We start from the raw sequence: 144,179 nt of genomic DNA on the forward strand, positions 1-144,179 counted from the left end.
TCATTATCTTCAGATGTAGTGTTCAACAATTAATCAGTTGCATGTAACACCCAGTGCTCATCACAACCTGTACCCTTGTTAATGCCCATCACCTAGTTACCTCACACCCTAACTAACTCCCCTTTAGTAACACTTCATTTGTTTCCCATAATTAAGAGTTTCTCCTGGTTTGCTCTCTCTCTTTTTTTTTCCCTGTTCGGGTTTCACTACCTTCCCTTATGTTTCTCTGCACTGTTTTTTATAGCCCACATATGTGTTAAACCATATGATATATGTCTTTCTCTAATTCACTTATTTCATTTAGCATAATACCCTGCAGTTCCATCCATGTGGGTGTAAATAGTAATATTCATCTTCTCTGATGGCTAATATTCCATTGCATATATATGTATGTATGTGTATATATATGTATACATATATATACACACACACATTGCTACTATGAACATTGGGGTGCAGGTGCTCTTTCATTTCATTACATCTGTATCTTTGGGATAAATACCCAGTGGTGCAATTCCTGGGTCATATTGGAGCTCTATTTTTTAAAATTTATTCCTTTGTTTTAATTTTTAATTTCTTATAAACATATATTTTTATCCCCAGGGGTACAGGTCTGTGAATCGCCAGGTTTACACACTTCACAGCACTCACCAAAGCACATACCCTCCCCAATGTTATTTTCAGCATAACAGTATTCATTATTTTTGCACCACACCCAGTGCTCCATGCAATCCGTGCCCTCTATAATACCCACCACCTGGTACCCCGACCTCCCACCCCCCGGCCCTTCAAAACCCTCAGATTGTTTTTCAGAGTCCATAGTCTCTCATGATTCACTTCCCCTTCCAATTTCCCCCAACTCCCTTCTCCTCTCCATCTCCCCATGTCCTCCATGATATTTGTTATGCTCCACAAATAAGTGAAACCATATGATAATTGACTCTCTCTGCTTGACTTATTTCACTCAGCAGAATCTCTTCCAGTCCCGTCCATGTTGCTACAAAAGTTGGGTATTCATCCTTTCTGATGGGAGGCATAATACTCCATAGTGTATATGGACCACATCTTCCTTATCCATTCATCCGTTGAAGGGCATCTTGGTTCTTTCCAGTTTGGCAACCGTGGCTGTTGCTGCTAGAAAACAAAGAGGCAACCCACAGAATGGGAGAAGATATTTGCAAATGACAGTACAGTCAAAGGTTGATAACCAGGATCTATAAAGAACTCTTCAAACTCAACACACACAAAACAGACAATCATATCAAAAAATGGGCTGAAGATATGAACAGACACTTCTCCAATAAAGACATACAAATGGCTATCAGACACATGAAAAAATGTTCATCATCACTAGCCATCAGGGAGATTCAAATTAAAACCACATTGAGATATCACCTTACACCAGTTAGAATGGCCAAAATGAGCAAGACAGGAAACAACATGTGTTGGAGAGGATGTGGAGAAAGGGGAACCCTCTTCCACTGTTGGTGGGAATGCAAGTTGGTGCAACCTCTTTGGAGAACAGTGTGAAGATTCCTCAAGAAATTAAAAATAGAACTTCCCTATGACCCTGCAATTGCACTCCTGGGTATTTACCCCAAAGATACAGATGGAGTGAAAAGAAGGGCTATCTGTACCCCAGTGGGGCTTTTTTTTTTTAACTTCTTTGGGAACCTCCATATCATTTTCCAGAGTGGCTGTAACAGATTGCCTTTCGACCAAGAGCATAGAAGGTTTCCACTTTCTCCACATAGTCTTGAACATTTATTGTTTGCTGCTTTGTTAATTTTAGCCATTCTGACTGGTGGTGGTATCTCATTTTTAATTTCGATTTCTATTTCCCTGATGCCATGTGATGTGGAACATTTTTTCATGTGTTTTTTGGCCATTTCTATGTTTTCTTTTGAGAAATATCTGCTCATGACTTCTGCCCACTTTATTTTGTTAGTTTTTTAAAATTTTTTATTTATTTTCGACATAACAGTATTCTTGACTGGATTATATTTGTTCTTTAGGTGTCGAGTTTGAGAAGTTCTTTATAGATCTTGGATATAAGCTCTTTGTCTGTAGTGTCATCTGTAAATATCCTCTACCATTCTGTAGGTTGCCTTTTAGTTCTGTTGATGGTTTCCTTTGCTGTGCAGAAGTTTTTATATTGATGAAGTCCCAATACCTCATTTCTGCTTTTGTTTCCTTTGACATTGGAGATGTCTAGGAAGAAGTTGACATGGTTGAAGTCAAATAGTTTCCTGCCTATGTTCTTCTCTAAGATTTTGATGGATTCTTGTCTCCTATTGAAATATTTCATCCGTGTTGAGTTTACCTTTGGGTAGGGATAAGAAAATTATTCATTTTCATTCTTCTACATATGGGTATCCAATTTTCCCAGCACTATTTATTTAAGAGACTATATGTTTTCCATTGAGTATTATTTCCCACTTTGTCAAAGATTAGTTGACCATAGAGTTGAGGGTTCATTTCTGGGCTTTCTATGCTGTTCCATTGGTTAATGTCTTTGTTTTTGTGCCAGTACCATGCTGTCTTGATGATACTAGCTTTGTAATATAGTTTGAAGTCAGACATTCTTTTTTTTTTTTTTTAAGATTTTATTTGTTTATTTGACAGACAGAGATCACAGGTAGACAGAGAGGCAGGCAGAGAGAGAGAGAGGGAAGCAGGCTCCCTGCTGAGCAGAAAGCCCGATGCGGGACTCGATCCCAGGACCCTGAAATCATGACCTGAGCCGAAGGTAGTGGCTTAACCCACTGAGCCACCCAGGCGCCCTTGAAGTCAGACGTTCTGATGCCCCCAGCATTGGCATTCTTTGCAACATTCCTCTGGGTGTCCAGGGTCTTTTCTGGTTCCATACAAATTTTGGGATTGTTTGTTCCACCTCTGTGAACAACGTCGATGGTATTTTGATAGGGATTGCATTGAATATATAGATTGCTCTGGGCAGCGTAGACATTTTAACAATACTTACTCTTCTAATCCGTGAGTGTGAGATGTTTTTCCATCTTTCTGGGTCTTCCTCAATTTCTTTCATAAGTGTTATGTAGTTTTTAGAGTACAGATCCTTTACCTCTTCGGTTCAGTTTATTCCTAGGTGTCTTATGGTTTTGGTGCAATTGTACATGGGATTGGTTCCTTAATTTCTATTTTTTCAGGCTCATTGTTGGTGTAGAGAAATGTAACTATTTTCTGTGCATTGATTTTGTATCCTGCTATGTTGATGAACAGCTGTGTAGGTCCTAGAAAACTTGGGGGTGCCATCTTTTGGGTTTTTCCATGTAAAGTATCATGTCATCCTGAATGAGTGAGAGTTTGACTTCTTCTTTGCCAATTTGAACTCCTATTTCTTTTTGTTGTCTGATTGCTGAGCCTAGGACTTCTAGTATTCTGTTGAACAACAGTGCCACTGCCCATTTAGATAGGGACCCAGCTCACCATCACCCACAGGCTCACTCATCCTTCTTCATTCCTTTCATCTACTGCTTGCTCCCTGAAGGCACTTGAGTTGGAGACACCTGCCCCAGGGCACCTTCCTGTAGCAAACCTACATCCCACCTGCTCAGGAAGAACTTTCCATTGATATAGGGCCTCAAGTCCCAAAATCATATGCCTTAAATTGATCATAAATTTACACTTCAAAATAATGCCCTTTTTGAGGTGACAGGAAGAGAAATAGTTGAGTAAGCTCTATTTGATAGTTATCATCATACCACTCTGGAGGGCTGGCAAGAAAAACAGTTGCTTCCAGAGTTAAGGTCTCTTTTTCTGTCCACAGGGTACTTTAACCATAGGATTTCATTGCAGATTACCAAAGTTCAGAGGCAAAGTGCATATTATGAAGAAAACTCAGCCTCACCACTGAGATGATTCTCCTTGCAAATTCACTGGGTTCTCAGCTCTGTCCTTTAAGATGAGTTTTGTGGGAAGCAGGAAACCTGCAGACCCTGGAGAAGATTTCAGTTCTCAGAGCTGTGCAGTGGGAGATGCTTTGTGCTGCGTCTGTGAGTGCGCAGCTTAGGGAAGGGCATCTTGGGTGTCAGTTATCTGAGCCAAATGGAACAAGGACCCCAGAAACCCTTGCCCCCTGAACCAACGGGTGGAGCAGGCATGAAGCAGAGCCCAATCTGGCCTGTGTGTGAATGTGCTCACTCGTCATGGTGGTGGATGTGCTTCCAGCAAGAGCATACATTGAACCAACTAATTGAACCTTCCTTGTTTTCTAGGCGGGGGGTGTTGGGAGCCTCTTAAGTACATGGATGACAAGCGGACAGTTCAAGCCAATTCCTGAGACCATAATGGAGCTGCCGCCTGATAAGAAGCAAAAGCTCTATAATGAAACCATGGCCATCCTCGAGCACCTGAAGTTCAGGGACACTGAAGACTTGACCACATTGGTCATGCACAGTGAGGCCCTGAAGAAGCAGCTGCTGGCCATGGTGGAAAAGTGCCTCAAAGGCTGAAGTCCAGTACATTGATTTCAAAGCTATTTCTAGAAAGCAGGGGTTTCATTTAGATGATTCTCCACAGGGTGGTGGGCCATTTAGATGGTTTTCTTAACTCATAGGGGTGATTGGGAGTTGGGGGAAGCCTCACCCATTCATTGCTCATGGGTTGGGTCCAACTCTCCCAGACCCAGGGAACACGGGGTCCTAGTCAGAGGTCCTGCCCTGATACCCACTGAAGTCCCTCCCCTGGCTGGCCTGCCTTCATTCCTGGGAAAAACCCTGGCCCAACTTCTGAGCAGTTTTGGGTCAGATGGAGCAGATCTTGCTGAGTGAAGTCAGTGGGGACTAGCTGGGTCCTGGGGTGACTGTAATGGGTGTTGGGCCTGAGAGGACAGGCTGGACCTCAAGTCCTGTCTCCCCCAGGAGTTGAAAACCCTTTCCTGGCTTTCCCCTCACACTCTCCTCTTGGCTCCTGTGGTTTCAGTATTATTACTTTTGTCTTACATTGTCTGTGAAGAACTTAAAAAAAGAGAAATAGACTAAGAGTCATCCGTTTGTATCATTCCCACAGCTTTGCCATTCCAAACAATGTCCGTGATGGAATACTGCTCCTCCCTGGGCCCCAGGACCTCTGCTTCACCCCTGCCTTGACACACCACTGTTCAGAGTCTACTCACTGGAATCTTCTTTAAAGAAATACTCTATATCAGTTAGGGCTATTTAGTTGCCCTGCAAAGTGGCTACTATGGTGGCATGAATGCTTAATTCTGTCTTTTTAATTAAGCCCCATATTTTGTCCTTCATCACATGTGAGACATTTTTTCATTGTGCATTTGTTTGTTTGTTTGTTTGTTTGGGGTCTTCCTTGCTTCAGAAGGTAGCTACACAAAGGCGTGTCAGAGGCACTCAGTCTCAAACATTTGAGTGAAAGATTGCTGAGTGAAGGCCAGGAGGGATGAGCAGGCCATGGTCAGAGGTGGGGTATGTAGAGGGAGGGTTCAGAGGCTAGAGATGGAGTGGTCCATCCTGGAAGTGACAGTCATCAGGTATGTCTGGGAGTGAGTGGAGGTGGGAAAGGAAAGCACTGAGGCTGAGGAAGACTTGGGCAGGAGCGCAGGGAGCACATTCTGTGTCATGCTTCACGAGGAGCTGGACCCTATCCCAGGGGCCATGGGTCTGTAAAATCTCTGTGTCCGGCTTTGCCTTGCCCATGACCTTTTGGATAGACCCCGTCCTCCACGGGAGGCACACATAATTCTGGAGACTTGGCCACAGTCTCAGGCAGCACCTGCCCCCTCTCTTCCTCTCTAATCACTCTGTTTCCCTTCCACTTCACATGTGGGTTGGCTAGTAGCACCGACATCTGTTTACAAAATGTGTGGTAAGCTATGTTCCATCTTTTTGTTATTAACACACAAAAACAAGAAAGCACCGAGTTATAGCATGTGCAATTCAGCCCGTTGTTCAGCAAGCCATATGGCGAAAACATGGGACTGAAGGCAACAGACGTGTATCATCTCTGCCTTTGTCTGAAGAGCTGCCTCTGCAAGCGAGGGCCAGGGGCTCCTCTGGCCTGTGTGTCCCGGTCAATGCCAGCTGGCTTCCATCCATCCATCCATTCATCCATCCATCCATTCATTCCATTCATTCATTCATCAAATATTCTTTGAATTCCTGTCAATAACCAGGAAGTGTTCCCTTACCAGGACAGAGGAACCAAGACAGGCAGAGGTCTGTCCTCAGGGAGGGAGAAAGGGTCAGGACATAGGTAATCAAAACACATGAGAAAGACACGATTATCACCTCCAGTTATGAGAACTCCTGAAAAGTAACAGGGTGATGGGATAGGAAGTGGAGCAGATGCCTACGACTAAGGATAAGGTGGCTTCATGAAGGCCTTTCTCAGGAAGAGACAGTAGAGCCAAACTCTGAAGCATGATGAAAATCCAGCAAGAATTACTGTGAAGAAGTAGCTGAGACAGAGGGAAGAGTATGTGCAAAGGCCCTGAGGTGGGAATGAATTAGTGCTTTAGTGGAACTGCAAGAAGCCTGGAGTAGAGTGAGAGAGGGAGAGTTGGTTAAGATAACAAGAAAGCTGGGAGACAGAGGCATCAGGGTCTTTTAGACTTGTAGGGAGTTTGAGTTTTACTCTGGTGCTATTAGAAGACGCTGAAGCGTTTGAAGTGAAAGAGTGAGTACTCTGATTTACATGCTTTTCTAAAGATTATTTATTTATTTACTTGACAGACAGAGACCACAAGTAGGCAGAGAAGCAGGCAGAGAGAGAGTGGGGGAAGCAGACTCCCTGCTTAGCAGAGAACTCAATGCAAGGCTTGATCCCAGGACCCTGAGATCATGACTTGAGTTGAAGGCAGAGGCTTAACCCACTGAGCCACACAGGTGCCCCTCTGATTTACATGTATATGGATCACTCTGCTGTTGAGGTAAGTGTGGATGGGGAAGCAGGCATATCCTGGTCTTAGAGGCCAGTTGCCCAAGCCAGGCAAGATGGCAGCCTGGCCAAAGTTGGCAGGATGGGGGTGGTCACAGGGGTCAGATGTGTTTGAAAATAGGTGGGGAAGGGCTGCCTATTGTCTTCTGAGAATGCAGACCCATGATCTTGGGTCCATGGTGGCTGACAAGGACCAGGGCCATGTAGCTGGGCAAAGATGTGAAAATACAGCTTCCCTGCTCTCTGCACGTGAGGAGCCCCATCTGTGTCACTCCCCATGGAAGGCCTGATTTTCCTTTCCTGTCCCCTCACCTCCATGGTCATAAGCATAGCGACACACCACTGGCATTCTCCTGCCAGGTGGAAGTGTAGGGAGAGGAAGTCACTGCCTGGGATTACACAGGACAAGGGGCACCTCAGGAGGACTCTTCTCAATAGACTGCATGAAGCATCAGGGTGTTAGCCAGCCCTTTCCAAAGTTTGCCCGACTGTCTTTCACCAGAGCTGGCAGAGGAAGGGTTGAGCTGCCCATACCAGAAAGGACACACATTCCCATGTAGCCTGCAGTGACATGGCTTTTCATCTTCATCGTGAGAGCAGACTGTTGCCTTCTCCTAGAACAGGGGGAAACTTCACATGGCAGTATGCAGACCCCAGAAGCAGAGTGGAGCATGTGGGAGGTGAGGAAGGTCTGCCAAGAAGCCATGACCTAAGAACAGGAGAGTGTAGAATTAGGAGTGGACAGAGGGCCCTGGAGTGGACATGGCTGAGGGCTGTCCTGCTTTGGCCAAAGTGACCAGGCATTTCTATCTCCGCCTCCATCAGCCACTGTGTGGCAGCATGTGGCCCTGCATGGCTGAGGCAATCCTGGAAGGCTGGCAGCTGGAGGCTGAGTGCTGGCGACACCCCCGCAGCTGAGGCACTAGCACCTTCTACAGAGGCCTTGAGGGATGCATCTCCATGTCCAACACAGTCCATCCCACTAGCTCTGCCATGACCCATGTATAAACCAGCAGTTGGGGTTGTGCTAACGTGACATCTTCCTTTCCCTAAAGCAGGAATAGCCAAATGTCCATGACCATGAGCTGACAGCTATGAGACTTGGTAGGCTCTATCTAGGCCAGAACCACAGGGGCAAAGATAAATGGTCTTTTTCCTCCATCCAGATACATCAGTATTATATATTGTCATTTGATATCTAATCCTTGTCAAATTTTCCCATTATCCCAGACACCTGTTTTCAGTCAGGATCCAATCAAAGTCCCTGCCTTGATTTAGCTTCTTTTTTTAAATTAATTTATTTTCAGCATAACAGTATTCTTCATTATTTTTTCACCACACCCAGTGCTCCATGCAACCCGTGCCCTCTATAAAACCCACCACCTGGTACCCCATCCTCCCACCCCCCCACCACTTCAAAACCTTCATATTGTTTTTAAGAGTCCATAGTCTCTCATGATTCACCTCCCCTTCCAATTTATCCCAACTATGCACAGCAAAGGAAAAAAAAAAAAAAAACAAAGAGGCAACCCACGGAATGAGAGAAGATATTTGCTAATGACAGTACAGACAAAAGGTTGATATCCAGGATCTATAATGAACTCCTCAAACTCAACACACACAAAACAGACAATCATATCAAAAAATGGGCTGAAGATATGAACAGATACTTCTCCAATAAAGACATACAAATGGCTATCAGACACATGAAAAAATGTTCATCATCACTAGCCATCAGGGAGATTCAAATTAAAACCACATTGAGATATCTCATTACACCAGTTAGAATGGCCCAAATTAACAAGACAGGAAACAACATGTGTTGGAGGGCATGTGGAGAAAGGGGGAACCCTCTTCCACTGTTGGTGGGAATGCAAGTTGGTGCAGCCTCTTTGGAGAACAGTGTGGAGATTCCTCGAGAAATTAAAAATAGAGCTTCCCTATGACCCTGCAATTGCACTCCTGGGTATTTACCCCAAAGATACAGATGGAGTGAAAAGAAGGGCCATCTGTACCCCAATGTTTATAGCAGCAATGGCCACGGTCACCAAACTGTGGAAAGAACCAAGACGCCCTTCAATGGACAAATAGATAAGGAAGATGTGGTCCATATACACTATGGAGTATTATGCCTCCATCAGAAAGGATGAATACCCAACTTTTGTAGCAACATGGACGGGACCGGAAGAGATTATGCTGAGTGAAAGAAGTCAAGCAGAGAGAGTCAAGTATCATATGGTTTCAGTTATTTGTGGAGCATAACAAATAACATGATTTGGCTTCTTCGGTCTACTCTTTTTTTCTCCTTCTGTATAGCACCCCCAATTCCTCTCATCTCCACCCCCTTTCTTCTCATGATTTTGGTTCTTTGACAAGTCCAGGCCAGCTGTCTTGTAGGACTTTGTCCACTCTAGATTTGTCTGATGATTGGAATTCCTTAACTTCTTCTTCTTTTAGCTTTATTTAGCCATAATTTTCCCATGTAAAGTGAACCATTCCATGACTTTTAACACATTCACAGATATGTATGGCCACCACCATAGCTGGTTCTATGACATTGTCATCTCCTCAAAACCCATTAGCTATTATCCTCCTAAGCCCCTCTCCCCAGCCCTAAGCAACCATTAATCTACTTTCTCTCTCTTTGGCTTTTCCTAATCTGGCTTTTCATAGAATGGAATCGTGTGGTATTCTGTCTTTGGTAACTGGCTTTTTTCTCTTAGCATAATGTTTTCAGTTTGTTCATGTGGTGGCATTTCTTTTATGACTGAAGAGTATTCCTCTTTGTGGGGATGGCACATTTTGTTTATCCACTTGTCTACTGAGGGGCATTTGGGCTGTTTCCACCTCTTAGTACGAATATGCTACTTTCCACACTTGTGTACAAGACTTTGTGGGGACGTATGCTTTCATCTCTTGGGTAGATGCTGGGTAAATTGCTGGGTTATTTATATTTAATGTTGCAGTTGCTGCCAGACTGCTTCAAAAAGCTGCTGAAACATTTTTATTCCTGTCAGCAGTGTATGAGGCTGACTTCTCCACAGCCTTACCACCCTGACTAGTAGGCGTCATTCTCTGACTTTTTTTTTTAATTTTTAAAAATTTATTTATTTTCAGCATAACAGTATCATTATTTTTTCACCACACCCAGTGCTCCATGCAATCCGTGCCCTCTATAATACCCACCACCTGGTACCCCGACCTCCCACCCCCTGCCACTTTAAACCCCTCAGATTGTTTTTCAGAGTCCATAGTCTCTCATGATTCACCTCCCCTTCCAATTTACCCCAACCTTCTTCTCTCTCTAACTCCCCATGTCCTCCATGCTTTTTGTTATGCTCCACAAATAAGTGAAACCATATGATAATTGCCTCTCTCTGCTTGACTTATTTCACTCAGCATAATCTCTTCCAGTCCCATCCATGTTGCTACAAAAGTTGGGTATTCGTCCTTTCTGATGGAGGCATAATACTCCATAGTGTATATGGACCACATCTTCCTTATCTATTTGTCCATTGAAGGGCGTCTTGGTTCTTTCCACAGTTTGGTGACCGTGGCCATTGCTGCTATAAACATTGGGGTACAGATGGCCCTTCTTTTCACTCCATCTGTATCTTTGGGGTAAATACCCAGGAGTGCAATTGCAGGGTCATAGGGAAGCTCTATTTTTAATTTCTTGAGGAATCTCCACAGGGTTCTCCAAAGAGGCTGCACCAACTTGCATTCCCACCAACAGTGGAAGAGGGTTCCCCCTTTCTCCACATGCCCTCCAACACATGTTGTTTCCTGTCTTGTTAATTTGGGCCATTCTAACTGGTGTAATGAGATATCTCAATGTGGTTTTAATTTGAATCTCCCTGATGGCTAGTGATGATGAACATTTTTTCATGTGTCTGATAGCCATTTGTATGTCTTTATTGGAGAAGTGTCTGTTCATATATTCTGCCCATTTTTTAAAATTATTTTTTTATTTTTTATAAACATATATTTTTATCCCCAGGGGTACAGGTCTGTGAATCACCAGGTTTACACACTTCACATTCTGCCCATTTTTTGATATGATTGTCTGTTTTGTGTGTGTTGAGTTTGAGGAGTTCATTATAGATCCTGGATATCAACCTTTTGTCTGTACTGTCATTTGCAAATATCTTCTCTCATTCCGTGGGTTGCCTCTTTGTTTGCTTGACTGTTTCCTTTGCTGTGCAGAAGCTTTTCATCTTGATGAAGTCCCAAAAGTTCATTTTTGCTTTTGTTTCCTTTGCCTTTGGAGACATATCTTGAAAGAAGTTGCTGTGGCTGATATTGAAGAGGTTACCGCGTATATTCTCCTCTAGGATTCCTGTCTGACGTTGAGGTCCTTTATCCATTTTGAGTTTATCTTTGTGTATGGTGTAAGAGAATGTTCGAGTTTCATTCTTCTACATATAGCTTCCCAGTTTTCCCAGCACCATTTATTGAAGAGACTTTTTTCCACTGTATATTTTTTCTTGTTTTGTCGAAGATTTTTTGACCATAGAGTTGAGGGTCCATATCTGGACCCTCTACTCTGTTCCACTGGTCTATGTGTCTGTTTTTATGCCAGTACTGTCTTGGTGATCACAGCTTTGTAGTAAAGCTTGAAATCAGGTAACATGATGCCCCCAGTTTTATTTTTGTTTTTCAACATTTCCTTAGCGATTCTGGGTCTCTTCTGATTCCATACGAATTTTAGGATTATTTGCTCCAGCTCTTTGAAGAATACCGGTGGAATTTTGATTGGAATGGCATTAAAGGTATAGATTGCTCTAGACAGTATAGACATTTTAACAATGTTTATTCTTCCGATCCAAGAGCATGGAATGGTCTTCCATCTTTTTGTGTCTTCTCCAATTTCTTTCATGAGTGTTCTGTAGTTCCTTGAGTACAGATCCTTTACCTCTTTGGTTAAGTTTATTCCCATGTATCTTATGGTTCTTGGTGCTATAGTAAATGGAATCTATTCTCTAATTTCCCTTTCTGTATTTTCATTGTTAGTGTATAAGAAAGCCACAGATTTCTGTACATTGACTTTGTATCCTGCCACGTTGCTGAATTACTGTAGGAGTTCTAGTAGTTTGGGGGTGGAATCTTTTGGGTTTTCCATATAAAGAATCATGTCATCTGCAAAGAGAGACAGTTTGACTTCTTCATTACCAATTTGGATACCTTTTATTTCCCTTTGATTGCTGTTGCTAGGACTTATAATACTATGTTGAACAAGAGTGGTGAGAGTGGGCATCCCTGTCGTGTTCCTGATCTCAACGGGAAGGATGCAAGCTTTTTCCCATTGAGGATGATATTTGCTGTGGGTCTTTCATAGATAGTTTTTAGGAAGTTCAGGAATGTTTCCTCTATCCCTATACTTTGAAGCGTTTTAATCAGAAATGGATGCTGGATTTTGTCAAATGCTTTTTCTTCATCAATTGAGAGGCCCTTGTGGTTCTTCTCTCTTCTCTTATTAATTTGTTCTATCACATTGGTTGATTTGCGAATGTTGAACCATCCTTGTAGCCCAGGGATGAATCCCACCTAGTCATGGTGGATAATCTTTTTAATGTGCTGTTGGATCCTGTTTGCTATGATCTTGTTGAGAATCTTAGCATCCATAATCATCAGTGATATTGGTCTGAAATTCTCCTTTTTGGTAGGGTCTTTGCCTGGTTTGGGGATCAGGGTAATGCTTGCTTCATAGAAAGAGTCTGGAAGTTTTCTTTCTGCTTCGATTTTTTGATACAGCTTCAGGAGAATAGGTGTTATTTCTTCTTTGAAAGCTTGATAGAATTACCCAGGGAATCCATCAGGTCCTGGGCTCTTGTTTTTTGGGAGGTTTTTGATCACCACTTCAATCTCATTACTAGATATTGGTCTATTCACGTTGTCAATTTCTTTCTGATTCCATTTTGGGAGTTTATAGTTTTCCAGGAGCACATCCATTTCATCTAGGTTGCTCAGATTATTGGCATATAACTGTTGATAATAACTTCTGATGATTGTTTCTACTTCCTTGGTGTTCGTTGTGATCTCTCCCTTTTCATTCATAATTTTATGTATTTGAGCTTTCTCTCTTTTCTTTTGGATTAGTGTCGCCAATGGTTTCTCAATCTTATTGATTCTTTCAAAAAACCAGTTCTAGTTTCATTGATACGTTCTACTGTGTCTCTGGTTTCTACCTCATTGATCTCAGCTCTAATCTTGATGATTTCCCTTATGTGTGGAGTTGGTTTGATTTGTTGTTGATTCTCCAGTTCTTTAAGGTGTAGACACAGCTGCTGTATTCTGGATTTTTCAATTTTTTTTGAGGGAGGCTTGGATGGCTATGTATTTCCCCCTTAGGACTGCCTTTGCTGTATCCCATAGGTTTTGGACCAAAATGTCTTCATTGTCATTGGTTTCCATGAATTGTTTCAGTTCTTCCTTGATCTCCTGGTTGATCCAAGCATTCTTAAGCAAGGTCGTCTTTAGCTTCCAGGTGTTTGAGTTCCTTCAGAACTTTTCCTTGTGATTGAGCTCCAGTTTCAAAGCATTGTGATCTGAGAATGTGCAGGGAATAATCTCAGTCTTTTGGTATCGTTTGAGTCCTGATTTGTGGCCCAGTATGTGGTCTATTCTGGAGAAAGTTCCATGTGCACTTGAGAAGAACGAGTATTTTGTAGTTTTAGGGTGGAATGTTCTGTATATATCTATAAGGTCCATCTGGTCCAATATGACATTCATCCATCTGTCCACCCCCTTCCATCTACCCATCCTTCTGTCCATCCATCTGTCCATCTGTGCCTCTTCTATCCATCTGTTCATCTTTTAATCTGTCTGTATTTGTACGTCCTTTCATCCATCCATTCATCTATGCATGCATTTATCCTTTCTTCTGTCCATCAATTGGTTCACCCATCCATCATCCATCCATCCATCCATCCATCCATTCACTCATCTATATATCCATCCTTCCAGCTATCTCTGCATCCTTCCACCCACTCATTCATCCATGCATCCATCCATCCACCCATCTATCCATCCATCCATCCACCCATTCATTTGACTACCTTCATCTTTCTACCTATTCATTCACTCATTCATTCATCTATTTACGAATCTGTTGGCCTCCATCCATTTTTCTACCTATCCAGACATCCATCCATCTATCCATACATCCATTTATCCATCTTTTCACCCATACCTACATAATTTCATAAATCTGTACATCCGTCTAAACATCCATTCATCCATTTATCGATCATCCACCCATCTATTCTTCTGGCCAGCTATCCATCCACCTGTCCAACCATCCATCCCTCCATCTCTACATACAAATATACATACTCTTATCCATCTATTAATCCATCCATCCACCCACCCATCCATCTATTCATCCACCCATTTGTCTGTCCATTCATCTATCCATCTGTCCATCCATCCATTCATGCATTCATCTGTCTTTTTTTTAAAAGATGTTATTTAGTTTCTTGACAGAGAGATCACAAGTAGGCAGAGGGGCAGGCAGAAAGAGAGAGGGAAGAAGGCGCCTTCCTCAGCACAGAGCCTGATGCGGGTCTTGATCCCAGGACCTCGGGATCATGACCTGAGCCAAAGGCAGAAGCTTCAACCCACTGAGCCACACAGGCACCCGCATTCATTTGTATTTACCTGTATCCCATTTAACCATCCATCCACCCCTCCACATGTCCATCCATCTGCCCACCGGTCTCTCTATCAACTATTTATCCATTTATCCATTCATCTGTCTCCAGTTGAATGTATGCCCATGCATCCATCACCCATGACCTATCTATCTATCCACCACCCATCCATCCATCATTCCATAGCCATCCATACATCAATGACCCATGCACACAATCCTCCATCTATGCAACCATCCATCTATCTGTCTACATTTTGTCCTTTTGTCCATCCTCCCATCCATGCATTCATCCTTTCATCTGTCCATCAACCTGCCCACCCATCCTTCACCCACCCTTCCATCTATCCTCCATCCATCCATCCATAAATATATCCATCCATCCATCCATCATCTATCCATCCGTTAATTCATCCATCCATCCATCCATCTATCTATCCATCCATATACACATCCATCCCACTATCCATCCATCCATCCATCCATCCATCCATCCATTTATTGACTCATCTGTCTACTGACCCATCCAGCTATCCATCAATCCATTCACATAGTCATCCATCCATCCTTCCTTCCATCCTTCCATCCACCCATCCATACATGCCATCATCCATCTAACCATCCACCCATCCACCCATCCATTTGTTCATCTGTCAACCCATCTTTCCATCCTCTCATGTCTCCATCCATCCATCCTTCCATCCATCTACTACACATGCACTGGCCCTCAATGAATATGACACAAGAGGCTGTGTGGTGGGTGGAGGAATAAATCAAATGTACCCATAGATGCAATGTTAATTGGAGACTACAAGCTCAAGTATTGGTAGCAAGAGACACAAGGCATGGTGTCTGTAGTGGTAAAGAACATCTCAACCCATCAGTCTCATATCACAAATTATCTCCCTCTGCCTGCTAATGGCCTGCTGGCTGCTGGTCTGTGTATCTGACCTGAAACTTGTATCAGGAATCATAGCTAGGGGAGATCCTATGTGGCTATGGGCAGGAATGAGGGTTCTAGGCAGGGCTTCTAAGAAGTGAGGATGTTTGAACTTGGCCTGAAGGCTGAATAGAGTCCATATGCCCAGGACACATGGAAGCGGCTTTGCAAAGAGAGAAAAAGGCCTGATGTCATCCCATTTCCTGGCCGATATGTGATTTTCATACTCTCTGAGACTATTTGCTGTTTGGACTATTTGCTATTAGCCTATTTGCTGTTACCTTTCTTCTTCACCCGTCCTTCCATTCAAGGGTGAGGGACAACAACTGCCATTGTTCCTTTCCTTTCTCTCCAGGTAGCCAGTGGGACTATGGAGGAGACACACATGTGCAAATGCGTATGTGCATATATGCACATGGATGTGAAATCCTAGGGTGGGGACCTTATTATTTTGTTCTCTGCTGCAGTGCAGAACCTAGAGTGGGTGCTCAGTAAATACTTGTTGGGAAGAATAAATGACAAAAAATGGTAAATATTGAATGCATGCATGCATGCATGGATGAATGAATGAATGAATGAATGAATGGAATAGATATAAAGAGCTTCAAAATGGTTTGGGTTGGGTGGACTGTCCCACCTCGGACTATGATCAGGAATGTGATGGCAGAGACCAGTTTAGTTTGTATTTCATTTCTTTTATACAGATAATAATTCTATTATTTATTTATTTATTTATTTTACTTTTAAAAAAATTAAATTAATTTATTTATTTTCAGAAAAAAACAGTATTCATTATTTTTTCACCACACCCAGTGCTCCATGCAATCCGTGCCCTCTATAATACCCACCACCTGGTACCCCAATCTCCCACACCCCCGCCACTTCAATCCCCTCAAATTGTTTTTCAGAGTCCATAGTCTCTCATGATTCACCTCCCCTTCCAATTTACCCCAACTCCCTTCTCCTCTCTAACACCCCTTGTCCTCCATGATATTTGTTATGCTCCACAAATAAGTGAAACCATATGATAATTGACTCTCTCTGCTTGACTTCTTTCACTCAGCATAAACTCTTCCAGTCCCGTCCATGTTGCTACAAAAGTTGGGTATTCATCCTTTCTGATGGAGGCATAATACTCCATAGTGTATATGGACACATCTTCCTTATCCATTCGTCTGTTGAAGGGCATCTTGGTTCTTTCCACACTTTGGCAACTGTGGCCATTGCTGCTATAAACATTGGGGTACAGGTGGCCCTTCTTTTCACTCCATCTGTATCTTTGGGGTAAATACCCAGGAGTGCAATTGCAGGGTCATAGGGAAGTTCCATTTTTAATTTCTTGGGGAATCTCCACACTGTTCTCCAAAGAGGCTGCACACTTGCATTCCCACCAACAGTATAAGAGGGTTCCCCTTTCTCCACATCCTCTCCAACACATGTTGTTACCTCTCTTGCTAATTTTGGCCATTCTAACTGGTGTAAGTGATATCTCAATGTGGTTTTAATTTGAATCTCCTAGCAATAGCAATCAGACAACAAAGAGAAATAAAAGGTATCCAAATTGGCAATGAAAAAGTCAAACTCTCTCTCTTCGCAGATGACATGATTCTTTATATGGAAAACCCAAAGACTCCACCGCCAAACTACTAGAACTCATACAGCAATTCAGCAACGTGGCAGGATACAAAGTCAATGTGCAGAAATCAGTGGCTTTCTTATACACTAACAATGAAAATACAGAAAGGGAAATTAGAGAATCGATTCCGTTTACTATAGCACCAAGAACCATAAGATACCTGGGAATAAACCTAACCAAAGAGGTAAAGTATCTGTACTTGAGGAACTACAAAACACTCATGAAAGAAATTGATGAAGACACAAAAAGATAGAAGACCATTCCATGCTCTTGGATCGGAAGAATAAACATTGTTAAAATGTCTATACTGCCTAGAGGAATCTATACTTTTAATGCCATTCTGATCAAAATTCCACCGGTATTCTACAAGAGCTGGAGCAAATAATCTAAAAATTTGTATGGAATCAGAAGAGACCCCGAATCGCTAAGGAAATGTTGCAAAACAAAAATAAAGCTGAGGGGCATCACGTTACCTGATTTCAAGCTGTATTACAAACTGTGATCACCAAGACAGCATGGTACTGGTATAAAAACAGACACATAGACCAGTGGAACAAAGTAGAGAGCCCAGATATGGACCCTTGACTTTATGGTCAATTAATCTTCGACAAAGCAGGAACAAATATACAGTGGAAAAAAGATAGTCTCTTCAATACATGGTGCTGGGAAAACTGGACAGCTATAAGTAGAAGAATGAAACAGATTAATAATTTTAATTACAGAAGCATGCATGAATACATCTCGTCATGATAAGAGTAATGCAAACATTATAGATAAGGCTAACACACCCATTTCTCACTAGCTCCTCTCCTCACCCCAGAGGGGGACATAGTTGGTGCTGTGAGATGTTCCCTTCCACAGGTTTCTCTGTGCATTTCACATATATATGATCAGATCACAAAAAGCAATAAAATGCATCCCAAAAAGCAAAGAAGTCAAACTCTCACTCTTTGGAGATACATGATGTGTATGTAGAAAACCCAAAAGACTCTACTCCAAAATTGCTAGAACCTGATACAGGAATTGAGCAATGTGTGGGCATATTTATATGTTGAATATTATGGTATATACATGTGTGTGTATATATGGCATATATACTCCCAAAGTACTTTCCCATTCAAAGGAGAGAAGAGAAGAAAACGAAACAAAAAGGCTGTGTGTGAAAGAGGCCCAGTGAGGACTTTGAGCCAGGTGGACCCAGGTTAGAGTGTGGACCTTGATACTCCCTACCTGGGTGGCCTTGGGCAGACCAACCTCTTGTAGCTATCTGTAATAGAGCAGGGGCAACCATGCCTAGGTGGGAGGACAGTGTCAGGATTAAGTGGGTTTGTTCATAGAAAGCCTCCAGAGCCTTTTTAGGATTTCAGATGGTTCAAGGCCAACCTGTGTGCGTGTGTGTGTGTGTGTGTGTATGTTTCGGGGTGCGGATGAGGAGGGAATCTTCTCCACGCTCCCTCTGAAGGACTGCCTGCAAGCCCAACCACATACACCTCTGCCCCCACCAAGAGGTTCCCCAGCCTCAGCTCTGTCCTAGGAGCTGGACTCCCCGTTCTGTTGGAACCCTAGGAGTGAAGCCAGTGCTTAGCCTCTCAAACCCCCCCACCCAGAGGCACGCGCTGCTGCAGCGGATGGGGAACAACCTATGTTGGACTTTGGCCCATACATCCAGAAAACATTAATTTAGTACCTTGAGCTTCCCGGGGTTGTGGGGCTCTTCCTCAAGCCCAATGAAAGGAGGGGGGAGGAGCTTCCTTAGGCCCAAGGGTCAGAGATACTGAATCAAACCAAAGAGAGAGGCCTCCCCCAGCTTGAGGAAGGTGCAAGGGAAGCCCAGATAAAACGTGTGTGGTAGAGGGCTGGAGATGGACCCTCAGGAGAAGCTCCCCAGGAGCCCTCAGTCTCCAGGTCCTAAGCAACACCTGGCCAGCAAGCCGAAGTCAGAGAAGCATAGCATGAAGGTGAAGGCGCCAAAGCAGCACAGCCTGTCTGTGAGGGCAGTGGTGCTGGTGGCCATAGTGGTGGCAGTGGTGGCGGTAGTGGCTGTGGTGGTAGCCGTGAGGAGGACCATGGTAGCGGAGGCGGCAGCAGAGAGGATGCAGGCGGCTGCGGCGGCGGAGATAGCGGCAGAGAAGATGAAGGCGGCAGCGGCAGCGGAGGTAGCTGCAGAGAAGATGAAGGCGGCGGTGGCGGCGGAGATAGCGGCAGAGAGGCTGAAGGCGGCAGTGGCAGCGGCAGTGGTGGTGATAGTAGTGGTGGCATTGGTGCCACGGTGAGTGGGGACCAGAAGGCCCTCCTGCGTGGGTGAGCCAGAAGGCGTCAGGGAGTGGGTCTGCACGCTGGGGTGGCCGCGGAGCTAGGAGACCCTGGGTGGGGCCGGAGAAGTCGGTGGTTAGGTCTCCCTGGCGCCAGGGGCCGCATCCCAGCAGGTGAAGGGCTTGGTGCGCGGGTGTGGCGCAGGTAAGGTGGGGCGTGGAGCCGGACCCATGTAGCGGACCGGATCCACATTGCTAAGGTATTCATTTCCCACTTGAAGACATTGAGACAGAGAGAGGTTGATGTCACACCAAAAGTAAGCAGAAGCAGCCCTTCTGGGGTTAAACCCAGGCAGCGGGACTCAGGGCCCTGGCACCCAGCAGAGTGACCCCAGTGTGTGTATGACCTCTTGAGTTACCCTCATGTATGTGCCATCTTCAGTAACCCGGGGTGTGCATCACCCTCGTCTGCCTCCCAGGTGCGTGGGTGGGGCGGCAGGTGTTACAGATCCGGGACAGAGTCCTAGGATACCCCGTGAGTCACCACCCCTGGCCTCGCCCTGCAGATAAAGTTTAGAGATGATCAGGAATGGATGTTAGGGATCTCGGAGGGGACAATTCCTGTGGTGGGGACTGGTGGCTTCTTTAGCCTATAGGAGAGGAAGCAGGGGGACTTTGAGAGGTTGCAGATGACCTATTTATGGGCCTCTGCTCAGGTAAGGTCGCCCTGCCAGGACCTGCTTAGCTTTGGCCTCTGCCTCTATGGGAAGGTGTTCTTTTGATTTTTCAAGAGAAATCAGGAATCTGATGTATGTTAAATCTGGTTTTTAAATATCGGCAACACTTCAGTCATTACAAAGTCTGTGGGCAGGGGCGCCTGGGTGGCTTAGTGGATTAAGCCTCTGCCTTCGGGTCAGGTAATGATCCCAGGGTCTTGGGATTGAGCCCCGAATTGGGCTTTCTGCTCAGCAGGGAGCCTGCTTCCCCCCCTCTCTCTACCTGCCTCTCTGCTTACTTGTGATCTCTCTCTCTCTGTGTCAAATAAATAAATAAAATCTTAAAAAAAAAGTCTGTGGGCATATCTGAAAGTGCTAAGTGGGGTCCCACATGGGACCTTTGGACCAGACCTACAGAAATGAGGACACAAGGCTTGCAAGAGCCAGACCCCACAGAGGAGTTTCATAAATTCCAACAGAAAAGTAGAAAGTACTAAGGATGGCAGGTGAGCAAGATCACTCTGACTCCTTAAGGGGCTCTGCTTTTCTAATTTTTTTTTTTTTAAACATGGTGCACGGAAGTCTGTGTTAGTTCTGAAGCCTTCCTCTCCCTGCTCTTTCACAATCTGGTCCATCTCAAAAAGCCAGGCTGCAGTCCCAGGAATGGGCTCATCTCCCTCTTCCCCAGAACCTTGCTGTCACCAGCAGACCAGCTTGGTGCTTGCAAGAAACCAGGGCTTCAAGTTGGCATTTTCCTTCCCTGTGGCTGGCAGATGGGCTTTCTGTGATCAGAGCCCGTGTTGTGGACAAATCTGATTCTGAAATAGGTGTGATATGGGGAGGGGAGACCCCATTCCCACCCTCTGAGGTCTGTCCCCATCAGAGTACTCTTCCTCCCCCCTGCCTCCTTACTGGCTTCCTTGCTGCTCACGGACAAAGGCAAGCTTGGAGTGGGAGGGGAAGCAGGTCTGGCTTCTGTCCTCAATCTGGCAATCTTCAAGAAGTCAGGAGGCTGGCTTTCCAGCAAGGACTCAGGAGATGGGGTGACAAACCTTTCTTCCACAAGAGTCTATTGATGCTCTGAAGTCTAAAATGATTCTCACATGGAAATTAAACCAGCTCTGTCTTGCATTGAGGCAGCTATAATGCTATGTCTTGCTGTGGTGTGAAGCTGTTGAACCCAGCCAGAGGTGAGCCACATCTTCTCGTGCCCTCCCACACACTGGGACACCTGCTGGCCCTCCATGTCTGCAGAGCCCTGGGCTCCTGCCTTGGGCTGGTCTGCCTGGGCTGAGAGGAGGTTGGAAGTAAGTATTCTTTGCATGAAGATGTTTTATAGCCCCTCTGGGTTTGTATGAAGTCATTCAGAGCAGGTGGGAAGCTAGGTTCTTTGATGGACCAGAGTGTGAAATGGCTATTTCCTGCTTCCTTTCCACACATTTTCTTGCCCTGCAGCAAGTGTTTCCAAGTGCCAGTTAATAATTGTGCAGAAACTCTGTTTTAGGAGTGGTGTCTGAGCAGAGTGCCTGGCCAGGGAGCCAGCCTTAAAGACCATGCTTGGGATCTTCATGTGCCTGGAAACGGGAAACTCACTGCAGCCCTCAGAGGGGCCTTCCCAGGTCCAAGTTTCATCTCCCTTTTCCCAGGATAATAGACAGATATTCCATTCCCTGCAAGGGGTTTCGATAGTGAGAAAAGGGACAGGAAGCTTAGAGGGGTGCTGGCAGGTCCAGGACACATGGTGCCCGAGTGGGGGCAGGCACTCCTGATTTCTCCTCCAGTCCCTCGAGCACCCCTGCAGGTCTGGCCCCTTCATGGCTTCTACACCCCACATGGTCAAACAGACACTTTTGGGGGATGCTTGTTTGCACTTTCTGAACTCAAGGACTAAGTAGCCGATATCAGATGTCTGCGTCATACTCTCTTAGAGTTGCTGTCCGAAGTGGGGTGCACTTATGGAGAATCATTGATTTAGAACATGATAGGGGCCAGAGCCCAGGACACTAATTATCTTTCTGTAATGGAAGAGAGGTTCTGAACCCCGATTGTGGTGATCCAGCACACCCACAGACTTGTTCTAGGGGCTCAAAATTCTCCCCCATGATTGAGAGGATGATTTCTACAGGAGTGTCTGGTTTGGGATTTTCCTTGGGTCAAAAGGACACGTAACCAAGACTTCTTGAGCAAAGGGTCTGCCCCAAACTGTGTTGAGATCCTTTAAGGACTGCTTGCATGAAAAGGGGAGTGAAGGAAAGAAGGCACCCTTCTAGCCTTGGGTCCAGTTGAAGCCAAGAGGAGAAGCACCAGCTCATGGCCACTTTGATTTGGGTTCCGGGTCCTGTCAGGTGTCCCGTCAGTGTTGTGGCTCGCCATGCCCACCCTTCCTTTGCCCTGTGTGCCTGTCAGTCTCCCACTAGTGTGGATAACAGTTTCCTGACCACAGAAAATTGTTCAAAGGACTTTGTTCCAAAAGTCCATCTGTCTGTCTATGCAACACAAACCTCTGGAATTCTTTGGTTTATTTTCTTCTCTGGTTGTTCCATCTTACTGGTCATCCTTAGGGCCATCCTGTCCCTGCCTTTATTATCCCCCGTGCAGAACTGGATGAGGGTTAGGAGCAGTTGCTTACAGAAAAGCCAGTGGTGTGTATCAGTAACAGAACAGTCATTTAGAGCCATCCTGTCTCAGGACCGCGTGTTCCAGACTCACAACAGGTACTTTGCATCCATTCCCCTCAGACCTTTCCAGAATCCAGCTTGTAGGTGACTTATCTCCCTTTACAGGTGAGGAGTCTGACACTCAGCTCAGGGTCACGGGGCAGGCAGGTGTGGGTACAGGCCAGGGTGGTCACAGAGCCCAGTACTTTCGCCTTCTCGGGCTTGGCATGAGCTCTGTTGCCCTGTCACACGACAGAGGACTCAAGGCTGGGATGTTCTGCCCTCTGCCAGGCTCTGTGCACTGGGGCTGCCTGAGCCAGCAGGAAGGCCATAGACGTGAGAGAGGGCACAGAGACGTGCAGCTTGTGCCTGTACCTGTTCCGTAATCTGTCATGAGAAGTTACACAGAGGGCAAGGAAGACCTCTGTCCCTCTGCGGGTTCTCTGTGCTTATTAACTATTGACTCCCCGACTTCCTCTGTGATAAGGAACTCATCACATTGCTGGGGTCTATTCTCTCAGATAAACCTTCAATTTTGCAATAGTAGTAGAATTACAGACACATTGGTGAGACTGTGCTGAGAATGCCTAGATATCCCTCACCCAGATCCCATAATGTTACCACCATGGTGCACTTATGAAAAGTATGAAGTCAACACTCATGGATCACTATTAACTCCTCTCCAGACTTTATTTGTACTTTTTCAGTTTTGGCCTTAAAATATTTTCATTTGTTTTAAGATCTTTCCCAGAATCCAGCTCAAGAGATCACAGAGCATTTAATCCTCAGGTCTCCTTAGTCTCCCAGGCTCTGTGACAGTTCTCAGACTTGGCTTGTTTTAATGATCTGGTACTGTTGAGGAGTACTGGGCAGGTACTTGTAGAATGCTTCTCTGTTTGGGTCAGCCTGATGCTTTCTCATGCTTAGCCTGGGGTTGTGGACCTTGGGAAATCATACCACAGACAGAGGCCGAGCACCTGTCTCATAGTGCCATTTTAGGGACATGTGACATCCACAGTCCTCCCTGGCGATGGCCACCTTGATCACCTGGTTAAGGTGGTCTTTGCCAGGTGTCTATTTTGAAGTCAATGTCTCCCCTTTCCACACTCTGCTCTTTCAAAGAGAGTCCCTAAGTCCAGCTGGGCTGCATCTATTAGTATCTGATCATCAATATTTAATAGTCATGAGACTTTTCAGGATATACATCTTGTATTCTGTGTGGTAGCAATGAACTGTCAAGAGGTAGCCACTGCTCCTTTATTTTTTATTTATATTTAAATTCAATTATCCAACAGATAGTACATCATTATCTTCAGATGTAGTGTTCAACAATTAATCAGTTGCATATAACAACCAGTGCTCATCACAACCTCTGCCCTTGTTAATGCCCATCACCTAGTTACCTCATACCCTAACTAACTCCCCTTTAGTAATACTTCATTTGTTTCCCATAATTAAGAGTCTCTCCTGGTTTGCTCCCTCTCTTTTTTTTTCCTGTTCAGATTTCACTACCTTCCCTTATGGTTCTCTGCACTGTTTTTTATAGCCCGCATATGTGTTAAACCATATGATATATGTCTTTCTCTAATTCACTTATTTCACTTAACATAATAATACCCTGTATTAGTTCTATCCATGTAGGTGTAAATAGTAAGTATTCATCCTCTCTGATGGCTAATATTCCATTGCGTGTGTGTGTGTGTGTGTGTGTGTGTATTGCTGCTATGAACATTGGGGTGCAGCCGCTCCTTATTTTCAGTACATCTGTAGCTTTGGGATAAATACCCAGTGGTGCAATTTCTGGGTCATATTGTAGCTCTAGTTTTAACTTCTTTGGGAACCTCCATACTGTTTTCCAGAGTGGCTTTAACAGATTGCCTTGCCACCAACAGTGTAGAAAGTTTCCCCTTTCTCCTCATCGTCTCAAACATTTGTTGTTTCCTGCCTTGTTAATTTTAGCCATTCTGACTGGTCTTGATATCTCATTTTAGTTTCGATTTCTATTTCCCTGGTGCCACGTGATGTGGAACATTTCTTCATGTGTCTGTTGGCCATTTGTATACTTTCTTTTGAGAAATATCTGCTCATGCCTTCTGCCCATTTCTTTTTTTAATTATTTATTTCTTTTCAGCGTAACAGTATTCATTGTTTTTTGCACCACACCCAGTGCTCCATGCAATCCGTGCCTTCTCTAATACCCCCCACCTGGTTCCCCCAACCTCCCATCCTCTGCCCCTTCAAAACCCTCTGTTGTTTTTCAGAGTCCATAGTCTCTCATGGTTCACCTCCCCTTCCAATTTCCCTCAACTCCCTTCTCCTCTCTATCTCCCCTTGTCCTCCATGCTATTTGTTATGCTCCACAAATAAGTGAAACCATATGATAATTGACTCTCTCTGCTTGACTTATTTCACTCAGCATAATCTCTTCCAGTCCTGTCCAATAAAAGTTGGGTATTCATCCTTTCTGATGGAGGCATAATACTCCATAGTGTATATGGACCACATCTTCCTTATCCACTGTCCATTTCTTTTGAGTGGATTGTATTTGTTCTTTAGGTGTTGAGTTTGAGAAGTACTTTATAGATCTTGGATATCAGCTCTTTGTCTGTAGTGTCATATATAAATATTCTCTACCATTCTGTAGGTTGTCTTTTAGTTTTGTTGATGGTTTCCTTTGCTGTGCAGAAGCTCTTTATATTGATGAATTCCCAAGACTTCATTTCTGCTTTTCTTTCCTTTGACATTGGAGATGCATCTAGGAAGAAGTTGACATGTTTGAGGTCAAAGAGTTTCCTGCCTATGTTCTTCTCTAAGATTTTGATGGATTCTTGTCTCACATTGAGGTCTTTCATCTGTTTTGAGTTTTCCTTTGGGTAGGGTTAAGAGAATTTTTCATTTTCATTCTTCTACATGTGGGTATCCAATTTTCCCATCACTGTTTATTTAAGAGACTATATGTTTTCCTTTGAGTTCTTTCCCACTTTGACAAATATTAGTTGACCATAGAGTTGAGGATTCATTTCTGGGCTCTCTCTGTTCTATCCCATTAGTCTATGTATTTTTTCCCCCCCCAGGATCATGCAGTCTTGATGATCCCAGCTTTGTAATATAGTTTGAAGCCAGACATTCTGATGCCCCCAGCATTGGCATTCTTTGCAGTGTTCCTCTGGGTATCCAGGGTCTTTTCTGGTTCCATACAAATTTTGGGATTCTTTGTTCCACCTCTGTGAACAATGTCGATGGTATTTTGATAGGGGTTGCATTGAATATGTAGATTTCTCTGGGCAGCATAGACATTTTAACAATACTTATTCTTCTAATCCATGAGTGTGAGATGTTTTTCCATCTTTCTGTGTATTCCTCAATTTCTTTCATAAGTGTTATGTAGTTTTTAGAGTACAGTCCTTTACCTCTTTGGTTCAGTTTATTCCTAGGTGTCTTATGGTTTTGGTGCAATTGTATATGGGATTGATTACTTAATTCCTATTTCTTCAGGCTCATTGTTGGTGTAGAGACATGAAACTATTTTCTGTGCATTGATTTTGTATTCTTCCATGTTGCTGAACAGCTGTATAAGTCCTAGCAATTTGGGGGGGTGCCATCTTTTGGGTTTTTCCACGTAAGTTATCATGTCATCCTGAATGAGTGAGAGTTTGACTTTTTCTTTGCCAATTTGAATGTCTCCTCTTTCTTTTTGTTGTCTGATTGCTGAGCCTAGGACTTTCTAGCATTCTGTTGAACAGCAGTGCCCTGCCCATTTAGATAGGGAGCCAGTTCACCATCACCCCCGATCACTCATTCTTCTTCATTCCTTTCATCTACTGCCTGCCCCCTGAAGGCACTTGAGTTGGAGATTCCTGCCCCAGGGCACCTTCCTGTAGCAAACCTACATCCCACCTGCTTAGAAAGAAGTTTCCACTGACATAAGGGCCTCAAGTCCCAAAATCATACACCTTAAATCGATATAAATTTACACTTAAATATAATGGTTATGCCCTTTTAGGATCACGGGAGGAGAAATAGTTGAGTAAGCTCTATTTGATAGTTATCATCATACCACTCTGGAGGGATGGCATTAAAAACAGTTGCCTCCAGAATAAAGGTCTCCTTTTCTGCCCATAGGGTCCTTTAACCATAGTATTTTACTGAAAATTTCCAAAATTCAGGGGCAAAGTGCACATTATGAAGAAACTCAGCCTCACCACTGAGATGATTCTCCTTGTAAAGGCACTGGCTTCTCAGCTCTGTCTTTTAAGATGAGAGATTTTGTGGGAAGCAGGAAACCTGCAGGCCCTGGAGAAGATTTCAGGTCTCTGATCTGTGTGGTGGGAAATGCTTTGTACTGCGTCTGTGAGTGCACGGCATAGGAAAGGGCACGTTGGGTGTCAGTTATCTGAGCCAAATGGAACAAGGACCCCAGAAGCCCTTGCCCCCTCACCAAGGGGTGGAACAGGCATGAAGCTGAGCCCATTCTGGCCTGTGAGTGCATGTGCTCACTCGTCATGGCGGTGGACGTGCTTCCAGCAAGAGCACACATTGAACCTACTAATTGAACCTTCCTTGTTTTCTAGGAGGGGACTGTTGGGGGCCTCTTAGATACATGGATGATAAGCGGAGGGTTCAAGCTGATTCCTGAGACCATAATGAAGCTGCCGCCTGATAAGAAGCAAAAGCTCTATAATGAATCTCCAGTCATCCTCAAGGACATGAAGTGGAGGGACACTGAAGGCCTGACCATATTGGTCATGGGCAGTGAGGACCTGAAGAAGCAGCTGCTGGCCATGCTGGAAAAGTGCCTCAAAGGCTGAAGTCCAGTACATTGATTTCAAAGCTATTTCTGGAAAGCAGGGGTCTCATTTAGATGATTCTCCACAGGGTGGTGGGCCATTTAGATGGTTTTCCTAACTCATAGATGTGATTAGGAGTTGGGGGAAGCCTCACCCATTCATTGCTCATGGGTTGGGTCCAACTCTCCTAGACCCAAGGAACATGGGGTCCTAGTCAGAGGTCCTGCCCTGGTGCCCATTGAAGTCCCTCCCCTGGCTGGCCTACCTTCATTCCTGGGAAAAACCCTGACCCAACTTCTGAGCAGTTTTGGGTCAGATGGAGCAGATCTTGCTGAGTGAAGTCAGTGTGGACTAGCTGGGTCCTGGGGTGACTGTAATGGGTGTTGGGCCTGAGAGGACAGGCTGGACCTCAAGTCCTGTCTCCCCCAGGAGGTGAAAACACTTTCCTGGCTTTCCTCTCAGGCTCTCCTCTTGGCTCCTGTGGTTTTACTATTCTTACTTTGTCTTACATTGTCTGTGAAGAACTTAAAAAAAGAGAAATGGAATAAGAGTTAACAGTTTGCATCATTCCCATAGCTTTGCCATTCCAAACAATGCCCATGATGGAATACTGCTCCTACCCGGGTCCCAGGACCCCTACATTGCCCCTGCCTCAACACACTGCGTTTCAGAGTCTACTCACTGGAATCTTCTTTAAAGAAATATTCTATATCATAAGGGCTATTGGTTGCCCTGCAATGTGGCTACTATTGTGGCATGAATGCTTAATTCTGTCTTTTTAATTAAACCCCATATTTTGTTCTTCATTGCATGTGAGACTTTTTTTTATTAAATTGATTTATTTATTTTCAGAAAAACAGTATTCATTATTTTTTCACCACACCCAGAGCTCCATGCAATCCGTGCCCTCTATAATACCCACCACCTGGTACCCCAACCTCCCACCCCCCCGCCACTTCAAACCCCTCAGATTGTTTTTCAGAGTCCATGGTCTCTCATGATTCACCTCCCCTTCCAATTTACCCCAACTCCCTTCTCCTCTCTAACACCCCTTGTCCTCCATGATATTTGTTATGCTCCACAAATAAGTGAAACCATATGATACTTGACTCTCTCTGCTTGACTTATTTCATTCAGCATAATCTCTTCCGGTCCCGTCCATGTTGCTACAAAAGTTGGGTATTCATCCTTTCTGATGGAGGCATAATACTCCATAGTGTATATGGACCACATCTTCCTTATCCATTCGTCCATTGAAGGGCATCTTGGTTCTTTCCATAGTTTGGCGACCATGGCCATTGCTGCTATAAATATTGGGGTACAGATGGCCCTGACATTTTGTCATTGTGTGCTTGTTCATTTGTTTGGGGCCCTCCTTCCTTCAGAAGGTAGTTACACAAAGGCACGTGGGAGGCACTCAGTCTCAAACATTTGAGTGAAAGATTGCTGAGTGACACCAGGAGGAGTGAGTGGGCTGTGGTCTGAGGTGGGGTGTGCAGAGGGAGGGTTCAGAGGCTAGAGATAGGGTGGTCCCTCCTGGAAGTGACAGTCATCAAGTGTGTCTGTGGCTGAGTGGAGGTGGGAAAGGAAAGAACTGAGGCTGAGGAAGACTCAGAGTGCAGGGAGTACACGCTGTGTCATGCTTCATAAGGAGCTGGACCATATCCTGGGAGCCATGGGGCCATAAAATCTCTGTGCCCGGCCTTGCCCTGCCCATGACCTTCTGGATAGAGCCTGCCCTGCATGGGCACACATAATTCTGGACACTTGGCCATGGTCTCAGGCAGAACCCACCTCCTCCCTCCCTCTCTAATTTCTCTGTTTTCCTTCCACTTCACATGAGGGTTGGCTAGTAACACCTACGTCTGTTTTATACACATATAGATAGTCAGTAAACATAAAGCGTGTGGTAAGCTATGTTCCGCCTTTATGTTTTGAACACACAAAAGCAAGAAAGCTCCAACTTAGAGCATCTGCAATTCAGTCCAATGTGCAGCAGGCCATATGGCGAAAACATGGGAAGGAAGGCAACAGACGTGCATAATCTCTGCCTTCGTTTAGAGAGCTGCCTCTGCAAGCCAGGGCCATGGGCTCCTCCAGCCTGCGTGTCCCAGCCAAGGCCAGCTCACTTCCACCATCCATCCATCCATCCATCCATCCATCCATCCATCTATCCATTCATTCATTCCATTCATTCATTCATCAAATATTCTTTGAATTCCTGTCATGGGCCAGGAAGTGTTCTCTCACCAGGACAGAGGAACCAAGACAGGCAGAGGTCTGTCCTCAGGGAAGGAGAAGGGGTCAGGACATAAGTAAGCAAAACACATGAGAAAGACACCATGATTGCCTCCAGTTACGAGAACTCCTGAAATGTAACAGGGTGATGTGATAGCAAGTGGAGCAGAGGCCTATCACTAAGGATAAGGTGGCTTTAGGAAGGCCTTTCTCAGGAGGAGACAGTAAAGCCAAGCTCTGAAGCTTGATGAAAATCCAGCAAGAATTGCTATGAAGAAAGTATCCCAGGCAGAGGGAACAGTATGTGCAAAGGCCCTGAGGTGGGAATGAACTAGCGCTTTAGTGGAACTGCAAGAAGGCTGGAGTAGAGTGAGGGAGAGAGAGTGGGACAAGATAACAAGATAGCTGGGAGACAGAGACATCAGGGTCTTCTAGACTTGTAGGGAGTTTGAGATATACTCTGGTGCTATTAGAAGACCCTGAAGTGTTTGAAGTGAAAGAGTGACTACTCTGATCTACACACTTTCTTTAATATCATTTGTTTATTTATTTGACAGACAGAGAACACAAGTAGGCAGAGAAGCAGGCAGAGAGAGAGAGTGGGGGAAGTGGGCTCCCTGCTGAGCAGAGAGCCTGATGCAGGGCTTGATCCCAAGACCCTGAGATCACGACCTGAGCTGAAGGCGAGGCTTAACCCACTGAGCCACACAGGTGCCCCTCTGATTTACATGTTTATGGATCACTCTGCTGCTGAGGCGAGTGTGGCTGGGGAAGCAGGCATATCTTAGTGTCTTAGAGGCCAGTCACCAAAGCCAGGCAAGATGGCAGCTTGGCCAAAGTTGGGGCAGGATGGCAGTGGTCACAGGGGTCAGATGTGTTTTCAAATAGAGTTGGGGAGGGCTGCCCATTGCCTGCTGAGAATGCAGACCCATGACCTTCGGTCCATGGTGGCTGACAAGGATCAGGGCAGTGTAGCTGGGCAGAGATGTGAAAATATAGCTTCCCTGCTCTCTGCAGGTGAGGAACTCCATGTCTGTCACTCCTCATGAAAGGCTTGATTTATCTTTTCTGTAACCTCGTCTCCATGGTCATAAGCATAGCGACACATCACTGGAATTCTCCTGCCAGGTGTAAGTATAGGGAGAAGAAGTCATTGCCTAGGATGACACAGGTCAAGGGGCACTTCAGGAAGACCCTTCTCCATTGAATCCTGGGAGTGTTAGCCAGCCCTTTCCAACGTCCATATGACTGTCAACTGTCCATATGACCATATGACTATGGTGGCAGAGGAATAGTGGTGTTGCCCATACCAGCAAAGACACATATTCCCATGTAGCCCGCAGTGGCATGGCTTTTCTTCTTCATTGTGAGTGCGGCCCTTTCCCTTCTCCTAGAATAGTGGGAAACTGCACATGGCAGTGTGCAGACCCCAGAAGCAGAGAGGAGCATGTGGGAGGCGAAGAGGGACTGCTGAGAATCCATGGCTAAGGACAGGGGAGTGTAGAAATAGGAGTGGGCAGAGGGCCCTGGAGCAGATATGGCTGGAAGGCTGTCCTGCTTTGGCCAAAGTGAACAGGCCTTTCTATCTCTGCCTCCATCAGCCACTGTGTAGCAGCATGTGGCTTCAGGGGAAAGGCAGTCCAGGAAGGCTGGCAGCTGGAGGCTGAATGCTGGTGATACCCCCGCAACTGAGGCACTACCACCTCTGACCAGGGACCTTGAAGGCTGCGTCTCCACATCCACCAAACCCCATCCCACTAACTCAGCCATGACCCACTTATAAACCAGAAGTTGGGTTGTGCTAACGTGACATCTTCCTTTCTTTAAAGCAGGAATTGCCAAATGTCCATGACCGTGAGCTGACAGCTTTGAGACTCCATAGGCTCTTTCTAGGCCACCAGCCAAAGCGGCAAAGATAAATGGTTTTTCTCCTCCATCCAGATACATCAGAATTAGATGATGTCATTTGACAGCTAATCCTTGTCAAATTTTTCTCATTATCTCAGATACCTGTTTTCAGTCAGGATCGCATCAAATCCCTGCCTTGCTTTTGGTTCTTGGGTCTACTCTTTGGTCTCCTTCTGTATAGAAACCCCAACTCCTGTCATCCCCATCCCATTTCCTCTCATGATTTGGTTTTTGACAAGTCCAGGCCAATTGTCTTGTAGGACATTGTGTACTTGAGATTTGTCTATGATTGGAATTCTTTAACTTCGTCTTCTTTTAGCTTTATTTAGCTATAGTTTTCCCATGTAAAGTGAACAATTCTGAGACTTTTAACACATTCACAGATATGTATGGCCATTACCATACCTCGTTCTATAACATTGTCATCTCCTCAAAACTCATTAGCTACTATCCTCCTAAGCCCCTCTCCCCAGCCCTAAGCAACCACTAATCTAATTTCACTCTCTTTGAGTTTTCCTAATCTGGCTTTTCATATAATGGAATCATGTGGTATTCTGTCTTTGGAAACTGGCTTCTTTCTCATAGCATAATATTTTCAGTTTGTTCACGTGGTCACATTTCTTTTTATGACTGAAGAGTATTCCTCTATGTGGGGATGGCACATTTTGTTTATCCACTTGTCCACTGAGGGACATTTGGGCTGTTTCCAGCTCTTAGTACGAATATGTGACTTTCCACACTCGTGTACAATCCTTGTGGGGACGTATGCTTTCATCTCTTGGGTAGATGTTGGGTAAATTGCTGGGTTACTTTACGTTTAATGTTGGAGGAACTGGAGACTGCTTCACAAAGCTGCTGAAATATTTTCTATTCCCGTCAGCAGTGTATGAGGCTGACTTCTCCACAGCCTGACTAGCCTGACTAGTGCATGTCACTCTCTGACTTTTTGATGCAGTTCTTCTCAGTGTTCCACGGTGGAGGCTTATCTCTAAGGCAGGTGGCCTTCAACTCCCGCAGCCTCACCCCAGCAGACTGGGCCTCCTAGACCCAGATCATGAAGGATACAAATGACACACTTATTTTTGTAGTTGGTCAGATCCTGCAATTTCCTACCAAGTTTCACTAAGGGCCCTAATAAGATCCTCAGGAAGCAGCCAGGGTAGAGCTGTAAGGTGAAGACATTTAGGCCTCTGAGAGGTGAAGGTTGCTCAAGTGAGCTGGTGCTGGAGATGGGGCCAGGGTTCCTGGGAGCTGCAGGGTGTAGTACTGGGGAAAGAGGCAGGAAGGAGGAGTTTCCTGAGAGCAGGTGACTCATAGAAACAAGCCTCCATTCTAAACTGCATGCTAGGCTCCCTGTCCAGGATGCTTCTGTTCCCCATTACTGTTTACCAAAGAGGTGCTGTTGCTGTGGGAAACTCAGCATCTCTGGAAACAGACAGGCCAGGATGTAACAGCCCATGTTCCCAGCCTGGAAGGCTGATTTGAAGAGGCTGGGACCAGCATGGCACTTGCAGCCTCTGCCAACTCATCTAGATGGCAGTCGGTCCCTCCTCTGGGGATAGTGCCCCAGGCAGAGCTAAGCATCCTCCTTGGGGGTGGCTCTTTCTGTGGAGTTGCAGGGTTTGGGCATTTGCTCTCTATGACCAGGTGAGGCCAGGGCAGGCAGCTGTTTACCCAGGCAAGGACAGCCTCTCCTAAGGCCCACATCTTCCAGCCCACCCTGCACCAACCCTCTGCTTCTTGGGAGACAGATTCCTCTGGGATTCTAACCTCTTCTATTCTCTTGCTATTTTCTTTCCTGCCTTATACATCTGTCCATCTTCAACTGCCAACATCAGATTCAAGGCCTAGTCAGATATCACCTCCTCTCTGGAGCCATCTTTCTCTGCCCTCCTCTGAATGTCTGTGTAGTAGCACATCTGCACCTCCTTTAGACACTAACCTAGGGTCTTAAGGCTCTGTGTTCTAGGTGATCAGAGCTGTGGCTCTGGTCCTAACAGATACTACAGGTTCTGCTTGAGGGCTGGGTCCGAGTCCTGCTCACCTTTGTCTTTTTTAAGGATTTGTTCAGAATTATTTTAGTCACCAATAACAGACTCTTAGCGCAAATTGACCTAAGGGAAAGGATCCCCTGGTACATGTTACTGAAACTATAGTGGCTTCAGGTACAGCTGGGTCCAGGGCCCATTTGTTTCGGCTGTGCCCATCTCTTGGTCCTGCTGTCAGCAGCCTCTTCTTGGTTGATGGCAAAGGTTGCTAACACAGCTATTCTGGCAGAATCCCATACTGGAGGTCCATTGGTCTGTCTTGGGTCACATGCTCACTCCTGCATCAGTGGCTGCCCAAGGAGAAGCTTTCTGATCGGTCAGGCTTGTGTCATGGTCTCACTTCAGGATTAGGGGTTTGTCATGGACCAGTTTTCAGGGAGGAGGTGCTCTCCAAGGGAAATCCTGGTCACTGGGCCGGCAGAACAGCAGCAACTCTGTGGAGATGATTTTCCTTGACTCCTTCCTCCCTCTCAGGGCCCCATTCAGAGGTCTCTAGGTCTGATTTACCTCCCTCTTGGGTATTTCTACACTTGCTCCTTGTTCTCAGGAACTTGCCCCCTATTCTTCTCCTTCCCCTGGCCCATCAATGTTTATTCTTCATGTAACAGTCCGAGGGGCTCTCCTAAAACATATGCAGATCCCATACTAATTAAAATTCTTGATAGTGCCCCATTGCCCTTTGGGTGAAATTCATTCTTCTGAGCAAAGCATGTGCACCCCTTGGTGATCTAGCCCTCCAGCCCTGTCTCTCTCTGCTACATCTCCCTCTGGGGCTTATGTTCCATGTTCATCAAATCATCCAGAGTTGTCCTGTGCTTCTGCCTGGAATGGCCTTTCCCAGCTTCTCTGATTGGCAGACTTTTCCTTTTTAATATTCAGCTCAGGCATCTCCTTCTCCAGGAAGGCCTCTGGGACTTCTGTGAACAGATAGGAAGACCTTCTCATTGGTGCCCATATTTGCTCACCTCTCTGAGCTAGGCTGATTCTGATGATCAAATGTTCTGGCCCCTGCTTGCCCTTCAGGTGCTTCTTCCCATCTACCCTCCTAGTGCCTAGCTTGGTACTAGGCCCAGTGATACATTGTGAGCAGTGGCTACTGACAAATCGGTAGACCCAGGGGAGCAAGGATCCTGGTGGGCCCTGCATGCCCTGGGCAAAGCAGAGTTGCAATCTTCCTGCCTGGATATGTTCAGCCCTGGGTTTATATGCCCTTCCTCCACCTGTCCTCCCCACCATGAAGGGTTGCCCTCTAGTCACCTTACTGTAGGCCTGCTTTTTATTTTCTTCCTAGCATTTGCCTGGCTGTTGTTCTTCTGTGTGTTTATTATTATCTCTCTCCCAGCCCCCATGACTATGATCTGTCAGCTCCAACAGACCAAATTTCAGTACTGACCATATCCTAAGTACTGGGAACAGCATCCCACATTAAAGGGGATCAATAAATATTCACTAAATGAATGGACTCCAGGTCACCCTGAGTGGGCCATTTGATCTACCTTTGGGAAGAATTGCCATTGTTCCTGGGTTCAATGAGCCGATGTGAACTGTGAAGTTCCAGTATGGTTGGTGATCCTCTCCCCCTGGGGACACCTATCTACTCTAAGCCTTTGGATGGCAGAGGCTATTCCAGAGAAAGAAGAAATGCCTCATTCTAGGTTGGGCATCTCAAGATTTAATTCTCAGTAAAAGCACCAATAATGACAAAGCAGATGAATCTGCAGGTTGCAGTGGGAAGGGTGAGCTTTCTCAGTCCTGTCTTCCTTTTTGCTGAGCTGCTAGGCTTGCTCACAGTCATCCCCACCTTCACCATCCTCTCCTTGCAGACTTGGGTCTTGCCTTTTCTTTCCAGTCCTCTATCCCTGCTCTGCTCTCTTTCATTATCTTTTCCCCCTTTTCCCTTTCATCTTCCTCATCCACTGCACAGCAGGTGGCATACAGTATGTGCACTAGCTATCCACAGGCTGATTCCACTTACAACATTTTCCTTTTCTTGGGAATGAGAAGGAGATGCAAACCTCAAACACTTACTGATTATTTTCTTCTAGTTTCAAGGTTCCTGTTGCAGAGTATCTTGAAACTTCTGAGTCATGTGTTGGTTCTATTTGATTTGACTCATTTATCCATCCACTAATCAACCCATCAATGCATCAGTCTGTCCGTCCGTCCATCCATCCATCCATCCATCCATCCATCCACCCATCCATCCACCCATCCATCCATTCACCCATCCATTTATCCACAAACTCTTTCCACTATCCATTCACCTCTCTTTCAGGCCATACATCCCTTATACATCTCCCTCCATCCATCTGACTGCCCATTTAAGTATCCATCAAGAATTCTTTTTTTTTTTAATCCTTGTTCTCTTTAGTTTTTTAAATTTTTAATTTTTTAATTGTACACTTTATTTTTTATTGTGTTATATTAGTCACCATGCAGTATACCATTAATTTTTTATATAGTCTTCCAAAATTCAATGTTTACATATAACATCCAGTGTTCCATAAAATATGTGCCCTGCTTAATAACCCACCACTAGGCTCACTCATCCCTCCACCCACCCTCCCCTTAAAACCCTCAATTTGCTTCTTGGAGTCCACAGCCTGTCATGGTTTATCTCCCCCTCTGATTTCCCCCTCCTTCACTTTTCCTTTCCTTCTCCTAATGTCTTCCATGTTATTCCTTATATTCTACAAGTAAGTGAAACCATATGATAACTGACTTTCTCTGCTTGATTTATTTCACTCAGCATAATCTCCAGTTCCATCTCTGTTGATGCAAACGTTGGGTAATCATCCTTTCTGATGGCTAAGTAATATTCCATTGTATATATGGACCTCATCTTCTTTTTTTTAATTTTTTATTTATTTTCAGCATAACAGTATTCATTATTTTTTCACCACACCCAGTGCTCATAAATGTATAATGTATTTTTATCCCCAGGGGTACAGTTCTGTGAATCGCCAGGTTTATACACTTCACAGCACTCACCATAGCACATACCCTCTCCAATGTCCATAAAACCCCACCATCCTCTCCCAACTCCCCTCCCCCCCAGCAACCCTCAGTTTGTTTTGTGAGATTGAGTCTCTTATGGTTTGTCTCCCTCCTGATCCCATCTTGTTTCATTTATCCTTTCCCACCCCCTAAGCCCCCCATGTTGCATCTCCACTTCCTCATATCACGGAGATTATATGATAGTTGTCTTTCTCCAACTGACTTATTTCACTAAGCATAATACCCTCTAGTTCCATCCATGTCATTGCAAATGGCAAGATTTCATTTCTTTTGATGGCTGCATAGTATTCCATTGTATGTATGTATCTATATATATATATATATATATATATATATATATATATATATATATCACCTCTTCTTTATCCATTCATCTGCTGATGGACATCTAGGTTCTCTCCATAGTTTGTCCATTGTGGACATTGCTGCTGGAAACATTTGTGTGCACGTGCCCCTTCAGATCACTACGTTTGTATCCTTAGGGTAAATATCCAGTAGTGCAATTGCTGGGTCATAGGGTAGCTCTATTTTCAGCTTTTTGAGGAAACTCCATGCTGTTTTCCAGAGTGGTTGCACCAGTTTTCATTCCCACCAACAGTGTAGGAGGGTTCCCCTTTCTCCACATTCTTGCCAGCATCTGTCATTTCCTGACTTGTTAATTTTAGCCATTCTGACTGGTGTGAGGTGATATCTTTCACCAGTGGATTTGTATTTCCCTGATGCTGAGTGATGTGGAGCATTTTTGCATGTGCCTGTTGGTCATCTGGATATCTTCTTTGCAATAATGTCTTTTCATGTCTTCTGCCCATTTCTTGATTGGATTATTTGTTCTTTGGGTGTTGAGATTGCTAAACTCTTTATAGATTTTGGATACTAGCCCTTTATCTGATATGTCATTTGCAAATATCTTCTCCCATTCCGTGAGTTGTCTTTTGGTTTTGTTAACTGTTTCCTTTGCTGTGCAAAAGCTTTTGATCTTGAAATCCCAATAGTTCACTTTTTCCCTTGCTTCTCTCTTTGGCGATGTTCCTAGGAAGAGGTTGGTATGGCTGAGGTCGAAGAGGTTGCTGCCTGTGTTCTCCTCAAGGATTTTGATGGATACCTTTCTTGCATTGAGGTCCTTTATCCATATTGAGTCTATTTTCGTGAGTGGTGTAAGGAACTGGTCCAATTTAATTTTTATGCATGTGGCTTTCCAATTTTCCCAACACCATTTGCTGAAGAGGCTGTCTTTTTTCCATTGGACATTCCTTCCTGCTTTGTCGAAGACGAGTTGACCATAGAGTTGAGGGTCTATTTCTAGGCTCTCTATTCTGTTCCATTGATCTATGAGTCTGTTTTTGTGCCAGTACCGTACTGTCTTGATGATGACAGCTTTGTAATAGAGCTTGAAGTCTGGAATTGTGATGCCACCAAATTTGGCTTTCTTTTTCAATATTCCTTTGGCTATTCGAGGTCTTTTCTTGTTCCATATAAATTTTAGAATAATTTGTTCCATGTCTTTGAAAAAATAAAAAGAATGGGATTTTGTTAGGGATTACATTAAATGTGTAGATTGCTTTAGGTATCATAAACATTTTCACAGTATTTGTTCTTCCAATCCAGGAGCATGGAACATTTTTTCATTTCTTTGTGTCTTCCTCCATTTCTTTCATGAGTACTTTATAGTTTTCTGAGTATAGATTCTTTGCCTCTTTGGTTAGGTTTATTCCTAGGAATCTTATGGTTTTGGGTGCAATTGTAAATGGGATTGACTCCTTAATTTCTCTTTATCCTGTCTTGTTGTTGGTGGAAAGAAATGCAACAGATTTCTGTACATTGATTTTATATCCTGACATTTTACTGAATTCCTGTACAAGTTCTAGCAGTTTTGGAGTGGAGTCTTTTGTGTTTTCCACATAAAGTATTATATCATCTGCAAAGAGTGATAGTTTGACTTCTTTGCTGATTTGGATGCCTTTAATTAATATTTGTTGTCTGATTGCTTAGGCTAGGACTTCTAGTACTATGTTGAATAGCAGGGGTGATAATGGACATCCTGCCATGTTCCTGACCTTAGCAGAAAAGCTTTCAGTTTTTCTCCATTGAGAATGATATGTGTGGTGGGTTTTTCATAAATGGCTTTGATAAAATTGAGGTATGTGCCCTCTATCCCTACACTTTGAAGAGTTTTGATCAGGAAGGGATGTTGTACTTTGTCAGATGCTTTTTCAGCATCTATTGAGAGTATCATATGTTTCTTGTTCTTTCTTTTATTAAGGTATTATATCACATTGATTTGCAGATGTTGAACCAACCTTGCAGGTCTGGAATAAATCCCACTTGGTTGTGGTGAATAATCCTTTTAATGTACTGTTGGATCCTATTGGCGTATTTTGGTAAGAATTTTTGCATCTGTGTTCATCAGGGATATTGGTTTGTAATTCTCTTTTTTGATGTAATCCTTGTCTGGTTTTGGGATCAAGGTGATGAGGTGATGCTGGCCTCATAAAATGAGTTTGGAAGTTTTCCTTCCATTTCTATTTTTTGGAACAGTTTCAAGAGAATAGGAATTAATTCTTCTTTAAATGTTTGGTAGAATTTCCCTGGGAAGCCGTTTGACCCTGGGCTTTTGTTTGGACATTTTTAAAAAAAGATTTTATTTATTTATTTGACAGACAGAGATCGCAAGTAGGCAGAGAGGCAGGTAGAGAGTGGAAGAGAAGCAGGCTCCCCACGGAGCAGAGAGCTCAATGCAGGGTTCGATCCCAGGACCCCGGGATCATGACTTGTGCCGAAGGCAGAGGCTTTAACCCACTGAGCCACCCTGTTTGGAGATTTTTGATGACTGTTTGGAGATTTTTTTTCTAATTTATTTATTTTCAGAAAAACAATATTCATTATTTTTTCACCAAACCCAGCGCTCCATGCAATCCGTGCCCTCTATTATACTCACCACCTGGTACCCCAACCTCCCACACCCCCGCCACTTCAATCCCCTCAAATTGTTTTTCAGAGTCCATAGTCTCTCGTGATTCATCTCCCCTTCCAATTTACCCCAACTCCCTTCTCCTCTCTAACACCCCTTGTCCTCCATGATATTTGTTATGCTCCACAAATAAGTGAAACCATAGGATAATTGATTCTCTCTGCTTGACTTATTTCACTCAGCATAATCTCTTCCAGTCCCATCCATGTTGCTACAAAAGTTGGGTATTCATCATTTCTGATGGAGGCATAATACTCCATAGTGTATATGGACCACATCTTCCTTATCTATTCGTCCATTGAAGGGCATCTTGGTTCTTTCCACAGTTTGGCGACCGTGGGCATTGCTGCTATAAACATTGGGGTACATATGGCCCTTCTTTTCACTCCATCTGTATCTTTGGGGTAAATACCCAGGAGTGCAATTGGGGGGTCATAGGGAAGTTCTATTTTTAATTTCTTGAGGAATCTCCACAGGGTTCTCCAAAGAGGCTGCACCAACTTGCATTCCCACCAACAGTGTAAGAGGGTTCCCCTTTCTCCACATCCTCTCCAACACATGTTGTTTCCTGTTTTGTTTATTTTGGCCATTCTAACTGGTGTGAGGTGATATCTCAATGTGGTTTTAATTTGAATCTCCCTGAGGGCTAATGATGATGAACATTTTTTCATGTGTCTGATAGCCATTTGTATATCTTGATTGGAGAAGTGTCTGTTCATATCTTCTGCCCATTTTTTTTTTATATGTTTGCCTGTTTAGTGTGTGTTGGAGATTTTTGATGACTGTTTTAATCTCCTTACTGGTTATGGGTCTGTTCGGAGATTTTTGATGACTGTTTTAATCTCCTTACTGGTTATGGGTCTGTTCAGGTTTTCTGTTTCTTCCTGATTCAGTTGTGGTAGTTTATCTGTCTCTAGGAATGCATCCATTTCTTCCAGATTGTCAAATTTGTTGGCGTAGAGTTGCTCATAATATGTTCTTATAATTGTTTGTATTTCTTTGGTGTTGGTTGTGATCTCACCTCTTTGATTCATGATTTTATTTATTTGGGTCTTTCTCTCTCTCTCTCTCTCTCTCTCTCTCTCTCTCTTTTGATAAGTCTGGCCAGGGATTTATCTATCTTATTAATTCTTTCAAAGAACCAGCTCTTAGTTTCATTGATTTGTTATATGTTTTTGTTGTTGTTGTTATTTTGTTTTGCTTCTATTTCATTGATTTCTGCTCTGATCTTTGTGTTTTCTCTTCTCCTCTTGGGTTTAGGCTTTATTTGTTGTTCTTTCTCCAGCTCCTTTAGGGGTAGGGTTAGGTTGTGTACTTGAGACCTTTCTTGTTTCTTGAGAAAGGCTTGTATCACTATATATCTTCCTCTCAGGACTGCCTTTGCTGTGTCCCACAGATTTTGAACCATTGTCTTTTCATTATCATTTGTTTCCATGAATTTTTTCAATTCTTTAATTTCCTGGTTGACCCATTCATTCTTTAGAAGGGTGCTGTTTAGTCTCCATGTATTTGGGTTCTTTCCACATTTCCTCTTGTGATTTAGTTCTAGCTTCAGAGCATTATGATCTGAAAATATACATGGAATGATCCCAATCTTTTGATACCGGTTGAGACCCGATTTATGACCCAGGATGTAGTTTATTCTGGCGAATGTTCCGCGTGCACTAGAAAAGAATGTGTATCCTGTTATTTTGGGATGGAATGTTCTGAATGTATCTGTGATGTCCATCTGGTCCAGATAATAGGAAGTTCAGGAAAAAAAGTTAAAAAAAGAATATATATATATATATATATATATTAGACTGGTGACTAAAACAGGGTCACCCACTTAATTTTGGGAGTATTTCAGTCTCTTTGAAGAAACTATCTCATTCTTACTATCAGGTGTCTCGAGGACTTTCAAGAATCTATATTCTTGGGTGGAGACCATTCTACCTCTAGTACATGAACGCCAGTTCCATTTGCAAGATTGGGAAAATTTTCATGGAGTACCTGTCCCAATATATCTTCTAAACTTCTTTCTTTCTCCTCCCCTTCAGGGATTCCAATAACTCTGACGTTGGAATGTTTCATGGCATCATTTATTTCCATAATTCTGTTTTCATGGCTTCTAAGCTGTTTGTTCCAGGCTCCCTCAACTCTATGGTCAAATAATCAACAAAGCAGGAAAAAATATACAGTGGAAAAAAGACAGTCTCTTCCATAAATGGTTCTGGGAAAATTGGACAGCTATATGTAGAAGAATGAAACTCGATCATTCTTTTACACCATACACAAAGATAAACTCGAAATGGATAAAAGACCTCAATGTGACACAGGAATCCATCAGAATCCTAGAGGAGAACATAGGCAGTAACCTCTTTGATATCAGCCACAGCAACTTCTTTCAAGATATGTCTCCAAAGGAAAAGGAAACAAAAGTGAAAATAAACTTTTGGGACTTCATCAAAATCAAAAGCTTCTTCACAGCAAAGGAAACAGTCAAAAAAAAAAAAAAAAAAGCAAAGAGGCAACCCACGGAATGGGAGAAGATATTTGCAAATGACAGTACAGACAAAAGGTTGATATCCAGGATCTATAAAGAACTTCTTAAACTCAACACACACAAAACAGATAATCATGTCAAAAAATGGGCAGAAGATATGAACAGACACTTCTCCAATCAAGATATACAAATGGCTCTCAGACACATGAAAAAATGTTCATCATCACTAGCCCTCAGGGAGATTCAAATTAAAACAACATTGAGATACCACCTTACACCAGTTAGAATGACCAAAATTAGCAAGAGAGGAAACAACATGTGTTGGAGGGGGTGTGGAGAAAGGGGAACCCTCTTCCACTGTTGGTTCAAATGAAAGTTGGTGCAGCCACTTTGGAGAACAGTGTAAAGATTCCTCAAGAAATTAAAAATAGAGCTTCTCTATGACCCTTCAATTGCACTCCTGGGTATTTACCCCAAAGATACAGATGGTGTGAAAAGAAGGGCCTTCTGTACCACAAGGTTCATAGCAGCAATGGCCACAGTCGCCAAACTATGGAAGCAACCGAGATGCCCTTCAACAGACGAATGGATGTGGAAGATGTGTTCCATAGTACTCCATATACACTATGGAGTATTATGCCTCCATCAGAAAGGATGAATACCCAACTTTTGTATCAACATGATGGCACTGAAAGAGATTATGTTGAGTGAAATAAGTCAAACAGAGAATGTCAAGTTTCATATGATTTCACTTTGTCTAGCATAACAAATAACTTGGAGGACATAGGGAGATGGAGAGGAGAAGGGAGGGCAGTTGAGGGAAATTGGAAGGGGAGGTGAACCATGAGAGACGATGAACTCTGAGAAACAACCTGAGGGTTTTGAAGGAGCGGGGTGTGGGAGGTTGGGGGATCCAGGTGGTGGGTATTAAGGAGAGCACATATTGCATGGAGCACTGGGTCTGGTGCATAAACAATGAATTCTGTTATGCTGAAAAGAAATAAAAATAAATAAACAAAATTTTAAAAAAGGAAGAAACTATCTCCTAAAATATTAAAGAATGAAAAACCTATGTAAGGGTAAACACAATGAAGGGATGGAATATACCTATAAATATGAGGAAAAAAATTTTAAATTTCTAAAACAGGAGTTGATAAAGTAATTTGGTTGGGAGAATAAAGAAAAAGAAAGTGGAGAGAATTTGCTCGGGCTGGAGACTAGAAGAAGGCCAGAGCTGGATTTAGCATATATTTTGATCTATCAGAAGAAGCTGTACCCCAAATTTTTTAGAAGAAAAAACCCTGTGTGTATACAAAAAATAAAGTTAGATACAATGAAGAATAAAATGTGACTATAATAATGAAGGTTCAAAAAAGATTATTATTTTTTTTAATGAAAGGTATTGTTAAAATAAACTGGTTAAAAAACGTTAAAGAGGAAAGGGTAAAAATTTAAAAAATTAAACAGAAGATAAAAAATAAAATAAACAAAATAATTAACTGCAAGACTAAAGAATCATGGGGAAAAAGTCATGAATTCCATGCTTTGCTTTCTCCTCCTCTGGAATTCCACTGTTCTCCTTGATAAGTGAAATTGGTCTTGGCTGGATTTCTATTTGATCTTCTGGGGGAGGGGCCTGTTGTAATGATTCTCAAGTGTCTTTGCCTGAGGCGGAATTGAACTGCCCTTACCAGGGGCCCAGCTAAGTAATCCGTTTGGGTTCACTTTCGGTAGCTTTTGTTCCCTGAACACTTTCCGTAGAGTTCTGGAGGACGGGAATGACAATGGTGGCCTCCCAAATCTCTGGCCAGGAGGAGCCGAGCTTGGGGCCCCACTCCTCAGTTTTCCCTCAGAGAAAAGCGATCAATCACTCCCATCTCCTTGGCCTCTGGCTGTGCTCCGAGTTCACCCAGTCTGTGACCAGTTCAAGGTAAACCCGAGTTGAGAGCTCACTTTTTGGCTCTGTCTCTGTAGCTGACTTCCCTGCTATAATACCTACGAAATCTGCAACACTCAGACACCCCCAATCCTCTGTGACCCCATGAGATCTGGGGCCACACTGACCCTGCATGGGCTTCACCCAGGGTTAGCCTCTGGAGTGATGTCTCTCAGTGGTGCAGACTTTTATTTTTTTATTTTTAATTTATTTTTTATTTATTTTCAGCATAACAGTATTCATTATTTTTTCACCACACCCAGTGCTCCATGCAATCCGTGCCCTCTATAATACCCACCACCTGGTACCCCAACCTCCCACCCCCCCCTCACCACTTCAAACCCCTCAGATTGTTTTTCAGAGTCCATAGTCTCTCATGGTTCACCTCTCTTTCCAATTTCCCCCAACTCTTTTCTCCTCTCTAACTCCCCATGTCCTCCATGCTATTTGTTATGCTCCACAAATAAGTGAAACCGTATGATAATTGACTCTCTCTGCTTGACTTATTTCACTCATCATAATCTCTTCCAGTCCCGTCCATGTTGCTACAAAAGTTAGGTATTCATCCTTTCTGATGGAGGCATAATACTCCATAGTGTATATGGACCACATTTTCCTTATCCATTCATTCGTTGAAGGGCATCTTGGTTCTTTCCACAGTTTGGCGACTGTGGCCATTGTTGTGCAGACTTTTAAAAGTCCTGATTTTGTGCTCCATTTCTCTGCCACTTGCCAGGAGCCAGTCCCTCCCACCGCAGTCTATCTTCCCGTCGCTTTGGAGTTACTTCGCCGGTCCTATGTTTCAGAAAGTGGTCAATTTTCTGTTCCTAGAATTGTTGATCTTCTTCTCTTCAATCTCCCATTGGATTTGTAGGTATTTGGAATGGATTGATAAGCTATCTAGCTGATTTCCTGCTACCTGATGTGGTCTCAGCCTGCTACTTCTCCACCATCTCGACTCTTCCCTATCCATAAAAAATTCTATCCAATTTTTCATCCATATGTCTATTCATCCACTCATCCATTTACTCATCCTTCCATCTGTCCAACAATTTGCTGGATTGTCCATTAATCTATCTATCCATCCATCCATTAATCCACCCATCTACCCATGTACTCCTCAATCCATCTATCAATTCATCCTTCCATCTGTGTATTCATCCATCCATCCATCCATCCATACCTGTATGCATGCATCCATCCAACCATTCATCTGCCATTCAACTAAAGAATCATTTCTCTATCCATTGGTGCATCCACTCTTCCATACATCCATCTATCCCTCCATCCACCTATCCACTCATCTATCCCTCTGCCTTCCATCAATCCATCCATCCATACATTCATCCACTCATCCATCATTCATCCATCCATCCACCATTCCCCATCTATCTGTTCATCCATTCATCTATCCATCTGTCTATCCCCCTTCCATCCACCCATCCTTCTGTCCATCCATCTGTCCATCTGTGTCTCTGCTATCCATCTGTTCATCTTTTCATCTGTCTGTATTTGTCTGTCCTTTCATCCATCCGTTTATCTGTACATGCATTTATCATTTCTTCTATAAATCGGTTCACCCATCCATTATCCATCCATCCAACCATTTACTCATCTATATATGCATCTTTCCATCTATCTATCCACCTTCCACCCACTCATCCATCCATCCATCCATCCTTCTATCCTTCCATCCATACTTCATCAACTCTCCACCCATGCACACATCCATCCTTCTATCCATCCATCCATCCATCCATCCAACCATCCATCTATCCATTCATTTGACTACCTTCATCTTTCTGCCTATTCATTCACTCATTAATTCATCTATCTACTGATCCATTGGCCTCCATCCATTTTTCTACCCATCTAGGCGTCTATCTATCCATCCATCCATTCATCCCTCCATCCATACATCCTTTCACCCATACATACATATTTTCATCAATCTGTACATCCATCTAAATATCCATTCATCCATTTATAGATCATCCAGCCATCTATCTTTCCTGCCATCTATCCATCCACCTGTCCAACCATCCATCCCTCCATCTGTACATACAAATATACACATTTTTACCCATCTATTCATCCATCCATTTGTCTGTCCATCCATCTATCCATCTGTCAATCCATCCATTCATGCATTCAACTGTCTTTATCTGTCTGCCATCTAACCATCCATCCTACTCTCCACATGTCCATCCATCTGTCCACCTGTCTCTCTATCAACTATTCATCTATTCATCTGTCTCCATCCATCTGCCCACCCATCCATCACCCATCATCTATATCTATCCATCCATCCATCCACCTATCCATAGCCATAGATCTATCAATGACCCATGCACCCAGTCCTCCATCTATGCAACCATCCATACATCCTTTTGTCCATTCTCCCATCCATGCATTCATCCTTTCATCTGTACATCCACCTGCCCACCCATCCTTCACCCACCCTTCCATCGACCAATCCATCCATCCATAAACATATCCATCCATCCATCCATCCATCCATCCATCATCTGTCCAACCATTCACTCATCTATCCATCCATCTACCCATCCATCCCTCTATCTATCCATCCATACACACAACCATCCAGCCATCAATCCATTTATTGACCCAACTATCTACCCACCCATCCAACGATCCATCAACCCATTCACTCATCTATCCATCCATCCTTCCTTCCATCCTTCCATCCACCCATGCATGCATGCATGTATGCCATCATCCATCCAACATCTGTTTGTCCACCAACCATCCATCCATCCATTTATCCATCTGTCAACCCATCTTTTCATCCTGTCATCCATCCATCCATCCATCCTTCCATTCACTAGGCGTGCACTGGCCCTTGATGAGTATGACACAAGAGGCTGTGTGGTGGGTGGAGGAATATATCAAATGTACCCATAGATGCAATGTTAATTGGAGGCTACAAGCTCAAGTGCTGGCAGCAAGAGACACAAGGCATGGTGTCTGTAGTGATAAAGAACATCTCAACCCATCAGTCTCATATCACAAATTATCTCCCTCTGCCTGCTAATGGCCTGCTGGCTGCTGGTCTATATATCTGACCTGAAACTTGTAGCAGGAATCTTAGCTGGGGGAGATCCTATGTGGCTACAAGCAGGAATGAGGGTTCTAGGCAGGGCTTATAAGAAGAGAGGATGTTTGAACTTGGCCTGAAGGCTGAATAGAGTCCATATGCCCAGGACACATGGAAGAGGCTTTGCAAAGAGAGAAAAAGGCCTGATGTCATCCCATTTCCTGGCCAATATGTGATTTTCATATGCTCTGGGACAGCCTATTTGCTATTCCCTTTCTTCTTCACCCATCCTTCCACTGAAGGGTGAGGGACAACAACTGCCATTGTTCCTTTCCCTTCTCTCCAGGTGGCCAGTGGGACTATGGAGGAGACACACATGTGCAAATGTGTATGTGCATATATGTACATGGATGTGGAATCCTGGGATGGGGACCTTACCTATTTTGTTCTCAGTTCAGCCCAGAACCTAGAGTAGGTGCTCAGTAAATACTTGTTGGGATGAATAAATGACAGGAAAATGGTACATATTGAATGGATGAATGAATGAATGAATGAATGAATGGAATAGATATAAAGAGCTTCAAAATGGTTTGGGTTGGGTGGACTGTCCCACCTCAGACTATGATCAGGAATGTAATGGCAGAGACCAGTTTTGTTTGCATTTTATTCCTTTTATACTGATTAACAATTTTAGTTACAGAAGGATGCATGAATACATCTCATCATGATAAGAGTAATGCAAACATTACAGATAAGGCTAACACACCCAATTCTCACTAGCTCTTCTTCTCACCCCAAAGGTGGACATGGTCGGTGCTGTGAGATGTTCCCTTCCACAGATTTCTCTGAGCATTTCACATATATATATATATATATATATATATATATATATATATATATATGCATGTGTGTGGATGCACCCAATTACAGATTACAGAAACCTCTTGTATGATTCAAAAGAATAATAAAAAAATTAAAAAAATAAATAAAATAAAAATTGATATTTCTGCATCCAAACAAAAAAAAAAGAAAAAAAGAAAGTTGAGGCACCTTGGTGGCTCAGTTGGTTAAGCATCCATCTCCTGATTTCAGCTCAGGTCGTAATCTCAGGTTCATGAGATTGAGCCCTGCGTTGGCTCTGTGTTCAGAAGGGAGTCTGTTTGTCTCCCTCTGGCCCATCCCTCAAACTTTCTCTCTCTCTCTCTTAAATAATAAATAAATAAATAAATACATACATACATAAATACATAAATAAATATTTTTAAAAGATTTTTAAAAAAGATTTTATTTATTTATTTGACAGACAGACTCACAAGTAGGCAGAGAGGCAGGCAGAGTGAGAGAGAGGAGGAAGCAGGCTCCCTGCTGAGCAGAGAGCATGATGTGGGGCTTGATCCCAGGACACTGAGATCATGACCTCAGCTGAATGCAGAAGCCCTAACCCACTGAGCCACCCAGACACCTCTTAGAAAGATTTTAAAAAGTGAAATTACATTGCAAACATTATTTGAATCTTATTTTATTTTTAACTTACTTTCTTTTCCCAGAATAACATTTCCTGGAGCTTCTTCCATAAGAAAGCACATTTCACTCTTTTTCCTTGCTGCTCTCGTGGCATGAGGTTCCATAGGTCATTTAGGCACACCATTTTTGCCATCAATTTGGTATATTCTGAAATATTTGTTCAGAAAGAGATATAAAGAGAAAGAGAGAGAGTACACTTCAATGAGTGTTTCTGGATCCAGGTTTTCATGTCCCTGTATCATTGCCCAGTCCTAGATTGGCAATGATAATTGTCCCTTTCCTGATGATCCCAGTGGAAAGAATGCCCTCCTTGCCTACAGCTTGAAGCACTGGAGCCTGAGGGGGCCACACAGCCCAAGTGTCAGCAAGAAGGGCCCACTTTCCAGAGAAGGAGTCCTCTGACCTGGCCTTAACTCAGACTCAAGGTACTTCCCCAGTGCCCATGGCATGCCAGGCCAAGGGTAAGGAAGAGAGCATGTTGGTGGACCCATTCCTACCTCATGAGGCTCTCAGTCCACCATGTATTTGTATCAGTCTTGTACTGGAGGTATGAGGGAAGGATGAGGTGGGGTGGCTACCAATAGGGTCCTAGAATGAGTGGCTTCTCCAGAAGCACAGAAACCTAGGGCATGAGGGTATTTGTATCACCTGGCCCCCTCCTGTGCAGCACCACTACAGCCTGACAGCTAGCTCTGATGAGCTCACCTCTGCATGGCTTGGAGGTAGCCTGGCTTGGCCCTCCATGCCTCTGCTCTCTTCTTCTCTTCCTCTCCTCCAGGACTGGAAAACATCTCTAATCCCAGTGGGCACCACAGTCTGCAGCTCCTCCTTGGGCAAACTCAGCACAGGTGCCAACTGTTAGTGCACTTTCCCTGCTTCCATTTCCACAGTTCAGCACCTATAAAACTCCCCACCAGTGTCATGCCAACAAGAGGGGACTGTGTGTGTGTGTGTGTGTGTGTGTGTGCATGTGTGCATGTCTATGTGTTGGCTGCTGGAGTTTGTGGGAAGCCACGAAAGAAATTTTCAGTACAAAGACTGTATGCCTCAGAGCAGGGGGATTGCTCCCCAAATTTCGGAAGTGATCAAAATGTCCTTTTTGTAAAGTCGTGGCTTAACATGGATGGGATTGGAGAAGATTATGCTGAGTGAAATAAGTCAAGCAGAGAGAGTCAATTATCATATGGTTTCACTTTCTTGTGGAGCGTAAGGAATAACACAGAGGACATTGAAAGAAGGAGAGAAGTGAGTTGGGAGAAGTTGGGGGGTGGTTGGGTGAGATGAACCATGAGAGACTATGGACTCTGAGAAAGAAACTGAGGGTTTTGGAGGTGAGGATGGTGGGGGGTTGGAGGAACCTGGTGGTGGGTATTAAGAACTGCATGTGTTAAGCCTATAACAAAGAGCTAATGACATTTCTTTCTTCAAACATTTCCAAATCAAATTCAGAGAGTAAAAGTTCAGATGTCTGTGAATCACCAGGTTTACACACTTCACAGACCTGTACTCCTGGGGATAAAAATATATGTTTATAAAAAATAAAAATTTTTAAAAAAATAAATAAATAAATAAATAAAATAAAAAAATAAAATGACACCATTTAATACTTTGCAAAAAACAAAACAAAACAAAAGTTCAGATGTCACCTAGGGTGACAGGTAAGAATACCTGTGTGCAAAAAATACATGGATTCAACAAAATATTACGCTAAGACTTATTGAAGTAAATGAGATGGTATGTCTGTAATTGATGGTATGCCTCTAAGAAACTTCTCTTGAAACTCCTTCATCATGGTCCCTTCTGTAACACTCCCTCAAACAATTGATTTTCTGATTAAGGCCCCATAAGTTCAAAGTTGGTGTTATGAATAATTTGGGTTCTGGCAAGAGAGTGTATAGACACAATTATTTTCAACGTACCAGCAATAAAATTATCTTCTGCTATCGTTGAATGTAAATTTAGGAAAATATTAAAACATTCATAATAAAACTAAAAAAAAAAGAACTGCATGTGTTGCATGGAGCACTGGATGTGGTGCATAAACAATGAACCTTGGAACACTGAAAAAATAAAATAAAATTTAAAAATTGGGCAGATAATACAGCATAAGGACTAAGTCAATGGTATTATAACAGCAGTATATGGTGTCAGATGGTACCTACACTTGTGGGGAGCAAAGCATAATGTACAGAATTGTCAAATACTATGTGGTACATCTGAAACTAATGTAACATTGTGTGTCAACTATTCTTCAACAAAAATATTTAAAAATGGGCCGAAAAAAATCTTAGCAGGTGCATATAAAATAACAAGTCAGTTGGGATGGATTACTATAGAATACTATTTCTTCTCATTCCAGATTATGAATTCAGGGCAGAATTTTCTGTAAATTGTCATTCTTGTTTGGTAAGGAAAACTAATTGTTTCCCTCATATGGAAGAAAAAAAAAAACACTATCCTGGGCCACTGCTCTTTAGAACAGGCTCTACCAGGCCACCTCCCTTGGGGACGGCATGATGGATGAAGCTGTGTCCCAGAGTGGCTGCAGTCAGAGACACTGCAGGAGGCCTTTCACTCCTGGGGTGACCAGGGAGCTGACATAGGTTGCTGAGCTGGCTTTTGGGGGAAGAATAAAGACTCTTGCTCATGGACACTGGACTGCTCTGGAATGAGGATGGATAATGAGGATGGGCTGCTCTGGATGTGTGGGTTGAAGAAGAGATGCAGGTAACCAGGAGAGAGGGAGGTTATTGGCAAGGCACTGGAGGCTGTGTTCATCATTCATTCGTTCATTTGACAAGAGTTTACTCAGTGTCTGAGGGATGGGGCCCTCTTCCAAGCTATGTGGTCACAGCAATGCTAAGTTCCAGTGGAGAGAAGCAGCCAATCAACAAGGACTAAGACAAGCATCCATTTTATCTATAAAGGAAGGCAGAGTTAACTGGTGGGGGCTCATCAGAGCAGGCCCCCAGGGGTAGAAGACCATGGGGTAAATCACACAGAGAGGAGGAGGAACCAGACATGACAATAAGTGGCCTTCTCATTGTGCTAAGACACTGTGAGTATGAGGCCTGGAGGTTGAGCAAGTCTGGCTTGTTCCAATGAGAGAATAGGCCAGGAAGCCTGGAGCCCAGGGAGGAAGTGCGAGTGGAGAGGCTGGGCTGGGTTGGGGACAATTAAAGTGCATGAGAACTGGATAGTTTTTGAGTGAGGGAGAGACATGACTGGTTGTTGCTAGAAGCTTCCTCAGGCTGCCATGTAAAGAACTGTCAGCAGAGGTGCCATGGTAGGAGAGGAAGCCTCTGGGAGTCACTGCACTCCTGGTCCTTCACCCCAGCTCCCAAGGCCTTGGGGTAGCTCTGTGCCAACTTCCGCTTTGTCCCCTGATGGACACAGGGAAGGACAGTCCTTCCAGAATAGCTAAGGTTGCTTGCTCCAGTGTGATGACTGGAGACTCCTGAAGGCAGGGGAAAGCAGGGAGCTTATTCTAGTGTGGACCTGTATTTGTTCAGATTCATTCAATTGAAAATGATGGAAACCTGAGTCAACAGGCTCAAGTGAAACTTGAAAGAGTATCAACAGATTACTGGCCCTTGCTCTCAAAAAGTCTAGGGATTTCAGTCATAGCTGGATTCAGGGCCTTAAACAATATTGACAGGAATCTTTTTTGCTTTGTCTCTACTTTTTTCTGTGCTGACTTCATTCTCAGCAGAAGGTCCCCATATGGCGGAAGAAATGCTGTTGGCACTTTGAGACTTAACCTCCTGTCAGATGAGGAAAGGTCTTTGCCCGAATGAGACTTCTTGTAGGTGTCCCAGAGGTAAGCCAGACCAAGAAGGAGATGCTGTGGCTGAAGTTGGGGATGTTTTTTTTGTTCACTGTCCTCTTCCCTTCAGACTTGACAGTAGCTTCTGACAGAGCTCTGGAGACCACAGCTGCAGTCCCTGCTTTCTCCCCCTCCACAGAAGTACCCCTGTCTATTCTGGTTCTTTCTGCTAATGACCTTACAGAACCTTCCATGGAACCCCCAGCCACACTGAGGGCCTGGCCAGAGTGGCTTCTGGGCATCACACACACACCCTGTCTAGGAAGTCCGCCCTGGGAACGTGACATGCTCCTGCCTCACTGGGGACCAAGATTGTACCAAGGCCCTCATAGTCCCTCAGTAGTGGAGGTGTATACGGGGATGCCACTTTATACCCATAACCTAGCCTCTGTCATACTTCTGCACTCAAGATGCCAGAAGCCACTGTGCTCTTTTGAGTCAGACCAGCATGCTCATCCAGAATGCACGCTTTGGGGACAGATCACCTGAGGTGCTATCTGTATGACCTTGGATAGGTTCCTTGACCTTTCTGTGTTCTGATCCTCCTCAGTGAAGTGGGGCTACTGCTAGGCTTCTTTGAGGGCTAATTGAAGTAACTCAGCAGGTGCCTGGGATGTAGCAGGTGCTCCCCACACACTAGCTCTGGTATTCATTAGGTGTGATGGAGCAAAGGGCATGCTGGGCCAAGGTTGGTAGCAGCTGATAGTAACCAACTCCAGCTTATCCTAAAACATGTAAAACATGTACCACCTGGGGATTGGGCCCAGACTTTGGAGCCGTGAGATTGTCTGAGGTCCTGGGGTCCAACCAGCATCACACCTGGGGTCCTGGATCAACCTCCTCACCCTTCAATGAGCTTTAGGCTCCAGGCTGAGCAGCACATCCTTGCCCTTGATGAAGGCACACCACTTAAGGAGTACGCCCACATGAGGAAGGGGAGAACACCCACCTTTCTCCTGGAGCATTTAGCCTCTGGGGGAGATGGCACTTAGGGTTATCCCTCCTTTCCACCCACACACTCGGAATGCAACAGCAGCTCAATGCTGTGGGAGGCCCACACCATGTGCTCTGAGCATCCTTGGAAAAGGCCCAAGGGACACTGAAAGTGTTATTACTATTATTACTGACTATAAAATATTCAACAAATGACTCTGAATCTGTGGGAAAAGAAGAGTCTTCCTTCCTGGGGAGAGATTTGAAGGCTGGTTTAAGAGCCTTTTGGAGTCACTAGGCTCAGCAGAGGGAGCAGGCTCTGCAGAAGCCTTCAGGAACAGAGCTGTTGGGGCTGGGAAGTCTTTGATTACCTACATCTGTTTTTATGGAAACTTGTGGGAGCTGCGGAGGGGAGAGGGAAGTGTAAAGAGCGCAGAGTCCGTGGCTTCCTTGCCAGATTGTTGGTGGGGCATCGGCCATACAGACCTGGCCTGGGCTCTGCAGCAGGGGCTGTTAAGTGATCTGAGAGCAGAGAGTAGGATGAAACCCAGGAGAGGAATCAGGGCTTTATGATGCACTTGCTTGTGCGCAGCAAGAGAAAATAACCCTGGGAAGTGTGAATTCATTGGTTTGGTCATTGGCGCATGGTACTGTCCTGGCCTCCTGGTGGGCTAGGGGGGATCCAAGGCTTGTCCATGGCAGCAGAGGCTATACGGCCTGTGGGCAGGGTGGGGGTCCATGCAGGGCCACTCCGCTGATGAAGCCCTTCCTGCTGTTCTGCACCCAGGCTGCCCTAAGCAGTGCTCACTTTTGGCAGGTCCTGTTTGTAGCAGTCTGGGCTGTCTGCCTGCCTGGCTCTGGGCTTCTTGCCCTCTGTGGTGTGGAGGGGTTTCCTTGCTTCCATTGCATCTTGTTGCTGCTTTCTGCTGCAGGAGGCTGGGTCCTAGTCAGGGCTGTGGGAGACACACACACACACACACACACACACACACACACTAATAAGAGAAGAGACAAGAACCATAAGATTCTCTCAATTGATGCAGAAAAAGCATTTGACAGAATACAGCATCATTTTCTTAAAAAAGATTTTATTTATTTATTTATTTACTTACTTGAGAGAGGGACACAGTGAGAGAAGGAACACAAGCAGGGAGAGTGGTAGAGAGGGAAGCAGGGCTCCTGCTCTCAGGGAGCCCAACATGGGGCTTGACCCAGAACCAGGGACCATGACCTGAGAAGAAGGCAGACACATAATGACTGATCCACCAAGGAGCTCCAAAACACAGCATCCCTTCAAGATTAAAACTCTCCAGATTGTAGGGATATAGGGAACATTCCATAATTTCATAAAAACCATCTATGAAAAGCCCACAGTGAATATCAATCTCAATGGGAAAAATCTGAGAGGCTTTTCTTTTCTTTTTCTTTCTTTCTTTCTTTCTTTCTTTCTCTCTTTCTTTCTTTCCTTCTTCCTTCCTTCCTTCCTTTCTTTCATTCATTTTTATTAATATATTAGCCTTTTCCATAAGATCAGGAATGCTACAAGGATGTCCACTCTCACTGCTGTTGTTCATCATAGTACTAGAAGTCCTAATAACAGCAATCAGACAACAAAAAGAAATAAAAGATATTCAAATTGGCAAGGAAGAAGTCCAACACTCTCTCTCTTCACAGATGACATGATATTTATGTAGAAAACCCCAAAGACTCCATCCCCTGATTACTAGAACTCATACAGCAATTCAGTAATGTGGCAGGACACAAAATCATTGCACAGAAATCAGTTGCTTTCCTATTCACTAACAATGTAACTGTAGAAAGAGAAATTAGAGAATTGATTCCATCTACTAAAGCACCAAAATTTCTTAGATGCCTCAGAATAAACCTAATCAAAGAGGTAAAAAATTTGTACTTGAGGAACTATTGATCACTCATGGAATAAATGGAAGAAGACACAAAAAGATGGACAAACATTCCATGCTCATGGATCAGAAGAATAAACATCGTTAAAACGTCTATGCTGCCCAGGACAATCTATACTTCCAATGCCATCCCAATCAAAATATCAATGACATTTTTCTAAGTGCTAGAACAAACAATCCTAAAATTTGTATGGAACCTGAAAAGACCCCAACTCACCAAGGAAATGTTGATAAAGAAAAACAAAGTTGGGGACAACACATTGCCTGATTTCAAGCTTTATTACAAAGCTATGATAAACAAGACAGCATGGTACTGGTGCAAAAACAGACAAAGATGCCAGGACTGAATAAAATGTATTTGCTCTGGAAAAAAAGAAAAACAGACACATAGACCAATGGAACAGAGTAAAGGACACAGATATGGACCCTCAACTCTGTGGTAAAATAATCTTCAATTAAGGAAGGAAAAATTATCCAATGGATAAAAGACAGTATCTTCCATAAATGGTGCAGGGAAAATTGGACAGCAACATAGAGAAGAATGAATCTCTACCATTCCCTTACACCATACACAAAGATAAACTCACAGTGGATGAAAGACTTCAATATTAGACAGGAATCCATCAAAATTCTAGAGAAGAACATAGGCAGTAACCTCTTTGACACTGGCCACAACAGCTCCTTTCAAGACACGTTTCCAAAGGCAAGGGAATCAAAAGAAAAAATGAACTTTCAGGACTTCCTTGAGATCAAAAGCTTCTGCAAAACAAAGAAAACAATCAACAAAACAAAGAGGCAGTCACAGAATGAGAGAAAGTTTTTGCAAATGGCACTACAGACAAAGCACTGATTCTAAGATCTAGAAAGAACTCCTTGAACACAGCACCCAAAAGACAGATAATCAATTCAAAAAAATGGGCAGAAGACATCAAAAGCAGTCAAGGTGAGAGAAAAAAAAAAAAGTGAACAAACATAAAAAACACCAGAGAACAAAAGCCTGAAAAAAACCAGTTTCCTAAGATCCCACCCCCTTGAGTGGGGCCGGAGGACTTAATCCAGGGAACATCATTGACTGAAAACCCATGTGGCAGGACCCTCCCCCAGAAAACAAACCAAGAAAGGGGGAAAACAATACTACAAGAGAACAACCACCACTACTTCATAGGACAACTTTTACTTTTAACTCATTCCCACTATTCTGGTTCTTTTTTTTTTTTTTTTTATAGATAATTTTAAAATCTATTTACCATCACAGTGAGCTGTCCAGTACATCAAATTCCATAATAACCTTCTAATCTGAACTTTTTTGATACATACATCTGTGTTTATCTTTTGCATTTCTATTTTTTGAATTTCTTTTTTAAAATTTCAGTTTACTTTAGTCTAGTTTATTCCTTTTTATTTTTATTTTCTAATATTCATGTAGAGTTAAGCTTCAAAGTAATCCCCTTTCCCCAATCAATACTATCCCTATAGGTAAACCAATTTTTAATCCCACTTTATTTTAGGAAAGCTGAGTCCTTTAACAAAGATATCAAGATACATCCAAGAAGAATCAAAACAGCCTTCCTCGCCCACACTGAGAATTTATAACCACTCTCCCATCTTTTTCTACCACCACTGTTTCTGTGTTTTTGTGTTTGTCCTGATAGTATATAACTCTTACACTGGGGCTCTTTTTGATGAGGTTCTTCCTTTATTTGCATATATATATATATTTTTATCTCTTGTCATATACTTTTATCAGCATTTTTGTTTGTCTGTTTTTGTTTGTATACTTCATAAATGTTACCTTGGGGCCCATTTGGGCTGAACCTTCTCTTTCATCTCCCCTTTCTTTCCTCTCTTCTCTCTCCTCTTTTTTTCTTTTTCTTTTCTTTTGTCTCTCCTTTGGGTGGGGAATCCTGATTGCTCAGAAGTGTTCCAGGGTGCACCTTGACTGCACCATGATCGATACATCCAGCTACATCTGTTCAGTCATCTCCCACCAAAATGACTAGGAGGAGGAATGCTAACAGAAGAAAATACAGAGGATGGACCTTCTGCAACAGAGCTAATGGCTATTAACATAGACAATATGTCAGAAAGAGAATTCAGGCTAACAATTATCCAGGCAATAGCTAGGTTGGAAAAAGCCATGCTGAGCTGAAAGCGACGAGAGATAATGTTCACAATGTTAGGACAGAGCTAAAAGCAACCAGGGCTGAGGTTCACAATGCTCTCAATGAGTTCCAATCTAATCTAAGTTCTCTCAAAGCTAGGGTAACTGAGACAGAAGATAGAATCAGTGATCTGGAGGACAAACAGAGAGAAAAGATCAGGAGGAAGCCTGGAACAAACAGCTTAGAAACCACAAAAACAGAATCAGGGAAATAAATGATGTCATGGAAAGTTCCAATGTCAGAATTATTGGAATCCCTGAAGGGGAGGAGAAAGAAAGAAGTCTAGAAGATAGAGTGGAGCAAGTTCTTCATGAAAATTTTCCCAATCGCTTGAATGGAACCAGCGTTCATGTACTAGAGGCCGAATGGTTCCCACCCAAGATTATCGATTCCAAAAAAAAATCAAAGCACCTGATAGTCAAATTGAGAAATCATAATTGTAGGTATAATCTCTTGACAGCTGCTAGGACAAAGAGGCTCCTTACTTACAGAGGAAAGCCCATCAAAATAACGTCAGACCTGTCCACAGAGACATGGCAAGCCAGAAAGAGCTGGCAAGATACATTCAGGGCATTAAATGAGAAGAACATGCAGCCAAGAATACTTTATCCAGCAAGACTGACATTCAAAATGGATGGAGAGATAAAGAGTTTCCAAGACTGGCAAGGCTTAAAAGACAATGCAACCACCAAGCCAACACCGCAGGAAATATTAAGGGGGTGTACTATAAAAGAGGAAAAATCTTAAGAATAGCATTGAACAGAAATATAGAGACAATCTACAGAAAGAAAGACTTCAAAGGTAACAAGCTCTCAACCAAAACGTATCTATCAATAATCACTCTCAATGTGAATGGCCTAAATGCACCCATAAAATGGCACAGGGTTGTAGATTGGATAAAACGACAGGACCCATCCATATGTTGTCTACAAGAGACCCATTTTGAACCTAAAGATCCACCCAGACTGAAAGTGAAGGGAAGGAGAAGCATCTTTCATGACAATGGGCCTCAAAAGAAGGCTGGGGTAGTGATTCTCATATCAGATAAATTAGATTTTAAACTAAAGACTGTAGTCAGAGATACAGAAGGACACTACAGCATTCTTAAAGGGACTATCCACCAAGAAGATCTAACAATTGTAAATATCTATGACCCCAATATGGGAACAGCCAATTACATAAGAAAACTGTTAATTAAGATAAAGAGTCAGATTGATATAAATACATTAATAGTAGGAGATCTTAAAACACCTCTCTCAGAAATAGAGAGATCATCGAAGCAGAAAATCAATAAAGAAACAAGAGCAAAGAATGACACATTGTACCAGACGGACTTCATAGATATATACTGAACATTCCACCCTAAAATAACAGAATACTAATTCTCAAGTGTACATGGAACCTTCTCCAGGATAGACCACATACTGGGTCACAAATCAGGACTCAACCGCTACCAAAAGACTGAGATTATTCCCTGCACATACTTAGATCACAATGCTTTGAAACTGGAGCTCAATCACAAGGAAAAATCCCAAAGGAACTCAAACACCTGGAAGCTAAAGACCACCTTGCTTAAGAATGTTTGGCTCAACCAGGAGATCTAAGAAGAACTGAAACAATTCATGGAAACCAATGACAATGAAGACACTTCGGTCCAAAACCTATGGGATACAGCAAACGTGGTCATAAGAAGGAAATACATAGCCATCCAAGCATCCCTAAAAAAAATTGAAAAATCCAGAACACAGCAGCTGTCTCTACAACTTAAAGAACTGGATAATCAACAACAAATCAAACCAACTCCACACATAAGTAGGGAAATCATCAAGATTAGAGCTCAGATCAATGAGGTAGAAACCAGAGATACAGTAGAACGTATCAATGAAACTAGAAGCTGGTTTTTTGAAAGAATCAATAAGATCAATAAACAACTGGCCACACTAATCCAAAAGAAAAGAGAGAAAGCTCAAATACATAAAATTATGATTGAAAAGGGAGAGATCACAACGAACACCAAGGAAGTAGAAACAATCATCAGAAGTTATTATCAACAGTTATATGCCAATAAGCTAAGCATCCTAGATGAAATGGATGCATTCCTGGAAAACTATAAACTCCCAAAATTGAACCAGGAAGAAATGGACAACCTGAATAGACCAATATCAAGTAACGAGATTGAAGCAGTGATCAAAAACGTCCCAAAAAACAAGAGCCCAGGACCTGATGGATTTCCTGGGGAATTCTACCAAACTTTCAAAGCAGAAATAACACCTATTCTCCTGAAGCTGTTTCAAAAAATTGAAGCAGAAGGAAAACTTCCTGACTCTTTCTATTAAGCCAGCATTACCCTGATCACCAAACCAGACAAAGACCCTACCAAAAAGGAGAATTTCAGACCAATATCACTGATGAATATGGATGCGAAGATTCTCAACAAGATCCTAGCCAACAGGATCCAACAGCACATTAAAAAGATTATCCACCATGACCAGGTGGGATTCATCCCTGGGCTACAAGGATGGTTCAACTTTCGCAAATAAATCAATGTGATAGAACAAATTAATAAGAGAAGAGAGAAGAACCACTTGGTCCTCTCAATCGATGCAGAAAAAGCATTTTACAAAATCCAGCATCCGTTCCTGATTAAAACACTTCAAAGTATAGGGATAGAGGAAACATTCCTGAACTTCATAAAATCTATCTATGAAAGACTCACAGCAAATATCATCCTCAATAGGAAAAAGCTTGCAGCCTTCCCGTTGCGATCAGGAACACGACACAAAAACACCACTCGTGTTCAACATAGTAGTAGAAGTCCTAGCAACAGCAATCAGACAAGAAAGAGAAATATAAGGTATCCAAATTGGCAAGGAAGAAGTCTAACTCTCTCTCTTCACAGAAGACATGATTCTTTATATGGAAAACCCCAAAGACTCCACCCCCAAACTACTATAACTCAAACAGCAATTGAGCAACTTGACAGGATACAAAGTCTATGTTCAGAAATCAGTGGCTTTCTTATACACTAACAATAAAAATACAGAAAGGGAAATTAGAGAATTGATTCCATTTACTATAGCACCAAGGACCATAAGATACCTAGGAATAAACCTAACCAAAGAGGTAAAGGATCTGTATTTGAGGAACTAAAGAACACTCATGAAAGAAATTGAAGAAGACACAAAAAGATGGAAGACCATTCCATGCTCTTGGATCGGAAGAATAAACATTGTAAAAATGTCTATACTGCCTAGAGCAATCTATACTTTTAATGCCATTCTGATAAAAATTCCACCAGTTTCTTCAAAGATCTCGAGCAAATAATTCAAAAATTTGTATGGAATCAGAAGAGATCCCGAATCGCTAAGGAAATTTTGAAAAACAAAAATAAAACTGCGGGCATCACACTAACTGATTTCAAGCTTTACTACAAAACTGTGATCACCAAGACAACATGGTACTGGTATAAAAATAGACACATAGACCAGTGGAACAGAGCAGAGAGCTCAGATAAGGATCCTCAACTCTATGGGCAAATAATCTTTGACAAAAGAGGAAAAAATATACAGTGGAGAAAAGACAATCTCTTCAATAAATGGTGCTAGGAAAACTGGGCAGCTATATGTAGAAGAATGAAACTCAATCATTTTCTTACACCGTAAACAAAGATAAACTCAAAATGGATAAAAGACCTCAATGTGAAACAGGAATCCATCAGAATCCTAGAGGAAAACATAGGCAGTAATCTCTTCAATATCAGCCACAGCAACTTCTTTCAAGATATGCCTCCAAAGGCAAAGGAAACAAACGTGAAAATAGACTTTTGGGACTTCAACAAAATCAAAAGCTTCTGCACAGCAAAGGAAACAGTCAACAAAACAGAGTCAACCCACGGAATGGGAGAAGATATTTTCAAATGACAGTACAGACAAAAGGTTGATATCCAGGATCTATAATGAACTCCTCAAACTCATCACACACGAAACAGGAAAACATATCAAAAAATGGGCAGAAGATATGAACAGACACTTCTCCAATTAAGACAGACAAATGGCTATCAGACACATGAAAAAATGTTCATCATCACTAGCCTTCAGGGAGATTCAAATTAAAACCACATTGAGATATCACCTTACACCAGTTAGAATGGCCAAAATGAGCAAGACAGGAAACAACATGTGTTGGAGAGGATGTGGAGAAAGGGGAACCCTCTTCCACTGTTGGTGCGAATGCAAGTTGGTGCAGCGTCTTTGGAGAACCCTGTGGAGATTCCTCAAGAAATTAAAAATAGAACTTCCCTATGACCCTGCAATTGCACTCCTGGGTATTTACCAAAAGATAAAAATTCTCATCTTTATAGGCTTATTCCATTCTTTGATTGTGTCTACCCTATATATGTTTTTCATCCTTTAAAATTTTGGGAGGTAGTTTCTTCTAAAATACCAAAATACTACCATAGTCACCAGTCTAATATATATATATATATATATATATATATATATATATATATACACACATATATATACATATATATACATACATATATATATATATATATATATATATATATATTTAAATATTTTTCATTACTTGTTTTCTTTTTTTAAAACTTTTTTTTTTTCTGAGCTTCTTTTTTATCCCCTTTCTCCCTCCCAGAATTTGGGGTCTCTTCTGATTTGTTAAAGCACATTTTCCTGGGGCCTTTGACACCCTTGTATTATTTTATTTATTCCTTCATATATTCTTATCTGGACAAAATGACAAGGTGGAAAAACTCATCATGAAGAAAAGAAGAGGCAGTACCAAAGGCTAGGGACCTAATCAGTATGGATATTGGTAATATGACAGATCTAGAGTTCAGAATGACAATTCTCAAGTTTCAAGCCAGGCTCAAAAAAGGCATGGAAGATATTAGAGAAACCCTCTCCAGAGAAATAAAAGCCCTTTCTGGAGAAATAAAAGAACTAAAATCTAACCAAGTTGAAATTTAAAAAAGCCATTAATGAGGTGCAATAAAAAATGGACTCTCTTACTGCTAGAATAAATGAGGCAGAAGAAAGAATTAGAGATATAGAAGACCAAATGACAGAGAATAAAGAAGCTGAGCAAAAGAGAGAAATACAACTACTGGACCACGAGGAGAGAATTCGAGAGATAAGTGATACCATAAGATGACACAACATTAGAATAATTGGGATTCCAGAAGAAGAAGAAAGAGAGAGGGGAGGAGAAAGTATATTGGAGAGAATTATTGTAGAGAATTTCCCTAATATGGCAAAGGGAACAAGCATCACAATCCAGGAGATGCAAAGATCCCCAATCAAAATCAATAAAAATAAGTCCACACCCTGTCACCTGATAGTAAAATTTACAAGTCTTAGTGACAAAGAGAAAATCATAAAAGCAGCCTGGGAAAAGAGTCTGTAACATATAAGGGTAAAAACATTAGATTGGCAGCAGATTTATCCACACAGACCTGACAGGCCAGAAAGAATTGGCATGATATATTCAGACACTAAACAAGAAAAACATGCTGCAAAGAATACTATATCCAGCTAGGTTATCATTGAAAATAGAAGGAGACTTATTTCATTCAGCATAATCTCTTCCAGTCCCATCCATATTGCTACAAAAGTTGGGTATTCATCCTTCCTGATGGAAGCATAATACTGAGTGTATATGGAGCACATCTTCCTGATCCATTCGTCTGTCAAAGGGCATCTTGATTCTTTCCATAGTTTGGCGACTGTGGCCATTGCTGCTATGAATATTGGGGTACAGATGGCCCTTCTTTTCACTGCATCAGATCTTTGGGGTAAATACACAGTAGTGCAATGGCAGGGTCATAGGGAAGATCTCTTTTTAATATCTTGAGGAATCTCCACACTGTTCTCCAAAGAGGCTGCACCAACTTGCATTCGCACCAACAGTGGAAGAGGGTTCCCCTTTCTCCACATCCCATCCAACACACATTGTTTCCTTTCTTGCTAATTTTGGCCATTCTAACTGGTGTAAGGTGGTATCTCAATGTGGTTTTAATTTGAATCTCCCTGATGGCTAGTGATGATGAACCTTTTTTCATGTGTCTGATAGCCATTAGTATGTCTTCATTGGAGAAGTGTCTGTTCATATCTTCTGCCCATTTTTTTTTTATAGGATTGTCTGTTTTGTGTGTGTTGAGTTTGAGGAGATCTTTATAGATCCAGGATATCAACCTTTTGTCTGTACTGTCATTTGCAAATATCTTCTCCCAATCCGTGGCTTGCCTCTTTGTTTTGTTGACTGTTTCCTTTGCTGTGCAGAAGCTATTTGTCTTGATGAAGTCCCAAAAGTTCATCTTCGCTTTTGTTTCCTTTGACTTTGGAGACATATCTTGAAGGAAGTTTCTGTGGCTGATATCGAAGAGGTTACTGCCTATGTTCTCCTCTAGGATTCTGATGGATTCCTGTCTCACATTGAGGTCTTTTAACCATTTTGAGTTTATCTTTGTGTACAGCATAAGAGAATGGTCAAGTTTCATTGTTCTACATAAAGCTGTCCAATTTTCCCAGCATCATTTATTGAAGAGACTGTCTTTTTTTTCCACTTATATTTTTTCCTGCTTTGTTGAAAATTATTTGACCATAGAGTTAAGGGTCCATATCTGGGCTCTCTACTCAAACCCAACACACACAAAACAGATAATAATATAAAAAAATTCGCAGAAGGTTGATATCCAGGATCTATAATGAACTCCTCAAACTCAACACACACAAAAGAGACAATCATATTAAAAATGGGCAGAAGATATGGACAGACACTTCTCCAATAAAGACATACAAATGGCTATTAGACACATGAAAAAATGTTCATCATCACTAGCCATCAGGGAGATTCAAATTAAAACTACATTGAGATATCACCTTACACCAGTTAGAATGGCCAAAATGAGCAAGACAGGAAACAACATGTGTTGGAGAGGATGTGGAGAAAGGGGAACCCTCTTCCACTGTTGGTGGGAATGCAAGTTGGTGCAGCCTCTTTGGAGAACAGTGTGGAGATTCCTCAAGAAATTAAAAATAGAGCTTCCCTAGGACCCTGAAATTGCACTCCTAGGTATTTACCCCAAAGATACAGATGGAGTGAAAAGAAGGACCATCTGTACCCCAGTGTTTATAGCAGCAATGGCCACGGTCGCTAAACTGTGGAAAGAACCAAGATGCTCTTCAACGGACAAATGGATAAGAAAGATGTGGTCCATATACACTATGGAGTATTGTGACTCCATCAGAAAGGATGAATAGCCAACTTTTGTAGCAACATGGACAGGACTGGAAGAGATTATTCTAAGTGAAATAAGTCAAGCAGAGATAGTCAAGTATCATATGGTTTCACTTATTTGTGGAGCATAACAAATAGCATGGAGGACAAGGGGAGTTAGAGAGGAGAAGGGATTTGGGGGAAATTGCAAGGGGAGGTGAACCATGAGAGACTATGGACTCTGGAAAACAATCTGAGGGGTTTGAAGCAGCGGGGGGTGGGAGGTTGGGGGATCCAGGTGGTGGGTATTAGAGAAAACAGGGATTGCATGGAGCACTGGATGTGGTGAAAAAATAATGATACTGTTATGCTGAAAATAAATAAATGAAAAAAAATAATGAATATGGTTATGCTGAGTATAAATAAAAAATAAATTTTAAAAAATGGGCAGAAGATATGAACAGACACTTCTTCAATGAAGACATATAAATGGCTGTCAGACACATGAAAAAATGTTCATATCACTAGCCCTCAGGGAGATTCAAATTAAAACCACTTTGAGATACCACCTTACATCAGTTAGAATGGCCAAAATTAGAAAGACAGGAAACAGCGTGTGTTGGAGAGGATGTGGAGAAAGGGAGCCCTCTTCCACTGTTGGTGCGAATGCAAGTTGGTGCAGCCTCTTTGGAGAACAGTGTGGAGATTCCTCAAGATATTAAAAAGAGAGCTTCCCTATGACCCTGCCATTGCACTCCCAAAGATACAGACGGAGTGAAAATAAGGGCCATTTGTACCCCAATGTTTATAGCAGCAATGTCCACGGTTGCCAAACTGTGGAAAGAACCAAGATGCCCTTCAACGGACGAGTGGATCAGGAAGATGTGTTCCATATACACTATGGGGTATTGTGACTCCATCAGAAAAGATGAATACCCAAATTTTGTAACAACATGGACAGGTCGGGAAGAGATTATGCTGAGTGAAATAAGTCAAGCAGAGAGAGTCAATTATCCTATGGTTTCACTTATTTCTGGAGCATAACAAACAACATGGAGGGCAAGGGGAGATTGAGAGGTGAAGGGAGTTGAGGGAAATTGGAAGGGGAGATGAACCATGAGAGACTATGGACTCTGAAAATCAATCTGAGGGTTTTGAAGGAGTGGGGGGCGTGGGAGGTTGGGGGAACCAGTTAGTGGTTAGTAGGGAGGGCACAGATTGCATGGAGCACTGGGTGTGGTGCAAGAACAATGAATACTGTTACGCCGAGAAGAAATAAAAATTAAAAAAAATCATGAATGAAAAGGGAGGGATCACAAGTAACACCAAGGAAATAGAAACAATTAGTAATATTACCAGCAACTATATGCCAACAAATTAAGACACCTAGAAGAAATGGATGCCTTCCTGGAAACGTATAAACTACCAAGATGGAAACAGGAAAAAATTTATCATATGAATAGACTATTAACCAGTACCATAATTGCAAAGACCCTACCAAAAAGGAAAATTTTAGACCAATATCCCTGGTGAATATGGATGCTAAGATTCTCAACAAGATCCTAGCCAACAGGATCCAACAACACATTAAAAAGATTATCCACTATGATCAGGTGGGATTCATCCCTGGGCTACAAGGATGGTTCAACATTCGCAAATCAATCAATGTGATACAAAAAATTAATATGAGAAGAGAGAAGAACCACCTCAATCGATGCAGAAAAAGTATTTGACAAAAATCCAGCATCCGTTCCTGATTAAAACGCTTCAAAGTATAGGGATAGAGGGAACATTCCTGACCTTCATCAAATCTATCTATGAAAGACACATAGCAAATATCATCCTCAATGGGAAAAAGCTTGCAGCCTTCCCGTTGAGATCAGGAACAAGACAAGGATGCCCACTTTCACCACTCTTGTTCAACATAGTATTAGAAGTCCTAGCAACAGCAATCAGACAACAAAGAAAAATAAAAGGTATCCAAATTGGCAATGAAGAAGTCAAACTCTCTCTCTTTGCAGATGACATGATTCTTTATATGGAAAACCAAAAAGACTCCACCCCCAAACTACTAGAACTCATTACAGCAATTCAGCAACGTGGCAGGATACAAAGTCAATGTGCAGAAATCAGTGGCTTTCTTATACACTAACAATGAAAATACAGAAAGGGAAATTAGAGAATCGATTCCATTTACTATAGCACCAAGAACCATAAGATACCTGGGAATAAACCTAAACAAAGAGGTAAAGGAACCAGTAACCAAAATATTTAAAGAAGAAATAAGACCTATTCTACTGAAGCTGTTTAAAAAAATAGAAACAGAAGGAAAACTTCTAAACTATGAAGCCAAAATTACCTTGATCCCCAAACCAGGCAAGGACCCCATCAAAAAAGAGAATTACTTTTGTAGCAACATGGACAGGAATGGAAGAGATTATGCTGAGTGAAATAAGTCAAGCAGAGAGAGGCAATTATCATATGGTTTCACTTATTTGTGGAGCATAACAAATAGCATGGAGGACATGGGGAGATAGAGAGGAGAAGGGAGAAGGGAGTTGGGGTAAATTGGAAGGGGAGGTGAATCATGAGAGACTATGGACTCTGAAAAACAATCTGAGGGTTTTGAAGGGCCGGGGGGTGGGAGGTTGGGGTACCAGGTGGTGGGTATTATAGAGGGCACGGATTGCATGGAGCACTGGGTGTGGTGAAAAAATAATGAATACTGTTATGCTGAAAATAAAAAATAAATTAAAAAAAAGAGAATTACAGACCAATATCTCTGATGGATATGGATGTCAAAATTCTCAACAATTTTCTATCCAGTAGGGTCCAACAGTACATCAAAAGGATTATTCATTTGTATGTCTTTATTGGAGAGGTGTCTGTTCATTTCCTGTGCCCATTTTTTGACTTATTTGTTTTGTGGGTATTGAGTTTTAGTAGTTCTTTACAGTTCTTGGAGATCAGTCCTTCATCTTAGTGTCACTTGCAAATATTTTCTTCCATTCTGCGGGTTGCCTTCTTGTTTTGTTGATTGTTTCCTTTGCTGTGCAGAAGGTTTTTTATCTTGATTAAATCCCAAAAGGTCATTTTTTATTTCGTTTTCTTTGCCTTTGGAGATGTGTCTTGAAAGAAGTTGCTGTGGTCAATTTTAAAAAGGTTAACTCCTATGTTCTCCTCTAGGACTTTGATGGATTCCTGTATCACATTGAGATCTTTCATCCATTTTGACTTTATCTTTCTGTATGGTGTAATATAATGGTCGAATTCTGTATAGAGCTGTCCAATTTTCCCAGCACCATTCGTTGAAGAGACTCTCTTCTTTCCATTGAATGCTTTTTCCTGCTTTTTTGAAGATTATTTGACCATAGATTTTAGGGTCCAAATCTCAGCTCTCTACAAGCATTGGTTTGTTGCTTGTTTTTGTGCCAGTACCATTCTGTCTTGGTGATCACAGCTTTGCAATAAAGCTTGAAATCAGGCAGCGTGATGTCCAGGGTTGGCTGGCTGATGGGTTTTAAGGAAGGCACATACTGCATGGAACATTGGGTGTTACATGTAAACAACACATCTTGGAACACCACATCAAAAACTAATGATATACTGAATGGCGACTAACATAAAATAATAAAAAATAATAATTAAAAAAAGGATTATCCACCACAACTGATGGGATTTATTCCTCAGACACAAGCGTGGTTCAACATCCACAAATCAATCTTTAATAAAAGAAAAGACAAAAACTATGTGATCCTCTCAATTGATGCAGAAAAAGCATTTGACGAAATACATCATCCATTCCTGATTAAAGCTCTTCAGATTATAGGAATAGAGGAACAGTCTTCCATGTTGTAAATACCATCTATGAAAATCCCACAGCTAATAGCATTCTCAATGGGGAAAAGTTGATAGCTAGTCCCTTAAGGTCAGGAACACAACAGGAATTCCCACTCTCACCACTATATTCAATTTTTTAAAAATTTTTATTTTATTCACTCAGTGTTCCATGATTCATTGTTTATTGTCCACACCCAGTGATCCATGCAATACATGCCCTCCCTCCCCTTCAAAACAAAGATAAACTCAAACAGGATAAAAGACCTCCATGTGAGGCAGGGATCTATCAAAATCCTAGAGGAGAAAACTCTTTGATATCAGTCAGGCAAATTCTTTCAAGACATGCCTCCAAAAGCAAAGGAAACCAAAGTGAAAATGAACTTTTGGGACTCCATCAAGATAAAAACCTTCGGGCGCCTGGGTGGCTCAGTGGGTTAAGCCGCTGCCTTCGACTCAGGTCATGATCTCAGGGTCCTGGGATCCAGCCCCACATCGGTCTCTCTGCTCAGCAGGGAGAGTGCTTCCCCCTCTCTCTCTGCCTGCCTCTCTGCCTACTTGTGATCTCTCTCTGTTAAATATATATAAAAAAAACAAAACCTTCTGCACAACAAAGGAAACAGTCAACAAAACAAGGAGCAATTGCACTACTGGGTATTTACCCCAAAGATACAGATGTAGTGAAAAGAAGGGCCATATGTATCCCAATGTTGATAGCAGCAATGGCCACAATTGCCTAACTGCAGAAGGAGCCACAATACCCTTCAACAGGCAAATGGATAAAAAAAGATATGGTATATTTATACAATGGAATATTATGTAGCCCTCAGAAAAGATGAATACTCAACTTTTGTATCAACATAGATGGGACTGGAGGAGATTATGCTGAGTGAATTAAGTAAAGCAGAGAAAGTCAATTATAATATGGTTTCACTATGTACAAACTTTGAATCATTATATTGTATACCTGAAACTAACAATGTTATATGGCAACGATGTTTCAATTTAAAAAGAAATTTAAAGATTGGGAGGGAGACAAACCATAAGTGACTCTTAATCTCACAAAACAAACTGAGGGTTCCTGGGGGGAGGGGGTTTGGGAGAAGGGGGTGGGATTATGGACATTGGGGAGGGTATGTGCTTTGGTGAGTGCTGTAAAGTGTGTAAAGCTGTTGATTCACAGACCTGTACCCCTGGGGATAAAAATATGTGTTTATAAAAAATTTAAAAAAAAAGAAATTTAAAGATTAAATTGCTTATTTTTAAAATATATTATTTATTTACTTGACAGATCACAAGTAGGCAGAGAGTCAGGCAGAGAGAGAGAGGAGGAGGAGGAGGAAGCAGGCTCCCTGCTGAGCAGAGAGTCCGATGCTGGACTTAATTCCAGGACCCTGAGATCATGACCTGAGCTGAAGGCAGAGGCTTTAAACCACTGAGCCACCCAGGTGTCCCAACTGATTAAATTTTTAATTAAAAAAAGTAAAAGAATGTTTCCTTAAAATATGAAGAGAGGGTGTAGCTCTTACCTTACCCCAGGTGGAAAGCATGAGAGAAATGAGAGTTGGGGGAGTAGGAGGTGAAGAGAGGACAGAGCAGAGGCAGGGAGTCTGGAGACATTAAAGTGTTTGGAGGTTGAGACTTTGTGTGTTGGAGGACCACTGATACATCCGTGTTTAGATTGGGTTTTCCAGTAAGAAAACCAAGACAGGAGCAGACAGGCAGTCCATGAATTGGAGGGAAGACCAGGAAGGATAAAGTAGAGGTTTCCAGGAAAGGTGGGGAGAGCCTGCAGACTACTCCACTGGTGGGATACACAGAAAGAGAGGTAGAAGGAAGAACTGGGTAGAAAAGTCTCAAAATTCAAAACAGTTCTGGGAAAGCTTTACAAGGCTAATGGGGAATCCTTGAGCCAAGAGAGCCTGACACAAACTGAGTGTGTCTCCTCTAAAATTCGTATGTTGAAACCTAATCCCAATGTGATAAGTTTTGGTCCTTTGGGAGGTACACAGGTCATGAGAGAGAGAGAGAGAGAGAACAAGTAGGCAGAGCAACAGGCAGAGGGAGAGGAATTAATAAGATCAATAAACCTCTGGCTAGATTTATCCAAAAGAAAAGAGAAACGACCCAAATTAATAAAATTGTGAATTAGCGGGGAGAGATCATGACAACACCAAGAAAATACCACTATTTTAAAAACACATTATGAGCAACTATATGCCAACAAATGAGGCAATCGGGAAGAAATGGATGCATTCTTGTAAATTTAGAACTACCAAACTGAAACAGGATGAAAAAATAATGAAACTGGTTCATTCTCTTGCACAATTCACAAGGATAAAATCAAAATGGATGAAAGACCTAAATGAGAGAATGGAATCCATCAAAATCCTAGAGAACACAGGTAAAAATGTCTTTGACCTACTCATCACCAATTTGGATACCTTTTATTTCTATTTGTTGTCTGATTGCTGTTGCTAGGACTTCTAATACTATGTTGAACAAGAGTGGTGAGAGAGGGCATCCTTGTGTTCCTGATCGCAATGGGAAGGTTGCAAGCTTTTTCCCATTGAGGATGATATTTGCTGTGGGTCTTTCATAGATAGATTTGATGAAGGTCAGGAATGTTCCCTCTATCCCTATACTTTGAAGCGTTTTAATCAGGAACGGATGCTGGATTTTGTTAAATGCTTTTTCTGCATCGATTGAGAGGACCAAGTGGTTCTTCAATATCAGCCACAGCAACTTCTTTCAAGATATGTCTCCAAAGGCAAAGGAAACAAAAGCAAAAATAAACTTTTGGGACTTCATCAAAATCAAAAGCTTCTGCACAGCAAACAGTCAACAAAACAAAGAGGCAACCCACGGAATGGGAGAAGATATTTTCAAATGACAGTATAGACAAAAGGTTGATATCCAGAATCTATAATGAACTCCTCAAACTCAACACACACAAAGCAGACAATCATATCAAAAAAATGGGTGTGGTGAAAAAATAATGAATACTGTTTTTCTGAAAAGAAATAAATTAATTTAATTTAAAAATTAAAATTAAGAAAACTTTGAAACAGTTATTTAAAGTAACAAAAATAAACCTTTACATATTAGCACAAATAACATAATTTCAAAGGAAACAACTATAATTTCCAAAATAAAAATTTCATAAAAAAGAGAGCATTCTTTTACATTTTTGAAGATATCTTTAATGTCTAGTTTAATAAAATAGAAGACAATAAAAAAATGGGCAGAAGATATGGACAGACACTTCACCAATAAAGACATACAAATGGCTATCAGACACATGAAAAAATGTTCCTCATCACTAGCCCTCAGGGAGATTCAAATCAAACTATGGAAAGAACCAAGACGCCCTTCAATGGACGAATGTATAAGGAAGATGTGGTCCATATACACGATGAGGTATTATGCCTCCATCAGAAAGGACGAATACCCAACTTTTGTAGCAACATGGATGGGACTGGAAGAGATTATGCTGAGTGAAATAAGTCAAGCAGAGAGAGTCTATTATCATATGGTTTCACTTATTTGTGGAGCATAACGAAAAGCATGGAGGTCATGGGGAGAAGGAGAAGGGAGTTGGGGGAAATTGGAAGGGGAAGTGAATCACGAGAGACTATGGACTCTGAAAAACAATCTGAGGGTTTTGAAGGGGCAGGGATCGGGAGGTCGGGGTACCAGGTGGTGGTATTATAGAGGGCAGGGATTACATGGAGCTCTGGGTGTGGTGCAAAAATAATGAATACTGTTATGCTGAGAATAAAAAATAAATTAAAAAAATAATGAATACTGTTATGCTGAAAATAAATAAAAAATAAATTTAAAAAAATTTTATTATCCATTTTGAGTTTATGTGTATGGTTAAGAGAATGGTCGAGTTTCATTCTTCTACTTATAGCTGTCCAGTTTTCCCAGCACCATTTATTGAAGAGACTGTCTTTTTTCCAGTGTATATTTTTACCTGTTTTGTCGAAGATTATTTGACCATAGAGTTGAGCGTCCATATCTGGGCTCTCTATTCTGTTCCACTGGTCTATGTGTCTGTTTTTATGCCAGCACCATGCTGTCTTGGTGATCACAGTTTTGTAGTAAAGCTTGAAATCAGATAACGTGATGCCCCCAGTTTTATTTTTGTTTTTCAGCATTTCCTTAGTGATTCCAGGTCTCTTCTGATTCCATAAAAATTTTTGGATTATTTGCTCCAGCTCTTTGAAGAATACCGGTGGAATTTTGATCGGATAGCATTGGAAGTATAGATTGCTCTAGGCAGTATAGACATTTTAACAATGTTTATTCTTCTGATCCAAGAGCATGGAATGGTCTTCCATCTTTTTGTGTCTTCTTCAATTTCTTTCATGAGTGTTCTGTAGTTCCTCGAGTACAGATCCTTTACCTCTTTGTTTAGGTTTATTCCCAGGTATCTTATGGTTCTTGGTGCTATAGTAAATGGAATCGATTCTCTAATTTCCCTTTCTGTATTTTCATTGTTAGTGTATAAGAAAGCCACTGATTTCTGTACATTGACTTTGTATCCTGCCACGTTGCTGAATTGCTGTATGAGTTCTAGTAGTTTGGGGTGGGGTCTTTTGGGTTTTCCATATAAAGAATCATGTCATCTGCGAAGAGAGAGAGTTTGACTTCTTCATTACCAATTTGGATACCTTTTATTTCTCCTTGTCTGATTGCTGTTGCTAGGACTCCTAATACTATGTTGAACAAGAGTGGTGAGAGTGGGCATCCTTGTCGTGTTCCTGATATCAACGGAAAGGCTGCAAGCTTTTTCCCATTGAGGATGATATTTGCTGTGGGTCTTTCATAGATAGATTTGATGAAGGTCAGGAATGTTCCCTCTATCCCTATACTTTGAAGCGTTTTAATCAGGAACGGATGCTGGATTTTGTAAAATGCTTTTTCTGCATCGATTGAGAGGACCATGTGGTTCTTCTCTCTTCTCTTATTAATTTGTTCTATCACATTGATTGATTTGCGAATGTTGAACCATCCTTGTAGCCCAGGGATGAATCCCACCTGGTCATGGTGGATAATCTTTTTAATGTGCTGTTGGATCCTGTTGGCTAGGATCTTGTTGAGAATCTTAGCATCCATATTCATCAGTGATATTGGTCTGAAATTCTACTTTTTGGTAGGGTCTTTGCCTGGTTTGGTGATCAGGGTAATGCTGGCTTCATAGAAAGAGCCTGGAAGCTTTCCTTCTGCTTCAATTTTTTGAAACAGCTTTAGGAGAATAGGTTTTATTTCTGCTTTGAAAGTTTGGTAGAATTCCCCAGGAAATCCATCAGGTCCTGGGCTCTTATTTTTTGGGACGTTTTTGATCACCGCTTCAGTCTCGTTACTTGATATCGGTCTATTCAGGTTGTCCATTTCTTCCTGGTTCAATTTTGGGAGTTTATAGTTTTCCAGGAATGCATCCATTTCATCTAGGTTGCTTAGCTTATTGGCATATAACTGTTGATAATAACTTCTGATGATTGTTTCTACTTCCTTGGTGTTTGTTGTGATCTCTCCCTTTTCATTCATAATTTTATGTATTTGAGCTTTCTCTCTTTTCTTTTGGATTAGTGTGGCCAATGGTTTATTGATCTTATTGATTCTTTCAAAAAACCAGCTTCTAGTTTCATTGATACGTTCTACTGTATCTCTGGTTTCTACATCATCGATCTGAGCTCTAATCTTGATGATTTCCCTTCTTATGTGTGGAGTTGATTTGATTTGTTGTTGATTCTCCAGTTCTTTAAGGTGTAGAGACAGCTAGTGTACTCTGGCTTTTTCAATTTTTTTGAGAAAGGCTTGTATGGCTATGTACTTCCCCCTTAGGACCGCCTTTGCTGTATCCCATACGTTTTGGACCGAAGTGTCTTCATTGTCATTGGTTTCCATGAATTGTTTCAGTTCTTCTTTGATCTCCTGGTTGATCCAAGCATTTTTACGCAAGGTGGTCTTTAGCTTCCAGGTGTTGAGTTCCTTCGGAATTCTTCCTTGTGATTGAGCTCCAGTTTCAAAGCATTGTGATCTGAGAATGTGCAGGGAATCATCTCAATCTTTTGGTATCGGTTTAGTACTGATTTGTGACCCAGTATGTGGTCTCTTCTGGAGAAGGTTCCATGTGCACTAGAGAAGAATGAATATTCTGCTGTTTTAGGGTGGAATGTTCTGTATATATCTATGAGGTCCATCTGGTTCAAAGTGTCATTCAGTGCTCTTGTTTATTTATTTTTCTGCTTCGATGATCTGTCTATTTCTGAGAGAGGCGTGTTAAGATCTCCTAGGATTCCTGTATTCATATCAATATGACTCTTTATGTTGATTAACAGTTTTCTTATGTAATTGGCTGCTTCCATATTGGGGGCATAGATGTTTACAATTGTTAGATCTTCTTGGTGGATATTCCCTTTAAGAATTATGTAATGTCCTTCTGTATCTCTGACTATAGTTTTTAGTTTAAAATCTAATTTATCTGATATGAGAATCACTACCCCGGCCTTCTTTTGAGGCCCATTGGCATGAAAGATGCTTCTCCATCCCTTCACTTTCAGTCTGGGTGTATCTTTAAGTTCAAAATGGGTCTCTTGTAGACAACATATGAATGGGTACTGGCGTTTTATCGAATCTGCAACCCTGTGCCATTTTATGGGTGCATTTAGGCCATTCACATTAAGAGTGATTATTGATAGAAACGTTTTTATTGACATCGTGTTACCTTTGAAGTCTTTGCTTCTGTGGATTGTCTCTATATTTCTGTTCAATGCTATTCTTAAGATTTTTCCTCTTTTATAGTACCCCCCCTTAATATTTCCTGCGGTGTTGGCTTGGTGGTTACATAGTCTTTTAAGCCTTGCCGATCTTGGAAACTCTTTATCTCTCCATCCATTTTGAATGTCAGTCTTGCTGGATAAAGTATTCTTGGCTGCATGTTCTTCTCATTTAGTGCCCTGAATATATCTTGCCAGCCCTTTCTGGCTTGCCAGGTCTCTGTGGACAGGTCTGACTTTATTCTGATGGGCTTTCCTCTGTAAGTAAGGAGCCTCTTTGTCCTACCGGCTTTCAAGAGGTTATATCTACAATTATGATTCCTCAATTTGGCTATCAGGTGCCTTGATGTTTTTCTGGAATCTATAATCTTGTGCAGAGACCATTCGGCCTCTAGTACATGAACGCTGGTTCCATTCAAGCGATTGGGAAAATTTTCATGAAGAATTTGTTTCACTATGTCTTCTAGACTTCTTTCTTTCTCCTCCCCTTCAGGGATTCCAATAATTCTGACGTTGGAATGTTTCATGGCATCATTTATTTCCCTGATTCTGTTTTTGTGGCTTCTAAGCTGTTTCTTCCAGGCTTCCTCGTGATCCTTTATCTCTATTTGTTTGTCCTTCAGATCACTGATTCTATCTTCTGTCTCAGTTACCCTAGCTTTGAGAGAACTTAGATTAGATTGGAACTCATCGAGAGCATTGTGAACCTCAGCCCTGGTTGCTTTTAGCTCTGTCCTAACATTGTGAACATCATCTCTCGTCGCTTTCAGCTCAGCATGGCTTTTTCCAACCTAGCTATTGCCTGGATAATTGTTAGCCTGAATTCTCTTTCTGACATATTGTCTATGTTGATACCCATTAACTCTGTTGCAGAATGCCCATCCTCTGTATTTTTCTTCTGTTGGGCATTCCTCTTCCTAGTCATTTTGGTGAGAGATGACTGAACGGATGTAGTTGGATGTATTGACCATGTTGCATTCAAGGTGCACCCTGGAACACTTCTGAGCGATCAGGATTCCCCACCCAAAGGAGAGACAAAAGAAAAGAAAAAGAAAAAGCCCGCGCGCGCGCGCGAGAGAGAGAGAGAGAGAGAGAGAGAAAAGGGAAGGTAAAAGAGAAGGTTCAGCCCAAAATGGGCCCTAAGGTAAGATTTAGGAAGTATACAAACAAAAATACAAACAAAAAGACTGATAAAAGTATATGACAGAAACTTTTAATTTTGATGAAGTCTCAAAAGTTTTTTTCGGGTGGGGGGCAAGGTGGCAGGGAAGTAGGAGGAGGCACCTTTTCAACCTGTACCCTAAAGTGAGCTGATTACCTACCAAAGAACTCTGATCATCCAAGAAATCTGCCTGTGATCAGAATTATACACGTCTGGGTCTCTACAGGGGCAGAAGACACCAGTGGGCAGGTAAAGCGGAGTGGGAAAGGCGGACTGAAATCTGAAGATAAAATAAAGAGGGAGGGAGCCACCAGAGGCGACCAGTTGGAAAGTAATACCCCAATCCGAGAGTGCCCTGTGTCTGGGGATCAGCATTAACTTGGAGACTGGTTGAAAGCACTCAAAAAGAGCAAAGGGTCACAGGGGGGAAATTGTGGGAATCAGGGCAGCTAGGGACAGGGGCTTAAGTTCCAGGTCCCAGGACAGTCTCCCCTGGCGCTGAGCCAGAGAGAGTGTGGCAGAGAAACCAGGTCTTGGTCCCTAAGCCGCCAGCGCACCCGAGAATGCGTGGGTTCTGGCTCCTGTGAGGGGATGGGAGCCACGCCAGATGGCAGAACGCGCGAGCCCTGCTACAGAGCCTGAGATAAGCGCGCCCCTCATCCTCCCCTGAGAGAGGTACAAAGGCTCAGCCGGCGCTCTTTGACCCGCGCCATTGTTTCAGAGCCTAAGACGTGCATCCCAAGCTCCCCTGAGAGAGGTGCGCAAAGGCCCAGCCTGGTGCTTTCGGACCTGCGCCCTGTTCTCAGAGCCTGAAATGCATGGGCGACCCACAGCCTCCCCTGAAAGAGGTGCATGCAAGCCTGGCACTCTTAGACCCAGAAAGACCAGGCATCCCAGCCCGGGCCAGTGGGAAAATCTCAGTGTGCGATCGCTGCTTGGAACCTCTCTGGTGGTCTGGAGCTTCCAGCCACTGCTGCCGTGGTTTTGGGTACAAGCAAAAAGATCCTGCGTCTCCAGGGATCACGACTCAGAACCTGCTCTGCTAGCAGCCAAGGGGCAACTTATTTGGGTTCTGCAGCCAGACTGAGGCTTCTCTCTGAGAGGGAGGTCAGGGTGCAGTTTGTTTTCCTCTAAAACTACAAAAACCATCAAAAGCAGTCAAGGTGAGGGGGGGGGGGGAGTGAACAAACATAAAAACCGCCAGAGAACAAAAGCCTGAAAAAAAAAAAAAAAAAAAAAAAAAAAAAAACCAGTTTCCTCAGAGCCCTCCCCCTTGAGGGGGGCGGGAGGACTTAACTCAGGGAACATCATTGACTGAAAACCCACGTGGCAGGCCCCTCCCCCAGAAAACAAACCAAGAAAGAAAAAAAAAAAAAAAAGAACAAGAGAACAACCACCACTACTTCATAGGAAAGCTTTTATTTTTTTACTCGTTCCCACTACTCTGCTTCATTTTTTTAATAGATAATCTTTTTAACCTATTTACCATCACAGTGAACTGTCAGTACATCAAATTCCATAATAACCTTCTAACCTGAACTTTTTGATACATATACCTATGTTTTTCTTTTGCATTTCTGTTTTTTGAATTTCTTTTTTTTTTAAATTTTAGTTTAGTTTATTCCCTTTTTAAAATTTATTTTTTATTTGTTTTCAGCATAACAGTATTCATTATTTTTGCACCACACCCAGTGCTCCATGCAATCCGTGCCCTCTATAATACCTACCACCTGGTACCCTACCTCCCACCCCCCCAACTTCAAACCCCTCAGATTGTTTTTCAGAGTCCATAGTCTCTCATGGTTCACCTCCCCTTCCAATATCCCCCAAATCCCTTCTCCTCTCTAACTCCCCTTGTCCTCCATGCTATTTGTTATGCTCCACAAATAAGTGAAACCGTATGATAATGGACTCTCTCTGCTTGACTTATTTCACTCAGCATAATCTCTTCCAGTCCCGTCCATGTTGCTACAAAAGTTGGGTATTCATCCTTTCTGATGGAGGCATAATACTCCATAGTGTATATGGACCACATCTTCATTATCCATTCATCCATTGAAGGGCATCTTGGTTCTTTCCACAGTTTGGCGACCGTGGCCATCGCTGCTGTAAACATTGGGGTACAGATGGCCCTTCTTTTCAGGACATCTGTATCCTTGGGGTAAATACCCAGGAGTGCAATTGCAGAGTCATAGGGAAGTTCTATTTTTAATTTCTTGAGGAATCTCCACACTGTTCTCCAAAGAGGTTGCACCATACAAATGGCTGTCAGACACATGAAAAAATGTTCATCATCACTAGCTATCAGGGAGATTCAAATTAAAAGCACATTGAGATACCACATTACACGTTAGAATGGCCAAAATTAACAACGCAGGAAACAACATGTGTTGGAGGGGATGTGGAGAAAGGGGAAACCTCTTACACTACATCATTCTTAAAGGGACTATCCACCAAGATGATCTAACAATTGTAAATATCTATGCCCCCAATATGGGAGCAGCCAATTACATAAGAAAAAAGGCCTGATGTCATCTTATTTCCTGGCCAATATGTGATTTTCATATGCTCTGGGACAGCCTAATGCTGTTCCTTTTCTTCTTCACCTGTCCTTCCATTCAAGGGTGAGGGACAACAACTGCCATTGTTCTTTTCCCTTCTCTCCAGGTGGCCAGTGGGACTATGGAGGAGACACACATATGCAAATGTGTATGTGCATATATGCACATGGATGTGAAATCCTGGGGTGGGGACCTTATCTATTTTGTTCTCTGTTGCAGCCCAGAACCTAGAGTGGATGCTCAGTAAATACTTGTTGGGATGAATAAATGACAGGAAAATGGTACATATTGAATGCATGCATGCATGAATGAATGAATGAATGGTATAGATATAAAGAACTTCAAAATGGTTTGGGTTGGGTGGACTGTCCCACCTTGGACTATGATCAGGAATGTGATGGCAGAGACCAGTTTAGTTTGCATTTCATTCCTTTTATACTGATTAATAATTTTATAGAAGCATGGATGAGTACATCTCATCATGATAAGAGTAATGCAAACATTACAGATAAGGCTAACACACCCATTTTTCACTAGCTCCTCTTCTCACCCCAGAGGTGGACATCGTTGGTGCTGTGAGATGTTCCCTTCCACAGGTTTCTCTGTGAGTTTCACATATATGTGTGTGTGCATATGTGTGGATGCACCCAATCACAGTATACAGCAACCTCTTGTAAGATTCAAAAAGAAGTTGAGGCATCTTGGTGGCTCAGTTGGTTAAGCATCCATCTCCTGATTTCAGCTCAGGTCATGATCTCAGGTTTGTGAAATTCAGCCCTGCGTTTGGCTCTGTGCTCAGAGGGGAGTCTGTTTCTCTCCCTTTGCCCCTTCCCTCAGAATCTCTCTCTCTTAAATAAATACATAAATAAATAAATATTTAAAAAAGATTTTAAAAAGTGAAATTACGTTGCAAGCATTATTTGAATCTTATTTTATTTTCAACTTACTTTCTTTTCCCAGAATAACATTTCCTGGAGCTTCTTCCATGAAAGAGTACATCTCACTCTTTTTCCTTGCTGCTCTTGTGGCCCTCTTGTGAGGGTCCATAGGTCATTTTTTCCCATAAGTTTGGGATATTCTGAAATATTTGTTCAGAGAGAGAGAGAGAGAGTGCCCTTCAGTGAGTGTTTTTGGATGCAGTTTCTCATGTCCCTGTATCATTGCCCAGTCCTAGTTTAGCATAGTTGTCCCTTTCCTGATGATCCCAGTGGAAAGAACACCACCTCCTTGCCTACAGCTTGCAGCACTGGATACTGAGGAGGCCACACACAACCCAAGTGTCAGTGGGAAAGTGGGAAGGGCCCACTCCCCAGAGAAGGAGTCCTCTGACCTGGCCTTAACTCAGACTTGAGGTACTTCCCCAGTAACCACGATGTGCCAGGCCCAGGGTAAGCAAGAGAGCATGTTGGTGGCCTCATTCCTACCTCAGGAGGCTCTCAGTCTACCATGTGTTTGTATCTGTTCTGTGCTGGAGGTCTGAGAGAAGGATGAGGTGGGGTGGCTGCCAACAGGGTCCTGGAATGAGTGGCTTCTACAGGAGCACAGAGACCTAAGGCATGAGGGTATTGATATCACTGGCTCCCTCCTGTGCAGCATCACTACAGCCCATGGCCAGCTCTGATGAGCACACCTCTGCATGGCTTGGAGGCAGCCCGGCTTGGCCCTCCATGCCTCTGCTCTCCTCTGCCCCTCCTCTCCTCCAGGGCCGGAAAGCATCTCTAATCCCAGTGGGCACCACAGTCTGCAGCTCATCCTCAGGCAAACTGGGCACAGGTGCCAACTATTAGTGCATTCCACCAGCTTCCATTTCCGCAGCTTGGCACCTACAAAAGTCCTCAATCAGAGTCATGCCAACAAGAGGGGGCTGTGGCTGTGTGTGTGTGCCCATGTGCATGTCCATGTGCTGGCTTCTGGAGCCTGTGGGAAGCCATGATGGAAATATCTAGTACAAAGACCGCATGCCTGAGAATGAGGGGTTTGCTCGGCAAACTTCAGAAGTGATCAAAATGTCCTTTCTCTAAAGTCCTGGCTTAACATGGATGGGATTAAAGGAGATTATGCTGAGTGAAATAAGTCAAGCAGAGAGAGTCCATTATCATATGGTTTCACTTACTTGTGGAGCATAAGGAATAGCACAGAGGACATTGAAAGAAGGAGAGGAGAAGAGAGTTGGGGGAAATCGGGGGGTGGGTGGGTGAGATGAGCCATGAGAGGCTGTGGACTCTGAGACACAAACTGAGGGTTTCGGAGGGGAGGGGTGTGGGAAGTTGGGTGAGCCTGGTGGTAGGTATTAGAAGGCACGTATTGCATGGAGCACTGGGTGTGGTGCATAAACAATGAATCTTGGAACACTGAAAAAATAAAATAAAATTTAAAAATTGGGCAGATAATACAGCATAGGGACTAAATCAATGTTATTATAAGAGCAGTATATGGTGTCAGATGGTAGCTACACTTGTGGGGAGCAAAGCATAATGTACAGAATTGTCAAATACTATGTGGTACACCTGAAACTAATGTAACATTGTGTGTCAACTACACTTCAATAAAAATATTTAAAACTGGGCAGAAAAAAAAATGTTAGCAGGTGCATATAAAATAACGAGTCAGTGGGGATGGATTACTATAGTGCTATTTCTGCTCATTCCAACATTATGAATTCAGGGCATAACTTTCTGTAAATTGTCATTCTTGTTTGGTAAGGATGATGAATTGTTTCCCTCATATAGAAGAAAAAAAAAACACCACTTCCTTGGCCACTGCTCTTTAGAACGGGCTCTGCCAGCCCACCTCCCTTGGGGATGGCAGGATGGGTGAAGCCGTGTTCCAGAGTGGCTGCTGTCAGAGACACTGCAGGAGGCCTTTCACTCCCGGGGTGACCAGAGAGCTGACATAGGTTGCTGAGGTGGCTTTTAGGGGGAAGAATAAAGACTCTTGCTCATGGACCCTGGACTGCTCTGGAATGAGGATGGATAATGAGGATGGGCTGCTTTGGATATGTGGGGTGAAGATGAGATGCAGGTAGCCAGGAGACAGGGAGGTTGTTGGCAAGGCCTTGGAGGTTGTGTTCTTCATTCATTCATTCATTTAACAAGAGTTTACTGAGTGCCCAAGGGGTGGGGCCCTCTTCCAAGCTATGGGGTCACAGCAATGCTAAGTTCCAGTGGAGAGAAGCAGCTAATCAAAAAGGACTGTGACAAGCATCCATCTTAGCTACAAAGGAAGGCAGAGTGACTGGTTTGGGCTCATCAGAGAAGGCCCCCCGGGGGGGGGGGTAGATGACCATGGGGCTAAGTCACACAAACAGGAGGAACCAGATGTGATGGATGAGTGGCCCTCCCACTGTGCTAAGCCACTGTGAGTATGAGGCCTGGAGGTTGAGCAAGCCAGGCTTGTTCTTATGAAACAATAGGCCAGGAAACCTGGGGCCCAGGGAGGAAGGGTGAGTGGAGAGGCTGGGATGGGTTGGGGGCAATCGAAATGCATGAGAACTGGATAGTTTTGAGTGAGGGAGAGAAGTTACTAGTTGTTGCTAGAAGCTTCCTCAGGCTACATGTAGAGAACCTGTCCGAGGTGCCATGCTAGGAGAGGGAGCGTCTGGGAATCACCACACTTGCTGGTCCTTCATCCCGGCCTCCAAGTCCTCAGGGAGAATGGGTGGCTCTGTGCCAGCTGCCACTTCTCCTCCTGATGGAACACAAGGAAGGATAGTCCTTCCAAAATAGCTAAGGCTGCTCACTCCAGCGTGATGGCTAGAGCCTCCTGAAGGCAGGGGAAAGCAGGGGACTTATTCTACTGTGGACCCATATTTGTCCAGATTCATTCAAATGAAAATGGTGGAAACCTGAGTCAACAGGCTCAAGTGAAATTTGAAAGAGTATCAACTAATAACTGGCCCTGGCTGTCAAAAAGTCTAGGGTTTTCAGTCATAGCTAGATCCAGGGGCTTAAACAATATCGACAGGAATCGTTCTTGCTTTGTCTCTACTTTCCTCTCTGTTGACTTCATTCTCAGGCAGAAGGTCCACATGTGGTGGAAGAGATGCCGTCAGCACTTTTAGACTGAACCTCCTGTCAGCTGAGGAAAGGTCTTTGCCCAAATGAGACTCCTTGTGGGAGTCCCAGAGGTAAGCCAGACCAAGAAGGAGGTGCCATGGCTGAAGTTGGGGAAGTCCCTTCTGCTCACTGTCCTCTTCCCTTCAGACTTGATGGTAACTTCTGACAGAGCTCTGGAGACCATACCTGCAGACCCTGCTTCCCCCCACACCCAGCAGTACCCCTGTCTATTCTGGTTCTTTCTGCAATGACCTTACAGACCCTTGCCCAGAACCCCCAGCCACACTGAGGGCCTGGCCAGAGTGGCTTCTCGGCATCACACACACAAACCTTGCCTAGGGAGCCCACCCTGAGAACATGACATGCTCCTGCCTCACTGGGGACCAAGATTGTGTCAAGGCCCTCATAGTCCCATAGTAGAGGAGGTGTAATGTGGGGAAGTCACTTTATCCTCCACATACCCTAGCCTCTGTCCTACTTCTGCTCTCAAGATGCCAGAAGTCACTGTGCTCTTTTGAGTCAGACCAGCATGCTCATCTAGAATGCAGGGTCTGGGGACAGATGGCCTGAGGTGCTTGCTGTGTGACCTTGGATGGGTTCCTTGACCTTTCTGTGCCACAGTATCCTCATCAGTGAAGTGCGGCTACTGGTAGGGCTTCTGTGAAGGCTAACTAAAGTAACTCAGAAGGTGCCTGGGATGTAGCAGGTATTCCCCACACATTAGTTCTGGTCTTCATCAGGTGTGATGGAGTGTGGCACATACTGGGCCAAGGTTAGGTGGCAGCTGATAGTAACCGACTCCAGCCTATCTTAAAACATATAAAACATGTACCACCTGGGGATTGGGCCCAGGCTTTGGAGCCGTGAGATTGTCTGAGGTCCTGGGGTCCAATCAGCATCACACTTAGGGTCCCGGATCCGCCTCCTCACCCTTCACTGTTCTCCAGGCTCCAGGCTGAGCAGCTCATCATTGCCCTTGATTAAGGCACACCACTTAAGGAGTACACCCACACTAAGAAGGGGAGAAGACCCACCTTTCTCCTGGAGTGTTTAGCCTCTGGGGGACACGACACTTAGGGTGATCCCTCCTTTCCACCCGCACACTGGGAATGCAACAGCAGCTCAGTGCTGTGGGGGCCCACACCATGTGCTCTGAGCCTCCTTGGAAAAGGACCCAGGGACACTGAAGGTGTTATTAGTATTATTACTGACCATAAAATTCTCTACAAATGTCTGCGGATCTGCGGGTGAGGAGGGGTCTTCCTTCCTGGGGAGAGATTTGAGGGCTGGTTTAAGAGCCTTTTGGAGCCACAAGGCCAACAGAGGGAGCAGGCTCTGCAGAAGCCTTCAGGAGCAGAGCTGTTGGGGCTGGGAAGTCTTTGATTACCTACATTTGATTGCAAGGAAACTTCTTGGAGCTACAGAGGAGAGAGAGAAATGTAAACAGCCGGAGTTGGTGGCCTCCTTGCCAGATTGTTGGTGGGTCATGGGCCACACAGACCTGGCCTGGGCTCTGCAGCAGGGGCTGCTAAGTGATTGGAGGACAGAGAGCAGGATGGAACCCAGGAGAGAAATCAGGGCTTTATGATGCACTTGCTTGTGCCCAGCAAGAGAAAATAACTCTCAGAAGTGTGAATTCATTGGCTCGGTCATTGGCTCATTTTACTGTCCCAGCCTCCTGGTGGGCTAGAGAGGATCTGAGGCCTGTCCACGGCAGCAAAGGCCATACAGCCTGTGGGCAGGGTGGGGGTCCACCCAGGCCCATTCCACTAACTAAGCCATTCCTGCTGTTCTGCACCCAGGCTGACCTAAGCAGTGCTCATTTTTGGCAGGTCCTGTCTGCCTGCCTGGCTCTGGGCTTCTTGCCATCTGTGGTGGAGGCAGGGATGGGATGGGTGTGTTGTTGCTTCCATTGCATCTTGTTGCTGCGTGCTGCTACAGGAGGCTGGGTCCTAGTCATGGCTGTGGGACACGCACACACACACACACACACACACACACACACACACACACACGGACATTAATAAGAGAAGAGAAAAGAACCATAAGATTCTCTCAACTGATGCAGAAAAAGCTTTTGACAAAACACAGCATTCTTTTTCTTTTAAAGATTTTATTTATTTATTTATTTATTTATTTCATAGAGAGACACAGTAAGAGAAGAAACACAAGCAGGGAGAGTGGGAGAGGGGGAATCAGGCCTCCCTCCCAGCAAGGAGCACAATATGGGGCTTCACCCCAGACCCAGGGATCATGACCTGAGCAGAATGCAGACACATAATGACTGATCCACCAAGGAGCTCCAAAACACAGCATTCCTTCAAGATTAAAACTCTCCAGATTGTAGGGATTTAGGGAACATTCCACAATTTCATAAAAACCATCTATGAAAAGCCCACAGGGAATATCATTCTCAATGGGGAAAAGCTGAGAGACTTTTCTTTCTTTCTTTCTTTCTTTCTTTCTTTCTTTCTTTCTTTCTTCCTTCCTTCCTTCCTTCCTTCCTTCCTTCTATTTTTATTAACATATAAGCCTTTTCTTTTTTTTAATTTATTTTTTATTTATTTTCAGTATTCATTATTTTTGCACCACACCCAGTGCTCCATACAATCCGTGCCCTCTATAATACCCACCATCTGGTACCCCAACCCCCCCCCACTTCAAACCCCTCAGATTGTTTTTCAGAGTCCATAGTCTCTCATGGTTCACCTCCCCCTTCCAATTTCCCCCAACTCCCTTCTCCTCTCTAACTCCCCATGTCCTCCATGCTATTTGTTATGCTCCACAAATAAGTGAAACCATATGATAATGGACTCTCTCTACTTGACTTATTTCACTCAGCATAATCTCTTCCAGTCCCGTCCATGTTGCTACAAAAGTTGGGTATTCGTCCTTTCTAATGGAAGCATAATACTCCATAGTGTATATGGACCACATCTTCATTATCCATTCGTCCGTTGAAGGACATCTTGGTTCTTTCCACAGTTTGGCGACCATGGTCATTGCTGCTATAAACATTGGGGTACAGATGGTTCTTCTCTTCATGACATCCATATCTTTGGTGTAAAGCCTTTTCATTAAGATCAGGAAAACTACAAGAATGTCCACTCCCACCACTGTTGTTCAGCATAGTACTAGAAGTCCTGATAACAGCAATCAGACACCAAAAAGAAATAAAAGGTATTCAAATTGGCAAGGAAGAAATCAATTTCTCTCTCTCCACAGATGACATGGTATTTTATGTGGAAAACCTAAAAGACTCCACCCCCTGATTACTCGAACTCATACAGCAATTCAGTAATGTGGCAGGACACAAAATCAATGCATAGAAATCAGTTGCTTTCCCATTCACTAACAATGTAACTGAAGAAAGAGAAATTAGGGAATCGATCTGAATTACTAAAGCATCAAAATCCCTTAAATACCTCGGAATAAACCTTACCAAAGAGGTAAAGAATTTAAACTCAAGGAACTATAGAACACTCATGAAAGAAACTGAAGAAGACACAAAAAGATGGAAAAACATTCCATGCTCATGGATCAGCAGAATGAACATTGTTAAAATGTCTATGCTGCCCAGGGCAATCTATCTTTCAATGCCATCCCAATCAAAATGCCAATGACATTTTCCTAAGTGCTGGAACAAACAATCCTAAAATTTGTATGGAACCTGAAAAGACCCCAAATCACCAAGGAAATGTTGAAAAAGAAAAACAAAGCTGGGGGCATCACATCGCCTGATTTCAAACTTTATTACAAAGCTATGAAAACCAAGTCAGCATCGTACTGGTGCAAAAACAGATGCACAGACCAATGGAATAGCATAAAGGGCCCAGATATGGACCCTCAATTCTATGGTCAAATAATCTTCAATTAAGGAAGGAAAAATTAGCCAATGGAAAAAAGACAATCTCTTCAATGTATGGTGCAGGGAAAATTGGACAGCTACATAGAGAAGAATGAATCTCGACCATTCCCTTACACCATACACAAAGATAAACTCACAATGGATGAAATATCTCAATATTAGATAGGAATTCTAGAGAAGAACATAGGCGGTAACCTCTTTGACATTTGTCACAACAACTCCTTTCAAGACACGTTTCCAAAGGCAAGGAAATCAAAAGCAAAAATGAACATTCGGGACTTCTTCAAGATCAAAAGCTTCTGCACAACAAAGGAAACATTCAACAAAACAAAGAGGCAGTCACAGAATGAGAGAAAAATTTTGCAAATGACACTACAGACAAAGTGCTGATAGATCTAGAAAGAACTCCTTGAACCAGCACCCAAAAGACAGATAATCAAGTCAAAAAATGAGCAGGAGACATGAACAGACACTACTCCAGTGAAGACATACAAATGACTAGCAGACATGTGAAAAAATATTCATCATCATTAGCCATCAGGGAAATTAAAATCAAAACAACACAGACAAAAGGTTGATATCCAGGATCTATAATGAACTCCTCAAACTTAACACACATGAAACAGGCAAACATATCAAAAAATGGGAAGAAGATATGAACAGACACTTCTCCAATCAAGACATACAAATGGCTATCAGACAAATGAAAAAATGTTCATCATCATTAGCCCTCAGGGAAATTCAAATTAAAACCACATTGAGATATCACCTTACACCAGTTAGAATGGCCAAAATTAACAAAACAGGAAACAACATGTGTTGGAGAGGATGTGGACAAAGGGGAACCCTCTTCCACTGTTGGTGGGAGTGCAAGCTGGTGGAGCCTCTTTGGAGAACAGTGTGGAGATTCCTCAAGAAATTAAAAATAGAGCTTCCCTAGGACTCTGCAATTGCACTCCTAGGTATTTACCACAAGGATACAGATGTCGTGAAAAGAAGGGCCATCTGTACCCCAATGTTTATAGCAGCAATGGCCACGGTCACCAAACTGTGGAAAGAACCAAGATGCCCTTCAACAGATGAATGGATAATGAAGATGTGGTCCATATACACTATGGAGTATTATGCCTCCATCAGAAAGGATGAATACCCAACTTTTGTAGCAACATGGACGGGACTGGAAGAGATTATGCTGAGTGAAATAAGTCAAGCAGAGAGAGTCAATTATCATATGGTTTCACTTATTTGTGGAGCATAACAAATATCATGGAGGACAAGGGGTGTTAGAGAGGAGAAGGGAGTTGGGGTAAATTGGAGGGGGAGGTGAATCACGAGAGTCTATGGACTCTGAAAAACAATGTGAGGGGTTTGAAGTGGCGGGGGTGTGGGAGGTTGGGGTACCAGGTAGTGGGTATTATAGAGGGCACGGATTGCATGGAGCACTGGGTGTGGTGAAAAAATAATGAATACTGTTTTTCTGAAAATAAATAAATTGAAAAAAAATTTAAAAAAACAACAATGAGATATTACCTTATACCAGTTAGAATGGCAAAAATTAACAAGGCAGGAAACAACAAATGCTGGAGAGGATGTGGGTAAAGGGGAACCCTCTTACACTGTTGGTGGGAATGCAAGTTAGTGCAGCCATTTCGGAAAACAGTGTGGAAATTCCACAGAGAATTAAAGCTACCCTATGGCCCTGCAATTGCACTACTGGGTTTTAACCACATCCCAATGTTCATAGAAGCAATGTCCACAATAGCCAAACTGTGGAAGGAGATGAGATGCCCTTTAACAGATGAATGGATAAGAAGATGTGGTTCATATATACAAAGCAATATTACTCAGCCTCCAGAAAGGATGAATACCCAACTCTTGCATCAGTATGGATGGGACTGGGGGAGATTATACTGAGTGAAATAAGTCACACAGAAAAAGTCAATTATCATATGGTTTCACTTACTTGTAGAACATAAGGAAGAACATGGAGGACATTAGGAGAAGGAAAGGAAAAGTGAAGGGGGAGAACTGGAGGGGAGATGAACCATGAGAGATTGTGGACTCCAGAAACAAACTGAGCATTTTAGAGGGGAGGGGGTGGGGGGAATGGGTGAGTATGGTGGTGGGTATTAAGGAGGGCACAAATTGCATGGAGGAATGGGTATTATACATAAACAATGACTCTTAGAACATTACATCAAAATCTAATGATGTATGGTGACTAACATAAAACAATAAAGAATTTAAAAAAATAGTAGGAAAAAAGAATACTACAGATGTTCACCTTCACTACTGTTGTTCAACTTAGTACCAAAAATTCTATCCTCAGCAATCAGATAACAAAAAGCAATAAAATGCATCCAAATAAGCAAAGAAGTCAAACTCTCACTCTTCACAGATACATGATATGTATGTAGAAAACCCAAAAGACTCTACTCCAAAACTGTTAGAACTGATACAGGAATTCAGCAATGCATGTGCATATTTGTATGTTGAATATTATGGTTTATATATATGTGTGTATATATGGCGTATATACTTCCAAAATACTTTCCCATTCAAAGGAGAGGAAAGAGAAGAAAATGAAACAAAAAGACTTTGAATGAAAGAGGCCCAGTGAGGGCTTTGAGCCAGGTGGACCCAGGTTAGAGTGTGGACCTTGATACTCCCTACCTGGGTGGCCTTGGGCAGACCAACCTCTTGTAGCTATCTGTAATAGAGCAGTGGCAACCATGCCTAGGTTGGAAGACAGTGTCAGGATTAAGTGGGCTAGTTCATAGAAAGCCCCCAGAGCCCTTTTTCAGATTTCAGATGGTTCAAGGCCAGCCTGTGTGTGTGGGGGGGGTGTGGGGGAAATATCCAGGCTCCCTCTGAAGGATTCCCTGCAAGCCCACCATATTCAGATCTGCCCCCACCCAAGAAGTTCCCCGACCTCAACTTTGTCCTGGAAGCTGGACTCCCTGTTCTGTTGGAACCTTAGGAGTGAAGCCAATGCTTAGCCTTTCAAACCCCTGACGCAGAGGCCTGTGCTGCTGCAGTGGATGGGGGACAGCCTATGTTGGACTTCGGCCCATACATTCAGCAAACATTAACTTAGCACCTTGAGTTTCCCTGGGTTACTGGGATCTCCCTCAAGACCAGTGAAGCAGGGGAGGAGCTTCCTTAGGCCCAAGGGTCAGAGATACCAAATCACATATAAAATGTGTGTGGTAGAGGGCTGGAGAAGGACACTCAGGAGAATCTCCCCAGGATCCTTCAGTCTCCGGGTTCTAGGCAACACCTGGCCAGCAAGCCAAAGCCAGAGAGGCATCAAGTGAAGGTGAAGGCACCAGAGCAGCACAGCCGGTTGGTGAGGCCAGTGGTGCTGGTGGCCATAGTGGTGACCGTAGTGGCAGCCACCAGGAGGACCATGGTAGCGGAGGCGATGGCAGAGAGGACGAGGAAGGCTGAGGTGAATGTGGTGGTGGCAGTGGCAGTGGTGGTGATAGTAGTGGCGGCATCGGTGCCATGGTGAGTGGGAACCAGAAGGCCCTCCTGCGTGGGCGAGCCGGAAGGTGTCAGAGAGGGGGTCTGCGTGCTGGGGCAGCTGCGGGGCTAGGAGACCCTGGGTGGGGCTGGAGAAGCTGGTCCTTAGGTCTCTGTGGCACCAGTGGCCGCGTCCCAGCAGGTAAAGGGCTGGGTGCACAGATGTGGTGCAGGTGAGGTGTGGCGCAGAGCCCTATCCACGGTTGCTAAGGTATGAAGACACTGAGAAAGAGAGAGGCTGATGTCATACCAGAAGTAAGCAGAAGCAGCCGAGCTGGGGTTACAACCCAGGCAGTGGGCTCAGGGCCTTGGCTCCCAGCAGAGTGATCCCAGTGTGTGTATGACCTCTTGAGTTACCTGCATGTATGTGCCATCTGCAGTAACCCGGCATGTGCATCACCTTCCTATGCGTCCCAGGTGCATGGGTGGAGTGGCAGGTGTTAGAACTGTGGGACAGAGTCCTAGAAGGATACTTGATGAGTCAGCACTCCTGGTCTCGCCCTGCAGATAAAGTTTAGAGATGATCAGGAATGGATGTTCGAGATCTCAGAGGGGACAATTCCTGTGGTGGGGACTGGTGGCTTCTGTAGCCTTTAAAAGAGGAAGCAGGGAGATTTGAGACTTTGCAGATGACCTGTTTATGGGCCTCTGCTCAGGTAAGGTCACCCAGCCAGGACCTGTTCGGCTTTGGCCTCTGTGTCTATGGGAAGGTGTTCTCTTGATTTTTCAAGAGAAATCAGAACTCTGATATATGTTAAATCTGGTTTTTAAATACTGGCAACACTTCAGTCATTAAAAAGTCTGTGGGCATATCTGAAAGTGCTAGTGGGGTCCCACATGGGATATTTGGAGCAGACCTACAGAAGTGCAGACACAAGGCTTGCAAGAACCAGGCCATGCAGAGGAAGTAGAAATTACTGAAGATGGCAGGTGAGCAAGATCACTCTGACTCCTTAAGGGGCTCTGCTTTTCTAATTTTTTTTTTTTTTTTTTAAACACAGTGCACGGAAGTCTGTGTTAGCTCTGAGGCCTTTTTCTCCCTGCTCTCTCACAATCTGGTCCATCTCAAAAAGGCAGGATGCAGTCCCAGGGATGGGTTCATTTACCTCTTCCCCAGAACCTTGCTGTCACCAGCAGACCAGCCTGGTGCTTGCAAGAAACCAGGGCTTCAAGTTGGCATTTGCTTTCCCTGTGGCTGGCAGATGGGCTTTCTGTGACCAGAGCCTGTGTTATGAACAAATCTGATTCTTAAATAGGTGTGAAATGGGGAGGGGAGACCCCATTCCCACCCTCTGAGGTGTGTCCCCATCAGAATACTCTTCCTCCCTCCTCCCTCCTTCCTGGTTTCCTTGCTGCTCAAAGACAAAGGCAATCTTGGAGTGGGAGGGTGAACAGGACTGGCTTCCTTCCTCAGTCTGGCAATCTCTGAGAAGTCAGGAGGGTGGGCTTTCCAGTAAGAATGAAGAGATGGGGTGACAAACCTTTCTTCCACAAGAGTCTATTGATGCTCTAAAGTCTAAAATGATTCTTACACGGAAATTAAACCGGCTCTGTCTTGCATTGAGGCAACTGTAGTGCTATGTCTTGCTGTGATGTGTAGCTGTTGAACCCAGCCAGAGGTGAGCCACATCTTCTCGTGCCCTCCCACACACCGGGACACCTGCTGGACCTCTTGGTCCACAGAGCCCTGGGCTCCTGCCTTGGGCTGGTCTGCCTGTGCTGAGAGGAGGTTGGAAGTGAGTGGTCTTTGCATGATCAATCATGTTGTATTAGCCCCTCTGGGTTTGTATGAAGTCATTCAGAGCAGGTGGGAAGCTAGGTTTTTAGATTGACCAGAGTGTGAAGTGGCTGTTTCCTGCTTCCTTTCCACACATTTTCTTGCCCTGCAGAAGTGTTCCCACATGCAGGTCAATAATTGTGAAGAAACCCTGTTTTAGGAGTGGTGTCTGGGCAGAGTGTCCTGGCCAGGGAGCCAGCCTTAAAGACCATGCTTGGGGTTTTCCTGTGCCTGGAAATGGGAAGCTCACTGCAGCCCCAGAAGCACCTTCCCAGGTCCAAGTTTCATCTCCCTTTTCCCCAGGATAAAGGACAGATATTCCATTCCCTGCAAGGGGTTGCCAGTAGTGAGCAAAGGGGCAGGAAGCTCAGGGATGTGCTGGCAGGTCCAGGACACATGGTGCCAGAGCGAGGGCACACGCTCCTGACTTCTTCTCCAGTCACTTGAGCACCCCTGCAGGGCCTTGCCCCTTCAAGGCCTCCACACCCCACATGGTCAAACAGACACTTTTTGCTTGTTTGCATTTTCTGAACTTGAGGACTAAGTAGCCGATGTCAGATGTTTGGGTCATGCTCTCTTCGAGTCTTGCTGTCCAAAGTGGGGTCGACTTATGGAGAATCGCTGATTTCGAACATGTCAGGGGCCAGAGTCCAGGACACTAACTTATCACTTCTGGAATGGCAAAGATGTTCTGAACCCTGACTGTGGTGATCCAGTAGACCTACAGACTTGTTCTCGGGGCTCAAAATTCTCCTCCAGTATTGAGAGGATGATTTCTACAAGAGTGTCTGGTTCTGGATTTTCCTTGGGTCAAAAGAGAGGTAACCAAGAGTTCTTGAGCAAAGGGGCTGCCCCAAACTATGTCAAGATACTTTAGGAACTACTTTCATGAAAAGGGGAGTGAAGGAAAGAAAGCGCCCTTCCAGCCTTGGGTCCGATTGGAGCCAAAAAGAGAAGCACCAACTCATGGCCACTTTGATTTGGGTTCCGGGTCCTGTCAGGTGTCCCGTCAGTGTTGTGGATCTCCATGCCCACTGACTCTGGGTCAGAGCACCCCCTGCCTTTGCCCTGTGTACCTGTCAGTTTCCCACCAGTGTGGATAACACTTTCCTGACCACAGAGTATTGTTCAAAGGTCATTGTTCGAAAGGTCCATCTGTCTGTCTATGCAAACACATGCAAACCTCTGGAATATTTTGGTTTATTTTATTCTCTGGTTGCTCCATCTTACTGGTCATTCTTAGGGCCATCCTGTCCCTGCCTTTATTATCCCCCGTACAGAACTGGATGGGCATTAAGAGAGGTTGCTTACAGAAAAGCCAGTGGTGTGTATCAGTAACAGAAGACTCATTTAGAGCCATCTGGTCTCAGGTCCGTGTGTTCCAGACTCACAACAGGTACTTTGCATCCATTCCCCCCAGACCTTTCCAGAATCCAGCTTGTAGGTGGCTTATCTCCCTTTACAGGTGAGGAATCTGCTCAGGGTCACCTGGCAGGCATGTGAGGGCACAGGCCAGGGTGGTCACAGAGCCCAGTACTTTCCCCCTTCTTGGGCTTGGCATGAGCTTTATTGCCCTGTCACATGACAGAGGACTCAAGGCTGGGACAATCTGCCCTCTCCCAGGCTCTGTGCACTGGGGGTGCCTGAGGCGGCATGAAGGCTGCAGATGCGAGAGAGGACACGCTTGCCTCACTTGTGATGAACAGATGCAGCTTGTGGCTGGGCCTGTTCCGTAATCTCTCATAAGTGAGAAGTTATGCAGAGGGCAAGGAAGGCCTCTCGTGCATTCTGCAGGTTCTGTGTGCTTATTAACTAGCGGCTCCCCGACTTCCTCTGTGTCAAGGAACCTATCACATTGCTGGGTGCTGTTGGTTCCGCATACAGCAGAGCTCCTCTTCTCTGCGTGAGGCTGTCCTCCAAACTCCAGCAAAAGCAACATTTGGGTGCAAATACTCTGACACTCATTATAACTCTCCCTTTGAAAGGCTTCCTTCGAGGCTCGCCAAGAAACCTCTCAAGGTGGAAGACATCATGAAGCTGCTGTGCCGCATCGCAGAGGAGAGGGAAAAGGGGAGCTTGAAGCCAGCTGTGGGTGGAATGATCGGTCATATGGTTGGAGGTCCACATGGAGCTACTCTTGGTAAGCCTTGCAGGGAGAGCTAGATTTTGATACCACAGAGACCTCACAAAAGTCTCTGTCCTGTGGGACTTTTTTGCTGAGTTGTGGTTGCTCCCATGACATGATCTTTGTGTTCCTAATCCATCGTATTGAAAACACATAGAGGGCACAGATTGCATGGAACACTGGGTGTGGTGCAAAAACAATGAATACCATTACGCTGAAAATTAAAAAAAAAAAAAAAAAAGAAAACACATAGAGGGGCACCTGGGTGTCTCAATCCTTAAGCATCTGCCTTTGGCCCAGGTCATGATCCCAGGGTCCTGGGATCAAGATCCACACTGGGCTCCCTTCTCCGCAGGCACCCTGCTTCTCCCTCTCCCACTCCCTTTGCTGTGTTCCTTCTCTAGCTGTTTCTTTCTCTGTCAAATAAATAAATAAAAGTAATTTAAGGAAGAAAACGAATAGAAATGGCTAGCAGACACATGAAAAAAATGTTTAATATCATTAGCCATCAAGGAAATTCAAATCAAAACCACATTGAAAAGCCACCTTACACGAGTTAGACTGGCAACAATTAAAAGGACAGGAAACAAGTGTTGGAAAGGATGTGGGGAAAGGGGAACACTCTTATACTGTTGTTGGGAATGCAAGCTGTTACAGCCACTTTGAAAAACAGTGTGAATTTTCCTCAAAAAATAAAAACTAGAGCTACCCTATGACCCTGCAATTGCACTGCTGGGTATTTACTCCAAAGATACAGATATAGTGAAAAGAAAGGCCATCTGTACCGCAATGTTCATAGCAGCAGTGTCCACAAGAGCCAGACTGTGGAAAGAGCTAAGATGTCCTTCAATAGACGAATGAATAAAGAAGATGTGGTCCATATATATATATATAACAGACTATTAACAGCCATTAAAAAGGATGAACACCCAGTAGTGCAATTTGAGGATCATAGGGAAGCTCTATTTTTAATTTCTTGAGGAATCTGCACACTGTTTTCCAAAGTGGCTGCACCAACTTGCACTTCCACCAACAGTGGAAGAGGCTTCACCTTTCTCCACATCCTCTCCAACACATGCTGTTTCCTGTCTTGTTAATTTGCCCATTCTAACTGGTGTAAGGTGGTATCTCAATGTGTTTTTTTTTTTTTCAGCATAACAGTATTCCTTGTTATTGCACCACACCCAGTGCTCCCTGAAATCCGTGCCCTCTCTAATACCCACCAGACTCCACCCCCAAACTACTAGAACTCATACAGCAATTCAGTAACGTGGCAGGATACAAACTCAATGTACAGAAATCAGTGGCTTTCTTATACACTAACAATGAAAATACAGAAAGGGAAATTAGAGAATCGATTCCATTTACTATAGCACCAAGAACCATAAGATACCTGGGAATAAACCTAACCAAAGAGGTAAAGGATCTGTACTCGAGGAACTACAGAACACTCATGAAAGAAATTGAAGAAGACACAAATAGATGGAAGACCAGTACATGCTCTTCATTGGAAGAATAAACATTGTTAAAATGTCTATACTGCCTAGAGCAATATATACTTTTAATGCCATTCCGATAAAAATTCCACCGGTATTCTTCAAAGAGCTGGAGCAAATAATCCTAAAATTTGTATGGAATCAAAAAGACCCCGAATCACTAAGGAAATGTTGAAAAACAAAAATAAAACTGGGGGCATCACGTTACCTGATTTCAAGCTTTACTACAAAGCTGTGATCACCAAGACATCATGGTACTGGCATAAAAACAGACACATAGACCAGTGGAACAGAGTAGAGAGCCCAGATAGGGACCCTCAATTCTATGGTCAAATAATCTTCAACAAAACAGGAAAAAATATACAGTGGAAAAAAGACAGTTTCTTCAATAAATGGTGCTGGGGAAACTGGGCAGCTATATGTAGAAGAATGAAACTCGACCATTCTCTTACACCATACACAAAAATAAGCTCAAAAGGGCATTAAAGTATAGATTGCTCTAGGCAGTATAGACATTTTAACAATGTTTATTCTTCTGATCCAAGAGCACGGAATGGTCTTCAATCTTTTTGTGTCTTCTTCAATTTCTTTCATGAGTGTTCTGTAGTTCCTAGAGTACAGATCTTTTACCTCTTTGGTTAGGTTTATTCCCAGGTATCTTATGGTTCTAGGTGCTATAGTAAATGCAATCGATTCTCTAATTTCCCTTTCTGTATTTTCATTGTTAGTGTATAAGAAAGCCACTGATTTATGCACATCGACTTTGTACATTGTACTTCTGTACATTGATCCTGCCACGTTGCTGAATTGCTGTATGAGTTCTAGTAGTTTGGGGATGGAGTCTTTTGGATTTTCCATATAAAGAATCATGTCATCTGCGAAGAGAGTTTGACTTCTTCTTTGCCAATTTGGATACCTTTTATTTCTCTTTGTTGTCTGATTGCTGTTGCTAGGACCTAATCTGTCTCAACATGAGACAGGAATCCATCAGAATCCTGGAAGAGAACATAGGCAGTAATCTCTTCGATATCAGCTACAGCAACTTCTTTCAAGATATGTCTCCAAAGGCAAAGGAAACAAAAGCGAAAATAAACTTTTGGGACTTCATCAAAATCAAGAGCTTCTGCACAGCAAAGGAAACACTCAAGAAAACAAAGAGGCAACCCATGGAATGGGAGAAGATATTTGCAAATGACAGTAGAGAGAGAGAAAAAAAAGGGTTGATATCCAGGATCTATAAAGAACTCCTCAAACTGAACACACACAAAACAGATAATCATATCAAAAAATGGGCAGAAGATAAGAACAGACACTTCTCCAATGAAGACATACAAATGGCTAGCAGACACATGAAAAAATCTTCATTATCACTAGCCATCAGGGAGATGCAAATTAAAACCAAATTGAGATATCACCTTATACCAGTTAGAATGGCCAAATTTAGCAAGACAGGAAACAACATGTGTTGGAGAGGATTTGGAGAAAGGGGAAGTCTCTTCCACTGTTGGTGGGAATGCAAATTGGTGCAGCCACTTTGGAGAACAGTGTGGCGATTCCTCAAGAAATTAAAAATAGAGTTTACCTATGACCCTGCAATTGCACTCCTGGGTATTTACGCCAAGGATACAGATGCGTGAAAAGAAGGGCCATCTGTACCCCAATGTTTATAGCAGCAATGGCCATGGTCGCCAAACTATGGAAAGAACCAAGATGCCCTTCAACGGACGAGTGGATAGGAAGATGTGGTCCATATACACTATGGAGTATTATGCCTCCATCAGAAAAGATGAATACCCAACTTTTGTAGCCACATGGATGGGACTGAAGAGATTATGCTGAGTGAAATAAGTCAAGCAGAGAGAGTCAATTATCATATGGTTTCACTTATTTGTGGAGCATAACAAATATCATGGAGGACAAGGGGAGATGGAGAGTAGAAGGGAGTTAAGGGAAATTGGCACGGGAGGTGAACCATGAGAGACTATGGACTCTGAAAAACAATCTGAGGGTTTTGAAGGGGAGTGGGAGGTTGGGGGAATCAGGTGGTGGGTATTAGAGAGGGCACGGATGGCATGGAGCAAGGGGTGTGGTGCAAAAACAATGAATACTGCTACACTGAAAAGAAATTTTTATAAAAAGAAAGGATGAACACCTAACTTGTGCGTCAATATGAATGGTACTAGAGGAGATTATGCTGAGTGAAGTAAGTCAAGCAGAAAGGGTCAATTAATATATGGTTTCACTTACTTGTACAGTTGAGTAAGCTCTATTTGATAGTTATCATCATACCACTCTGAAGGGCTGGCATGAAAAACAGTTGCTCCCAGACATATGGTCTCGTTTTTTGTCCACAGGGTCCTTTAACCATAGGATTTCACTGAGAATTTCCAAAGTTCAGGGGCAAAGTGCATATTGTGAAGAAAACTCATCCTCACCACTGAGATGATTCTCCTTGCAAAGGCACTGGATTCTCAGCTCTGTCCTTTAAGATGAGAGATATTTCTAGGAAGCAGGAAACATGTGGGCCCTGGAGAAGATTTCAGTTCTCAGAGCTGTGCGGTGAGAGATACTTTGTGCTGCGTCTGTGAATGCACAATTTAGGAAAAGGCATGTTGGGTGTCAGTTATCTGAGAAAAATGGAACAAGGACCCCAGAAACACTTGCCCCCTCATGAAGGGGTGGAGCAGGCATGAAGCCAAGCCCATTCTGGCCTGTGTGTTAATGTGTTCACTCGTCAAGGCAGTGGACGTGCTCCTGGCAAGAGCACACATTGAACCAACTAACTGAACATTCCTTGTTTTCTAGGGGAGGCTATTGGGACTCTCTTAGGTACATGGATGATAAGTGGAGAGTTCAAGCCGATTTCTCAGACCATAATGGAGCTGCCACCTGATAAGAAGCAAAAGCTCTATAATGAAGCCATGACCATCCTCAAGGACCTGGAGTGGAGGGACACCGAACACCTGACCACATTGGTCATGGGCAGTGAGGACCTGAAGAAGCAGCTGCTGGCCAAGCTGGAAAAGTGCCTCAAAGGCTGAAGTCCAGTATATTGATTTCAAAACTATTTCTAGAAAGCAGGGGTCTCATTTAGATGATTCTCCACAGGGTGGTGGGCCATTAAGATGGTTTTCCTAACTCATAGAGGTGATTGGGAGTGGGGGAAGCTTCACCCATTCATTGCTCATGGGTTGGGTCCAACTCCCCCAGACCTGGGAACATGGGGTCCTAGTCAGTGGTCCTGCCCTGATGGCCACTGAAGTCCTTCCCTTGGCCGGTCTGCCTTCATTCCTGGGGAAAACCCTGACCCAACTTCTGGGCAGTTTTGGGTCAGATGGAGCAGATCTTGCTGAGTGAAGTCAGTGTGGACTAGCTGGGTTCTGGGGTGACTGTAATGGGCGCTGGGCCTGAGAGGACAGGCTGGACCTCAAGTCCGGTCTCCCCCAGGAGGTGAAAACCCTTTCCTGGCTTTCCCCTCAGGCTCTCCTCTTGGCTCTCGTGGCTTTATTATTCTTATTTCTGTCTTACATTGTCTGTGAAGAACTTAAAAAAAGAGAAATGGACTAAGAGTCATCTGTTTGTATCATTCCCACAGCTTTGCCATTCCAAGCAATATCCTTGATGGAATACTGCTCCTCCCTGGGCCCCAGGACCCTTGCTTCACCGCTGCCTTGACATACCACTGTTCAGAGTCTACTCACTGGAATCTTCTTCAAAGAAATATTCTATATCAATTAGGGATATTTGGTTGCCCTGCATTGTGGCTACCATGGTGGCACAAATGCTTAATTCTGTCTTTTTAAATAAGCCCCATATTTTGTTCTTCATTGCATGTGAGACACTTTGTTTTTGTGCATTTGTTTATTTGTTTGGAGCCCTCCCCCCTTCAGAAGGTCGTTACACAAAGGCACGTGGGAGGCACTCAGTCTCAAACATTTGAGTGAAAGATTGCTGAGTGACACCAGGAGGGGTGAGCGGGCTGTGGTCTGAGGTGGGGTGTTCAGAGGCTAGAGAGAGAGCGGTCCCTCCTGGAAGTGACAGTCGGCAGGTGTGTCTGGGGCTGAGTGGAGGTGGGAAAGGAAAACACTGAGGCTGAGGAAGACTTGGGCAGGACTGCAGGGAGCACACTCTGTGCCATGCTTCATGAGGAGCTGGACCCTATCATGGGAACTGTAAGGCTGTAAAATCTCTGTGCCAAGCCCCGCCCTGCCATGTTCTCCTGGGTAGAGCCCGCCCTCCACGGGAGGCACACATAATTCTGGAGACTTGGCCAGGGTCTCAGGCAGCACCCACCTCCTCCCTCCCTCTCTAATTGCTCTGTTTTCCTTCCACTTCACAAGTGGGTTAGCTAGTAACACCGACGTCTGTTTTATACACATATAGATAGTCAGCAAACACAAAATGTGTGGTAAGCTATGTTCCATCTTTATGTTATTAACACACAAAAGCAAGAAAGCTCCAAGTTAGAGCATCTGCGATTCAGCCCAGTGTGCAGCAAGCCATATGGCAAAAACATGGAACAGAAGGCAACAGAAGTGCATCATCTCTGCCTTCATCTGGAGAACTGCCTCTGCAAGCCAGAGCCATGGGCTTCTCCGGCCTGCGTGTCCCAGCCAAGGCCATCTGGCTTCCATCCATCCATTCATTCATTCCATTCATTCATTCATCAAATATTCTTTGAATTCCTGTAATGGGCCAGGAAGTGTTCCTTCACCAGGAAAGTGAAACAAAGACTAGCAGAGGTCAGTCCTCAAGAAGGGAGAAGGGGTCAAGACATAGGTAAGCAAAATACATGAGAAAGACACCATGATTGCCTCCAGTTATGAGAATTCCTGGAAAGTACAGGGCAATGTGATAGCAAGTGGAACAGAGGCCTGTCACTAAGGATAAGGTGGCTTCAGGAAGGCCTTTCTCAGGAGGAGACAGTAGAGCCAAGCTCTGAAGCATGATGAAAATCCAGCAAGAATTGCTGTGAAGAAAGCAGCCCAGACAGAGGGAACAGTATGTACAAAGGCCCTGAGGTGGGAATGAACTAGTACTTTAGTGGAACTGCAAGAAGCCTGGAGTAGAGGGACAGTGGGACAAGACAAGATAGCTGGGAGACAGAGGAATCAGGGTCTTACAGACTTGTAGGGAGTTTGACTTTTACTGTGGTGCTATTAGAAGACCTGAAGCGTTTGAAGTAGAAGAGTAACTGCTCTGATTTATATGCCTTTTTAAAGATTATTTATTTATTTATTTATTTATTTATTTGACAGACAGAGACCACAAGTAGGCAGAGAAGCAGGCAGAGAGAGAGAGAGAGTGGGGGAAGCAGGCTCCCTGATTAGCAGAGAACCCAATGCAGGGCTTGACCCTAGGACCCTGAGATCATGACCTGAGCTAAAGGCAGAGGCTTAACCCACTGAGCCACACAGGTGCCCCTCTGATTTACATGTTCATGGATCACTCTGCTGCTGAGGGAGGTTTGGATGGGGAAGCAGGCATATCCTGGTGTCTTAGAGGCTAGTTGCCCAAGCCACACAAGATGGCAGATTGGCCAAAGTTGGGGCAGGATGGCGGTGGTCACAGGGGCCAGATGTGTTTACAAATAGGTGTGGGAGGGCTGCCCATTGCCTGCTGAGAATGCAGACTCATGACCTTGGGTCCATGGTGACTGACAAGGACCAAGGTAGTATAACTGGGCAGAGATGTGAAAATACAGCTTCCCTGCTCTCTGCACGTGAGGAGCCCCATCTGTGTCACTCCCCATGGAAGGCCTGATTTTCCTTTCCTGTCCCCTCACCTCCATGGTCATAAGCATTGTGACACATCACTGGCATTCTCCTGCCAGGTGGAAGTGTAGGGAGAGGAAGTCACTGCCTGGGATCACACAGGACAAGGGGCACGTCAGGAGGATCCTTCTCGATAGACTGCATGAAGCCTTGTGGTGTTAGCCAGCCCTTTCCAATGTCTACCTGATTGTCGTTCACCCCAGTTGGCATAGGAAGGGTGGTGCTGCCCATACCAGCAAGGACACACATTCCCATGTAGCCCGCAGTGGCATGGCTTTTCATCTTCGTTGTGAGAGTGGCCTGTTGCCTTCTCCTAGAATAGTGGGAAACTGCACATGGCAGTGTGTGGACCTCAGAAACAGAGTGGAGCATGTGGGAGGTGAGGAGGGACTGCCGAGAAGCCATGACCTAAGAACAGGGGAGTGTAGAAGTAGGAGTGGCCAGAGGGCCCTGGAGCGATCATGACCCTAGGGCTGTCCTGCTTTGGCTAAAGTGACCAGGCTTTTCTATCTCTGCCTCCACCAGCTACTGTGTAGCAGCATGTGGCCCTGGCAAGGCTGAGGAAGTCCTGGAAGGCTGGTAGCTGGAGGCTGAATGCTGGGGACACCCCTACAACTGGGGCAACTAGCACCTCCTACAGGTGGCCTTGAGGGGTGTGTCTCCAAGTCCAACACAGTCCATACCACTAACTCAGCCATGACCCATTTATAAACCAGCAGTTGGGGTTGTGCTAACATGACATCTTCCTTTCCCTAAAGCAGGAATAGCCAAATGTCCATGACCATGAGCTGACAGCTCTGAGACTTGGTAGGCTCTTTCTAGGCCACCAGCCAAAGGGGCAAAGATAAATGGTCTTTCTCCTCCATCCAGATACATCAGAATTAGATGATGCCATTTGATATCTAATCCTTGTCAAATTTTCCTATTATCCCAGATACCAGTTTTCAGTCAGGATCCAATCAAAGTCCCTGCCTTGATTTTGCTTCTTGGGTCTACTTTTTGGTTTCCTTCTGTATAGAATCCCCAACTCCTCTCATCTCCACCCCCTTTCTTCTCATGATTTGGTTCTTTGACAAGTCCAGGCCAGTTGTCTTGTAGAACATTGTCCACTCTAGATTTGTCTGATGATTGGAATTCTTTAACTACTTATTTTTTTAGCTTATTTAGCTATAGTTTTCCCATATAAAGTGAACAATTCCATAACGTTTAACACAGTCACAGATATGGGTGGCCATCACCATAGCTGGTTCTATGACATTGTCACTTCCTCAAAACCCATTTCCTGTTATCCTCCTAAGCCCCTCTCCCCAGCCCTAAGCAACCACTAATCTACTTTCTCTCTCTTTGGGTTTTCCTAATCTGGCTTTTCATAGAATGGAATCATGTGGTATTCTGTCTTTGGTAACTAGCTTCTTTCTCTTAGCATAATGTTTTCAACTTGTTCGCGTGGTCACATTTCTTTTTCTTTTTTTTTAATATTTTTATATTTCTTCAGCATAACAGTATTCATTATTTTTTCACCACACCCAGTTCCCCATGTAATCCGTGCCCTCGCCAATACCCACCACCTGGATCCCTCAACCTCCCACCCCACGCCCCTTCAAAACCCTCAGATTGTTCTTCAGAGTCCATAGTCCCTCATGGTTCACCTCCCCTTCCAATTTCCCCCAACTCCCTTCTCCTCTCCATCTCCCCTTGACCTCCATGCTATTCGTTATGCAACAAATAAGTGAAACCATATGATAATTGACTCTCTCTGCTTGACTTATTTCACTCAGCATAATCTCTTCCAGTCCTGTCCATGTTGCTTCAAAAGTTGGGTATTCATCCTTTCTGATGAAGGCATAATACTCCATAGCGTATATGGACCACATCTTCCTTATCCATTCATCCGTTGAAGGGCATTTTGGTTCTTTCCACACTTTGGCTACTGTGGCCATTGCTGCTATAAACATTGGGGTACAGATGGCCCTTCTTTTCACGACATATGTATCTTTGGGGTAAATACCCAGGAGTGCAATTGCAGGGTCATAGGGAAGCTCTATTTTTAATTTCTTGAGGAATCTCCACACTGTTCTCCAAAGTGGCTGCACCAACTTGCATTCCCACCAACAGTGGAAGAGACTTCCCCTTTCTCCACATCCTCTCCAACACATGTTGTTTCTTGTCTTGCTAATTTTGGCCATTCTAACTGGTGTAAGGTGGTATCTCGATGTGGTTTTATTTCTTTTTATGACTGAAGAGTATTCCTCTATGTGGCGATGGCAAATTTTGTTTATCCACTTGTCCAGAGGGACATTTGGGCCATTTCCACCTCTTAGTACAAATATGCTACTTTCCACATTTGTGTACAGGTCTTTGTGGGGACATGTGCTTTCATCTCTTGGGTAGATGCTGGCTAAAATGCTGGATTCATTTATATTTAATATAGGAAGTGCTGCCAGACTGCTTTACAAAGCTGCTGAAATATTGTCTATTCCTGTCAGCAGTGTATGAGGCTGACTTCTCTACAGCCTGACCAGCGTGACTAGTGGGTGTCACTCTCTGACATTTTGATGCAGTTCATCTCCATGTTTCATGGTGGAAGCTTCTCTCAAAGGCAGGTGGCCTTCAACTCCCATAGCCTCACCCCAGCAGACTAGGCCTCCTAGACCCAGATCATGAAGGATACAAATGACACAGAACCTGATGGCATCATTTTCTTATTTTTGTAGTTGGTCAGATCCTGCAATTTCCTACCAAGTTTCACTCAGTGCCCTAATAAGATCCTCAGGAAGCAGCCAGGGTAGAGCTGTAAGGTGAAGACATTTAGGCCTCTGAGAGGTGAAGGTTGCTCAAGTGAGCTGGTGCTGGAGACTGGGCCAGGGCTCCTGGGAGCTGCAGTGTGTGGTACTGGGGAAAAAGGCAGGAAGGAGGAGTTTCCTGAGATGAGGTGACTCATAGAAACACGCCTCAATTCTAAACTGCATGCTAGGCTCCCTGTCCAGGATGCTTCTGTTCCCCATTACTATTTACCAAAGAGGTGCTGTTGCTGTGGGAAACTCAGCATCTCTGGAAACAGACAGGCCAGGCTGTAACAGCCCATGTTCCCAGCCTGGAAGGCTGATTTGAGGAGGTTGGGCCCAGCATGGAGCTTGCAGCCTCTGCCAACTCATCTAGATGGCAGTCGGTCCCTCCTCTGGAGATAGTGCCCCAGTCAGAGCTAAGCAGCCTCCTTGGGGTGCCTGCTTCTCTGGAGTTGCAGGGTTTGGGCATTTTCTCTCTGTGACTAGGTGAGGCCAGGGCAGGCAGGTGTTTACTCAGGCAAGGACAGCCTCTCCTAAGGCCCACGTCTTCCAGCCCACCCTGCACCAACCCTGTGCTTCTTGGGACAGAAATTCCTCTGGGATTCTAACTCTTCATCTATTCTCTTGCTATTTTCTTTTCTGCCTTGTACATCTGTCCATCTTCAACTGCCAACATCACATTCAAGGCCGAACCAGATATCACCTCCTCTCTGCAGCCATCTTTCTCTGCCTTCCTCTGAATGTCTGTGTAGTAGCACATCTGCACCTCCTTTAGACACTAACCTAGGGTCTTACTGCTCTATGTTCTAGGTGATCAGAGCTGTGACTTCTGGTCCAAACAGCTACTACTACTACTGAAGGCCGGGCCTGAGTCCTGCTCACCTTTGTCTTCTTTAATGATTTGTTCAGAATTATTTTAGTCACCAATAACAGACTCTTAGCTCCAACTGACCTAAGGGAAAGGATCCCCTGGTACATGTTACTGAAAGTCTAGTGGCTTCAGGTATAGCTGGGTCCAGGGCCATTTGTTTCGGCTGTGCCTATCTCTTGGTCCTGCTGTCAGCAGCCTCTTCTTGGTTGATGGCAAAGGTAGCTAACTCAGCTATTCTGGCAGAATTCCATACTGGAGGTCCATTGGTCTGTCTTGGGTCACATGCTCACTCCTGCATCAGTGGCTGCCCAAGGAGAAGATTTCTGATCGTCCAGGTCTGAGTCATAGTCTCACTTCAGGATTAGGGGTTTGTCATGGACCAGTTTTCAGGGAGGAGGTGCTTTCCAAGGGAAATCCTGGTCACTGGGCTGGCAGAACAGCAGCAACTCTGTGCAGATGATTTTCCTTGACTCCTTCCTCCCTCTCAGGGCCCCATTCAGAGGTCTCTAGGTCTGATTTACCTCCCCCCTGGGTATTTCTACACTTGCTCCTTGTTCTCAGGAACTTGCCCCCTATTCCTCTCCTTCCCCTGGCCCATCATTGTTTATTCTTCATGTAACAGTCCGAGGGGCTTTCCTAAAACATATGCAGATCCCATACTAATTAAAATTCTTGATGGTGCCTCATTGCACTTTGGGTAAAATCCATTCTTCTGAGCAAAGCATGTGTATCCCTTGGTGATCTAGCCCTCCCGCCCTGTCTCTCTCTGCTACATCCTCCCTCTGGGGCTTATGTTCTATGTTCCTCAAATCATCCTGAGTTGTCCTATGCTTCTGCCTGGGATGCCCTTTCCCAGCTTCTGTGATTGGCAGACTTTTCCTTTTTAATACTCAGCTCAGGGGACGCCTGGGTGGCTCAGTGGGTTGAAGCTTCTGTCTTCAGCTCAGGTCATGATCTCAGGGTCCTGTGATCAAGTCCCACATTGGGCTCTCTGCTCAGCAGGGAGCCTGCTTCCCCCTCTCTCTCTACCTGCCTTTCTGTCACCTTGTGATCTCTGTCTGTCAAATAAATAAACAAAATCTTTAAAAATATACTCTTCATTGGAGAAGTGTCTGTCCATATCTTCTGCCCATTTTTTGATTTGATTGTCTGTTTTGTGTCTGTTGAGTTTGAGGAGTTCATTATAGATCCTGGATATCAACCTTTTGTCTGTACTGTCATTTGCAAATATCTTCTCCCATTCTGTGGGTTGCTTCTTTGTTTTCTTGACTGTTTCCTTTGCTGTGCAGAAGCTTTTGATTTTGATGAATTTTTAATGACTTAAGTGTTGCCAGTATTTGAAAATCTGATTTCACATACTTCTGATTTCTCTTGAAAAATTAAAAGAACATACCCCCTGGACCACCTTCCCATAGCCACAGAGGCCAAAGCTGAGCAGATGCTTCCTTCTTTTTGCCATAGGTCCTGGCAGGGCGACCTTACCTGACCAAGGGCCCATAAATAGGTCATCTGCAACCTCTCAAAGTCTCCCCGCTTCTTCTTTTAAAGGGTAAAGAAGCCACCAGTCCCCACTGTAGCAAGTGTCCCTTCTGAAATTCTTAATATCCATTCCTGATCACCTCTAAACTTTCCCTGCAGGGTGAGGTCAGGGGGATGTCTCACCAAGTATCCTAAATCTCTGTCCCTCATTTATAACACCTGCCACCCCACCCATGCACCTGGGAAACAGAGGAGGGTGACACACACCCTAGGGTTACTGAGGAGGACATGTACATGTAGATAACTGGGAAGGTCATACACACATCCAGATCACTGCATGGTGAACCGCTGGATGCCAGCACCCTGAATCCATGTGTCTGGGTTCTAACCCCAGCTCAGCCACTTAGGCTTTCTGGAGTGAGGTCGGCCTCTCCATGCCTCAGTGTCTTCATAAGGTAAATGGATATCTTATTAACATGAGGCCAGCTGGGCAGCCCAAAGGTCTCCTGGCATGGTGTTGGGTGCCCGGCCTCACCCTCCCATGCACAGAGGCCCCTCACCTCTTGGGATGCAGCCCAGCAAGGTAGGGAGACCCAGGCCTAAGTAACTCTGGGCCCATGGCTGCCCTAGTGTGCAGGGACTGCCTTGCTGCCTTCTGGCTCAGCCGCAGTGGGGGGCCTTCAGGTTGTCACTCACCACTTGCCCCAGCCACCATTGGGGATGGCCACAGCTTGCTCTGCCCCACCATGGTCAACATTTTCACCACCACCACCACCATGATCTGCTGTGGTGGCTTTCGTGTCCTGTCCTGGGCTCACCTATGTCCTTGAGCCACAGAGCTCTGCAGGTGCTCCTCCTCCTTCAAATTGGAGTCTAAGCCTGGATCTGGCATCTAGAGGGTCACCATAGACCCTGGACTGCACTCCTTCAAGTCTGTCACCAGTCTTCTACTGCACCCTGAGCACGTTTTAGATGGGCTGCGCTTGTACCTTCCTCAAACTTAAAGAGGCCTCTCCCTTTGGCCTTTGATTCAGGATCTCTGACTCTTAGGCTTAAGTAGGCTCCTCCTTGCCATTGGTGGGGGCAGGAGAGAGCTCAGAAACCTGGGGAAGCCCAAGGTGCTAAGTTAATGTTTGCTGAACATATGGGTCAAAGTCCAACATAAGCATCTCCCCCACTCCAGGTGTCTGCACCAGGGATCTCCAGGTCAGGGATTTTAAAAGGTTGAATACTGGCTTTATTCCTAGGGTTCCAAGGAAATGGGGAGGTCCAGATTCCAGGACAAAACTGAGGTTACGGGGCATCTTCGGAGTGTGCAGAGATTCAGGAGGCTCATGCAGGGAATATTTTACAGGAAGTATGGAAAAGATTCTCACCCACGCCCCCACCACATTATGTGCATGCATGCGCACGCACACACACACACACACACACACACGGCTGGCCTCCGACCATCTTGCATCTGTAAAAGACTCTGAGAGCTTTCCATGGACTAGCCCACTAGGCCACAGGAGGCCTCCCACCTAGGCATGGTCACCACTGTCATATTACAGATAAGAGAAGTGAGGTACAGAGAGGCTGGTCTGCCCAAGGCCACCCAGGTAGAGAGTGTCAGGGCCCAGACTCTGACTTGAGTCCACCTGGCTCAAACCAGCACTCTGCCTGGCTTTCCTGGATGCCTTATACACCCAGAGGATGGGCCTCTTTCGCAATGCCAAAGTCATTTTATTTTTTTTTTTCTTTTCCTCTTTTTAATGGGAAGGTACTTTGGGAGTATGTGTGTGTACACACACACACACACACACCATATATATATATACACACATATATGTAACGTGTATATACACACATATATACATGCATATACCATATATTTATACACACATATATATATATTATAGTATATACATGCCCCAATAAAATATTTTTTGTCTTTTTAAAAAAAATTTTAAATTATATTAAAAAAATTTTTTTCAATTTATTTATTTTCAGAAAAACAGTATTCATTATTTTTTCACCACACCCAGTGCTCCATGCAATCCGTGCCCTCTATAATACCCACCACCTGGTACCCCAACCTCCCACACCCCCGCCACTTCAAACCCCTCAGATTGTTTTCGAGAGTCCATAGTCTCTCGTGATTCACTTCCCCTTCCAATTTCCCCCAACTCCCTTCTCCTAACACCCCTTGTCCTCCATGATATTTGTTATGCTCCACAAATAAGTGAAACCATATGATAATTGACTCTCTCTGCTTGACTTATTTCACTCAGCATAATCTCTTCCAGTCCCATCCATGTTGCTACAAAAGTTGGGTATTCATCCTTTCTGATGGAGGCATAATAAATACTCCATAGTGTATATGGACCACATCTTCCTTATCCATTCATCCATTGAAGGGCATCTTGGTTCTTTCCATAGTTTGGCGACGGTGGCCATTGCTGCTATAAACATTGGGGTACAGATGGCCCTTCTTTTCACGCATCTGTATCCTTGGCGTAAATACCCAGGAGTGCAATTGCAGGGTCATAGGGAAGCTCTATTTTTAATTTCTTGAGGGATCTCCACACTGTTCTCCAAAGTGGCTGCACCAATTTGCATTCCCACCAACAGTGGAAGAGACTTCCCCTTTCTCCAAATCCTCTCCAACACATGTTGTTTCCTGTCTTGCTAAATTTGGCCATTCTAACTGGTATAAGGTGATATCTCAATGTGGTTTTAATTTGCATCTCCCTGATGGCTAGTGATAATGAAGATTTTTTCATGTGTCTGCTAGCCATTTGTATGTCTTCATTGGAGAAGTGTCTGTTCTTATCTTCTGCCCATTTTTTGATATGATTATCTGTTTTGTGTGTGTTCAGTTTGAGGAGTTCTTTATAGATCCTGGATATCAACCCTTTTTTTTTTTTTCTCTATTGTCATTTGCAAATATCTTCTCCCATTCCATGGGTTGCCTCTTTGTTTTCTTGAGTGTTTCCTTTGCTGTGCAGAAGCTCTTGATTTTGATGAAGTCCCAAAAGTTTATTTTCGCTTTTGTTTCCTTTGCCTTTGGAGACATATCTTGAAAGAAGTTGCTGTGGCTGATATCGAAGAGATTACTGCCTATGTTCTCTTCCAGGATTCTGATGGATTCCTGTCTCATGTTGAGACAGATTAGGTCCTAGCAACAGCAATAAGACAACAAAGAGAAATAAAAGGTATCCAAATTGGCAATGAAGAAGTCAAACTCTCTCTCTTCGCAGATGACATGATTCTTTGTATGGAAAACCCAAAGACTCCACCCCCAAACTACTAGAACTCATACAACAATTCAGCAACGTGGCAGGATACAAAGTCAATGTGCAGAAATCAGTGGCTTTCTTATACACTAAGAATGAAAATATAGAAAGGGAAATTAGAGGGGGAGGAGTCAAGATGGTGGAGAAGTAGCAGGCTGAGACTACTTCAGCTAGCCGGAGATCAGCTAGATAGCTTATATAAAGATTGCAAACACCTGAAAATCCATTGGCAGATCGAAGAGAAGAAGAACAGCAATTCTGGAAACAGAAAAACAACCACCTTCTGAGAGGTAGGACCAGCGGAGAAGTGAATTCAAAGCGACGGGACGATAGACCCCGGGGGGAGGGGCCGGCTCCCGGCAAGCGGCGGAGCAACGGAGCACAAAATCAGGACTTTTAAAAGTCTGTTCTGCTGAGGGACATTGCTCCAGAGGCTAAACCGGGGCAAAGCCCACGCGGGGTCAGCGTGGCCTCAGGTCCCGCAGGGTCACAGAAGGATCGGGGGTGTCTGAGTGTCGCAGAGCTTGCGGGTATTGGAACAGGAACGCCGGCTACAGAGACAGAGCCGACAGTAAGCTCGCAGCTCGGGGTTACCTTGAACCGGTTGCAGGCTCGGTGAGCTCGGAGAGCGGCCCGAGGTCAGGCAGACGGGAGTAACTGGGCGCTGTTCTCTGAGGGCGCACTGAGGAGTGGGGCCCTGGGCTCTTGGCTCCTCTGGGCCAGAGACCAGGAGGCCGCCATTTGTATTCCCGTCCTCCGGAACTCTACAGAAAGCGCTCAGGGAACAAAAGCTCCTGAAAGCAAACCTAAGCAGATTACTCACCCAGGCCCCTGGTAAGGGCGGTGCAATTCTGCCTGGGGCAAAGACACTTGAGAATCACTACAACAGGCCCCTCCCCCAGAAGATCAACAAGAAATCCAGCCAAGACCAAGTTCACCTACCAAGGAGTGCGGTTTCAATACCAAGGAGAGCAGCAGAATTCCAGAGGAGGAGAAAGCAAAGCACGGAACTCATGGCTTTTTCCCTGTGATTTTTTTTAGTATTGCAGTTAATTTAATTTTTTTCTTTTTCATTTTTGTTTTTTTTTCTCGCCTTCTGGTAAAATTTTTTTTAACTTTTACCTTTTTCTTTTTTAACGTTTTTTAACTAGTTTATCTAATATATATATTTTTTCTTTTTTATATTTTCTTTATATGTTTTCTTTTTGTTAAATTCTTTTCTTTTCTTTTCTTTTTCTTTTTTCTTTTTTTTTTTTCTTTCTTCCGTTTTGAACCTCTTTTTATCCCCTTTCTCCCCCCTCACGATTTGGGATCTCTTCTAATTTGGTTAAAGCATATTTTCCTGGGATTGTTGCCACCCTTTTAGTATTTAACTTGCTCCTTCATATACTCTTATCTGGACAAAGTGACAAGACGGAAAAATTCAACACAAAAAAAAAGAACAAGAGGCAGTACTGAAGGCTAGGGACCTAATCAATACAGACATTGGTAATATGTCAGATCTAGAGTTCAGAATGACAATTATCAAGGTTCTAGCCGGGCTCGAAAAAGGCATGGAAGATATTAGAGAATCCCTCTCGAGAGATATAAAAGCTCTTTCTGGAGAAATAAAAGAACTAAAATCTAACCAAGTTGAAATAAAAAAAGCTATTAATGAGGTGCAATCAAAAATGGAGGCTCTCACTGCTAGGATAAATGAGGCAGAAGAAAGAATTAGTGATATAGAAGACCCAATGACAGAGAATAAAGAAGCTGAGCAAAAGAGGGACAAACAGCTACTGGACCACGAGGGGAGAACTCGAGAGATAAGTGACACCATAAGACGAAACGACATTAGAATAATTGGGATTCCAGAAGAAGAAGAAAGAGAGAGGGGAGCAGAAGATATACTGGAGAGAATTATTGGGGAGAATTTCCCAAATATGGCAAAGGGAACGAGCATCAAAATTCAGGAGGTTCAGAGAACACCCCTCAAAATCAATAAGAATAGGCCCACACCCCGTCACCTAATAGTAAAATTTACAAGTCTCAGTGGCAAATAGAAAATCCTGAAAGCAGCCCGGGAAAAGAAGTCTGTAATATACAATGGTAAAAATATTAGATTGGCAGCTGACTTATCCACAGAGACCTGGCAGGCCAGAAAGAGCTGGCATGATATTTTCAGAGCACTAAACGAGAAAAACATGAAGCCAAGAATACTATATCCAGCTAGGCTATCATTGAAAATAGAAGGAGAGATTAAAAGCTTCCAGGACAAACAACAACTGAAAGAATTTGCAAACACCAAACCAGCTCTACAGGAAATCTTGAAAGGGGTCCTCTAAGCAAAGAGAGAGCCTACAAGTGGTAGATCAGAAAGGAACAGAGACCATATACAGTAACAGTCACCTTACAGGCAATACAATGGCACTAAATTCATATCTCTCAATAGTTACCCTGAATGTTAATGGGCTAAATGCCCCTGTCAAAAGACACAGGGTATCAGAATGGATAAAAAAACAAAACCCATCTATATGTTGCCTCCAAGAAACTCATTTTAAGCACGAAGACACCTCCAGATTTAAAGTGATGGGGTGGAAAAGAATTTACCATGCTAATGGACACCAGGAGAAAGCAGGAGTGGCAATCCTTATATCAGATCAATTAGATTTTAAGCCAAAAACTATAATAAGAGATGAGGAAGGACACTATATCATACTCAAAGGGTCTGTCCAACAAGAAGATTTAACAATTTTAAATATCTATGCCCCCAACGTGGGAGCAGCCAACTATATAAACCAATTAATAAAAAAATCAAAGAAACACATAAACAATAATACAATAATAGTAGGGGACTTTAACACTCCCCTCACTGAAGTGGACAGATCATCCAAGCAAAGATTAGTAAGGAAATAAAGGCCTTAAATGACACACTGGACCAGATGGACATCACAGATATATTCAGAACATTTCATCCCAAAGCAACAGAATACACATTCTTCTCTAGTGCACATGGAACATTCTCCAGAATAGATCACATCCTCGGTCCTAAATCAGGACTCAACTGGTATCAAAAGATTGGGATCATTCCCTGCATTTTAGACCACAATGCTCTAAAACTAGAACTCAACCACAAAAGGAAGTTCGAAAAGAACCCAAATACATGGAGACTAAACAGCATCCTTCTAAAGAATGAATGGGTCAACCGGGAAATTAAAGAAGAATTGAAAAAAATCATGGAAACAAATGATAATGAAAATACAACGGTTCAAAATCTGTGGGACACAACAAAGGCAGTCCTGAGAGGAAAATATATAGCGGTACAAGCCTTTCTCAAGAAACAAGAAAGGTCTCAGGTACACAACCTAACCCTACACCTAAAGGAGCTGGAGAAAGAACAAGAAAGAAACCCTAAGCCAAGCAGGAGAAGAGAAATCATAAAGATCAGAGCAGAAATCAATGAAATAGAAACCAAAAGAACAATAGAACAAATCAACGAAACTAGGAGCTGGTTCTTTGAAAGAATTAACAAAATTGATAAACCCCTGGCCCGACTTATCAAAAAGAAAAGAGAAAGGACCCAAATAAATAAAATCATAAATGAAAGAGGAGAGATCACAACTAACACCAAAGAAATACAAACAATTATGAGAACATACTATGAGCAACTCTACGCCAACAAATTTGACAATCTGGAAGAAATGTATGCATTCCTAGAAACATATAAACTACCACAACTGAACCAGGAAGAAATAGAAAGCCTGAACAGACCCATAACCAGTAAGGAGATTGAAGCAGTCATTAAAAATCTCCAAACAAACAAAAGCCCAGAGCCAGACGGCTTCCCAGGGGAATTCTACCAAACATATAAAGAAGAACTAATTCCTATTCTCCTGAAACTGTTCCAAAAAATAGAAATGGAAGGAAAACTTCCAAACTCATTTTATGAGGCCAGCATCACCTTGATCCCAAAACCAGACAAGGATCCCATCAAAAAAGAGAGCTATAGACCTATATCCTTGATGAACACAGATGCGAAAATACTCAACAAAATACTAGCCAATAGGATCCAAAAGTACATTAAAAGGATTATTTACCATGACCAAGTGGGATTTATTCCAGGGCTGCAAGGTTGGTTCAACATCCGCAAATCAGTCAATGTGATACAACACATCAATAAAAGAAAGAACAAGAACCATATGATACTCTCAATAGATGCTGAAAAAGCATTTGACAAAGTACAGCATCCCTTCCTGATCAAAACTCTTCAAAGTGTAGGGATAGAGGGCACATACCTCAATATCATCAAAGCCATCTATGAAAAACCCACTGCAAATATCATTCTCAATGGAGAAAAACTGAAAGCTTTTCCGCTAAGGTCAGGAACACGACAGGGATGTCCATTATCACCACTGCTATTCAGCATAGTACTAGAGGTCCTAGCCTCAGCAATCAGACAACAAAAGGAAATTAAAGGCATCCAAATCGGCAAAGAAGTCAAATTATCACTCTTCGCAGATGATATGATACTATATGTGGAAAACCCAAAAGACTCCACTCCAAAACTGCTAGAACTTGTACAGGAATTCAGTAAAGTGTCAGGATATAAAATCAATGCACAGAAATCAGTTGCATTTCTCTACACCAACAGCAAGACAGAAGAAAGGGAAATTAAGGAGTCAATCCCATTTACAATTGCACCCCAAACCATAAGATACCTAGGAATAAACCTAACCAAAGAGGCACAGAATCTATACTCAGAAAACTATAAAGTACTCATGAAAGAAATTGAGGAAGACACAAAGAAATGGAAAAATGTTCCATGCTCCTGGATTGGAAGAATAAATATTGAGAAAATGTCTATGCTACCTAAAGCAATCTACACATTTAATGCAATTCCTATCAAAGTACCATCCATCTTTTTCAAAGAAATGGAACAAATAATTCTAAAATTTATATGGAACCAGAAAAGACCTCGAATACCCAAAGGGATATTGAAAAAGAAAGCCAAAGTTGGTGGCATCACAATTCCGGACTTCAAGCTCTATTACAAAACTGTCATCAGCAAGACAGCAAGGTACTGGCACAAAAACGGACACATAGATCAATGGAACAGAATAGAGAGCCCAGAAATAGACCCTCAACTCTATGGTCAACTAATCTTCGACAAAGCAGGAAGGAATGTCCAATGGAAAAAAGACAGCCTCTTCAATAAATGTTGCTGGGAAAACTGGACGGCCACATGCAGAAAAATGAAATTGGACCATTTCCTTACAACACACACAAAAATAAACTCAAAATGGATGAAGGACCTCAATGTGCGAAAGGAATCCATCAAAATCCTTGAGGAGAACACAGGCAGCAACCTCTTCGACCTCAGCCACAGCAACATCTTCCTAGGAACAACGCCAAAGGCAAGGGAAGCAAGGGCAAAAATGAACTATTGGGATTTCATCAAGATCAAAAGCTTTTGCACAGCAAAGGAAACAGTTAACAAAATCAAAAGACAACTGACAGCATGGGAGAAGATATTTGCAAACAACATATCAGATAAAGGACTAGTGTCCAGAATCTATAAAGAATTTAGCAAACTCAACACCCAAAGAACAAATAATCCAATCAAGAAATGGGCAGAGGACATGAACAGACATTTCTGCAAAGAAGACATCCAGATGGCCAACAGACACATGAAAAAGTGCTCCATATCACTCGGCATCAGGGAAATACAAATCAAAACCACAATGAGATATCACCTCACACCAGTCAGAATGGCTAAAATAAACAAGTCAGGAAATGACAGATGCTGGCGAGGATGCGGAGAAAGGTGAACCCTCCTACATTGTTGGTGGGAATGCAAGCTGGTGCAGCCACTCTGGAAAACAGCATGGAGGTTCCTCAAAATGTTGAAAATAGAACTGCCCTATAACCCAGCAATTGCACTATTGGGTATTTACCCTAAAGATACAAACATAGTGATCCAAAGGGGCACGTGCACCCGAATGTTTATAGCAGCAATGTCCACAATAGCCAAACTATGGAAAGAACCTGGATGTCCATCAACAGATGAATGGATCAAGAAGATGTGGTATATATACACAATGGAATACTATGCAGCCATCAAAAGAAATGAAATCTTGCCATTTGTGACAACATGGATGGAACTAGAGCGTATCATGCTTAGTGAAATAAGTCAAGCAGAGAAAGACAACTATCATATAATCTCCCTGATATGAGGAAGTGGTGAGGCAACATGGGGGCTTAAGTGGGTAGGAGAAGAATAAATGAAACAAGGGGCGCCTGGGTGGCTCAGTGGGTTAAGCCGCTGCCTTCGGCTCAGGTCATGATCTTAGAGTCCTGGGATCGAGTCCCACATCGGGCTCTCTGCTCAGCGGAGAGCCGGCTTCCCTCTCTCTCTCTCTCTGGCTGCCTCTCCGTCTACTTGTGATTTCTCTCTGTCAAATTAATAAATAAAAAAAATCTTTAAAAAAAAAAAGAATAAATGAAACAAGATGGGATTGGGAAGGAGACAAACCATAAGTGACTCTTAATCTCACAAAACAAACTGAGGGTTTCTGGGGGGAGGGTTTTTGGGAGAAGGGGGTGGGATTATGGACATTGGGGAGGGTATGTGCTTTGGTGAGTGCTGTGAAGTGTGTAAACCTGGTGATTCACAGACCTGTACCCCGGGGGATAAAAATATATGTTTATAAAAAATAAAAAATTTAAAAAAAAAGAAAGGGAAATTAGAGAATCGATTCCATTTACTATAGCACAAAGAACCATAAGATACCTGGGAATAAACCTAACCAAAGAGGTAAAGGATCTGTACTCTAGGAACTACAGAACACTCATGAAAGAAATTGAAGAAGACACAAATAGATGGAAGACCATTCCATGTTCTTGGATCAGAAGATGTCTATACTGCCTAGAGCAATATATACTTTTAATGCCATTCCGATCAAAATTCCACTGGTATTCTTCAAAGAGCTGGAGCAAATAATCCTAAAATTTGTATGAAATCAGAAGAGACCCCGAATCACTAAGTAAATGTTGAAAAACAAAAATAAAGCTGGGGACATCACATACCTGATTTCAAGCTTTATTACAAAGCTGTGATCACCAAGACAACATGGTACTGGCATTAAAAACAGACACATAGACCAGTGGAACAGAGTAGAGAGCCCAGATATGGACCTTCAACTCTATGGTCAATTAATCTTCGACAAAACAGGAAAAAAAATTAATTATTTTTTAATTTATTTTTTATTTATTTTCAGAATAACAGTATTCATTGTTTTTGTACCACACCCAGTGCTCCATGCAATCTGTGCCCTCTCTAATACCCACCACCTGGTTCCCCCAATAAAATATTTTTTAAAGAAAGATATGAATATTGGAACACTGAAAAAGTAAAATTGAATTTTAAAAAGTGCAAGTTGAGTACATGTAAAAAAAAGGAAATATATTTGCTGACTTAAAAAAATTGTACATATTTAGTATGTACAACTCAAGAGTGTGGGAATAGGTATACACCTGTGAGACCATCATCATAGTTTATACCATAAAAATATCTATCGTTGCAGCAGTTCCTTCCTGCCCTCTTTATTATCATTATCACTTGTGTGTGTCTGGGTGTGTGTGAACACATATGGTAAAAAAAAATTAACATAAGAGTTACCCTCTTTAGTATATGTTTAGTATACAATACACTATTATTAGGTATAGGCAGTATGCTGTATAGATTCCCAGCATTTATTTATTTTGTAGGACTGAAATGTTGTACTATTTAACTATCATCACTTTGTTACTCCTATTTCCCTTCTGTCCCATTGTGAGAAAGGGGCTTAAGCATTAACTTGGGTTCCCTGGCCACGGGGACATAACCCCCCACCCATTTCTGAATAGCAACTTCTGCTTGAGTTTGGGTGATTTTCAACATTGAAAGTTCACTGAGGCTAAGAATAGTTCAACGATCTCCAGTTCAGGCCTGGGGGAGATTCTCCCATTTCTCTGTGGGCACTTTCTTCTGGTGGCTTCTTAAAGAATTGGGTTGCTGACTCCCCCAGAGGTGGGAAGGGGAGCACTGGTAGGCAAGAGAGATGCTGGAAGGAAATAAACTGCAAAGTCGGGGCCCTCCAGAGAAGGTGAGCTGTAAGAAGTCCAGCAAACTTCACACCTATCAGCAGCCTGGGACCTTCATTCTGATATGAATGAAGTCACAAAATGGTTGCAGAAATGGAAGCCCATCAATGTAATGCATGATACCACGGTCTCCTAGTGACAGCCAGGCCTCCTGCAGAGCAGGTCCTGTGAATGACAGGTGCAATGTGGGGTCCCCATCATGGTGACTATGTGCTGGCCCAGCATCCAGACAGTGCTCTCATGATGTTTACCATCCTGATATCTGGTTGAGTGACCTCAGCAAGTGTCATTCAACTTCTCTATGCCTCAGTTTGCTCATTTGGGAAATGACAACAATAATCATGCCTTCTCATAGGGTTATTCTGAAGATTGATTATTCTTTTTTTTTTATTTCTTTTCAGTGTACCAGAATTCATTGTTTATGTACCACACCCAGTGTTCCATGCAATACATGCCCTCCATAACACCCACCACCAGGATCACCCAACCTCCCACCCCCCAACTGATTATTCTTATTCGTAGGGTGTGAAGATGAAAAATATCTCCAGAGTCCAAAATGTGAGTCTCATGTGTCCAGAGAGGTAGGAAATCTGATTCCAACCCCACTTTCACACCCATCACTCATGTCTACCATTCTGGGGGTCCAAGAATCCCCCAGCATGCGAGGCTCTGTTCCCAGAGCCATTGGTGAACTTTGGCCCATACATTTGCCAAGCATTAACTTAGAACCTTGGGCTTCCCAGGGTCCTTGGAATCTATCTTGTGCTCACTGAGGGAAGGGAGGATCATCCCTAGGCCTAGGAACCAGAGATCCTGAATCAAAGGCCAAAGGGAAGTGGGGTCCCCAGGACGGTCTCTCTAAGCTTGAGGAAGGTGTGAGGTGCAAGGTCGATCTACAACATGTGTGGGCTGGGGTAGAGGGCAGAGGCTGCATATGAAGAAGAGCAGCCTGGGGGGCATGGGACCCTCTGAGGCCAGAGCCTCCGCCAACATTTTCCAGATTTCCAGTTAGCCAGTTCCTATATTATATAGCTTTCTCAGGATAATCCCACCCAGACCCAGGGTAGGTGATCAAACACATGGGTCACACACACTTCAACCACTTTGACCTCTTAATTAAACATATGAGTAAACTTTATGTCACTTTGAAAACTAAAATCTTAGGGTCTATGTTCTTTTTACTTTAAATCACCTCTAAGGAGGCTCTGTAGTTTCATGCTTAGGGATTTCCTGGGATCTGGACCGAGACTTGCAGCAGGTCATTTGGGCCAAGGCAGCCATAGAGCCAGGGTTTGGGGTCAGAAGAGGTTCCAGCCCAATATGGTGAGACTAGGACCTTCCTTCCTTGGCTCTGGTGTGGAAGAGGTCTCCGCAGCCCCCAGTCCTTTCCCAGAATGCATGTCATTCTTTTCATATGTGAAATGTTCAGTATGCTGCTGGGCACATATCAGGAGAAGTCATTATTTGTTTGTTAGGGCCCTATAACAGAGGACCACAAAGTGGGTGCCCTAAAATAGGAATTTATTATCTCTGTTTTGGAGGCAAGTCCAACAAATCTGCAGGTCCCAGCTCCCTCAGGAATCTGTGCAGGAGAATCATTCCTTGCCTCTTCCTAGCTCCTGGGAGTGGTTGGCAGTCCTTGTAGCTGTGCCTCTGCACCTGTTATCACATGACATCCCCCATGTGTCTCTGTTTATGCCCTGGATTCCCTCTGGTTATAAGGACACCAGTCATATTGGAGCAAAGGCCACCCTGCAGACCTCATCTTAACTTGATTGGATCTTCAAAGATTCTATTTGCAAATAAGGTCACATTTACAAGTACCATGGGTTAGGACTACAAAAATCCATTTGGGGTAACACAATTCAGCCCCCAACACCAGGAAGTCAACAAATGAAAGCCATGATGATAAGCATGTGATTATGCACACAGTCCATGCAGGAACAGGAAAACTAGCAGGCTCAGCCCATGCCTTGCATCAAAGTTGCTGTGCACAGAGGGATACTCAAGCCACCTGCCTTTGGTCTTGGAGGAGCTTAGTTCTTCAAGGACGCTGCCAGACAAGCTGGCTTAGGGACTGGTAATGAGCCTGTCCTGGGCTTCATCATTGTTCGTCTACATAATTAACTTATCCTTTTCCTTGGTTTACATCCTTCAGATATTTGTAGATGGCTACACTGCCCGCTTGGTCATCACTTAGTGTTTCTCTATATATTTGCTATGGTGTGTCTTTGTTGTTGTTGTTGTTATTATTATTTCCTCCCTGCATGCTTCCTTGGTCCCTCAGTCAACTTCACTGCTGTGTAAATTTCCTGCAGTTTCCCAGCCCTACAAGTGCTGAGTGCCGGGATGGAACAGAAGTCAGTAGTCCGGTGACAAGGGACAACTCACAGTCCTTCTGGCCTCTTACTCCTCTGTCATTTTTGTCAGTTTCCCCAAAGCCATATCAAATAAATAGATGAGCTAAGTAAAAAACAGCATGTTTTGCTAATGTAGTTTCCAGACAAATCCCCTGCCCATGCTTCCATCTAGACAGCCCCCAGTTTCCTCAACTATGAAGTGAGGACAAGAACCCTTGCTCTCAACAAGGAGAAATGAGGACAGATGAGGACTAGGGTGGAAAGCACCTTGTAAACAACAAAACAGGGGGAGTGGCAGTACCAGCAATGACTTCAATGCACAGTGGATCTCTGCAGAATATTCCAGGGGTCTGCTGCTCTAAAATCTAGAGATTATAAGTTAGAATTTACAAAGTGAACTTGATAGAACTGAGACTCACCCTAAAATCTGTTTGTTGAAATAGAGAGGTGCCCTACTTCAAAATCTACCATCAGATTTTACTATTCAAAATAAGTGTGGAACTCATAGCTGAATGGGCACTTGGAGATGAGCTGGAGATGCCCTGAGAGGGCTCTGGAAGGTTAGGCTGCTATAAAAGACTTGGAAAAAAAAACACCTTGTCTTCATTTGAGGTCTCACTGAAGAGTTCTCTCTATGTGGAAGACTTATTTCCAGTCTGACAAGAATGATTTTCAGGGGCACCTGGGTGACTCAGTGGGTTAAAGCCTCTGTCTTTGGCTCAGGTCATGATCCTAGGGTCCTGAGATCAAGCTCTGAATCCGGCTCTCTGCTCGACTGGGATCCTTCTCCCCCTCTCTCTGTCTCTGCTTGCCTCTCTGCCTACTTGTGATCTCTGTTTGTCAAATAAATAAACAAAACTTAAAATAAAAGAAAAAGAATTATTTTTAATCATTCTGTTGAACATGCAATTCTCATACAGGTATTTCTATAACTATCTTGTTTCAGTTAGAATACAGTTTATGGAACAATGGGACTTTTATTGTATTGTCATATCTGTTATAATAGATGTTTTATTACAAGAAATGATGCTAGAATCACTATTATGATTCTTAAGTTTTTATTTCAAATTTCTCATAGGATGGAAATTCCTTCTCCTGAGTCATTTCTACTTTAATGTTGCTTTGCTTGTTTTTGTTTTCTGTATTAAACTTTCGTGTGTTCAGGATTTTGTTCAATGTTAGAATGTGAGGGGTTTGTTTGTTTTTCTGTTTGTTTGCTCAGTACAGACTATGGCCAAGTCCCCCTGGTGTTTATTTGTTTCTGTGTTGTTAGCATGTGGTGCACACAGTTTCTTTAACCTGCTAGGTGCATTGTTGTATACATGTGTATGTGCTTAATCTGCTCAAGTTGCCATAGACTGGAGAGATTAAGCAACACTGATTCCCCACAGTTCTGGAGCCTGGAAGCCCAAGATCAAGGTACTTGCAAGGCAGGATTCACTCAGAGACCTTCTGGCTCACGGGCCTGCCATCCTGTGATGGGCACTCTGTGGGGGAGGGAGGATCCAAGTCTCTGGTGTCTCTTCTGAGAACACAAATCCTATCACATCAGGGCCCCACCTTATGACTTCCCTGAACCCTCATTACCCCCTTTTAGGTTACATCCCCCAAAACAGTCACACTGGGCTTGTGGGCCTCAACATGAATTTGGAGGGCAAACAATTCAGTGAATAGCACTGAATATTTTTTTTTTCTAAAGAAATATCCAGGGAGGGGGAAAAGATGGCAGAAAGGAGTAAGGGACTCCTTTCCAACCAGTCCCCTGAATTTAGGTGGATATCTACCAAACCATTCTGAACACCTACGAAATCAGCCTGAAATGTAAGAATGTATATCTGGATCTCCAAAAGCAGAAAAACACCTCTTGTTGTGAGGTATGAAGGGCAGATATCAGAGGATAAGCAGAAGGCAAAAGGAGGTGCCATAAGCTGGCCTCAGAAAGTTATATAACACCAGAGTGCAAAAGCATCCTGTGCTGACAGACTGGGAAAGAACCCCAGAGTGGTAGTGGCTGGGAAGGACTTGAGAACAGCACTCAGTCAGGATCCCAGAGCTGCGGGACACATGCATGAACCTAGGACAGCTCTTGGTTTTAGAAGCACAAAGAGCAGAGACAAGCCTGGATTCCTGGATCAACAGTGAGGAGGTCTCTTTGGGTGCACACTGCTTGCAGGAGCTGCAGTTTTCAGCAGTGCTTACAGAAATGGAGACTGTGTTCTGGAGGTTTCAGAGAAGAGCAGACTGTGATTTCTCTGGGACAAAGATCTGGGTGTGGCATTTTTAGCTCTGACACCCAGAAAAAGTGTAGAAAGACTTCAGAGAACAAAAGCTCAAAAAACAAACAAACAAACAAACAAACAAACAAACCAGTTTCCATTAACCCCAGCCCCCTGATGGGGCAGGGCAACTCTGCCCAGGCAGTGTAGCCTGGGAAACAGTACAGCAGGACCCTCACCCAGAAGACAGGCTGGAAGAACAAGAGGATGACAACCCTATGGTCCCCATAAAATGGGTGCATCTTGCCTAGATCTTGGTTGATATTTTGGACTCTGTACATCCCCTCAATCAGATTTATTAATAGGAGGAGCCCCCAACAAAGAAAAGAATTAGAGATCATTGCCTCTGCCACAGACCTAGTAGATATGGATATAAGCAATATGTCAGAGATAGATTCCAGAGTAGTGATTATGAAATTGATATCTAGGCGTGATAAAAGTATTATTGACAATATAGAATCTCTAAGGGCAGAAATGAGATCTAATCAGGCCGAGCTTAAAAATGCTATATATGAAAAAAATGCTATAAATGAGACACAGTCTAAATTGGATACTCTGACAGCCAAGGTAAATGAGACTGAAGAATAAATTAGTGAGCTAGATGATAAGATGATAGAACAGAAGGAAGCCATGGAGGCCTGTGATAAACTCCTGAAAGCCAAAGAGATCAGACGGTGAGAGATTAGTCATGCCATGAAACATTCCAATATCAGAATTATTGGGATCCCTGAGGAGGAAGAGAAAGCACTAGAAGATTTATTTGAGCAAATAATAGCTGAAAACTTCCCTAATCTGGGGGAGGAAACAAGCATTCATGTCCAAGAGGCAGAGAGGCTCCCTCCCAAGATCAAAGAGAACAGATCAACACCTCCACATATAAGAGGAAAACTTGCAAATCTTAGAACCCCTGAAGCAATCCTGAAAGTAGCTAGGGGATAATATTTCTTACCTCCAGGGGAAGGAATATCACAATAATATCAGACCTGTCCATATAGACCTGGCAAGCCAGGTAGGGCTGGCAAGACATATTCAGTGTACTAAATGAGAAGAACATGCAGCCAAGAATACTTTATCCATCAAGGCTGCCATTCATAACAATGGAGAGATAAAGAACTTCCAGGACTGGCAGAAACTGAAAGAATATGTGACTGTCAAGCTGGCCCTGCAAGAAATATTAAGGGGAGAACGGGCTCTAAAAAGAAGCAAGACTCCACAAGAAGGATAGGCCAGAAATTCACCAAGACCATCTATAGAAACAGGGACATCATGGGGCGCCTGGGTGGCTCAGTGGGTTAAGCCGCTGCCTTCGGCTCAGGTCATGATCTCAGGGTCCTGGGATCGAGTCCCGCATCGGGCTCCCTGCTGAGCAGAGAGCCTGCTTCCCTTCCTCTCTCTCTGCCTGCCTCTTTGCCTACTTGTGATCTCTCTGTGTCAAATAAATAAATAAAATCTTAAAAAAAAAAAAAAAGAAAGAAACAGGGACATCATAGGCCACAAGATGGCACTAAAATCTTAGCTTCCAATAGTCACTCTCAATGTGAGGGGCCTAAATGTTCCCATAAAACAGCACAGGATTGCAGGATTGCAGACTGGATACAAAGACAGGACCCATCCATATGCTGTCTACAAGAGAGTTATTCTCTGAAACTAAACACCTCCAGATTGAAAATGAGGGTATGGAGAAACATTTTTCATGCCAATGAACCTCAAAAGAGAGCTGGGGTAACAATTCTCATATCAGACAAAGTAGACTCTAAGCTAAAGACTGTAGTAAGAAATACTGTAGTAAAGGGTTTCTCCAACAAGAAGATCTAACAATTGTAAATATCTATGTCCCCAAAGTGGCAGCAGCCAATTACATTAGCCAACTGTTAACCAAAATAAAGAATCATATTGGTAATAATACTTTAATAGTAGGAGACCTCAAAACTCAATCTCAGTAATAGATTATCTAGAAAAAATTTTTCTAGAAGAAACAAGAGCTTTGAATGACACATTGGACCAGATGGACTTCATGGTATATACTGAACATTCCACCCAAAAACAGCAGAATACTCATTCTTCTTGAATGCACATGGAACTTTCTCCACAATAGACCACATACTAGGTCACAAATCAATTCTAAACTGATACCAAGAGGCTGAGGTTATTCCCTGCATATTTTCAGACCACCATGCTTTGAAACTGGAACTCAACCACAAGAAAATATTTGGAAGGAATTCAAACACTTGGAATATAAAGACTATACTTCTAAAGAGTATTTCGGTCAATCAGAAAATTAAAGAAAAACTTAAACAATTCACGGAAACCAATGAGAATGAAAACACATTGGTCCAAAATTTATGGGATACTGCAAAGGTGGAACTAAGTGGGAAATACACAGACATCCAAGCATCACTCAAAAGTGGAAAAATCCTGAATGCATAAACTAACCTTATGCCTAAAGGAACTGGAGAAAGAACAGCAAATAAAACATAAACTAAACAGGAGAAGAGAAATAATAAATATTAGAGCAGAGATAAAAGAAATAGAAACCAGAGAAACATTAGAACAAATCAACAAAACTAGAAGCTGATTCTTTGAAAGAATTAATATGATCAATAAATCACTGGCTAGACTTATGAAAAGAAGAGAGAAAGGATTCAAGTCAATAAAATTATGAATGAAAGGGGAGAGATCACAGCCAACACCAAAGAAATAGAAACAATTATTAGAAATTATTATCAGGTACTATATGCTTATAAATTAAGCCACCTGGAAGAAATGGATACCTTTATGGAAAATTATAAACTACCAAGATATTTTGAAACAGGAATAAACTGACAATCTGAACAGAACAAGAACCAGTAATGAAACTGAAGCAGTAATCACCCCCCCCCCAAAAAAAAAGAGTCAAGGGCTGATTGCTTCCTGGAGGAATTCTACTAAACATTTAAAGAAGAAATAATATTGGAGGGGGGAGATGAACCATGAGAGACTGTGGACTCTGAGAAACAAATGAGGGTTTTGGAGAGGAGGGTGTGGGAGGTTGGGTGAGCCTGGTGGTGGGTGTTATGGAGGGCATGCATTGCATGGAACACTGGGTGTGGTGCATAAACAATGAACTCTGGAACACTGAAAAGAAATTAAAAAATAAATATTTTTTAAAAGAAGAAATAATGCCATTTTTCTGAAGCTGTTTCAAAAGAAAGAAGACTTCCAAACTAGTTCTATGAGGCCAGCATTACTTTGATCCCAAAACCAGGCAAAGACCCCATCAAAAAAAGGAATTACACATCAATATCCACGATAAACACGGATGCCAAACTGTTCAACAAGACCCTAGCCAATAGGATCCAACAGTATGCTAAAAGGATTATTCATCATGATGAGGTGGGATTTATTCCTGGGATGCAAGGGTGGTTCAACATTTGAAAATCAATCATTGTGATAGAACACATTAATAAAAAAAAGAAAAGAACTCCATGCAATCTGTGCCCTCTCCAATACCCATCACCTGGTTCCCCCAACCTCCCATCCCCCCACCACTTCAAACCCCTCAGATTGTTTTTCAAAGTCCATAGTCTCTCATAGTTCACCTTCCCTTCCAATTTCCCCCAACTCCCATCTCCTCTCTAACTCCCCATGTCTTTCATACTATTTGTTATGCTCCACAAATAAGTGAAACCATATGATAATTGCCTCTCTCTGCTTGACTTATTTCACTCAGCTTAATCTCTTCCAGTCCCGTCAATGTTGCTACAAAAGTTGGGTATTCATACTTTCTAATGGAGGCATAATACTCCATAGTATATATGGACCACATTTTCCTTATGCATTCATCCGTTGAAGGGCATCTTGGTTCTTTCCACAGTTTGGCGACCGTGGCCATTGCTGCTATAAACATTGGGGTATAGATGGCCCTTCTTTTCACGACATCTGTATCTTTGGAGTAAATACCCAGTAGTGCAATTGCAGGGTCATAGGTAAGTTTTATTTTTAATTTCTTGAGGAATCTCCACACTGTTCTCCAAAGTGGCTGCACCAACTTGCATTCCCACCAACAGTGGAAAAGGGTTCCCCTTTCTCCACATCCCCTCCAACACATGTTGTTTCCTGTCTTGCTAATTTTTGCCATTCTAACTGGTGTAAGGTGATATATCAATGTGCTTTTAATTTGAATCTCCCTGATGAATAGTGATGATGAACATTTATTCATGTGTTTGAGAGCCATTTGTATGTCTTCATTGGAGGTGTGTCTGTTTATATCTTCTGCGCATTTTTTGATATGATTATCTGTTTTGTGTGTGTTGAGTTTGAGGAGTTCTTTATAGATCCTGGATATCAACCTTTTGTCTATACTGTCATTTGAAAGTATCTTCTCCCATTCTGTGTATTGCCTCTTTGTTTTCTTGACTGTTTCCTTTTCAAGCTTTACTACAAAGCTGTGATCACCAAGATAGCATGGTACTGACATAAAAACAGACACATAGACCAGTGGAACAGAGTAGAGAGTCCAGATATTGACCCTCAACTCTATGGGCAAATAATCTTTGACAAAACAGGAAAAAATATACAGTGGAAAAAAGACAGTCTCTTCAATAAATGGTGCTGGGAAAACTGGGCAGCTATATGTGGAAGAATGAAACTCGGCCATTCTCTTACACCGTACACAAAGATAAACTTGAAATGTATAAAAGACCTCAACATGAGACAGGAATCCCTCAGAATCCTAGAGAACATAGGCAGTAATCTCTTAGATATCAGCCATAGCAACTTCTTTCAAGATATGTTTCCAAAGGCAAAGGAAACAAAAACAAAGATGAACTTTTGGGACTTCATCAAGATCAAAAGCTTCTGCACAGCAAAAGTGCCATTTCTAAATACCATGACACTGGGTATTATAGCTTCAATTTATGATTCTTGGGTGAGGACATAATTTAGCCCATAGAAGACTCTCTTGGGTCTTGACCCCCAAAAGCTCCTATCATGCACCTACTAATTTATCACACAACACTCATGGACCACTCAAGTTCTCAAAGTGAGAGAACCTTGAACACTAGCTATTTCAGCCTCTTGCTCCTGAGTGGGGAATAGCAACATCATCTAGAGTAGGTAGCTGGTTACTTCATTTTTTAAAATCTCAAGGAAGCAGGTATCACCCTTACTTCTCTCAACAATGCAATGTACCCTGATCGCCAAATGCTCAAATTATCTAACAATATTCTCTTTGGATTTCATTTAAACCCAATTTCTTGGGGGTGCCTGGGTGGCTCAGTGGATTGAAGCCTCTCCCTTCAGCTCAGGTCATGTTTCCAGTGTCCTGGGATTGAGCCCCGCATCAGGATTTATGCTCAGCAGGGAGCCCGCTTCCTCCTCTTCTCTCTGCCTGCCTCTCTGCGTACTTGTGATCTTTGTCTTGGAAATGAATAAGTAAAATCTTTTAAAAAATAAATGTTAAACCCAATTTCTTGATCTTTCTGTTCCACTTAAAATGGGACTTGGTTATTTTAACAATAATTTGTTCTGCAAACAACCTGAATTGTTTTAATGTCAAATAGGCAGTTAGGAAAAGGAAATGTTAATGTGCCCCAAGCCCAAGAGTCATAAAACATTCTGCCATTACAATTCAATACAAGGCAAGTTCTGTAAAGAGATCACAGGTAAGGAGATAGCACCAGTAAGGAACTGTTCCTGCTCAGTGCTGAGAATCCAGACTGGAGTCTATGATTCAACAGGGCTTTCCACCTGGGGTGGCTCATCTTCTTCTGCATCACCTCATTCATCACAGGCCAAGGCAGCAACTCTGCAGCAGAGGCTCTGACCCAGAACCCAGAAGCCAATGCTTCTCTGATCCACTTCCTGGCCAGCAGTCCAAAAATTCTGCAGCTCCTCTCAAACCATATGCATTTCTCATGAAGGTGACAATTACGTGGTCCACCTTCAGAAGACCAAAACACACAATGAAGTCTTTTCATAAGGCAGTATTTATACTCTGACACTAAAAGCCTTTGCTTGTAGATCATTTCTGGCTTTCTCTCCATTTGACACAGTTAGTTGTCATCTCTCAACATTAAGTTCCCCCCCACGATGACAAGATATGGGGTTTAGGAAAGAAAATGTATGCTGTAAGGGAAGGTGGGGGAGGCTTACATCTACAGTACAAGGAGGACAGGCTGCTCCCATTTCTGTCATCTTTCCTTCTCAGAAAGAATGACTAGGGAACATCAAATAGCATTCATGTTAGAGGACTGGAACAGCTTTAAGTCTCCATCTGTCAGGTGCAATTTCCCATTTTATTATATATAGGATAGTAAAAACAAATTTTCTGATTGCCCTTTTTGAGAGTGTGGCTGTCCTGGATCCCACCCAGTGACATATTACACAGCTTTATCTGTTCCAGTTAATGCCTAACACAGGAATTGATGTACTGCCAGTTGAGTTCATTGATGTTCATCTGAGAATATAGTTAACAAGGCATAATTTTTTCCTTTTTAAAATTTTTATTTATTTACTTGACAGGGAGAGGGAGAGAGAGAGATCCAGAGAGCAGAAGTCAAGGGGGGTGGTAAGAAGGAGCAGGAAAAGCACACTCTCTGCTGAGCAGGGAGAAGGATGCATCCCAGGACCCTGGGATCCCATCCCAGGACCCTGGGATCATGACCTGAGACAAAGGCAGATGCTTAACCCACTGAGCCACTCAGGCACCCCAGGCATATTTTTTTCTGATCAATGTTACTGATCAATTACCTAATGAAAGAAAAATAAAGGAAGTGCCTCTTTGGCATCAGAATGAATTTATATACCTCTAATGCAGCATGCCTATAACTCAGGACTTATTTTCTGTTCAGAACTCTGCATTAATAGCAGATGACTTTCATGCACAAAGGTAAATTTTGTGCTTTTGTGCTCTCTGCTTTCAAGGAAATCACGTATGTCTAAAAGAGGGAGGGGAAATCACCTCTAAAGCAATCAGCCTTGGGGCACACACAACATAGTCCCTGGTATAGCTAGGTGAAGCAAGGTGGCCCACTTTACAGAAGATGCACAGGAAGGCTCTGCACACCTGCCCCTCTAGTGGTCTTTGCATAAAATTTTACCAGGATCCTCAGTGGATACAAAAGCAATGCACAAAAATCAGTTGCACTGTTATATATTAACAATATGACTAAAGAAAGAGAAATTAAGGAACCGGTTCCATTTTGTATCCTGCCATGTTGCTGAATTGATTTATGAGCTCTAATAATTTGGGGGTGGAGTCTTTTGGGTTTTCCACAAAAAGTATCATGATATCTGTGAAGAGAGGGAGTTTAACTTCTTTGCCAATCTGAATGCCTTTTATTTCTGTTGTCTGTCTGCTGAGGCTAGAACTTCTAGTACTACATTGAACAATAGTGGTTAAGAGTAGGCATCCCTGTCATGTTCCCAACCTTAAGGGGAAAGATCTCAGTTTTTACCCATTGAGAATGATGTTTTCTGTGGGCTTTTCATAGATGGCTTTTATGATATTGAGGTATGTTTCCTCTATCCCTATACTTTAAAGAATTTTCATCAAGAAATTATACTGTATTTTTCAAATACTTTTCCCATGCCAGTTGAGAGGATCATGTGGTTCTTTTCTCTTCTTTTCTCAAGGTGATCAATCACATTGACTGATTTGCAAATGTTTAACCACCTTTGCATCCCAGGAATAAATCCCACCTGGTGGTAGTGCTAATCCCTTTAATGTACTGTTGGAACCTATTGGCTAGTATCTTTTCTTTTTTTTTAATGTAAACATATTTGCTGTACTTTTATTTGTTGCAGTTATTATTTTTATTGATGTTCAAATTGTCTTGTATTTACTGAGTGGGAGTCTATTTGAATTTCCTTTTGGTGCTATAACAAATCAAGTTTCAGGCTTAAAACAATACACCAAGATGCCCTTCAACGAACGAATGGATAAGGAAGATGTGGTCCATATACACTATGGAGTATTATGCCTCCATCAGAAAGGATGAATACCCAACTTTTGTAGCAACATGGATGGGACTGGAAGAGATTATGCTGAGTGAAATCAGTCAAGCAGAGAGAGTCAATTATCATATGGTTTCACTTATTTGTGGAGCATAACAAATATCATGGAGGACAAGGGGTGTTAGAGAGGAGTAGGGAGTTGGGGTAAATTGGAAGAGGGGGTGAATCATGAGAGACTATGGACTTTGAAAAACAATCTGAGGGGTTTGAAGTGGTTGGGGGGTGGGAGGTTGGGGTACCAGGAGGTGGGTATTATAGAGGGCACGGATTGCATGGAGCACTGGGTCTGGTGAAAAAATAATGAATACTGTTTTTCTGAAAATAAATAAATCAATTTAAGGAAAAAAAAATACACATTGTTGTCTTCAGTTCTGAAGCTCAAAAGTCTGAAATGGGTTTCCCTAGGTCAAAATCCACATGTCCACAGGCTGTATCTATTTCTGGAGGGCTAGGGAAGAATCTGATTTCTTGCTTGTTCCAGTATCTAAGGGAGCTTCCACTCCTTGGCTCATGCCCCTTTCTTCAACCCTGAAGGTCAGCACAGGACCTTTATACATTTTTCTGACTGATTCTGCTTCCATCCTCACATCTCTTTTTCCTGACCCTGAATCTTTCTTCTTGCTCCTATTCAGACTCTTGTCTGGCATCACACAGATTTTCCAGGAAGATCTCCCCACTTGAAGGTTCTTAATATAAATACATCTGCAGGTTCCTTTTAACATGTAAGGCAGGTTCTAGATATGAATATGAGTATGAATAACATATTCATAGGTTCCAGAAAATAGGACATGGGCATCATTAAGGAGTTACTACTCTGGCTACCAAAGAGCCTATTCAAATTAGCTACTTAGCTTTTTGTTTTGTTTGTTGTTGTTGTTTTTTATTCTTTTCAGTATAACAGAATTCATTGTTTTTGCACCACACCCAGTGCTCCATGCAATATGTGCCCTCCATAATACCCACCTGGCTCCCCCAACCTCTTACCCCCTGCCCCTTCAAAACCCTCAGGTTGTTTTTCAGAGTCCATAGTCTCTCATGGTTCACCTCCCATTCCAATTTCCCTCAACTCCCTTCTCCTCTCCATCTCCTTATGTCCTCCATGTTATTTGTTATGCTCCACAAAGAAGTGAAACCATATGATAATTGGCTAGGATCTTGTTGAGTATTTTGACATCCATGTTCATCAGGGATATTGATCTGTAATTCTCCTTTTTGATAGGGTCTTTGCCTGCTATTGGGATCGAGATAATGCTGACCTCATAGAATGAATTTGGAAGTTTTCCTTCCATTTCTATTTTTCTAAACAGTTTCAGTAAAATAGGTATTATTTCTTCTTTAAATGTTTGAAAGAATTCTCTTGGGAAGCCATCTGGCCCTGGACTCTTATTTTGTGGGAGGTTTTTGATTTCTGTCTCAGTTTCCTTTCTGGTTATTGGTCAATGCAGAAAACAGTATGGAGGTTCCTCAAGACATTAAAAATAGAGCTATTCTATGACCCAGCAATTGCACTACTAAGTATTTACCCCAAAGATACAGTTGTACATACAGTGTTCATAGCAGCAATGTCCACAATATCCAAACTGTGGAAGGAGCTGAGATGTCCTTCAGCAGATAAATGGATCAAAAAGATGTGGTTCATGTATACAATGGAATATTACTCAGCCATCTGAAAGGATGAATACCTGCCATTTGCACTGACATGGATAGAACTGGAGGGGATTATGCTAAGTGAAATAAGTGATGCAGAGAAAGAAAATTATCATATGGTTTCACCCATATGTAGAACATAAGGAATAGTGCAGAGGACAACAGGGGAAGGGAGGGACAACTGAATGGAAGAAATCAAAGAGGGAGACAAACCGTGTGACACTCTGGACTCCAGGAACCAAACTAAAGGTTGCAGAAGGTAGGGGGTCAGGGGATGGGGTAACTGGTGATGGGTGTTAAGGAGGGCATGTGATCTGATGAGCACTGGGTATTAAATGCAACTGATGAATCATTGAACACAGCATCAAAAACTAATGTACTATATGTTGTCTAATAGAACATCATAAAAATAATAACAAAAATAGTGGGGGGTGGGAGGTTGGGGGAACAAGGTGGTTGGTATTAGGGAGGGCACATATTGCATGGAGCACTGGGTATGATGCAAAAGCAATGGGGCGGGGGGTGGGAGGTCAGGGTACCAGGTGGTGGGTATTATAGAGGGCACAGATTGCATGGAGCACTGGGTGTGGTGCAAAAATAGTGAGTACTGTTATGCTGAAAATAAATAAAAAATAAATTTAAAAAACAAAACAAAAAACAATGAATACTGTTATGCTGAAAAGAAATTAAAAAAACAAAACAAAACAAAACAAATTTTAAAAGATCTTCAGTGGAAGGAAGGCCAGGAAATAGTGAAGAAGGAAAACATTTACCTTCTCCCCAGTTACAGCCAGCCAAGATAAGTCAATATCTCGTGACTGTGCTCTGTCAGATGAAATTCTAAGTAAGTCTAGAGGCAAAAGAGTGAAATGAGCCAACTCACTTTTTATCTCCTCCCTTGTCCCTACTCCCCATCCCATCCTGACTTCTTAAACCAGGCTCAACTGCCAGTGAAAGACTCACTTGTCACATGGCAGAGTTTCTTTACTACCCTCAATTAGTGTTTATATTTCAATATAAAGCTCAGGAGAAAAACAATGTTCCCCTGAAGGAATGACTCATCATTGGAATTCCAAGCAACCTGGTTCCTGGAGCAGAAGCATGCCTGTTACTATATGGGTGGGGAGGGGACTGGCATTATTATGTTGCCCATGGATTCACACTGCTCAGCAAGTAACTCTTCTGCCTAAGCATGAGGCAGCCCCTCTCTGTGCCTCTTAGTGGGTTGCAGACACACAGCCATTCAGGCATCCCTCACAGACACTCTCTGCATGTCTATGGGTCTCATGAGTCCCACAGTCAGTCTGTAAAAACAAGGGGCAGCACCCCATCCCACTGTCCTTGCCCGTGTCTGCTTCCCCTCCACAAGCACTTGCTGTTCCTTGATAAGGAGGAAAACTATAATCACGTGCTTCCTAACTCAGATGTCATGAATAAGTGTCACCATATAGTGTCTAATGTCAAAAACAAATGAACAAAAAAACAAAGCTTAATAATGAACAATTTTTCTAAGTAGCTCCAGTTTCCTTTGTCTTGATTTCTACCTCCATGGACACAGAATAGGACACTTACCACAAGAAATTCATGAGCCCATGTCTATACATTACTGCTTCATGTTGCATTATTTACTCTGCAGGTAGGAGTGTCTCTCTCCACAGTAATAACAAGGTTGTTGGACAGAAAATCATTTCATAGTAAATGAAAAAAAGGGCACTTCTGAAAACAAGCAAACCCCACTTCAGTGGAAATACACTCACATTCCCCTAAGCAGTCCCATCCAAAACCCACTGCAATCTACCCACAATCCAGCCAGCAGAACCCCTCCTCACTCCTCTCCCTCTACCTCATTTATGTGCCATAAATTTCTGAATGTCAGCCACAATCACACCTATTCTCCAGGGTCTCAATCACACCTATTCTCCAGGGTCTCATCGTTCTTCTCTCCTTTAAACCTCTATCTTGTTTAAAGCACTCAATCGCCATCTGTTCTGGCAGGGAAAGTGTTGATCAAAATCAAGTTACATTGTTTAGAAAGAAATAAGCCCATCTACTGAATGGTCATGGTTTTTAGTACCCAGGGCTGCAATTCTATGAAGTGGGTGGTAAATGGGTTTTTTGACAGGCTTGGAGGAAAATGACTCTAAGACTCTAAAGGAGGATGTCAGCAACCAATTCAATCCTTGTGTTAGGCTGACACCTCGTGACACACCGGGATATGCAGCTGAGGACCCAGGCAACGTTTACATCTAATACTCTAAAACCTTCCCTCCTTCCCAAAATGTAAAACAGCAAATAACAGATGCCAGTATAACCTGTCGTAGCTTAAATGGCTGATTTAATATTAAAGCCAGTTCTTCAAGCATCAAGGAACTTCATTATATAGGAAGAGATTTCACAGCTGACTCAGTATTTGTCAGAAATCTGAACCAGGCCCTGACTGCTCTGTAGGCTGGCACCAGGATAAAGTAGAGCTGGTCCTCCCTATTACTTCACTGAGAAGCAGGAACAGTGTCTCATGAGGTCTGACTTGGCTACTGAGAAGACTGGAAAATGACTGAGAGTCTAGCCTGGCCCTGGAGCTATTCTCCAGCTGACAAGATCCACATCTCAGCTCTACAGATGCCTGAGGCTCTGGGACACAGCCTTCAGGCCCAGAACATGCAGAGAACTTTTCCAGGACATGACTCCTCTCCAGTAAGGCAGTAGGAGCTTCGGCAGCAGAGGCAGGTAAGAGTCCCCAGGGCAACTTTCATTTAACAAGCAAGACAGAGGGGCCCAGAGAGTGCTCAGCAAATAAATATCTATTTACGAGATGATAAAAAGCAAAGTGTGTGTGGTCTGGAGATAAAGTATTAGTAGTTATAAAAGGTTAAGTTTGGGGCGCCTGGGTGGCTCAGTGGGTTAAGCCGCTGCCTTCGGCTCAGGTCATGATCTCAGGGTCCTGGGATCGAGTCCCGCATCGGGCTCCCTGCTCAGCAGGGAGCCTGCTTCCTCCTCTCTCTCTACCTGCTTCTCTGCCTGCTTGTAATCTCTCTCTGTCAAATAAATAAGTAAAAATCTTTAAAAAAAAAAAAAGGTTAAGTTTGTACATGTAAGCCCCTGCTGTCACAGGAAACACTGAAAATATTTTTCAGCTAAAGAATTTCTCTGCTGAAATTCTTCTTTTTACCCATTTGTTTCTCTTTTTGTCTAAGGTATTCAGTATACCTACAATAGTATTTTTTATTGAAGTATAGTTGACCTACAACATGATACTAGTGTCAGGCATACAACATGGTGATTCAATAATTCTATACATTACAAAGTGCTCATCATGGGAAGTGTAGTCACTATATGTAACCATACAAAACTGTTACATTATTGGCTTTATTTCCTACTCTGTACTTTCCATCCTCATGGCATATTCATTTTATAACTGGAATTTTGTAATTCTAAATTCCTTCACCTATTTTGCCCATCCTCCCCATATCCCCTCTCCTCTGGGAACCACCAGTTCTCCGTATTTATGAGTCTATTCTTTTGTTTGTTTGTTTGTTGCTTGCTTGCTTGATTTTTTTTTATTTTTACAAAATTTCTTCTCAGTATTCTAGAATTCATTGTTTATGCATCACACCCAGTGCTCCATGCAAAACGTTTCCTCCATAATACCCACTACCAGGCTCACTCAACCTCCCATCGCCCTCCCCTCCAAAACCCTCAGTATATTTCCCAGAGTCCACAGTCTCTCATGGTTCATCTCCTCCTCCAATTTCCCCCAACTCACTTCACCTCTCCATCTCCCCATGTCCTCCATATCATTCCTTATGCTCCACAAATAAGCCAAACCATACAATAATTGACTCTCTCTGCTTGACTTATTTCACTCAGCATAATCTCTTCCAGTCCCATCCATGTTGATACAAAAGTTGGGTATTCATCCTTCCTGATGGAAACATAATACTCCATAGTATATATGGACCATATTGTCTTTATCTATTCATCTGTCGAAGGGCATCTTGGTTCTTTACACAGTTTGGTGACCATGGCCATTGATGCTATGAACATTGGGTTACAGATTACCATTATATTCACTACATTTGTATCTTTAGGGTAAATACCCCAAAATAGTGCAATTGCAGGGTCATAGGGAAGCTCTATTTTTAATTTCTTAAGGAATCTCCACACTGTTTTCCAAAGTGACTGCACCAACTTGCATTCGTACCAAAAGTGTAAGAGGGTTCCCCTTTCTTGACATCCTCTCCAACACATATTATTTACTGTCTTGTTAATTTTGGCCATTCTAACTAGGATAAAGTCGTATCTCAATGTGGTATTGACTTGAATCTCCCTGATGGCTAGTGATAATGAAGATCTTTTCATGTGTCTGTCAGGCATTTGTCTTCATTGGATAAGTGTCTGTTCATGTCTTGTGCCCATTTTTTGACATGATTATCTATTTTTTGTGTGTTGAGTTTAAGGAGTTCTTTATAGATCTTGGATATCAGCCCTTTGTCTGTATTGTCATTTGTGAATATCTTCCCATTCCGTGGGTTGTCTTTTTGTTTTGTTGACTGTTTCCTTTGCTCTCCAGAAGCTTTTGATCTTGATGAAGTCCCAAAAATTCATTTTCACTTTTGTTCCCTTTGCCTTTGGAGATATATCTTGAAAGAAGTTGGTGTGGCCAATGTCAAAGAGGTTACTGCCTATTTTCTCCTCTAGGATTTTGATGGATTCCTGTCTCACATTGAGGTCTTTTACCCATTTCCAGTTTATCTTTGTGTATGGTGTAAGAGAATGGTTGAGTTTCATTCTTCTACATATGGCTGTCAGACCAATATCCTTGATGAATATGGATGCTAAGATTCTCAACAAGATACTAGCTAATAGGATCCAATAGTACATTAAAAATATTATCCGCCATGACCAAGTAGTATTTATCCATGGGATGCAAGGGTGGTTCAACATTTGCAAATCAATCATGTGATAGAACAAATCAATAAGAGAAGAGAGAAGAACCACATCGTCCTCTCAACTGATGCAGAAAAAGCATTTGACAAAATCCAGCATCCGTTCCTGATTAAAATGCTTCAAAGTATAGGGATAGAGAGAACATTCCTGAACTTCATAAAATATATGAAAAACCCACAGTGAATATCACCCTCAGTGGGGAAAAGCTGACAGTCTTCCCTTTGAGACCAGGAACAAGACAAGGATGCCCACTCTCACCACTGTTTTTCAGCATAGTATTATAAGTCCTAGCAACAGCAATCAGACAACAAAGAGAAATAAAAGGTATCCAAATTGTCAATGAAGAAGTCAAACTCTCTCTCTTTGCAGATGACATGATACTTTATATGGAAAACCTAAAATACCCCACCCCCAAACTACCAAAACTCATGCAGTAATTCAGTAAGGTGGCAGGATACAAAATCAATGCACAGAAATCTATTGCTTTCTTATACACGAACAATGAAAATACAGAAAGGGAAATTAGAGAATCGATTCCATTTACTATAGCACCAAAAATCGTAAGATACCTGGGAATAAACCTAATCAAAGAGGTAAATGATCTTTACTCAAGGACTATAGAAAATTCATGAAAGAAATTAAAGAATACACAAAAAGATGAAAAAGCATTCCATGGTCATGGATCAGAAGAATAAACATTGTTAAAATGTATATACTGCCTAGAGCAATCTATACTTTCAATGCCATCTTGATCAAAATTTCACTGGCATTTTTCAAAGAGCTGGAGCAAACAATCCTAAAATTCATATGGAACCAGATGAGACCCCAAATTGCTAAGGAAATGTTGAAAAAGGAAAACAAAACTGGAAGCATAACGTTGCCTGTTTGCTTTGTTTTTATTATTATTATTATTATTATTATTATTATTAGGATTTTATTTATTTGACAGAGACACACAGGGAGAGAGGGAACACAAGCAGGGGGAATGGGAGAGGGAGAAGCAGACTCCTTGCTGAGCAGGGAGCCCAATGCAAGGCTCAATCCCAGGACCCTGGGATCATGACCCGAGCTGAAGGTGGATGCTTAACAACTGAGCCACCCAGGCGCCCTTGCTTTATTTTTTAGATTCCACACATAAGTGAAATCATATGATATTTGTCTATTTCACTTGCCCTAATACCCTCTAGCTCCATCCATGTAAGATAAGCTGTCATCTATTTTTTAAAGCTGTATAATATTCCATTGTAGACACAGTTGATCCTTGAAGAACACAGATTTGAATTTCATGGGTCATTTATACTTGGATTTTTTTCAGTAAATACACTAAAGTAATGTAAATTTGTTTTCTATTGCTTACATTTTTAAGTAACATTTTCATTTCTCTAGCTTACTTTCTTGTAAGGAAACAGTATAAAATATACATAACATATAAGATATGTGTTAATTGACTTTATATTTATGTTATAAGTAAGGCTTCTGGCCCATAGTGGACTTGAGTATTTAAGTTTTAGGGTTGCAAAGAGTTATGTGCAGATTTTCTACTGTGCAGAGGGTCAGCATCTCTAACCCCCACATTGTTCAAGGGACAACTTGAACATATTCTCCTTTTTTTTAGATTTATTAATTTTTAATTTTTTAATAAACATATAAGGAATTATTAGCCCCAGGGGTACAGGTCTGTGAATTTCCAGGTTTACATACTTGACAGCACTCACCATAGCACATACCCTCCCCAATGTCCATAACCTCGCCACCCTCTCCCGACCCCCCTCCCCCCAGCAACCTTCAGTTTGTTTTGGGAGATTAAGAGTCTCTTATGGTTTGTCTCCTCCCGATCCCATCTTCTTTCATTTATTCTTTTCCTACCACCTAAACCCCCCACGTTGCATCTCCACTTCCTCATATCAGGGAGATCATGATAGTAGTCTTTCTCTGATTGACTTATTTTGCTAAGCATGATACCCTCTAGTTCCATCCATGTTGCAACAATTGACAAGATTTCATTTCTTTTGATGGCTGCATAGTATTCCATTGTATATATACCACATCTTCCTTATCCATTCATCTGTTGATGGACATCTAGGTTCTTTCCATAGTTTGGCTATTGTAGACATTGCTGCTATAAACATTCGGGTGCATGTGTCCCTTTGGATCATTACGTTTGTATCTTTAGGGTAAATACCCAGTAGTGCACTTGCTGGATCATAGGGTAGTTCTATTTTCAACATTTTGAGGAACCTCCATGCTGTTTTCCAGAGTGGTTGCACCAGCTTGCATTCCTACCAACAGTGTAGGAGGGTTCCCCTTTCTCTGCATCCTCGCCAGCATCTGTCATTTCCTGACTTTTTAATTTTAGCCATTCTGACTGGTGTGAGGTGGTATCTCATTGTAGTTTTGATTTGTATTTCCCTGATTCTGAGTGATGTGGAGCATTTTTTCAGGTGTCTGTTGGCCATCTGGATGTCTTCTTTGTAGAAATATCTGTTCATGTCCTCTGCCCATTTGTTGATTGGATTATTTGTTCTTTGGGTGTTGAGTTTCCTGAGCCCTTTATAGATTTTGGATACTAGCCCTTTATGTGATATGTCGTTTGCAAATATTTTCTCCCATTCTGTCAGTTGTCTTTGGTTTTGTTAACTGTTTCTTTTGCTGTGCAAAAGCTTTTGATCTTGATGAAATCCCAATAGTTCATTTTTGTCCTCACTTCCCTTGCCTTTGGCAATGTTCCTAGGAAGAAGTTGCTGAGGCTGAGGTCGAAGAGGTTGCTGCCTGTGTTCTCCTCAAGGATTTTGATGGATTCCTTTCTCACATTGAGGTCCTTCATCCATTATGAGTCTATTTTCATGTGTGGTGTAAAGAAATGGTCCATTTTCATTTTTCTGCATTTGGCTGTCCAATTTCCCCAACACCATTTGTTGGAGAGGTTGTCTTTCTTCCATTGGACATTCCTTCCTGCTTTGTTGAAGATGAGTTGACCACAGAGTTGAGGGTCTATTTTGGGGCTCTCTATTATGTTTCTTTGATCTATTTGTCTGTTTTTGTGCCAATACCATACTGTCTTGATGATGACAGCTTTGTAATAGAGCTTGAAGTCTGGAATTGTGATGCCACCAATTTTGGCTTACTTTTTAAATATTCCTTTGGCTATTTGAGATCTTTTCTGGCTCCATATAAATTTTAGGAATATTTGTTACATTTCTTTGAAAAAAAATGTATGGGATTTTTGATAGGGATTGCATTAAATGTGTAGATTGCTTTAGGTAGCATAGACATTTTCACAATATTTGTTCTTCTAATCTAGGAGCATGGAACATTTTTCCATTTCTTTGTGTCTCCCTCCATTTCTTTCATGAGTATTTTATAGTTTTCATTTTTTTAAAAAGACTTATTTATTTATTTACTTGGCAGATGGAGATCACAAGTAGGCAGAGAGGCAGGCAGAGAGAGAGGAAGGGAAACAGGCTCCCCACTGAGCAGAGAGTCCTTGTGAGCTTGATCCCAGGACCCTGGAATCATGACCTGAGATGAAAGCTGAGGCTTTAATGCACTGAGCCACCCAGGTGCCCCACTTTATAGTTTTCTGAGTATAGATTCTTTGCCTCTTTGATTAGGATTATTCCTAGGTATCTTATGGTTTTGGGTGCAATTGTAAATGGGATTGACTCCTTAATTTCTCTTTCTTCTGTCTTGTGTTGGTGTAAAGAAATTCAACTGATTTCTGTGCATTGATTTTATATCCTGACACTTTACTGAATGCCTGTACAAGTTCTAGCAGTTTGGGAGTGGAGCCTTTGGGATTTCCACATAAAGTATCATATCATCTGCAAAGAGGGATAGTTTGACTTCTTCTTTGCTGATTTGGGTGCCTTTAATTTCTTTTTGTTGTCTGATTGCTGAGGCTCAGACTTCTAGTACTATGTTGAATAGCAATGGTGATAATGGACATCCCTGCCATTTTCCTGACCTTAGCGGAAAAGCTTTCAATTTTTCTCCATTGAGAATGATATTTGCGGTGGGTTTTTCATAGATGGCTTTGATGATATTGTGTATGTGCCTTCTATCCCTACACTTTGAAGAGTTTTGATCAGGAAGGGATGCTGTACTTTGTCAAATGCTTTTTCAGCATCTATTGAGAGTATCATATGGTTGCTGTTCTTTCACTTATTAATGTATTGTATCACGTTGATTGATTTGCGGATGCTGAGCTAAACTTGCAGCCCTGGAATAAATCCCACTTGGTCATGGTAAATAATCCTTTTAGTGTACTGTTGGATCCTATTGGCTAGATTTTGGTGAGAATTTTCGCATCTGTGTTCATCAAGGATATTGGTCTGTAATTCTCTTTTTTGATGGGATCCTTGTCTGGTTTTGGGATCAAGGTGATGCTGGCCTCATAAAGTGAGTATGGAAGTTCTCCTTCCATTTCTATTTTTTCGAACAGTTTCAGGAGTATAGGAATTAATTTTTCTTTAAGGGTTTGGTAGAATTCCCCCAGGAAGCCATCTGGCTCTGGGCTTTTGTTTGGAGATTTTTGATGAATGTTTCAATCTCCTTACTGGTTATGGATCCATTCAGGTTATCTATTTCTTCCTGGTTCAGTTGTGGTAGTTTATATGTCTCTAGGAATGTATCCATTTCTTCCAGATTGTCATATTTGTTGGCATAGAGTTGCTCATAGTATGTTCTTATAATTGTTTGTATGTCTTTGGTGTTGGTTGTGATCTCTCCTCTTTCATTCATGATTTTATTTATCTGGGTCCTTTCTCTTTTCTTTTTAGTAAACCTGGCCAGAGGTTTATCAATCTTATTAATTCTTTCAAAGAATCAGCTCCCAGTTTTGTTGATTTGTTCTATTGTTTTTTTAAATTCCTATTTTATTGATTTCTGCTCTGATCTTTATGATTTCTCTTCTCTTGCTGGGTTTAGGCTTACTTTGTTGTTCTTTATCCAGTTCCTTTAGGTCTAGGGTTAGGCTGTGAATTTGAGACCTTCCTTGTTTCTTGAGAAAGACTTGTATGGTTATATATTTTCCTCTCAGGACTGTCTTTGCTGTGTCCCACAGATTTTGAACCAATGTGTTGGTTTTTAATTTTTTTTTCCATGAACTTTTCAATTCTTTAATTTCCTGGTTGACCCATTCATTATTTAGAAGGATGCTGTTTAGTCTCCATGTATTTGGGTTCTTTCCAAATTTTCTCCTGTGGTTGAGTTCTAGCTTCAGAGCATTGTGGTCTGAAAATATGCAGGGAATGATCCCAGACTTTTTGATACCAGTTGAGACCTGATTTATGACCCAAGATGTGATCCATTCTGGAGAATGTTCCATGTGCACTAGAGAAGAATGTGCATTCTGCTGTTTTGGGGTGGAATGTTCTGAATATATCTTTGATGTCCATCTGGTCCAGTGTGTCACTTAAGGCCTTTATTTCCTTGTTGATCTTTTGTTTGGATGATCTGTCCATTTCAGTGAGGAGAGTGTTAAAGTCCCTACTATTATTGTATTATTGTCAATGTGTTTCTTTGATTTTGTTATTAATTGGTTTATATAGTTGGCTGCTCCTATGTTATGGGCATAGATATTTAAAATTGTTAGATCTTCTTGTTGGACAGACCCTTGGAGTATGATACAGTGTCCTTCCTCATCTCTTATTATAGTCTTTGGCTTAAGGTCTATTTGATCTGATAAAAGAATTGCTACCCCAGCTTTCTTCTGATGTCCATTAGCATGGTAAATTATTTTCCACCTCCTCACTTTATTTTTTTTGTCTATAAAAAAATCTTGTATAAAATATTCACAGCAGCTTTATTCGTAGTAGAACAAACTAAAAACAGCTCCAGTGTTCATCAGCAGGAATTAGATAAACAAATCATCAGTAAAAGGCTGTACACTTATGATTTGCATTATTTTACTATATGTAAACTGTACTTCAACTTTATTTTATTTTTTGGTAGGTGTTAACTCTTTATTTTTTTGTTTATTTTTTATTTATTTTCAGCATAACAGTACAGTATTCATTATTTTTTCACCACACCCAGTGCTCCATGCAATCCATGCCCTCTATAATACCCACCACCTGGTACCCCAACCTCCCACCCCCCCCCACCACTTCAAAACCCTCAGATTGTTTTTCAGAGTCCCACAACCTCCTCACTTTAAATCTGGAGTTGTCTTTGGGTTTAAAATGAGTTTCTTGTAAGCAGCATATTGATGGGATTCATTTTTTTATCCATTCTGATACCCTTTGTCTTTTGATTGGGGCATTTTAGCCCATTAACATTCAGGGTAACTATTGAGAGATATTAATTTAGTGGCATTGTATTGCCTGTAAGGTGACCGTTATTGTGTATTGTCTCTGTTCCTTTCTGATCTACTACTTTTAGGCTCTCTCTTTGCTTAGAGGACCCCTTTCAATATCTTTCAATATTTCCTGTAAAGCTGGCTTGGTGTTTACAAATTCTTTCAGTTTTTGTTTGCCCTGGAAGCTTTTTATCTCTCCTTCTATTTTCAATGATAGCCTAGCTGGATATAGTATTCTTGGCTGCATGTTTTTCTTGTTTAGTGCTCTGAATATATCATGCCAGTTCTTTCTGGCCTGTCAGGTCTCTGTGGATAAATCCACTGCCAATCTGATATATTT

The 144,179-nt window shown here is 42.8% G+C and overlaps 2 protein-coding genes across 2 annotated transcripts; both read left to right on the forward strand.

Annotated features, from left to right (window-relative positions):
- The first annotated feature begins 35,884 nt into the window (after nt 1-35,884).
- On the forward strand, nt 35,885-84,200 carry LOC123391022 (guanine nucleotide exchange factor subunit RIC1-like). Its single transcript, XM_045076514.1, has 3 exons — nt 35,885-35,935; nt 45,275-45,399; nt 84,164-84,200. The coding sequence occupies exons 1-3, from the start codon at nt 35,885-35,887 to the stop codon at nt 84,198-84,200; spliced, it is 213 nt and encodes a 70-aa protein (XP_044932449.1).
- Nucleotides 84,201-90,298: 6,098 nt separating this feature from the next.
- On the forward strand, nt 90,299-99,834 carry LOC101683017 (protein C19orf12 homolog). Its single transcript, XM_013062716.2, has 3 exons — nt 90,299-90,594; nt 94,372-94,526; nt 98,813-99,834. Exons 1-3 carry the CDS (start codon nt 90,494-90,496, stop codon nt 99,046-99,048), a joined length of 492 nt encoding a protein of 163 aa, XP_012918170.1. The 5' UTR covers nt 90,299-90,493; the 3' UTR covers nt 99,049-99,834.
- The last annotated feature ends 44,345 nt before the right edge of the window (nt 99,835-144,179 follow it).

Source organism: Mustela putorius, unplaced genomic scaffold (assembly GCF_011764305.1).
Source record: "Mustela putorius furo isolate JIRA1106 unplaced genomic scaffold, ASM1176430v1.1 tig00000174_pilon_pilon_pilon, whole genome shotgun sequence".
In the NCBI taxonomy this organism is placed as follows: domain Eukaryota; kingdom Metazoa; phylum Chordata; class Mammalia; order Carnivora; family Mustelidae; genus Mustela; species Mustela putorius.

Excerpts from the sequence above, each read along its gene's own strand:
- LOC101683017 (XM_013062716.2), top strand. The coding sequence starts at position 90,494 with ATGGTAGCGGAGGCGATGGCAGAGAGGACGAGGAAGGCTGAGGTGAAT. Across the intron at positions 90,595-94,371 it reads GTGGCGGCATCGGTGCCATG|GCTTCCTTCGAGGCTCGCCA; the intron begins GTGAGTGGGAAC and ends TCCCTTTGAAAG. Across the intron at positions 94,527-98,812 it reads TCCACATGGAGCTACTCTTG|GGGAGGCTATTGGGACTCTC; the intron begins GTAAGCCTTGCA and ends CTTGTTTTCTAG.
- LOC123391022 (XM_045076514.1), top strand. The coding sequence starts at position 35,885 with ATGCATCAGTCTGTCCGTCCGTCCATCCATCCATCCATCCATCCATCC. Across the intron at positions 35,936-45,274 it reads CATCCATCCATCCATCCATC|CCATCTATCAATTCATCCTT; the intron begins CACCCATCCATC and ends GTACTCCTCAAT. Across the intron at positions 45,400-84,163 it reads AATCATTTCTCTATCCATTG|GCTCCAGGCTGAGCAGCTCA; the intron begins GTGCATCCACTC and ends ACTGTTCTCCAG.